Source organism: Rhea americana, unplaced genomic scaffold, assembly GCF_003343005.1.
Source record: "Rhea americana isolate MKP2758 unplaced genomic scaffold, rheAme1 scaffold_7, whole genome shotgun sequence".
NCBI classification, from domain to species: domain Eukaryota; kingdom Metazoa; phylum Chordata; class Aves; order Rheiformes; family Rheidae; genus Rhea; species Rhea americana.
In genome coordinates, this window is record NW_028186867.1 from 9,786,124 (window position 1) to 9,897,546 (window position 111,423).

Below are 111,423 nucleotides of genomic sequence, written 5' to 3' on the forward strand. Positions count from 1 at the left end.
AGGGCTGAGTAGAGGGGCAGGATCACCTCCCTCCACCTGCTGGCAACACTCTTCCCAATGCACCCCAGGAGACCATTGGCCTTCTTGGCCACAAGGGCCCATTGCTGGCTCATGGTCAATCTGTCATCCACCAGCACTCCCAGGTCTTTCTCTGCAGAGCTGCTCTCCAGAAGGTCAGYCCCCAGCTTGTACTGGTGCCTAGGGTCATATGTCCTTATCAGCACATAGTCCAGTTAGGTATCTAAAAACTTTTAATATCCATTCATCTTGATAAGCCAAAATATTAAGAATCAGTTTCATCTCCTTACAGACAGCCCTGAACAGTTCTGTCACTACATCCAGAAGTCATGCCTTGTATGAGATGTGAATTTTCAKCACAAAATACACTGCATCTACACTACACTATTGTGTCTCATTTCAAAGGTCATATCCTGGAGAGTGCATGCTCTATGTTACCTTTGTTAGAAAGAAATTTGGATTTTTTTTACTGGGTTCAGTCACTTGTCTATTATTTGGGAGCTGACTGTAGACACGCTCCTAAATGTGTCTAGATACAATTCTTGCTTTCATTTGCAATGCTGTAACACTGAAGTATTTCCACTCCCTTTAGAATAACACTAGCTTTATATCAAAAACACACACAGAAGAATGTAGTCCTTGATCTAAATCTGTGTTATCAAGAGGATAGCCCTCAAGGGCAAAGCACCTCATCCATGAGTACACATATTCATGGAACAGCCCCCATCAGCGTAAAAGCTTTAGGTCAGATATTCCTAAAAGACAGTGCCAGTGGGAAGCTGGAGAGGCTCCCAGCAGTTGGTCTTCCCAGATGCTTTACAGATTGAGACTGTGAAAAAGGCATTTAGAAAAAAAGGCAGTTTGTGAAAAAGACTCATGGTTAATGAATCAAATAGGTCTACTACAAACAAAGGATACCCAGACAAATACAGTTTTCCATTCTCCTAATATTGATACTTTTCTGCAGCACAACTCTGACACTTTTCCRTACCTCCAAAATTAGTCTGTAAAATCATAAATAATTTTGCATTAGTTAGTTTATTTTTGATTCAAGGAATAAAATCTCACAGTTGCAGGTGCTAGAAATATTCCCTATCTGCAGCCTCATCCATTCCTCAGAAGCTCCTTCATCATGCATCCTTAACGCTRTGTGCAGTAGTGCTGAGGCTGTCCTGCCGCTCCTTGCTGCTCCTCGTTGCCTGYGTTTGGACTGGTGGTGTTGCCCTGACCGGGCTCCAGCAAGGTTTCCATGGTGGGACTGTGAGAACAACATGGACACTGTAGTGAGCYAGGAGCCAAAGTGCTGGGCAAGAATGGTGTTTCACTTCTTGACGAGCAGCAGGATAATGAAACGAAGAAGGATGCTAGGGGAGAAGAGGCACTCTTCAGTGAGAGAAAATATGAGCCACTATGGGCTCCACTATAATAGTTCAACCACATACTCACACTCTGAAGTTTATCATGGAAAAGATGACTCTGTGACTACAGTAAGAGCAACAGCCCTGTGTAAAGAGTATTTTCACTACTTTGCTTTCTTCTTTTACCCTTACTAGCCTGTCAGCTTTTAAACTATCACCATCTCTAGGCTTTTATCTGTTGCTACTCACATGCCAACCTTTGTGAGCATCATTTTAATCATTATATTATATCAAATGAGTCCACTTCTGACTAGGAACCTGCCTGGCACAGAAAGGTGACAAGCATAATGAACTGATAGCAAAAGACCAAAAGCAGGAGAAAAGACAAAATAGGAGAGAGAAAATAGGACGAACCAGAGTAAACAAAAGTCAATATTCTATTTTGCTTTATATATTTCTTCAGGGGGTTTTGTTGTTTTAAATGGTTATATAAAATACACAGTGGTGTAGTAGAAAAAACTGAGCGAGGCATTTGAAGTTGATATATACAGGGTAGGGAAGCAACATCACACAGTGAGTGTAAAAGATGATCAGTGTTAGATGAGCTGATTATCCACAGCTCCCACTGAAAACTCTGAAGCTGAGGATTTGAAAATCAAGACCATGCCTTTGAAAATTGCTTTACGCATGCACAACATCAGCATTTAGACACATAAAAGGAACATTTTCATTCCTCTTGGGCAAATGCAACCTGACAGACAGGAATCTGAAGCTTCCCTGTGTGAGGTGGAGGAAATGTCTTGACTACATCCTGCAAGTTGAAGGTACCTGGCTGTACTCTGCGCTTCACCAAACCACTGCTCGACTAAAATACTGAAAGCTACTGCAGCCATCCTGTTCCCCTGAATAAAACGAAAGATCTACTGCTAAACGAGTGTTCCGCATCACCCGCAATTCACAAACTATTTATTTTCTTTACCTAGTGCACATGCTGTCTATGTACCTTCCTAAGATGTTGAAACAAGCTATTCTGGTCTTGCTATCCAAATCTGGAAAGAATTAGCCTCCTCTCCCACCCCCCACCCCCCCCAAAAATATCCCAACACATTATATAGCAATGAAACTGTGCTTTATTCCCTTGCACATCTGCAAGCTTCATTCTTCATGGAAAAATAGATGACCCCAGTTGAACACACTCCCCTCTTTAGATGAATGGACAATCCCACCAGGGGAGATGGTGGCTTTGGGCAAGTTGTAACCTGCTATCAACAGAAAAACAAAACCTAAATCTGGAGGCTGCTGGGGAGCCCTTAACAACACACAGCTGCAGTAAATGACAGATGCAAGTATAGATGAATCAACAGCAACTGCTCATTAAACAAGCTACAACCAACAGATGGGAATGCTGCTTTATTATGATAGCCTCCTCCAAATGCTGCTGAACTAACTATCTGGAAAATGAGATTGGAAAACAAGTGGATCCCCAAAATACAAAATCCTACTTTGGGAAATCTAGCCAATCCACCAGGCTGCCAGGTGCCACAGCTGTTAAACTCTTGAACTCAACTCAGAGGAACTGCATTTGCCAGAACACAAAAAAAGGAAAGAAAAGGATCATTTTCAAAGGTCTCCCACCTACATCACATTGGCAGCTACAGTAATTACCAGTGTAATTGCCTCAAGTCACATCTCGTTAAAAATTAAAAAGAAGGTTTCGGCTCTGCTAGCTATGATTTGCTAATGCATGAAACATTGCAGTTTATTACTGCATATCATACCTGTATCTTACTCTTTTTTTTTTTTTTTTTTTTTTTTTTTTGTAATTTAGTCTAATTGGCAAGGAAATCACAATAAATGAACACTGATTTTAGGCATTACTAAATGGAGGTTGGGTAGAACAGAGACAAGATAGTAGACAGAGAGAATTTTCCTATGGAAACAAATACATGTTTTTAAAGCATCTCTAAAACCAATCACTGGAATAACCGATGAGAGAATAAGCACTTGTGATCTTGTTTTTTTCAATYGGATAGTTTTATTAGAGTTACCTAGACAAGAATCATTGGCCTACTAAAAATCAGTGGGGGTTTGACAGGACTTCATTTACACTTGTATAAACATACATAGCTAACTAACAGAATAGGAGCAATAGACATACATAGTAAAATAATAATCTATTAAATGTAACAGTTCTGGAATAAATAAGACAAAATTATGCATCAAAACAATAATTAACCTAATATACAATAAATAATTAATAATTATTTAATCCTTATTAATTTAGGTTAATGGTGTTTTCCTGAGTGGAATCAATAGGAAGGGGTTGTTGATTCCTCCTAACATGAGCATGGACTTGTTTACAAACATTCCTCAAATGCTCCATTAAATCACACAGGACCCAAAACACTGTGGCACTATAAGGCTTCATTAACCTATAAGAGAATTGTACAGTGGAATTCACATTGCTAAGCACAAAACTCCATCTCTGTATTATACAAAACTCATTCATGTTCAAGAGAACTTATTTYCCCTTATAGGGTTAGGGAAAAGTATACATGAAGTCAATGGAACCATTTTTAGGAAGAAATGTTCACTAACCCATGGACTAGTTACAAAATGCAGCTCAATCTGATTAAAAACATACATACAGAGAGTTCCTAAGATGTGATAAGACAAACCTTTGGAAAAATAAATGCAAGAATTAAGTTTTGAACACATTACACACATACTAACAGAGGAAACTAGTTTATGAAGAAAAAGCTTTTACTTCAGRCAAGTGGATCAGGACTATTGAGTTTTTGTGCAAGTGAAAAGATATCCAAATTATTCAGGTATCAAATACTACAGGAGAGGAATGCAGGAAGATTATGCATTTTTCAAATAGGCCAATTCCCATTTCCAYTGACTGCTTTCAGATATCCGTAAAGAATGACTATAATCTAGTTAGTGTAAAAGACACTTAGCTACCAAAGATATTATTTTTAAGTATTAACAGCACTTACAGATGTTCAAAATATTTCTCTGAGATGCTAACTCTGTTTTTTAAAAATCTGCTTTTGATACAAACGATCAAGAAATAATGATTTTTTTAAAAAGCTTCAAGRAAAATCTGGGAAGGGGTCACTGACAATCTGAACGTTTAACCTAGACATTTGCATGTTCATTGCTCAAGGAGCAACAAAGCAGATTTCAAAGTTACGTAGATGTCTGAAAATGAAAACAAGGTGTTMGAGCTCTTAAGTACTTTTACACTCCTAACTTAAATAAGCCTTGTTTGAGCATTATGAAAACTCCTGAAGGGCCTGTGTGCATTGCTAGATACCTAATATATTTAGTATCTGGTCCGCAGAGATTAACCAAACACTTCACTAGCATAGTAGAACTTTCCAGCCCCTCAGTAATATTATTCTATGGCTTACTCATTTCAATATAATTAAGTATGACTACTTCTGAAAGTAAGTGTTCACCTGTATACATGAATCTCACAGAATTTGGCCCTCAGCACAYGCTGGACAGCCTGGTTGTGAGTGTGAACAATTCTCATACCAGAGCTGGACCTTGAGCAGAAGGAAAAAATGATGCCAGACAAATTTGTTTTCTTTTTTCTCTCCACTCTTTAAAATACAGTATTAACTCAGTTAAAATAGAGGAGTACTTCAGGATTTTAGCAACCTATTGGATATAACTTATAAATTTGTATACATAAAACACTGTGAAAAGCACYAGCATAGTTTGAAAACAAGACAAATACTTATATCCAAGGAGGATAAATACACAATCATACTGGGACTGGATAAGGAAGTATCTGATTTAACTCAGTGAGGATATCCATACAGTCTTATTTAACATCTCTACTAACTCTCTGACTTTCCTCTCTCTGATGAGACACAGAAGAATATGCAAATAGAAATAAATCTAATCAAAAGAGCCAACAATGCTCATGGTGCCATTAGAAGACGATGAGGACCCTCTTTAGCATATTCCATCTGCATACTATCTCAAAGAATAGTCTTAATAGATAATATGTGACCAGGTCTCAGCAAATTTGGCAAGGTGAAGCAGGATCAAAGTGGTACATAGCCAGTGTCCTCATTTCATCTTTCCTTCAACCTGCATGGAATCAGTAACAGGATCTGCTGATTTCACATTTACCAACATCTCAGGATGTCCAAGAGTGAGGAGTTTAAGGATAACTGAGCATCCCAGGGAAGCACCTCTGTCTGTGGAAGCTACGGTCTCATACAGCTACAGGACAAGCTCAGCACYTCTACTCTCATATAAATACTCCTAAAACACAGTGGCACCTAAATGCTAATATAAACAAAGTAAATGGAATTTGCAGACAATCACCAAAAGATGAGTGAGAACTTAGAAGATAAGTTCAGAAGAGTCAGTTCAAGTAGCCTGACAACATGATAAATGAGTGACTCTATAGTCCACTACTTTTGGAAGGGAATAAATAAGTAACAAGGATATTGAGCGTATGTTTAAAATAGTACGAGGAGATACAACCAGCAGGTATGGAAAAAATCCTTCTATCGTTCCACTGACAGTAGGCTCATTAAAATGGTAAGTTGACTGTGGCACATGAGAACATACCTATACTAGCCCAGGCACATACTACAGAGTAACATGGAATACAGATACTGCTGTCAACTTTAACAGAGTTAACTTGGACACAAAACACAATTTAACCTCTAAAGCACAGAGCTGCATATATGTTAATTTAACACCTTTAATCTAGCTAGCACTAGTGGAAAAWTTTGCTGTGGAAAAATATGCTGAGCATGATCAGTGTGAAGAATGGTTTCCAAAGGATCTGGCAGAACCTGATACCATAGGACATTCGAAAGCAGGTTGGTCTAATATCCAGAAATAATAATGCAGAACCCTGGTTCCTTGAGTGGGCATAAACTAAAAGMCTATAAGATCTGTTTAATCCTTAATATTTATAGTTCTCTATTTCCTTCTTTACCTTCAAATTCCTCTTTATCACTAGGCAGTGAATTTCCTCCCCTGTGTTTTACTTCCTTCCTGGAGATAAACAAAAGATCATCAGAGTCGGCTATTCTCTCCTTGGGATGTCTTTTGTCCTCTGCTCTCCTCTTCTTTTTCTTTTTTCCCCTATGTTCTCTCACAATATTTTTCTTTGCTTTTTCTCCTGCTTCATCTTCCAGAGATGAGTGAGGATGGGACTTTTTGGTCTCTTTGTCCAGGCTAGAAAATCAGAGAAGGAAGCTCCCTAAATTAAGAGTTCACATACCATATATCATTTCATATCTTTTAACACTATATAGATTWCAAGATTTCACCTTCTCTCGCATCTCACACTGCTGACAAGAGAAGGGCTTTTCATACTCTTGACCACTTTTCAGGCTATAAATGTCTTACAATGCCATTTCCCTCATAGTTACAAAATAAGTAAAGAATAGTCTAGAGCACAGTATATATTGTTTCTCTCTTATTTCTGTAGATAGGATATCTAGCTAACCTATTGCATATAACCTTTTCTCTCTTTTTCAAAAAAAGGACAATATTAATCTCAATTCTAACATGATTCAACAAGAATTTGCACCCTTCATATCTCTCATAGACAGCCTGTTCCCACCCCACTGCTGAGATTTCTAAGATTTGCAGAATCTTTATGTAGCAAAATACAGTTAGACATGACTCCTTTCACTGCACTCAACTCCAGATTATCAGAAGTGCTTATGTAACTAAAACTGAAACAAGTATTAGGCACTCCACTTTACTGACATCAAGTAAGAGAAAGGTTCCTAAAYACTTTTCTTGGTCTAGTCCCTGCTTCTATCTACTCCTCACGACCCCAGAGCGGATATGGGCAACTATGTGCCTTTAAAGGTGTGGGCCCAGAGCTCGCAGTGTTTCAACTTGCACAGGCAACTTGTTAGTTACGTTTGCAGAGTGCTTGTACGGTCATAACCCTTTCTTTCTACTATGATGACAGCAAAACACTCCAAACAGATGCTAGCATCAGCTATTAAAATGAGAAGAGCTATATTACTACCTCTAAAGACAAGTGGATTAAGCACAGCTTAGAGCATGCTCCACAAGCAAACATCAAAAAGACAATCCCAAAGAATCCACAGGTGAAGAATTAGACATGCTATTGTAAAATAAAATTATCATTATATATATATTATATATTATTGCAATATATATGTAAATATACACAATATATTATACTTATGTATGTAATACAATATTTATATGCACTGTGGACTATTGACAGCCAGCAGTCATTTTTTTTCCTTTCTGATGAACTTAAGCTGCTGCTGTATTTGTTTCTATTAGCAATGTCAGCATGTTCCCATTCAATGTGCCTGCACCAATGAGCAATATGCTGCACTGTTCCCCACTGGGAAGTATGACATGGGAGGTAAGTATCCATTTTAGAATGCTTCACACAATAAATTTCAGCTGGAAGTATACTGAGGTGCCACCTGAAAGGTAGGGGCTTTAATGGAAACTCCAACTTAATTGGAGTTAGAGCACTGCCAGAGCATTCCCTATGTTAGTAACTGATTTAGAGAGGTGTAACTAATGAAACACAATTGTTTGTTTAATGGCTTTGAATGCACACCTCATAAAAGGAAAGCAATCATTCAGCACTTCAGGATGAGTTACAAAAAGAAACAAACCTAAAGTAAAATCATGGTCAGTACTGGCTTTTTATGATGCATCCGCTGAGTTAATGCAGCCAATGCCCAGAGGAGGACATTAGGTATGTCTACATGACACTAAAGTCAGATGTTAAGCAGCAAGAGAGGAATGAGTTTTCACATTACAAATATGTGGCTTCACAGAGAACTCAAAAAAACTAGCTGAGAATGTTAGAGGGGAACTTACTGAATTAGTAAGTGCATTTTCAGAGCCTGACTATTCATATCTTACAAAATGATTTACTGTAGAGTTATATCTCCAGGAAGAAGGAAATTAAAAATGCTATTAACTATAAAAGTTCTAGCTTACTAGGCYTCAATTCTTAGAAGAGAGGCTAAAAAATCAGCAGAATCAGAGATGATATATAATATGGAAAAAAGATGAGAAGAAATATATCACAGTAGRTGATTAAGTTGGGAGCATGCAGAGGAAGATGCCGTGATTCTGGTGGCAGATTGGAGTATTGCTGTTCAGTACTGATCACTGAAGTCTTTTTTGGCACACCAACGCACTTGACCTTGGTACCTGGGGGTAAGGCATATGCTGCCTATATGCCAAAGATTATATCAGAAACTCTTTATGTATTTTATTCAATGCCAAAGGGGCCTGTGAATCCCAAATGCTCAAATATACCTACTTCAGGGCTGTAAGTGGGCATCTAAGTTAAAAGGGAGTCTCAATTTAAATGCTATTCTTCATTTATTTGCTGCCTTACACATTTCACTGCACTATGTGATATAAATCTCTGCATCCATGGAGCCAAGGCATTTAAATTCCACTTACACAGCTGCCAGATGCTCAGGTGTTACTGCCCTGAGTGTCACAATGTCCCTTTGTGTATCTGGGCCTTGGTTTCTTTAACACACCAGTAATCAGATGAAAGTACTATCATTTGAAGAAATATTACTTGGAGGTACTTTTCACGTGCCTTGAATAGGGGTAATTTGAGGATGATCTATCTGAACATTACTATTCTTAGAGACATTTTACAATGCAAATAWTGTCACAGATCACAGAATCAGTATCAAAATAGTATATAAATTGTCATTTCAAATGTTCTGCTTTGTTTCTAAAAGCTTCAATTAGAGAGAGGAAAAAAAAACAGAAATGACGTAGTGATAAGTTTAGACCTTAAAACAGCAAAGACATTGGTATGTTCAGTAATTCTTCTTGCAAAATTTATGCTCTGTTTCAGGGGCATGCTAAGAACTGTTCCACTTAGTTCAGTTTACAGAGGACAGAATGAATGCCTTAACTAAGATTCCATCATTTTGTGCTGCAGGAAAAATATTTTTGGAATATTTCATTTATATCTCATTAATTTAATTTCAGACATCCGCTATATGAACTGACCAGTGTTTCTATGACCAAGCCAACGTGTACTAGCTGGATGCACTACACAGAAAATCACAATTAGTAAGACTTGAATGTGTAGTTTCAYGTACTGTTTTACCCAGAGAGCGGTCAGATTTGATATCACTTCATCTAAAATTTAGATCTAATGAGTACAATTATTTTTAGTTTGCAGAAATTTAGTGCATTCACTTAAATCAGTTCTCCAAAGAATTTGGAGAATTCACCATTTGCCAGTGAATAACTCAATCTTCTCATCATTTGTACATAACAATGGCAAGTCAGCTTGCCAATAAAGTCTATGTTTGGGAAYGAATATCAAATTTGATATTAAAGTGCTGAATCATGAAACAAAGCATGTAGGAAGGRAGCCATTCTTATTGCTTATGCATTTAGTCATATCTTTTATTAATAAGGYACCTTATCTAGAATATAATCTAACTCTCAGTGAAAGACTTCTATTGATTTTCCTAATAGCTCAATTATATATCTGTCTATTTTCAACTARTTGTATGTATTGAGTAGGAGATCATGGTTTTAAGGTTTACTTTTGGGTGAAAATAGGCTTAGCTACCATCAGGTAGMTGGTCTGGCCTRGAAAAAGGCATTAATACATTTCCAGGTTAGAGATTCTGCTCAGTAAATTGGAGATATTAATTTGTTTATGCACAATGACTACAAGTTGAGAGAAGAGGGAATTTCAAAATGCACTGGAATCACTCTTAGAAACTGTGTGAGAACCACTGTCTYAGGGCTTGTATCAGTGTTGCTTTTTGGTCCTTTCTGTTATTTTGATGGAATCCATAGATCACTCACTGCTGGTATCCTACCTATGGATATCATTTTTAAAACTGATAATCATATTAGGACATTTCAATAAAAGTGAAGTTTTAAAAATGCCTTTAATGGTGGGATTTGTCCTGTTCATGTAGCCTCTTGGGAAGAAATCTCCCTTGACAGGATTTATCTAACTCTTTGTCAGCAGTGCCAAGACTGCATTGACACAGAGGGGATAAAGAGGGAGCTATTCAGTCTAGAATCCCTATGGCATGTCAAAGCAGACGGAGCAGTCAAAAAAAAGGATGTGTTTTCTCACACAAAATGTAGTGAAACTATGCAACTCCTCCCAGCAGGAGGCTGTGGATACTAAAAGTTGACATGGGTTCAAAAAGGTAACTATACAAATTTGTGGAAGAAAAAGCCATTAAGGTCTGTTTAATACAGAGGCTTCAATTCTGCTTCTGGAAATCCTTAACTCACAAATTGCTGTAGGCTGGGATTGTGTTCTGAGAAATAGCCCTACATGATCATTCTGATCTTATACTGCTTCCTCAAATCTGGTGTTGGTAATTAACAGAGACAGCTGGTGCTCTGGAAATTGCCACAACCCAATGTTATTTCAAATGTATAAAACTAGAACTTTATAAAAAATGAAAAATTAATCCACAATCACTTGGAACCACTGCACATTCACTGCACTGTTCACATCAGAAAATTTTAGCCCTGTTCTACAGAAGTTCTACAGAACTTGAGCAGGGGCTCATATTCAAAGAATGCTACATACTCTCTCCCTATCATCTCCCAGATTTAAGCCCAGTAAAAGACTCAATATCCTAGAAATAAAGTACAATTTAATACATAGCTAYATATCACAGCAAAAATCTTGACAGAAAAATGAGCTCTACAACAAACAAACTCCATCTCACCTTTCAGCAATTTTCTAACAACTTCCCAGGACTAAACTTCAAGCCAACACATCCTGCCAATGTTTCTCAAATGAAAATTGCACAACAAATTGCCAGGTAATAAAATGGTGGAACAGGCAAGTAATACTCTTCTCATCCATATGCTTTATGGGTCAAACCGCTTGGTTACGTGTTTAGAGCAAACCATATTCCATTTAACAAAGGCAATAGATTATTAGATATGGAAACCTGATGGTACAGTTGAACCCAAAGTGCAACATTTAGGATTCACATAAAATAAGTTTTATATTGTTAGGTTCAAGCATACTTACATCATATAATCTGACATCTGCACCATTCTTATGTACCGACAGGAAAAGGCATACTTTGTTTGGCTGATTTTAATAAGCCCACTTCTTACGCAGTGTTCCTGCAATGATACAATCAACATTCATCCAAATTAAATCTAAATCTTGGAAGAAAGTAAAGAAATACATACATAAAAAAATCCAATCACTTTAACACAGGTGTAATCAGCATCTAAGATGACAAAGATGCTGATGAAGACAAAAAGTTTCTAGTGCAAAGCACATTTTTTTAATAATGTACCATGAAAAAATGYAGCAAAATTATCATAATGACCTACAGACAAACAAACATAATGAAACGAATAAAGATTGTACTGCATGTGATAAAACCCCCCTAAGTTTCTCATTTTAGCAGTATGGAGCTTGTGAAAGCCCCCAAATGAATTACTATTATATTAGATGGCTTTTCATTGAACCTGGAGAGGTGACTTACTTTGGTTAGCTGGAATGGGACAGCAAGCTCTCTTGCCTGGCCTGTTAYATCTGCACCATCAGAACCAGAATCCTGGTACTATCACTGCCAAATTTGTTTCCTCTTATAGGTTTACTTACTTTCCTGTTGTTGAACATCAGAACCGTGTAGAATTTATTATCCACTTCCACTCTCTTTGGGGTTGATATAACAATGGCAGGTACATAATAATCACTTCCAGTCTGTGTCCACGTCCTGGCAAACACATAGTCTCCAACCTGCACACCAGGAAAGTATTGGTTTGCGACAACCTTGTAGCTTGTGAGGTTTACAAGATATAAAAGATATATATTGAGATTTTTACACAGATCATCGTTCTAACGTGTTGCAGTCCTTTAATATAGAGCTTTGAAGGCAAAGATAAAGGACTTGGTTCTCCCAGGTGCTGATCATTCTTAATTTCCACTGGATCAGGAAGAGAACACAAAGCAAAAAAATTCATGACAGAGCCCTACTGAATGTACCATGGCTCAGCTGGTGAGTTGGACAGAATGAGGAGGAAACTCTTCCAACTCTTATCCCATTGAACTTTGTACAAACACATACATTCATAACCAGCCTCTAAAGCAACCCTGAAAAATTTAAAGAACAGCATATGCATCTGATATATACAGAGCCATCTTCAAATCAACACAGAAGTTATAATTTCTATGAAATTCTGCAGATCTTTTCCAGAATGGGATTCCTCCCTTCCAGCAATCACTTGTTCAGGATTTGACTTCATTTCAAGAAGGGGGGCGGGGGGGAAAGCATTTCTCTAGTTTCAAGTGTAACAAAATAGTTAACAAAACTGCTTTCCATATCCATCATCTCTCTCTTGTGTAAAATAAGAATCACCTGAAAAGAAAAGTATTGTGATTGCAGATAGTCAGCTGATCAACATGAAAAAAAACAGAACTGGAATAAGACGAGTTTTTTCTATTACGGTTACTTAGGGCTAGTAAAAGGTTATTTGCTAGATTTAAATTATGCTGTGATAAATAAWTTGTTAGAACTTGCTGTACATAAAATGCTTTCTTTGATTCTTAAACTACCTGCTAGGAAACTGTTTTGCTGGGAAATAGCATACATCTGCTGTATAGGTGGCCAAATAGTCATGTTTTATAAAGAAAATAATATAGACTTCTGGTAAGAAAATAGGACTATAATGAAAAAAGGCTCTAAAGAAATGAAAAATAGCATGTTGAAAATATAATCAAAACAGAGCTACTGTAAGGAGGTAAAGACTTTGAAATAAATCAATTTTTGCAAAATATAAAAGAGATATTATTTACTCTATCTGTGACCAATGGCACAAAGTAAACAATGCGTATTTTGCTACCATAGAAAACAGAATTCTTCACCTGCAGATACGGACATGGCATAGCACCCCCTACAGATACAATGAACTTCACAGGTACAGTCCAGGTCTCCCCATGGATGAACTGAACAAGGGCATGGGTAGAACTGATGTTCTTTATCACAGTTCCTAGAAGAAGAACATAATAAAATATTSAAATGATTATGTTTTTACCCCTTACGGAAAACTTCAAAAATTTCCTATAAACTGCTACATGTCACTGAGGTCAGACACACAGTGTCAGTACTATACAGTCCTCATTTCCRTTTATAGCTAGCTTTCATTTAGCCAGTGTAATTTCTGCTAAGGAAATAGGGAAATTTGTGCCTGAATAAATGCAGTCCTAGTAACCATTCTTAATATCACAGCCATAACAAAACCAAAAAAATGGATAAATTTCTAGCCCAAAAGGAAACGAGAAGATGACAGAATCGGCCAAGATACTTTCTTTTTCCTGTAGCAAAGTCCTTGTATCAGTTTGATTTTTTTAATGAAACAACAATACACGATTTTACATGATAATTATTCTGGCTTAAAATGCAACAAAACGACAGAAATATTAGATAAATGATTGGAGCAAAGCCAAAAGCTCATCCTTTTCCAAAGACAGATCAGGAACAACCCAGCATGCCATCAAAGAAGTACAGACAGATATTCTCATCTAGTTTAAAGTGTGTGACAGGTACTGAAAAGCATTTCTTCCCATACTCTTCTTTTACAAACCTATCTGCCAGTAGATCTGCATAGGTTTTGGACATCAGACAATGTGCCTTTTTATAAATGAATGTATATGCATGCACAAAATACGTATATTCATTTTTCATTAATATGCCAGTGTAATATTAAATCAAATGAAAACTGAACTAGCTAAATATGACCAATAGTAATGTTTTATTGGTACTAGGAAACTCTAAAAATACTTAAAATGCAAGCAAAAATATTTACCTGGATAATAAAATCCGGTGATATCTGATCTTGCAATCACCTTTTGGCTTTTGAGAGTCAAAAATACTTTGCCTTTTTGTCTTTTTTTAGACTGGGACTTCACAGCTTCTTCTTCAAGTTTCTGTAATTTGATACAAATATGTTTTTTTCACAACAACTAGCCAGCCAGGCTGTACCTATCCTTTGGAATGAACTAAACATTTATGCAATATAATGTTATGAACTCTGTTAATAATTCACAGTAAAATGGATTATTTTAAACATTCAGAATAGTTATAAATAGACAAAGCTATGTTACAGTAAGCACTCACAGGTAAGTTCACCAAAACATTTTCAGCATAAAATCCTGTTTTGCATGCTCATTATAACACCTGTATTTTAAGTGTCCAGGTGGAAATTCACCTTAATAAATCATGTCTCTGGCTGCCATTTTCCTAGGTAAAATTTTACGAAGCTGGATTTCCAAGAATGAGGTAAGGGAAAATCTACTTATTTTGCAACATAAGTGAACATTGAACACACATCTACCTCTTTCAAACAGGTGGATTTTCATAACAATGCTTTTTTATTAAAAGTATATGTACTATGTGTACAGATTTAAATGGTCAAGTATAGAATCTAAAATAAAATCTTGAAACTTCTGTCTAGACGAAATGCATATTTACAATCTATAATTTACATTTATCAAATATTTAAAGTTCATTTGATTTTCAAAATTAAATTTTTYGGTAGTTTTAAAACATTTCATCTAAGCAAAATATTAAACCGTTTGCTCACAAATGAAGCTGGTGATTCAAACAACTCTTTAATTTAATTAAGTTTTTCCAGATGAAAAATCTTTCTCTTTGGCCAATCTTTTTGATGCACAAGTTGTTGAAAAACATGAAATTTTCTGTGGGATAATTTGTATTATTCCCTTTTAAAATGTTTTCCATGGGAAAAATGTTTTTCAATTGGCTTCAGTTTTTTTCAGTTCTGTAACTGTTTGGTTGAGCTATTCCTAAGAACACATTAGGTGTATGGAGTCAGACCAAATATCCATCCAGCTGCTTTCTTGGATGTGGTCCAGGCCAAGAGCAGGGAGGAGCATAAGAACAGGGCAAGCATGTTCTCACTTGAATACTCTCCCAGACGCCAGGAATTAACTGATCAGCATCTTCCTGAGGCAGAAGAGAGAGTGTTTACATTTAATGGCTCATGATACACTCTTCTCGCATGACTTTTTGGAATATATGTCAGCTTTCACAATMCACAACGTCCTGCTGCAAGCAGCTTAACAACTTAACAGTGTGGTGTGCGAAGAAGTACTTTTGTTCTGAATCTGGCACTAGCTAGATGCATTTCATGGTCCTGTTCTTCATAGTGGAAAAGTCAGTGAGTATTGATTCTCTATTTACATTTGCACATCTCCGTTTCATAGCTCTACTTTACTCTCCCTTCTCAGCCAGTTCTTTTCCACACTATTTAGTCTATTATAAAGTTTTAGCTTATACAAAGCTGTTCCAAACCTCACCTAATTTCTATTGCCAGTTGCTGTAACCTTCCTGCTCTACTTGATCTTTTTTGAAATGGGGAAACCACAATTACAGCCAGGATTCAAGATGCAGGCACACTRTGGATGTACACAGCAACGTAATGCTTTCTGATCTCTTCTTTTTGTCTTCCATTCCCAATGATTTTTCTTTTCACCACTATTGAAAACTGAGCTATTATTTTTATAAATTTATATTTATAATAACTCCTAAAGTTTATTTGGAAGGGTACCAGTCAGCTCAAAGCACAGCACTGTATCATCAAAAGAAGCAATTTCTTTCTCTCAAGCGCTATTATTTAGGACCATGTACCTCAACGATTTGTAACAAGGTACTTGAAATTTCACAGGCTCCCTCACGCTCAACAGAGACAGAAATTTCCAAATAGGAATCTAGTCTATCAAGAATGTTAATGCAGCTATATCCTAAACTGAGTTGGGTTGAATTTAGATCCTAATTTTCTGATGTGGCAGCGTTCAGTATCTGGAACCGCAACAGGAAACATTCGATTTGGAAGGGATGAACTGCTTTAAAATGATCTGCTCTTAGAAAAGTTAGTGATGTGCTACATTTCTCAACCTGGACATCCTGAATCCTTCATCATTCTGGTCTCAGGCAACATCTACCTTGCTTGCAACACTTTGCAAAATAAGGATAATAATACAATTTTACACTGTAAGGAGTTTTGTGGAAACGAGGTGACAAATCCTTTCAAAAGACTATGATATTATAATGATAAAATTTTTTAAAGTTCATAAATAAAATAACCACTCTGGACCAAATGAATGGTAAGCATGGTACACTATAAGAAAGAAAAGAAAGAAGGAGGGAAGCAGGGAAGGAAAGGGGCCATGTGCTGAATAGTGAGAACAGAAAGAAATATGAAGTGAGGTGGCCCTGTGCAGACAGATTCAACTCCTACTGCAGTCAGTGACTGCATTTAGCACTAACTGAATCAGGAATGCCAAGAGCACTAGGCAGCCCATGCAGTGACGGGAGGTAAAGGGTTGTGGAAGATACAGTACGTGAAAAATAGCTGAAGACTGTCATAAACGACAATTGGCTCTACATAAAAAATATACTGCTGACCTTTCTGAGCTTCTGAGTACTTTGCAAGTCATTATGTTCTTTTACATTAAAGCCTTTTATATCTCACTTTATTATTTTATGGAGGCTTAGGGTTATTTGCTTTTAAAAAAATCTCTCACAGCAGGTTTTCAGTGTGTCAAGGAATTATGTGTATTTGTCAGAACGTGAAAGAATACTTCACATTTTAGTTTGCTGAGAAAATTAAGAAAACTGATAATACAAAACCTTGTCTTTCTGATATTGAAATATTTTAATAATCTAAAATCACAATGTAACTTACATCTGCTACAAGAGAATGTAATTAATTATTGAATAACAGTATATTATTCTCTCCATACTGCTCAAGATGATGTTTTTAAATATAAACTATACGCAAATGCAAAATTAAATAAATCAGTCCCCCCATTAATTTTTAAAATATTCATTAGCCCACATTAGGTAAACAATTTGCAAGTACCCATCTCTAATGCTGCTCCTTTGAATTACAAAATCACATGGCTCAAAAAACAAACTTTTCCACAGATCTACACTCAGTTTATAAATTTTGTTTCTGAAAAAAGAAAAATAACCCATAGATCCATTAAAAAAAAAAAAATACTTGCTAGGGTGAGTATGACTTGCTTCCTTGCCTGATGACATTTTTCCTTAAAAGTACATTAGACTTTGGTACTAGATTTGCCCTAACAGAAAATAATGATGCAAAAGACAGGAATAACTTTGACTAAACTGTTTCTTCTCAGTTTCACTGTAACCACCAAAACCTCCTCTCTCCCCAGACTTTTTCAATATCCCACACAAAAATCATGAACAACACTAAAAAAAACCTAAAATAAACAAAAATCAAAAAAAAAAACTCAAAAAAATCCCACAAGGAGATATTTTGAACAGGAGATGTGTCTGTTTTCCAGTTTTATTCTTTACCTCTGTAGAACATAAATTATACCAGCACTCCTGCTTCTCAAACGCAGTCTGAAAGGAAGGCTCTTCGCCGTGCCTGGCTGTTTGAAGTATAACCTAACAAAGGCTGATTTGAGTGCAAAGACTTATAACTCCACGTACACAAAAAGGCATTTGGATAAACCATTTACTTAATTCCTCAGGCTCCAAAGGGACAGCTGCTGCTGAATATTTATTATTAACTAATTTGTAATGCTTGACTAATAGCTTGGGCAACGTCCAGCATTCCACATTGATCCCAGCACTACAGCCTGCGTAAGGACGCACAACGTACTGCAGAATTCAGGTGGTTCAGAACCACTGTCTAAATTCAAGCCCATCTTTCCTACCTAACGTAAGCTTTGGGTGCTCAGTGCGACTGTCCCAGTGCCCATTTCTGGAACGGAGCTGTCTATTTTCTTTGCTAGAGAAGAGCCCCATCTGATGGGCAAGGATTTCCACTGAGGCCAGGGTTTTCGGCTCTGCTTACATTGAAGCCAATGCACTAAATTATTGAAGCCAGTGCATTAAACCATAGCAAGTGGAGCGTATTTTGTTTCCTTCTGCCAGTATCTGCTGTATTTTAAAACTCACTTTCGAAAGAGATTTGTTGTTGCACCTTCCTACTGCAAGCGGGAACAGACAGGAAGGCTATCCACAGACTTCTGAGAATATTTGTCCTAACTTTAGCATTCCTACCAACATAATCCCGATTCCTCCAGATTAACAGTGCCAAACAACTATCGATTTTCCCTTAACCAGTGACAACGAGTGCATTCTGTATAGATCACAGTCCATTTTCTTTTGTAGCTACACACGTCGTCCAACAGGTTACTCCACTAATGACAACGGAAAATTTAACCAAACAATTTTAGATAATTATTAAAATTATTTATAATGCTTTTGTTGTTATACAATTTGTGATGCTTTTTTTTTTAAACCTTCTTCTCCCTAAGATGCACAAGAACAAAGACAGGAGAAGCCAAGCTATTTAGGAAACATCTAAAATGTAAAAGAGATCAGCAGATAGCCATTAGTGTTCATTAAATAGTGGGGAAAACTGAGGATTGTAAGAATTAGGACATCAAGAAATAGAAGAAACTGCCAAGGGAGGTAAAGGATCACCATTTTCAGATAGAGTTTAGACTCAGCTCTATATAATTCATTGGGAATAATTAAATCAACTGTATAAAAGAATGAGCTAGAGGGGCCACTAGAGGACCCCTTCCCATCCAAATAAACCTGCTTTACAAACCACTCATATTATGTTTATAAATCATTTTAGATTATTTTTAATCACAGTGGTCATTCAGCATGGCCACAAACAATGCTAAGCCCGGCACATTTAAGGTCATGCTGAGGGAAACACAGCACTTAAAACTGTAGTCTTAATGAGAGTGGTTCTTTCATAATGAATGTAGCTCTATTTCTTTGCAGAATCTGCTGGCCATTGATACACAGAAATAGAAATATTCAGTATGAAAGGAGATGTTCTTTGCCACTCTCAAAGGCCGGATTATGACACTTAGGGAAAGAAATGATTTACATGAAAATGCAAAGGCCATTAACAGACTGCAAAAGCTGTCCAGGAAACTACTATGTTTGGAGAATAGTAATGCCATGAACCTGGTACCTGCGGTGCTCTAAYGCAAGGTGAATGGGGGGAGTATGCAAGTCCTTCTATAAGGTAAAAACGTCATGCTGTAAACGGCTTTAGCATTCAGTAGGAAAAATCATAGTAAGAAATGATGGCTGACTGTTATGGCTGACAAGTCCAGAATAGAAACCAGATACAATATTTTAAGTCGAAACAGTTGCTTGTTAGAACACACAGACAAGGTAACTGATACATTCCTAATTTCTTATATCTTTAAATCAAAACCAAGTGCCAGCCTGAAGACAAAGGCTTTAGTCAACACATCTTACTCAGCACAGCCAAAAGAACGGAATAAATAGTGAGATACAGTCTACAATTATCCCTCATATTAGCTAATCATCAGCTTTCAGTGTTTTAGATTTTTCTCTGATAATAAGCAAATGTTTTTGCTCATTTTCCAAAACGTTTGCTCCTCGCATCATAGGGATCTTCTGCCAACTCAGGGCCCTGTGCAAGTGGATGTCCACTTCATCCTCTTTCAACAAGCTATCAACATAACTTACCGTTCACAGATATCAGCAAACATAGCAGCCTGAACTCACCTCCCACAGAAGGTCAAAGCAGAGGGAGGATAACCAGACCATTAATTCAGTTGCAGGCTTAAACAGAAAGCTCCTGTAGCAAGGACATCCAAAAAGGATTACTAATTCTTCTAAGAATTGTGAAGATAATTAGGAACCCTTAAAAGCTAAAAGTTAAGGGTTTTTTATTTTGAATTTTAGTTAAAAAACAAACAAATAAATAAAGCAGGCGATTTAAGTTTGCTTTGTTGAGTAGACCTCCAGAATAATTGCCTTTTTTCTACCATCTCACAAAGACAATTTTCATTCAGTGCCAAATCAGCTACTTCATTGCCGTAATATATTTCAGACAGCAGTTTACTTTTTTGTATCCACTTTGCAGATAGAAATCACAATCGGAAAAAACTTCTGGCAACCTTTTAAGGAGGCTCCACATTTTTTGCTGCTTTTTTTCATTGTTTTTTTCCACCCCATAAACAGAATTCTAATTACATCTGCCTTTCTGCCTCTCACTCTTAAAGCTTTTCAGTTGCAGATTAGCAATTACTGAAGATGCTGCTCTGATTAGGCTGCTAAAGCAGGTTGACTCAGGATAAGCGATTGCACAATGTTAATCACATCATGTCTGAGAGTACACATCGGTGTTTCAAGGCAACAGCAAAATTACACAGAATCAACAAATGAACCATAAACATGTTTCTGCTACTCTTGTACTGAGACATTAGGTGGCAGAGATGAATCAATAATCAAAATAGCTGTATCAGCAAGGTAATATTTTCAGATTAATGTAAAATGAATCAAAATCTTCAGCTGTTTTTGAAGACCTTAAAAATGTTTTCAAATGTAGATTCTTAAAAGAACAAGTACATTCGCCAAAGTTACAGAAACTGAACATGATCCTTGTCTCATAATACATTCTATTCAATTTAATACCAAGAAATTTTTACTACTTATGTCACAGCATGAAAGAGACAACAACTCAGTGTGAGAAGTGTTGTTGACTTCAGTGAAAACAAAAGTGGATGAATATTATAAAACTAAACACAATCTTTTTAAATAAACTGGCATTATATTTCTAGGCATGACGTGCCAGGTAGGGTATATTGCCACCTGTCATAATTTTCAAGTAGAGGACAGTCTCATTCATTGTACAGAACTCACAATACGGGTTCATATTGTGCTCATTTGGGTTTCACTTAGCTTACCTCTCCATATTAATACCTATATATATAAAAGTATGTATACATACATGTACAAAGACACATCAAGGTAAAAAAGAACCAGTATGATCATGTAATCAAGCTTCCTACACAATATAAAGCATACAACTTTCCTCAGCGTTCACTTCATTTAGGCCAACCATACATTAAAGTTCAGTCAGAGTAATTTCCCTCACTCAGCGATAAAAATGATGAAAAGGGAGTATATTAATACATGAGCTTTATGATGAATTCTCTATTTGTTTTTACTTATCCTCTGTTAGAATTTAGAAGTCTGAAAGAAGATTTTCTTTCTTCTTACTTTCCTAGAGAGCTTATTTTAGTATTAGAACCATACAACTCTACCTAAACTGCAGTACTACAGAAGCAGCAGCATTCCCAGCGAGGCACTGTTTGATGAAGCTTTTAGACAAAAAAATTTGAAACTGAATAAGAGAGATTATTTGTTTTTTTAGAGGTAAGTTCTTTGAATTTTAAAGTATCAATAGTGTATATAGAAAAAATTCCACTGGGAAAAACTAAATCAATTTTTAAAACTTAAAAGAATGTTTTTGATTTCCCTAAGAATTCACCCACACACATTGCTGCAAAAACAAAACTCAGTGCAGAAGATCTATGCATTATTCAAATAGAAGGTAAGGTTTTAAGCGCTCTATGGGATTTTATACATACACACATGCGTTCATGTTAATAAAAGTTATTATGCAACAGAAATTAAAGGTAAAAGTCATAAAGGTAGAGTCAATTCATTTTCAAGAATATCCTGAAAGAGTGAAAATAATGATCGAACATAATACTGTAACATAAAATATGTTTTCTGAATATACATATCACAGAAAAAGCTAATATGAAAGAGTAAATTATCTCATCCCATAGTGCAGCCTAAAATAACTTATTAACCTTATCTTTGTATTTTTTTCTTCATCTACTTCCATAGACATTTCATCAAATTCCTCAACAGCACTCCAAGTAAAATCCGTGCTTCATTTCAGGAAAATATATATGTAAGATCAACAAAAAATCTCAGATTTCAATTACAGTTTCAGAGTAGCTAGCTTATTTTGTGCTAAGCAGAAAATTGAATTAAGAGAATGGAGAGAGCACTCTGTTTGGGCAGAAGTAGATGTCCTCTTTAGGATGAGCTGAATAGCTCTTCAGAGACCACTGTCTGTGTTGACTGGGGCACCATCCACAATTGTGTGACTTAGATACCTGTTTATGTGTAGATGCCTACATGGTGCGGACACTGAAATTTCAGTGTCTGAATATGGAGATGAATCTCACCCCTTCTCTCCATCTTTCCTCTTCAAATAAAGATATCATGGAAAGTTATAATGAACCAGTTATGACATTATGAAATCTTTTAGTCTTGTTTATCTGATATTAACCCAATTTCTATTAAACCTGACAGGCTGGGTAGATCCCACTGAAGGGCTCTGTAACAAAGTATAAAGCTGGTATGTTCATTCTTCTCATCAAAATGTCTGTGAAACTTTAAGAGTAACAGATACTTTGAGCTGCTGCACCATCAACGTGATGACAGTGAGCTTGGTATCTTTCCCACAAGACTGAACAGTGTAGTTTCTTTTCTTCCTGTTCCTTCCTGGCACCTGAATGAAAGTTAGTTACATGGTGCAGAAGCTCAGCAGGTATTGACCTTATGTGGACAAGAAAAATACACAAAGATTTCTCCTGTCTCTTTAACCAAAGTATTTATCAACCATTCAGTAAACAAATCTACAGTTTAGAAAGCCTTTTCTAATTTTTCAGATAATTCTGAATCTTTAGCAAGGAAATAAAATCCAACATTGAGGTCAGTTCCCAAGAATGCCTTACTATAAGGCATTCCTCCTACAAGGGGAGCTAATGCCTATGGAAGTCCAGAGTGTTGCCTATTTTATTAGAGAATGTTTCATTGCGTTCTGCAGATTACTGTTTATTTTACATGAAGTTACTCTTAGGAAAAAAACATTAAAATCCAAGCAATGGAAACTACTAATCTATGAAGCCACACTTCCAAAGGCAACCCTTTTCTTCTCTCTATATTTTATGTAGATATAGGTTTATGAACATCAGTAGGATAAACTGCCACAAAGCTTATATCATAGCAGTCATTCACATCTTCTTTTTCAGCTGTCCTTGCAGAGGAAATAAAGGTATTTTGCTCAGATTTGGTTCCTAAGAAGCTCAATTTCTCTGGCTTTGTCAGCTCTGTAACTTCTGTTTACACAGTATATTCAAAGTCCACATTTCATAGAATCAGTAAGGTTGGAAGGGACCTCTGGAGATCATCTAGTCCAACCCCCCTSCTCAAGCAGGGTCACCAACAGCACGTTAGAAGGGGCTGCAGCAACAAGGGCCCCCCTTGCTGAAGCCCAGGCTTGAACCAGGGACCTTTAGATCTTCAGTCTAATGCTCTCCCAGCTGAGCTACTTTGGCCTCTATTTGCTGCACTACAGTATATAAAGCAAAGTCTACTTTTTCATTCAGGATAAATTTAGCTTTGCTAGAAATACATTTAGTGTCTTACTGTTTATTTATGCCTTATAGATGACCTATGTACACAATTAAAGTGCATATCCGAGGAGATTCATCTGCTTTTCCTGATTGCCTTGGGGTGCATTTTTTAAAAAAAGTTACTCAAATGCCATATGACATGGGGGTAAGCTGCATCCCAAATAACAGTATTTCAATAGTTTTCCAGAGCTAGTGAGTGTGAATAGTTACGTAGAAACACAGACAGACAGATAGACAGGAAAAAAAAGTTTACTGTAAAAGGATGAGTGATTATTATAGATCAATTTCTTTTTAATTACTTTCTTTCCACTATCTATTTGAATAGCATTATATTAAGTGCCTAATTTATAAGCTATTACCACAGTACAAAATTATGCCAGAAGCATATACTAAAGAGGAATATTTGAAAGAAAAATGTCCGCCTGCCTTTCCAATCTCTTACCTTTTTATTGTTAATGTGTGATTCTGAGTTGTTCTCAATTTCTTTTTTTACAGCTTCCTGAAGATCAGAGGCTTGTTGCTTATATGTTAATGCTGCCAGTATCTCATCTTCTAACAATATTACATCTTCATGGGAAATTGGCCATCCCAGGTTTTCTAAAGCCTCCAGCAAAGCTTCCTTATTCTGCATATATTGGACTGGCTCATCCTCTTTAAATCTTTAAAAAATAAATAAATATAAATCAGTAATTACATGTAGGAGAGATCTTAATTTTTACTGTACTTTACAAATAGAATCATGGTGTTTAAAGGCAGAATAAAACATCATATGCATCTAACCTGATCTTCTGTATGCTACAGGTTCTTGCATTTGAGTCAAGTAATTGCATCCAGCTTAACTGTATGTTGTAGAAAGACAGGTAAACAGAAATCAAATGGCTGAGTATAGGTGTCTGTTGTCATTTTAGATGCCCTAGAACATCTGACGCATTGACAAAGAGCGTGCAGATATGACCTAGAAATCATGAAAATCCCAGGCCCTTCTGGAGTAGCAGCTATGGCCAAGTAGCATCCTGAGCATCTAAAATGGTACCTATTGAGTCCTGATTTGCCTCATCAGTCTTGACTGAACACATAAAAAGACAGAATCTTCTACCACTTGTTCTTCTGCCAGTCCTGTTCAGCTCTGTTTTCACCCATCAGTCAGAAGTTTGCTTCCATTCAGGGGGTTATGGTTATGTCAATATGCACTAGACTGAAGACCCATTTTTAGTCTACAAAATAAAAGTACTTCTACACAAAAAGGTGAATCAGCTACAGCCTACTGTTGTTAAAAAAAACAAATAAACAAAACACAGAACAGATGATAGAATTCCTTAATCTCCTATTGACAGTAACGTATTTCTTTTTAGTACTCTCATTATTCCTGTGGCTCTTTTCTGTAACTTTGCCAACATTTTTAAAATGTGAAACCCAGAGCTACCCAGAGTGTTTAAGTGTTTGTCTTACCAACATGTACAGCCATGGTAAGCCTACTCCACTGCCCTACTCCTTCTCATTAGTTAGCTCTCTACTCCTCTAAGAACTATTTTGCACTGAAATCATATCAATAGACATGGTTATTTACCTAGATTTTGTTCTCTACTAACAGAATCTGTTATTCATCTAGAATCAAAGTCAAGCAAACAAATCTACTGAATCACTTCTCTCAACTACTTTGAACACAAGGCCTAATATTGCCACTTCTCCATTAAATCCGAATTTCCCTCATAATCTCACACATCTTTTAATAAACACTAATGAACCAGAGATCTCCACAGGCAATTCCTTAACAACTTTTGTAACCAAGCTAGTAGGCTTTTCAGATTCCTAAAGAATTTGAAAAAAATATTGTCATCCTTTTGTTATATATGGACATTATCTTTGCCATTGTAAACTTAGAAGAGAAAGACTGACAATTTCAACTTTTATGCATCAGTACTAAGAATCTTTACATAACCCTCTAGGAATAGATTGTACAATTGCTAGGATTTCTTGGTTTCTTATATACCTAAACTCATGACTTGCCCTACATTTCCCAGCAATAAAATTATCCTGATGTCACATTTTCTACAAAGTATAGCTCCTTATCTGTATTAATAGGTATCTATTTCCTTTTTTTTTTAATTACATGCTGGGTTTTTTTGTTTAACAACTTTCATTTCCTCTCTGAGCTAGAGTGGGTTTCTGCCAAAATTGTTCACCTCATTAATGATAGAACTATGTATTTGCTCACWAAGTTCATCTTCTTTAAAGCTTTCTAGTTTTATTCCCATTTTTCTGTCTAGAATATTTCCCACTCCTTCATTTTTCATTAATTGATTTTTGCCTTATCCCATGAAGTAAATAGATGCTAACTTAATTGATGTCATCCCTGTTGACACTCTCTGGTGTTCTAAATTGATATGCAGAAACAAGCTAGTTAAAGTAATATAAACTTCCAGTGCAGTATACAGTTCTAGCAGGATAAAGGTGCTTATTAAACATTTACATACAGCTGTGAAATGCTCTTTACTGGATGAGAGAAAATTTAACAAGATGCCAAAGATGATGATATGCTGCCCTCCCAAGGCCTGCCACTTGAAACGTGATTAAGAATAGATTAGCACCATTCAAATGGATTGCAAGTCCTTTCCTTTAAAAATAATCAACATTGGAAAAAAGGAGTACCAGAGTTTAATATTACTCCATATCACATAAACATTTTTAAAGTAAGGTATGGGCATGAAATATGCAGAAATAAAACAAGCTAGTTACAGAAATAGTGTCAAAGAAATATTTAGGACCAGCTTTTCAGAGATGAGGTAGAAACCCAAAAGGTGATAGCTTACCTGTCTCTTTCATCTTGAGGTAGTGCTCTCCAAATAATTAGATTTAGCCGCCTATTAAAGAAAGCAAAACAGCTTTTGAGAACACAATTCTTTGTGCAGCTGATAACCTCAAAATAGCAAATAAACAGTTTCTTAAGATATCTGCACTGATTTGTATTCCAAGAGCACTGTATTATCAAACCGTATCCTCATTACTCAGCTATGAAAGTATCAACTGCAAGAGAAGATAGGAAAACAGCATCTTCCATCAAGTAGCAACATGACTATTTCTGGGCCATGGAAAGATTAGTGGCAATCATTGATTCCTGCCAGGATTTTATATGGAGGGTTCAGTTCAGCACCAGCAGGCTAAACCATATAACAGAACTGATTAAATGCCAGCTAAGCTAAGCACAGTTCCTCCAATTAAACAGTTCCTTCAATTAAACAGTTTCAGAAAACTGTAGCCTGAAGACACACGAAGAGCAATGCTAATTATTTTTTTCTGCTAAGATAACCCCTCAGTTGTGCTATTCGGATTTCTACTTCATTAAACTCTGGCTACAAAGGAAAACTATGGATAGGAAAACCGAACTGGTTATCCCACAGCAATGCAGTTCTGTGACCTTTCAAAAGCACCACAAACCTTCCTGCTGTTGCTTTTTAGACATAAATCATAAGCTCTTACTAGGTCATCTACCTTACAGTTTTCTCTATTAACATCTAAACAATTAAGCCATTGCTCAAGTACTTCATTTCATTCAGTAGAAATAAATCTCTACTGATGATCCTAACCGCTGTAATTATAGAAAAACRAAATTTACTACATTCTCTTTGAAAACATAAGAACAGATTGGTTGTTAGGAAAAATTCAGATCCATTAGACTTCTAAGTATCTTGCTAGATTTATTGCTGCACATCCCCTCCCCCCCAAAAAAAAAGCCCATTAAGACCAGTTTTTGAATATGAATTTCTTGTTGACTCGTTTTATCTTCTAGAAACCAAAACCAAGCACTTTGGGAATGTAAATTACTTAATTCATTCACAATCTGCAGTCTCAGCATGCTCCACTGCCTATTTCACACTTCTAAATGTGCACGCTCATAACCAACTCATTTGTAAAAGCCTCTAGTTGCACAAGATCATACAGTTTGCAGCTTCCAGCCTTTTTCTCATTCAGGACTGGCGAGTTTCTTTGTCAGAGCATGAAATTACTGCCCTCACCACTTTCCTCCCTCTTTATTTGGTGCTAAGGTCAGCTACCTATGGGGAAGATATTGTCATGCTTTCTTCAGTTCTTCAAACCTGTGTGCACTGACACATTGTCTAACCTATGAGTGTTAGAATAAATATGTGTCCAACCACCACTCACACAGCTGAACTGCAGCCTTTGCAAATTTAATTATTGAAAAAGTAATGCAGCGTTTATAGCAAAATAATTCAGTTGGGTTGCTGTTTCACAAGTAAAGAAAAAGCAGTAAGACGACATCTTTTTATATCATTAATGATAAAGATCTTAAGGTAGGTCTACCTTTTCTACACAYACTTCACCAGAGCAGGGAACTCAGTTCTGCTGTTGTAAATACATCTGATTTATTAAGCCCTACAGGACTGTTTGCACAGGTAAACACTCCTACTCACCACAGTTTCAGAGACATGGGCCAATATTGTTAAAATGCTCAAAACTATAAATATAGTTAAATATAGAATGGTATAGCACAATAGTGAAAAACTTGAAGATCTACTAGAAATTAATATCAAAAATACCTCACCTACCCCTTCTCCTACTAAAATCAATGACAAAATGATTTCCAGTTGAAATCAGTGACAAATCTAGATTTCTGAGTCCATCAGAACACACAATAACAACAGATATTTTTTCACTGATTTCCATTAATATTGGACATAGCAAGCACCATTTACAAATCAGAATTCTTGACTTTTACCAGAAAAGACAGATATATTTAGCAATAGGAAATAGGAATGAAAATGAGAGCTATTAAATGTTTAAACAAGAACTAACATGATCACAGAGCTACAGAGAAAAGAAAAGCTTAAAGATCAGTGGAACTGATCAGAAAACAACACTTAACACTTGTCATCAGGGGTTTTTTGGTCATGTAAAATAATTACTTTTGTAAATGTTATTAGAATAAAGCCTGATAACACGTCTCATTTATTAAAACATTGTCATCAGGGKTTTTTTGGTCACGTAAAGTAATTACTTTTGTTAATGTTATTAGAATAAAGCCTGATAACATGTCTCATTTATTAAAACAATTCTACCCGAAGCCTTAATAAAACTACTAAATGACTATCAATAGTCAAGTAATTGCAATACTTCAAAAAACCCACAAAATTAGATCAAGGAACCAAACAGACTAGATACCTGATGTCCTTCTCCTATTCACTCTTATGTGCTGTTATGAACATTTAACTAATAAGCAAAACACATCTTTCTCAAACAAAAAACCACATTATAAACATTACAAATAGTCAGTATCTTATAGGTGCCTCAGTTATACTCCTGCACCCATAGGTAGATGCTAAACATAGGCAGAAAAAAGAAGGCCATTTATTTAAATATCAGTCCATGCTTTTAGAAGCTTAATTGTAGGTTGAAGTCTTGTTACTATTGTATGTTTTGGGGGTGCATCTCTGGAAGATTGCTTCCAGGTTTATTCTCAGAAAGTAAGCAAAATATTGTTTTGTCATTGGAAAAAAAATAATATTAGCAACAGGGTATTTATGATCTCCTGGGCTATTCATTGGCTTTTCATTCTGCATTTTTTCTAAAGAAACTGAACATTTCTCCTACAGGTTAATGGTTCACACAATGATTAATGTGTGTAAAAGTGTAGAATTACCAGTGTAGGCAGAGCATGCACAAGCAAGTACCCAATACGTCAGAAAAATCTATATCTAGACTGCAAACATAGTACATTTGTGATTGGCACACTTGCCTTTCATAGGATTTAATTGCTTGTTCCAGTTTCTCTTTATAGGCATCAAGATTCACTGCCTGAGGATTAATTAGTGTGATCCGCTTCTTGTTGTTGCTAATATGGGCCAATGGTAAAATCTACAACAAAAAAAGAAAGACTTAATTTATCATATGTTTTATCCGCTAGAGTAACAGAATGGCCATGACTCCATATACAAGGATCAGAACAGACAGTAAGAAAAGGCATGAGGAAAGAAAAGAAAGGCTCCAGTAAGAAATCTCTGAGCACCTCAAGGAAACGATCGTTAGTCAGCAATAAGGGTTGTCAGAATTAAGATATCATTTTCATACTGTTAATAAAGTCTTCTGAAATGATATGATCCCCTTACACAAATCAATGATTTTAAGGCAAGGTAAATCAAGACTATTAATTACTAGTTAATTCTAACTAAATCAGTACTCTCCAAAATCTCACTTTAATAATGAAAAGATAGGTCAGAAGGGACATAAGCATGTCTGTCTAGATCATGACTATATTCTAGATTATACTACTTTAAAACGACGCTCTCTTCTACTTATTAGCATTTAATTCCAGCATACAGATGGGGTAGTTACTTAAGTAAGCACTTATTCTGGAGGACCATATTTTCAAAGTAATTAGAGTCCTAAAGATGCAGAGAGACATTTTTGACCATCACTCCGATTACTGACAAGAACAAGGTGGCTATTACCTACTGAAACCAGTCTTAACTGATTGCAGTAAGGCTTAGGAAGCAGCCAGGCTGGCCAGAATCAGGAACCTCAAAATCATTCAAAGCCAACAACAGAGCATCTCCATCTCATCAAAAAAGCAGGAAGCCACACACTTATCATCAGATATTCAAGCGGCAGAGGAAAGGGGGGAAACAAGGCAAAGAAGAGGAAAGAGGCCTTCCCATACCCCAATCCAAAGTCCGACTATTCTTCGGCCTATTAAATTACTCAGCAGTTACTCTATGAAAAGCTAGTTATATAACAATGTCCTGATGAAGATCAAGGGAAAAAACAGTAGAGAAGAATGAGAATGTTCCTCTCCCCAAAACACTCCTCAACACATACAGTGGAATGTGAAGCTTCTCCAAGTGTCCATTTAAGATCAGGATACGGATTGCAAAAAGTTGGATAAACTCCAATTTAGATAAATCAAAACTCATGTTGGTGAGATAAAGCAAGCAATCAGAAAATGAAGCAATAAATAGATTTCTTTAATTGAGAGCACTTTTCAGTTATGTTTTATTTGTATTCAAATCATCACATAGAAGCCCTCTCCTACAGAATGCATTCCCTTACAAACTGCCACAGCAGCTCCAAGTACAAACAGCATCATGCGCTAAAGGAATATTTAATACAGGTTATAAAACATTCTAAATAGAATATTAAGGACAGACAAATGTAAACACATTATTACAGTACTGAAGAATAAAACCAGAATAGAATGTGTTCTTAGCCTATAGTAAACTGCTACGTGAAAACTGCTCATAAAGTCAAGTTAAATCTGAGGAACAGATTCAACTGGAAGAAAACACATGGAAATGTTTTGAATATCAAAATGTTCTGGCATTTTATAAATTAAACTTAATATTTAAGTTTATAAATATTTTAATTTTATAAATTAAACATAAGCTTAAACTTTCATATCAAATATATGCTTTTGTTTCAAAATAGCTTTTATTTCAGAAATAGAATTTCACACACTTTAAATACAAAACCAAAACCCAAACCCAGCAACCCTAGTAAAATATTTCTTATTTTAGACTGAAATAGATGTTTTGCTTGGGCTTAATCTGAATTTGATTCTTCTGAGCAAGTTACTGAAGGCAAAAACCCATGACTTGCAAGGCTGTACTAAAGACGCCACAATCTGTAAACTAGATACTCACAGGTTCTATACAGAAGGTTTTCACCAGAACTACCACAGCTATAACTTATATAAGTCCCTGAATCATTTTTTCCTCGATATGAAACTGATGGGTAGTTTAATGAATTAATCTCTTTGAAATAACTCGTATGAAACTGACAGGTCACACAGAATTGGAAAAAACAAGTCGGCCTCCTTGTTAATGAACAGTTGTCACGGAAATTTTTTGCTTGCCTCCTCTCTGAGGTGACAAAATTGCTCACAGTAAGTCCATCATCACTGCTGGCAAAGGCTGAAAATAAAAATTCTACTGTCCCCAGGAAGAACGAAGCAGTGGGTCTGTATTCCCCACCAAGAAAACTAAGACCTCAGCAGAAAGAATGCAAATATGTCTCTACATTTATTACCCTCAGCAAAGTCTTCTAAATTACTCGAATAATCAAGATTCTCAATCAATCTGTTAACGACTCTGTTCAAGCCTTCTGGTTAGTCTCAGATCCTGTTTTCTGCTTTTCCTTGCTAGCATAAAGCTTGAAGGAGAATGAGTACTGTGACTGACAAAGCAAAATCTATTGGTTCCACTTTGCTTGTAGCTCTGAATTTTGTTTTTCCTTTTTAATATCCTGTTTCAGACACAGAAAAAGCCATGCCTCTACAGGCAGAACAGTAATTCCTTGTTGCTCAAACAACTGAGAGCTTTCAATGCCATTAAGGAGGGTTATCTAGGTATGAAAAAGTGGTAAAATAGACACATTAGTTTGTAAGTGCTTGTATCTCTGAAATAAAGAAAGTCCATAGATAACTTTTCAGATAACAGCAATGAACTTAATTCAGCCCTGATTTACCCTCACGTACACTCCCACAAACTACCTATACAAATTCCTCTAACATAGCATTTGTTGAATGGTAGCTTTGCTTGCTTTCAAAGACTGTTATATTTTATAGACTACTGTTTTTGTAAACAGTAGTTCAAAAGCAGCCCAGGATTGTCCAGAAGGGATACAAAGGACTCTGTTCATTTAGAACAGTGGAAGCAAGCACATTACTTAGTATATGTGTCCAGAAAAAGATAGGGGAAAGAAAGGACTGCTCAGAAAATCATTAAGAGCTCTGTGAGAGTTTCAATGCTTTTTGTTTGACATTTTGCTGAATATAGATATTTTTTGTAGTTTTGCAGTCACTGAATTTTTTTTGTAAAAAATGGCTATTTTACATCTGAAATGTGAAAATGTACATTTTGAATGGTCTTGATACAAAAAGTCATCTTTAAAACTATTAACTTCCCACTTCAAAAGTAAACTTAAAGATCTTGGATTTGACTTGGCTTTACTAAACAGAAGGTTTTGCTTCAAAACCTGCATGCTATAGCAAAAATTCCCATTTCTAAATTCTAACAAATAAATATGAAAACATTAAAATGCGTATTTGTACATTTACTAGAACTATTTTACTTAACTCTATATCACAACCCATTCCAAAAACTCTTGCTTCCCCATTATTATTTAAACGGATCCTGTTTTTAACTTTAATTATCAAATTCCCATGTCTTTAGAAGGACACAGGTGAGCCCTGAGAATGTACCAATCCACAAAAGCCTGCACGATTTTCTGTGTGACTTCATGAGCCTAAAATATAGAACTCCAGTGAATTAATACACATCAGTAGTAGCTGTGGCACCCAAGAAATTTCTGAACACCTGATGGCTGCACACTGCCATCAACTGGTAACTGCAAAAGAAAAATGAACAGCTCTAAAACTTGTAATTTCTCCACTTGCTAAGAAATGCTATTAACTATCAGCTTTAACTTCTTCCTGATGCACAAATGAACTTTCAGATAAGTACTATATATTTAGAGCACATCACAGTGAACATCAGAGAACGCAGTCATGACATTTGTAGAAATGAATAACAAAATCCTTTTTAAAACAATGACAAGTTTTGTGTTTACTCCGGAACAGCATAAGGGCTTTACCTCATCAAATACCTTAGAACCCACATGCTTGTCCAGAACTGGGATGTATTTAGTACCATGAGGGACAGCTGTCGGAGCTAAGGCATCCATGATGGTGAGTCGCCTGGCAACCAAGCCATGAGTCTTTAACCAGTGAGCTGAAGAGATATCTAGAGAACTAGGAAAAAGAGAATTAAGATGCAGTATGAGGTAGAAATGTATTTGACCAGTTCAAAATGACTCAAGTAAAATATAAACTATCACTTTTGTGATATATCTATATATGTGCACACATACCTTCTACGTTTTCCTTTTACATCCTTCTGCATTTTCAGATCTGGGAAAAAAACATTTGCATTTCATTATGTCACGGCTTTTGTGCAGACAAAAGCACACACGCTTATGCTGACATAGTATCAACTTTTTATTTTAGCCTACCAGCCGTGTCACACGGGCTGTAGAGTAACACCCATTTCAGTAGCTAAATATATCAATGAGAATTATGTTTCCTGTGTTTCTTTCATGGTGCTTGATCAATATTAACAGAGTTACTATACCCCTCATGATATCTAACTAATAAATAAATAAATGTGTAAAGTGGATGGGGAATAATTAAATTTTTCAAAAAAACTTTTTGAAAACTTTTTATATATTTATTTCCTATAACTCAAAGGAAAGATTAACCAGTTTATCCCCAAATTCAAGATATAATACCAAGTAGTATCACTAATGAGATAGCTAGGAGTGGCTAATTTAAGGTATACTACCAAAAATCTGTATAAACTCAAAAGGTATCTAAAGAACTAAAATGAAGACACCAAAATGTTAAAACATCAAGTATCTTTAAATGCCAGTGAGATTTTAGAAGAACTTACAGGCCATGTGACAAAGTTTGGAGTTCCATTAACCACGGAGAGAAATAAAACCTATATGAATCACTGGCAGCACTGGCAGACCAGGTTGCCCAGAGAGGTTGTGAAGTCTCCTTCTCTGGAGATACTCAAAACCTGGCTGGATGCAACTCTGTCTAACATGGTCTAGCTGACTCTGCTTGAGCAGGGGGGTTGGACTAGATGGTCTCCAGAAGCCCCTTCCAACCTCAACCATTTTGTAATTCTGTGATTCTGTGTGAATCCAAGTCCTGTCAGAAGTACTTTTGTCTCAACACTCTCATTCTTCCCAATGAGCATGTTTTTAACAAGTGTAAGCACATTAATGAAGTACAACTTCATTTTATGTTGGTACAGCAGAACAAAACTAGCAATTACTATATTACAACAACGATATGCTACCATGTCACAACATGAGTCTGAAGTGTATACACCCTGTTGATAAGAAGCAACTATGCTTCGGTCCCCTCTCTGCAGTCTTAGGCATAGCTGTACCACAACTGCAGCACATGGCAGACAAATAACTGACTTGAACACTGCAGCAAGGAATCTGGTGGCAGCAGCAAGGATCCTGTTACAGTACCCTCCTGTATGTCCAGCCCTCTGCATCTCTACTGATTTCCAGTCCTCTTTACTACAGCTTTACATAGTTCTGTCTCAAATGAGGCACTACTGATTTCAAATCTGTTATGAGAAATATTAGCATCTGTCCCTCTCCCAGCTTCCTGTTGTGGTAACTTGCCTTTGAAAATGGTTGCAGATTTCACATACTTTCTGTCAGAAAAGCCCTTTTTTCCAGGAGATGCTCCTTCCTCTGGGCTTTCTTCCCTAGATTTCATGCTATGGCTCAGGATTCTCAACAGACTTGTCTTTGTTTGCTCTGTAGGTGTTGAAAGGGAAAGAAAGGAACAGTTAAGTTATTAGTCAAATACATGCCACTGATTTTTGAAAATTAAATGCTTTTTTGGTGTCCAGTCCCAATTTTTAAGGGACTGCCTGCACAAGATGTCAATGACAGTATCACTTCAGTGCTAATTTGTACTCTGTACTTTCCCAAGGGTGAAGGCCTTTCTTCATATCAGCCAGGTAAACTTGGTTTCAGATTGCATCTATAGGATGCTTCAAAGAGAAACTTAGTGTACAAAGGAAATATATGAGTGTAATTAATGCTATAACTAATGAAACATAGAATAGCACTTCATTCTCATCAATGATGTACTTATTTAGTTTAAAAATAAATGAGTCAAACAGCTACTGTAAACAAACTGCATACATGGGTTTTAGAGCATTTCTGTTAAAACAGTTCCATCTTTCATTACAGGGCATGTGACAAAGCAAAAATGAGCAGACATTTGTCAGTTTGGGTCAAATGAGTGAGACAGGTGAAGAGCAAAAATGATTAAAAGTAAGTCAGAATTACAGGAAAACAAGAGTTTTATATAATCAAAGGCTTCATTTGTTCCCACAACAAGGGATGCTTTATTCTAATATTAACTCAATTTAAGTTAGTAAACAAATTCTGCTAACAACTACGGTTCATTTTGAGGTTCTTACCTGCGTATAGTGCTTTCTTCCTTTGGGCTGAACTGTYGCAGGTTGTTTGCCAGGCACATACTGTGCGCCGACGCGGAGTGAGTGCTGGCTCTTCAGAACCACAGCATGGCCTATTGTTAAGAGTAGTACTCAGCTCTTGAACATGTGTAGTTACAGAAGACACAGCAAGAATCTGCTTGTGATTACTGCTTTTAAGAGAAAAAAACAACACAAAAATATAAATGACCTTCGAAACCATATCTTTGGTTAAAAAAATGCTTATAAATGCTAAGCTAAAATGTTTTGAAAATTTAAACACTCCATTTAAATGTTTCCAAGAGTGAAAAATACTTGCTATATTATCCTAGTCTGCATTTCAAAGGGGAGATCAAAGGACGTTGTTCATTAGCCCATTTAAAACATTGTTTGTTAGATTTAAGGCAACATCCTGATGCATATTTTTAAGGAGGCCAGAATGTTTTGTAATAGTTGCATTGAATTCTAGGGGAAGGAGTAAAACAACCATTGGTAATGAAAGCAAATGATACACACACACACACACACACACACACACACACACACACACACACACACACATGTCTGAGCATTAATAAAAAAATAAATAAGCGAACTTTGAAATAAGTACTTATATATGTTTTTATACTGGACAATCTACTTTCTCTTCCACACATATTAAGCCATTCAGCAAGACATTCTACTATAATTTTATTTTATTTATTTAATGCATTTGGGGTTTTATTGTTAGTATATTTATTTTAATTTACTGCTTTTATTCATTTTTTAAACATAGGAATCTAGGTTTTTTGATATACTTTTTTTAAATCCATGTACTGTCAGTGCACAGATAAATTAGGCATCATGGAAAGCTATTCTCTCCTTTTTGTTAATGCAATGCTCCTGTAGGCATTACAACTAACATCATGTCTGAGTCTAGGTCTGTCTCTGTTCCCCTGACAGAAATGCAGTATAAACAGCAGGAAACTTCTCTACAGTGGCCCAGGAGCCTGCCTCCACTATGCTATGGAATGACCTCTTTTTGAACAGCCACTCTTACACTGTGAGACTTTCAATGAGTTTGTCAATTGATGCTGAACACAGGCATACTCCTAATGACGACATTACTTATCTTTTGATAAAAAGCGGAGTTAAATATGGCACGAATATATAGACATGCACTGTAAGAGCACAAATGTGAAAAGTAGTAAGTTGAGTTTTATTCATAATATTTGTTAACTGAACTATCCTTTAAATGAGTATATTTGCATGTAGCTCCCATTTCAATCAGCATCTTCCAATGAGTCGCAATTTAGTCATGACATTCCAGGCCAGTTTTACCAATAGGATAATCACTTTTAACGAATTCCTTAGGTTAGAGGGAGCAACTGTACTATGTGATGGAGTACAAAGTATCTTCACCTCTTTGCTTTAATTATTCCTAATATTTGAGAGAACCTATCATGTTGTTCCAGTTTTGAGTATCACAGTATTAATATATTTTCCCAGTTTTGTTTTTTTCCATTAATATAATTGTATCTTTCAAAAAAAAAATTCAACATTTCTTCTTAAAAGAGGACAGTGTCAAAGGTTAAAAATGCAATACAATGCAGAAAGAGAAACTTAACAGATAGCTCCTACCACATATTAGCAGAATGGTAGTATGAGGACATACTTGTTCTCTGGATCTTTTTCTCCGTTACACCAATCTGTCATCAGACATTCATCATGGAAGTGCTTCACTTTCTCTAGGTCTCTTTCTCCCTTTTCGATCTCTCTTCTTAAAAGGTGCATATCTTCACTCTATCAAAGAGAAAATCAAATGTTTTATTAAAATTACTCTTAAAATGTTTAATTGCTGAACTGAAACTATGCAAGTTCTGAAAATAATTTTGAATAATGATTCAGTTAGGACAACTACTTAATTTTGTAAACTTCTTCAGGTGGTCTCTGCTTTTCTGCATGTACAAACAAGCTGACAGCAAAACAAGACAAAAGTGTGCTTGGCAACACAAGGCAATCATTTATTAAATCTTGCTTTTTAGCAAGAAGACTAGCATTCCCTAATAAGCCATTTATGCCTTGTGACATGAACAGTCATATTTCTAAATAATATGGTGAGGTCAGTACCTCATAAATAAATAAAATATAAAATATGTATGCATCAACTATTATTGTTCCTTCTGTCTACAGGTCACAGTTGCATCACAACGTGTCCTTGGAAAATGGGAAGTAAAAACCACAGTCTTTAAGTGTTGGAAGTGAACAAACTGGGAATCATCTGGACCACAGGCAGAAACAGGAAGGAAATTCCAAAGATGATCCCTTTACAATCCCCACAGGCCACAAATTCTGGCCACCGGCAGCAGAGACTCTGGTCCTCATCAACAATATGTGCCAGAGTCACATAGTCCACATCAATAGAATCACCTACGAGGTCATATTGCCAGAGCTGGAGTTTTTCATATCTTCCTTCTTTTAATTACTCTCTGCAGCATTCTAAATTTCCTGCTACCGTCTTGTTCCCAGTTGCTCTCATTGTTCCACTAAAACCCTTTCTAAAATTTGTGGAACTAATTAACTGAGCCTTCACTTTAATTAAAATCAAGAAAATGCCTTTGTGGGTGTTTCTTTTAGCCTATTCAGAAATTTCCTATTGGGGATTGTTAGATTGAGCTCCTTAGTTACACTGGACAGGTCTCTGCTGTTCTAGTAACTTCAGTCATTACAAATTTCTCCCCAGTGGCTATGTAAAGCAAACTTTTAGCAAAATTCAGGTCTGCATTCTCTCATTCATTAACAGGATACAAATCATAGTTTTGTTCTACACAATAACTTATTTCTCAGACAACAGACATCATGTGTGTTTCTTCCAGAGCTGAATTCGGCCTACATGCATGTCTTCTTTTTAGCAACAGTAGCACGACAAATGTACTTTTCATATTTGGGCTTACCTGTTGTGACCTAATAAAATTCCATAATCAAAAAATGGCACAGTCATCACATCACTTCAGATTTGACTAGAATTAACCTTGTTTTCTAAATAATATATTGCAATATGAAACTGCAGTAATGCAAATCCTGTGGTGTCTTCAATAGCACAAAGAAGCAAACCTACATATTTAGAAATACTCACAACAATACCCGCTGCAGCTTCAGGATCAGTCAAATAAATATTGTAATAATGAAATCGCCCCCCTGTTTCAGTAGCCAGTTCATGCAAAAATTTATTGGCTTCTGTATCATCACAGTTGAAAGACACAGTATGAACAGGAATCTTACGGTGAAGTTGGACTTCAGCCAAAATGGTTTGAGGGGGCTGAAAAACAAAAGTATGTATTAAACATGTGGCATGTAAAATATATTTATCAAAATGTGGAGAATTTGTACAGAATTTCAGCAGTCATCCTGCTGCTTAGAGCCAGATGAATATAGCTCAGTTAAAAGCATGGATTTTATATAGATTACATATTTCATAATTACATAAAATGAATTCATTTTGAAATACATCTGAAGTACTGACAATACGTTAGGCACAGGATATTCTTATAAAATAAAATTAAAATTATAAAATAAGTTGTACATTTGGTTTCTGAATTTTTAAAGGAAATTAAAGTATTAAATTATGGGAAATTAAACTACTACACTTATGTTTAGTATCACTGGAGGTAAATAGCTGGATAAAAATTGTTGACATTTTTATTCAAACAAGTTAGTTCAATGACATGTTGATTCATCACAGGAAAAAAAAAACAGAGATAAAGAATGTAGGAAAACCAGTGTTCTTTGAATATAGACATAAAAAGTAGGTGGGAAAGCATAAGTTCTTCTTTCTCTTTTGAGTGATCTGGTAGCATGTAATCTCTAACTTCTGATAACATTCTTGTTGTTCAGACATCTCAGTTAAATCTTGATAAATTTAGCTTTCTGTTAATATTTTTAATATATTTGTTATTCCTTAACAGCAAAAAACAATTTTAGTCACCTTCACATTCCATCTAAATAAAGTGTAATATAAATCACAGGAAAAAGTGTTACTAAATAGGTAAAAAGAAACGAACTATTCATTAATTTTTAACATAATAAAATATTAGAATGAAGAATCTTAACAAGTGTATTTTAAGCCAATTTATTGTTTAATTATATAGGAACATATGCTATGCTCATAGTCAGCAAAATTAAGTGCTAAACAATGCACAGATTATATTCAATTGTAAATTGAGAGGTTTTAATGACTGGTAGCCAATAACAGTCAACCTTTATTTAGAAAATAACTAAGATTAATACTAAAATTAAAACAAGATTTAAAATATAAATCAAACTTTTTCATCTGCTAATTTAAATCAGGATTATACTTTGATATTCAAACAACTTTGAAGCATGTAAATCTACCTTGACTCCTGGGCTACTTTCTTTGATCAAGAAAACCAGAGCAAAAAGAAAAGTAAGCCTTTAGAATTTTTTTAATTTATCAAGGTATAAAGAAGTTATTTCTGCAAGTTTATGATGCTTTCTCTATCACAGGTTTATTGCATATGCTTAACCAATTAGCTCTATGTGGCTTTCAACACAGCTATTTACCAAGTAAAGTCAGGTTTTTGGTGCCTACTTGTCATTACAACCAAGCTGAATTTTCATGGATAAAGTATTTTTTAATTGTCACCCACAGCACACTAGCTACTTGTTACAGATTGTAACAAGTACTTGTAACAGTACTTGTTACTGGCCAGGTGTTACAGATTAAAAGTTCAATTCCACTTATTTTCAATTCTAATTCTACTCGAGCAAGAATTCTTTTTTTCAGTTTTTAGTTGGTGTTATATAACATAATATAATATGATCTATGAACATTTTAAGTCATGGTGACAATACTTTCAGAAATAAAAGCATACTTTTGATTTCATTAGCCATTTATAACTAGAACTAAAACAACTCCAGAATGATGCTATTCCAGAATTGCACCTATGTGAGATCACATTTGGCTCAATAACATAACATGGACTTCTGTACTATATGGAGAGAGAATAACATGATGTCAATGGTAACACCTTTATATAAAAATAATGTAAATCAATTCAATAATTAGGCTTTTATTCCTCAGACATGACATAGCCCTTGTGCAGTCTCTGCTACAGAACAGAAGATAAGTAGTTATATATCTGATGTGTTATTTGGTAAAAAATCTTGAATCCAAATTTGTTTATTTTGTTATCAGTCATTTTCTTTTTAGGTTTTCAAGTCAGCACACAAGGTTTTAAGGTTTTAATATTTAAATCCAATCATATTATGGGATGTTCATTATTTCTCAATCTTTAATTCACGAGAATATTTTTGCTAACTTAGGAACATAGAACAGTTTAACATAAATCCTAAGCTTAGACATTAAGATACAACCTTAATCAATTATCAGACCCTTAAAATAACTAATTAGAAATTACATGAATTATCATACATCAAATGCTGGACTGTGGGAGAAGAGTTCTTTTCAAAACCCTTTCACAAAGAACACATTTTAGAGATACAATTTATCAATATTACAACCACCTCCAAGAGACTCAGCTCTGCAGGTGTGATATTCATCTCTTACACTTTGCTTCAGCCTTCTGACACCATCACTGCAGCACCACACTACTTCATTTTCTGTTATTTCAGAAATACCTGGTCAGGTCTCCCATCAGTCAAAAGATATATGGCTTGAGTGTCAGTATCAGCAAAAGCAATCTGGAGAGCTTTGAGTGTATTTGTGGAAGTTCCAACCTAAGCAACCAAAAAGAAGTAGACAATATTGAATGGCCAGAAAAATCAAAGCAAATGCCAAAGGAGCATATATTGGCACCAAAATGGTATTCCATGCTTATGCAACCACATACAAATGAAATGTTGAGCAATAGAAATAGGAAAGGAAAAGCGATCACTGAAAGACTATAAACAGATAGAATGATACATGATACAGGCTAAATAATATTGCATTTTCCCACTACTGCTCTTGATTGCCAACTCATCACACTAATTTGACACAGGTATTTTATTTAATCAAATAATTCAAACTCATAAATGAATTGCTCAAGATGTTTCTCAAAAATATGGGAGGGACTTACAGGTTTTCTGAACAGACTTCTTTCCAAACTATCTTCCATCTAATCCCTCAGTATATCAATCTAAATACAATTTAATTGTTTTCCAGCAAGAACATAAGCCGTAACAATAAAAACACAAATAACAGTACTGTGTCTTTCAGAAATTCATATTTGAGTAATGCTAATGCTTTTCATGTGTCATTTATATACTTAGTGTTCATGATCTGTCTTTCTTTCTTTCCAGACTTAGTCCAGCTCCTAAACTCACTGAAATGCAACTCACAGCTTATAGGAGCTGAAAAAACACAATTATTTATATATTCAAATTTGTACCTTTGAACATTCAATGTACAAAACTACCAAATTTAAGGGAAAAGTGACATTTTATCAGTGTGGGATAATGTTTTGTTAATTCTTAGTATTCGATTTGAATAGGGCCCAAGAAAACTCCTTAAAAAGATACAAGTCTCTTTTATGTTAGTATAATGCCTGAGTACCTCTCCAGAGGGCAGTGATGATTATAGTAGTGTAAGTGAAAAAAGGCTTAGAATCCACAGATATAATGCATTACAGAGGATAAATACATATTTATCATCCCTAACATTAACCCATACATTCAAAACTATGTTAAGAGAGCATTATTACTCAGACCTATTAAGTGTATTAGTCAAAAATTCTTCCAGTCCATTTCTCTTCCAAACAGTTCTATTGGGAAGCATAAAGAAAGTAAATCAGGTAAAACAGATGGTCCACTTTGTATAGCTGTGTAAGAGTTACATGGGCCAGGCAAGATGATAACTTAGCTGCTTAATACTCTTATCTCCTTATCCACAAAAAGCTCAGCACTCATTCATAATAAATAGCTAGCTTGAGCCATTTCTTTTGTTAAATACAACTAATATTCTTAATGTTTTAGTAAGCATCACAGTTTTAAGCACGTCACCCTTAATTACGTCTAAGTTAGCCATCCTGGGTCTTCCTAATAACGGTACATGGTTTTGAACTTCTTCCACTTTTCTTGGGAAAATACATTATAATGTGGATGCTGGTAATATGAGGGAAATGCATGACTATGTATGTTATGGTAAAGCTTCTTAATTTTAGATTTCTCAGTTGCTACTGTTAGAAGTACACCATTGCTTTTTTGGAAGTGTATAAGCAAATGTGACATGCCTCAATTATGTGGCATTATCACCCCACAAAATATAAATGTTATCAACCTCTAAAGAATTTTTAAGGAACAGTTACTGTTTATAGCTCAACTTCCTTATTCAACATCTCTGGGGACCAAAGCATGTAACATGAGATCAAAGGATCTATTCTGAATAATATTCAGAGTGATCTGCTGTTCATTTCAGCTTCACTGTCAAGCCAGCTTTCTGATCTCAGACTTATGCCTGTGCCATTTTAAACAGTCTAAAAGGTCAGCAGCAGATGACATCCTTGAAAAAACAGTAGATTGTTTTTGTAAAATTCCCTGTGCTTTTCAGGAATCTAGAGCTGAACACTTGAAAGGAAATTTATAGAGTCAATAATTCATAGCTTGAGTGAACAGTGATGAAAAAGGCCACTCCAAATGCACGCACAAAATGTTGTCAAATTAAACTAGTWCAAGGTATTATCTAACCTGCATGATGTTGTAGCATGAGTATGGCCTAACCAGAGAMAATTATCTGGGTCTAAATGAAGGCAGGAAAATTACGTTTACTAACCAAATTTATAAGTATTCACTAACTGCTCAGTCAGGCCACACAAATGTTTCTCCTTTCTCTAGGCATTTGTGTTACCATTTTCTGAGTATGATCGGTCATTTATTTTGCTTTTCAGCCTTAAAGGTATTATGTATCTTCTCCAATTCCATCATCCTCAGGAATTTCATTTCACCTGAGGAAGTACAGTCATAATGGTGAGGAGTTTTATTATATAAATATATGCTTTTCTATTAGCAAATATAATGATATATATGTAGTGTTATATGACTGATTTTCAGTCCCATGCTGGTGACACTGCTGTCCACATTGGACACATTAACTGGTCCTAAGCTGCTAGCAGTTACAGTCAGCCTAGAGTGTGACTGTGGCTGACTGCAAACACTTCTACTCTGTTACAAAGAAAAATGATCAGCTTTTGGCCACAGTTAGAGAGAAAATATTGAGTAGATAGGCGGGTGTCTGGCCTGACTCAGTACAGCTACTCTTATGTTTCCGTATAAGTTTAAAGTCAGCTGCCTACCTCTGCACTAAAAGGGATGGAAAGAGCTCCTGMAGCTCACTGGCACCAGCTGGGAACTGCCAAACAGACCATTTCCTAAACCACCCCATGGCAGGCTGTAAGCCTGCCTACGATACCCCAGGTCCACGCAGCATCCATGAAGCAACAATGACAAATTTAAACACAGGTCTGATCACTGCCATGTCTCCTAAAGAAATCAAATTAGTTGGTGCTTGCACTGTGGCTATTGAAAGTATCAAACTATCAGTGGAATTAATGCAAACTTACATACATGCCCACTGTCAAAAGATAATACCTGACCTGCTAAACTCTACACATCCTCTGTATTTTCAGCAAACTCAAGTCAAATATTTAGTCAATTCAAAAAAAACACCATAAAAAAGTCAGAAATAAAACTTTGTACAGATATGCTTCTTGATAATTAGTTTCCATGTTACCTCAAGCCCTTTTATCCAAAGCCAAGCATCCTGCAAATTCTTTTCATTAACTTCAGCTAGTTTCTCTTGCCACGCCACTGCTTGAGCACTAAATTTCACAAAGTTAAATCTCTTTTTGTATCTCAGTTGTTCCTGCAAGAGACAGTATCTCAATTTTACTCAGTGGTAAAGAAAAATATATACTTGTATTCTCAACTACTGACTAGTTAGAGTTGTCTTAATTCATATATACTTGATCATATGGTTACAATAAATTATGGTAATATTCAGTTATGGCATAGAGAGAGACACAGAGACAGAGATGGGGCTGCCTCTTGTTGTTAAGATTTGAACTTCCCAGTGTAAGTCTCCATTTACTCATACTGCTAAACCTAAACTAATTGAGCAGCAAATGTCTAGGAGGGTGAGAAACAGATGAGACTGGATATGAACATTAGGCTAAGGAAGAGATTATGACTGTTTTACAAAGCAAAGTGAAATGAGACTCCAAAGTCATCTTTAGAGCAGGAGAACAAGGGGAAGAAATAGGACAATAAAGGCAGAGCTAAGAATTTACTGAAGTTGTTTTGGACAGAAGTTGTAAGGGACTGAAAGTTTTGTGCAAGCTAGTATAAACTTCCAGAGCCTAGAATCTTTGATTCCTATTATCACCTTTTCTGTGCACTGCCTGAGAAACCTTGTAGCACAGTATCTAATCTTCTTCTAATGCTGATCTGCCTAGATAACCACATTTTACTGTTTCCTATCAGTTACACACTTAGTTCAAAAAACTTTGTTATAGCTTTAAATTTTTTAGCCCAACTAATGATTGCTGTCAATGTCAGACTGAAGGAATATTTATTTGTCAGTTGCTCATTTCAAGTCTAAAAGAGATAAGACTAATGATGTTCTAACAGTGCTTGTTTCTGTCAACTATTAAGGTAACCTTCGGTGACACCATTATAGACATCTAAAATTAGGAGAAATAAATCTTGTCTTAGATGCATTTCCCAGTGCTTGCTGCTTCTGAGTCAGTTCTGGACTCTGCAAGTCACTCTGCAAAGTTCTGAGTCACTTGGTAAGATGTAAGCAAGCACAAACTGCTCTACACTCTCTTCTGTTAAAGCATGCAACTGAATCTAGAACACTCATTTCAAACCACAACATGCCAGCGGAATTGGATGACATTGCTTAAAAATAAAAATTAAAATGCCAAAAGGTGTTTCATTGCATTGCATTGCATTGCCCCCTCCCCCCTTTTTTTTAAGGGAGGTAGCTGGAGGTACAGAGGAGATAGTTAAGCCATTTTAATTCTTAGCATTTGCTGCATATTTTTTTCGAATATTTGTATGGAGGGAGAGGAAAAGAAAATAAAACAAAATGTGAAGAATACAAAAATAGAAAATTTTAACTGGAAAATGAGCACTCCATAAAAAGGAAAATATTTTTATAAGGCTCATTTTTGATAAATTGTTCAAAAACATTTTTAAAATTACAGTAACAATCATCCAAAAAAAGGTTAGCTTATTCTTAAATGCTCCTCAGTCTTCACAATCACCACTTTATCAAACCTGTATGAGCTGAAATATTTTCTCCTTCACCAGTGACAACTTGTCCTTCATAGACTGAGATGTATCAATAAGAATATAGACATAATCTTCACACACATTTCCAAAGAGCCCTCTGCTTCCTTGCTGAAGCCACTTAATCCTAGTGGGGGGCGGGGGAAAACAAAAACACACATCAGAACTTGACATGTAAGACCCTTGGAGCACCATGTATCAGAATCTAACAGGAAGTCTCTTTATAACATTGCTGCACTTCCTATTCCCTTTCCCTAATAACCTACTCACTGTCATGAGCAGTATACTGACCTGAAACTTTTAGTCTGTCACTACATAACAATGTGAGATTCTCTTATTTGATTATTTCAATGGGAATTTGGAGACAGACAAAACATAAAGCTATACAGCAACTTCATAACGTCAGTTGTCAGGTACTGGCTGACTATTACCGTGAGGAAGCAACAATTTCTATTGCTACTGTAACCGTTCTCCAAGCTCAACTCAAGGAATCACATAAACATATGTTAATATTCCTCCCTCTTCAGGAAATCACTTGAGAACCTATTCTGCAAGGAACTTAAGCACTTTAAAAGAGTCTTAATGTAACACAGATGCTTAAATGCCTTGCTGACCTAAGCCTTAACCACAGACTTAGTTTTACATTTTAAACAGAATTTAACATGCTTGCCAGTTAAATACGTGCATGCACACAGCCGTGTACAAGAACATATCTTCAGTAATGGCTACAACTGGTTCAAATCTAATTTTCCCTGAGAGTCATAAACTCCGTGTCTACTCTGAAGCACAAGCATTTAACAGGCAGAATATAACGGCCTTGGGAAAAATTTTACTCATCTCCAGAGAGGTTAAAAAAATTATATCACAGAAACTGAAAGGATTATATTATGTTTGCTACTGACAGACATTTTACCACTAGTTATTTTCCTAAAGTGTTTGATAAAGTCTACCAAGACTTTGTAACAATGAGATGAGCCATTCGAAACATCAAAATAATAATCATAGCCTTGTATTTCAAAAATATAAATTCAAAGCCCTTTACCTCAAATTTTGCTTTCACAGTACGTAAACATTATCCTAAATATAGCAAAGATGAAGATACACCAAAAGGAATTATTTATAATATTCCGCTTAACCTTGCTTGATATATTCAGACAATTACAGTTTTGGTAGAGAAGCAGCAATAAAATTATAAAAGAAAGTTCACATCCTGCTTTTTTTGATGAGCCATCTCATTGTCCTAATATACAAAACAGAGAGCACTGTTTCCTCTTTCTTTTGGCTCTAGGATATCTATTTTGAAACTTTCCTTCTTTTCCTAATGTAGATATAAAAGCTAAGATTCATTGAATCTATACTGGAGACACTCACATTGGAGTTACTCAGAAAAAGACTCCTTTTGCATACAGTAAAAGAAATGGGCACTTCTAGGGTAAAATCTCTGAGCTACCTTGGGCCATCTGTAGGATAGATGAGTCATACTTTAGAATTGCCTATTTTTGGGTAGACTTCCTATAGAATCTGCAAATGTGTCTATGCTGCTAAAGAAACATGAACTACGGAGCCAGCTTGAGCACTGAATCCTTGGTGACACGATTCTTAATAGTTAGCTCATACCCTGCCTCTGATTTAGACCGTTCACACTTTTTTCCCTCCAAAACAAAAATGCAACAAAAGCAGAGAGCCATTATCAGCATAGGCACAAGCCAATCTGCGCTACTTAGTGTCAGAGCCAGGTATAAATCCCTGGTCCCCTTTCATTTAGCAGTGTTATCATAATTTAGATGACTAGCTCAGCAGTAGACATCTGCACTTGATCAGCAGAATAGCCAAACTGTTCACGGTCTCATGGTTTCAAATGATGTGTCACCTTCAATTGTTCTAGGAGTATTTCAGGAGAGAGATTATCTAATTTCACATAATGCTAGGCGTATTAACGATTAGGGGAAAAAAATTATCCTCGCGAACACTTATAATACAAAGTAACATATTCAAGCTCCTCTGGCAACCAAACAAGTGCTCCTTTTCGGCAATTTCCTCCTCCTGATTATGGGAGTTCTGCTCCCCACATGATGATAGCATATACTTAACCTTTGTTCCATCTTCTAAGGGAAGAATATCATTGAAAAGGAGCAATTTCAGAAGAGCACTTGGTTCACCATTGCAGCTGGCCCATCTACAAGGAAACCTATCTCAAGGCTAGTGTAATATGCTCTTAAAGAAAGTGGAAACTACAATCATCTGTTTTCTCTTTTAAAGGTATCACAAGAGACTCTTAGGTAAACAGAATGAATGTCTAACAAGTTTTATGGATGATTCTAGAAGTTCTCTGGCCCTTTTTTTACCAATGCTTTTTGTAACTTCACCAATATTCTAGAAGTGTGCAGAATGGCTTTCATTTTTCTGATCCAGTAGGAGAATAAAAGATAACAAAACTATTCATCAGATTACTTACATAGCTACTAAGAAGCCCTATACACACAATTCTGATCTAAAAATGGGTTTCTGCCTTAATACTGCTACTGGCAGTTTACCAGCCACTTCAGTTTATTATGGCAGTAAATGAAACTTTTTAACATCAATGTAAAATAACACAAACTGAATTTATGTGACAGAAAACTAACCTTCCTTCCACTTGTCTGAGAGCAATCCTCATTTTCTCTTCATACTGCTTGTATTTTTCTGTAGTAACATGTACATGAACTACAGAACCATCTTTCCAGAAGGTATGTACAAACTTGTCACAGTATTTTGCATGAATTATCTTCCTCCTTGTCTCCTACAGCAAAGAAATACAGATCGCGTGTTCCAAAACATACCCCTTTGCAGTAATGCTATAATATTTGGAAAACGAAGTTCAAAGGTATGTGCTTATTGCAAATGAGCAGCTGCAGAAATAGACACAGAAAAGAATTAGCCACAGAATTTGCTCCTAGCAGAAGTCTATAGAAACTGTTTTCACACTGGTAGTTAGTAAGAACAGAAGCATACAGAATAGCATAATGATAGAGCTAGAGGAAAAACAAACAGAAGACAAATGAATCCAAATTTTTTAAGGACCTATAAAAACTGGGGTAGTTGGGACATCCCCTTCTAAGGAAAAAAGATGATGACAAGCATTCTTCGCCCTATGCCATGCAAAAATGTAGAATAAAGCTTTGCTGAAGCCAGTCCTGATTCTTCCTTCCTGATCATATGCAGACCAGAAAGGCAGGTGTAGTCATTTTCAAATAGACAGCCTTTTCAAGAAATCTTATTTATGACCATCTTTGTCCCATTCCACTAATAAACTATTAATAAAAACTGTTTAATAAAACCCATATAACAAAAAAAAAACATACATTTTATCATAAATAGAGCTATCAAGGAACACTTCAAGTTTTAACCCCCAAAATAAATAACCCACAGGATGTGAGGGAAAATTAACAATACTGACAGCATCAGTTTGTGAAGATTCATCCTCTGGTTTACTTTTTATGTCAACAATCCCATCTGCATGGCGAAAACTACAATCAGCAAGTGCATCATAGACTGTCAGCTTCCGAGCTTTCAAGCCATACTTCTGCAACCACTCCTCTGAAGTCAAATATTCATCAGACTCACGCTCTTGTAACAGATGATCGGGTTTGGTTGCTGATAAGGAAAATAAAAACAAAAATACCTTCACGTTTAATATGGTTCATTTTGGATAAGTCATTTCCAAAAAAAAGGCTATGATACTGAGGTCCAAATTTTCAAATTTATGGTCAAAATTTGAATCCTAAACTCTTGCTTAGGCACTTAAACAAATAGTTTCATTTTTAAAAACTATGACCATCAACAGATACTGTTTAAATCAATAACAGGTGATTAGGTCATCAATTTAATTGCCTAAATATAGATTTAGGAGTCTAGACAACCATTTTTAATGGTGACAGCAGAACTGATCTGCAGAATTTTGAGAGAATCCTAGTAGATTTTGAACAGACTACAGAATTAAGTAATAATAATAAATGCCCAGATAAATAAATAATAATAATAAATACCCCAAAACTAAAACATTGAGCTGTATGTGGTGTAAGAAGATACGACTGTCATTAAGACTGCCTAGCATATTCCCTTATCAGGGCTAATTATCAAGTTTTTGTGGGAGTTTTTCCCAATAAGCAGTGTGTGACTACTAACTAATTTTCTGTGTTATGGGTTTGGCTAAGCATGGTTGTTATGATGAAGTAAGAGAGCTTAGGAGAAAGACAGAGAGATAGTGGTTAAGTAAAAGAGTTTGGATGTTTCTCAAAAAGTGGAGGAAAATACTTTGCGTCATCACATAGACAATTTTCTACAGATRGTTTGTTAAGGATCTTTCACACCTTTGGACTTTGTAGGAGAGATTCTAACTTTGACAGAGGGTCACCTGTAGCAAGCCTTGCCTCTTGTCAACCTTATCATCTAAATTTTGTCAAGTTTAAAACTCATGATCAGTAGAAACCTGTTAATTTGGCAGCTAAATTCTCAAAAGATTACTCATTGCTCTGAACTTGTTCTTCTTGCACTGACAGCTTTGGAGTGAGTGGATATTTCTGACTGATTTTTAATAGTCTTTACTTCAGTTGTGTTTTTTTATTATTATTATCAGGCAATTCTTTGCAACAGATTCCTTTATGACAGGCACAACTCATCAGAAAACCAAGAGTAAAGAAAGTAAATAGCTATAAGATCAACATATAAAAAGAGTATTTTTGGTAGTATGAAATTTGGCTTAACTGTTGAACTGTTGAATTACAAAATGCCTGAGGAGATTCCTTCATAAGATTTTCTCTAGTTCTATGCTCTCCTCCTACCATTTTTTTTACTGATATTCAGAGAAACAGGATTATTTTTTCTTCTTATGTGGTATGACTGTTCTCATGTTTACCTTTTCCATATCATACTGTTTTATAAATTCTTTAAGGACCATCTTAAGATTGGGACCTGCACATCTTTGGATACTGGTAACAGGATAAAGAGCTCTACAATCACTCATCACTAGCTCAATAAACCACATTTAAACTGAACGACCCAGCAGTGGTTCTCATAGCAAGGTGAATTTATTTTGTCATACTTTAATTTCAGTGGACTTTTGTGGTATAAGCCTACTCTGGTTAGATGCAGCTACGATGACGATAGTATTGATATTCTGAGCCTGTAAACAAATCTATCTGTTGCCTTAACAAACACATGGATCAGGCAGCATCAGTGCAGGTGCAGGTGCAGAGTCAGAGTCTGTTCACGTGGAAACATTTGCCTTCTGACTGCTTGTGGCCCTCAGGACAGCCAGTCTGACAACTGTCACAACCGTGCTTACACAGTTCTAAATAGAAATCTGTGGTTTTCCTTTTTTTCCACATACTTTACATAAAAAGTCATGTCTCAGGTTCAGGTAACTAATACATTATCTGGAAAGCCAGCAGAAAATCTGCCTCTTTCTTTCTCTTTCCACTGCTACAGAACATTGCAACCTTTATAACAGATTACATTTTACAACAAAGCATTTTAAAGATACAAAAAAAGCAAAAACAGGAAGAAAGGTAGACAAACAGAAAAACTGCAGTTATTTGGACCAATAGGCAAAATTCAAACAATGCCAAAGAACTGCCATAATTTAAATATAAATCATGCTGTAATTTAATTTCTTTGAATTAATCTATGATGTGATTATATTTGAAGGCATGCACTAAACATAACACTAAAGCTACATAGTCAAGCACTCATAAATTAACAAACACTGGAATTACAGCTGCCCTTGCAGCTTTTTTGTGGTCCCTTTGTTCACACGTTTTATGATAGAGTTGTTATTCATACGGGAAGTCCTGCTAATTCAGAGGATGTTGTCATCAGAACACTAAAGAACAGCATAATACGCCTTAACTGAATAATAAATGCAAGCTAAGTCCTGCAGAGTTACGTTATTGCCCGATGTCCGAATCCAGTGCAGGCAGAGAAGGTTCCCAGCTCCAAATCTTCGCCAGTACAACCCAGATCACACACCTCAACACACTGAGAGTTCAGCTGATGTACAAGTGACCGTTCTTCAGCAGGTGATCCAGAAAAAGGTATCTGTCCCCTGCCTCCACCTAGCCAAAGTGAAAGCAATTGCTCTGCTTTCTGATTTGTGCTAACTCAGCCTTAATTTTGTATCAACTTATGCAAACATTAGACTCTATGCAAGTATTTTGAAAACAGGAGCTAATGCAGAATATATGCACTGATAATCACAACTATGATCACGAAAATCTATCCTCTCAAGTGCAATCCAACCTTGAAGCTGCCTAGACTTTACAAATTACGAAATTAGTATTTAAAACTTGCCAGTGCAATTCAGAGCACCTCCACCTCAGCAAGGCTGAGCAGCTTCTCTCTGATCTCTGATTAACCCTTCCAGGAATTCAGAAACCTGAAATCCTTCTGTCTCCAGAAAGGCTCAGTCCAGTATGCACAGTACAACAAACAGATCATGCTCTGGATAAAATCTAGTTGTGGAAAGTATTGGTGTTATGAACAGATGTGGGTGTTCCTCCATGTGTCTTATCACAACAGTGGTCATGGCACTCACCCAGAATGAGGGTAATTTGGTTTTAATTCTCTACCTCTGCCTAAGAGAATTCAAACACACTTCTCTTTCAAGGGGAAAGCTACGAGATCAGAGGCTATCTCAAGAAGACCGTGATGGGAAAGAGACAGGGTACTTCCCTAGCACTCTGCAGAACACAACGAAAGATATACTGGCCCAGGCAGGGAGCGAGAGAGCACAAAAGAGAAACTAAAATTCTCAGCATCAGTGGTGAGTACATTAACCCGTAAGTGGGGTGATCCAAGTTACAATCCCTGTTTTTCAGACTCTTTCTGTATTTTGTCCAAGGGCTGTTTAATACAGAATATGGAAACAATCCAGGATGCTGTGAAATCAGTGCTCTGAGGCAAATACCTAAACTGGTAGGCTCCGGATTCCTAGGCCTGCTATTTATCTCTCTCTGGTACAAAAAAAAATCTTGAAATCTACAYAGTTTCCAGACTTAGCCACTGGTGTGAATTAATAATGGTGTGAGGTGTTAAAATTCAGCAAGTTTTAAGCAGTAGTAAACAGAGATTTGTAATAGAAAATTTTAAGCAACCCTACATTTAGACGCCAAGTGTAGATTCTGCCCATGCATAGACATTGTTGCTAAATCCATGTAAGTGGAACTAATGAGAAAATCTTCCCTAAATTGGCATATAATAATGACTGTTCACAAATAAAACAAGTTATCATGAACGCAGTGGTCACTCTCTTGAAAGAAACATAAATGATACCGTCTCGAGAAGCAGGCCAGTCAGATTCTGATAAAATTTTCTGGACTTGTGTCAGTGTACTCCTGGCTTCCTCCAGCTCCTTCCAGATCAGGAAGACATCTTCACGGACACCAGCAACTGCAAAAAGAATAACACATAGAACTTGGCATTTCGAGAAAAATTCTGCTTTCACCTTTATAACTTCTCAGTTACCAAGAAGTTATTGGGTTCATTCAGATATTTCTGCATGGCCTTGCTTATGAGGTCCCATTGCAACGATAAGCACTGTTCTTTGATGGAGATCAAAAAAGGGCTCAAAGCTGGCACCAAATTCTCTGTGCACAGAATGAGAGGTGCTTAGCCTGGCAGAAGTAATAGAGTCGGCCATAGTCTGTTCCCACAATGAGAACAAGTCTTCTTTAACACTATCAGACAATAATAAGGAAATTTCACTCACAAATTCACTTGTGGTCCCCTGGACTTCATTGCAAAGGAAGCCTCAAAATATTAGATCCAACTTTGAAACTTTAAAGACAGAACATTTTAAACTCCTTCCATCTCCTGATGTACATAAATATCTTTAAAATTTAATCTTTTTCTCTGAAGTGTATGTGATTTAAGATACATATATCTTCATCTTAAAAAATCTCAGCAGTCATAATTAAATATTTAAAAAGGAAAAATCTTTTCTATCAAGTTGTATTCTCAAATAAATGAAAAAATCCAAAGCTGGAATTGACATAAGGTTGTCTTTATCTTGACAGGATTAAAATGTGCATTTACTTAGTAGAGGACAATTATTAAAATTGAAGCACTATGTGTATTTAAGCAGTCTACAAACAACTAAGAAAAATATGTGCTAAATTAGGTTAATCCCAGAGCTTAAGACTGCAATATAAAACAGACTGCAATATAGAAAAACCGTGTGTAGTATCACACAGTAAAAGTTATATAAAAGGGACCAAATCATAAGCTCTCCTAACTGGCAATGTAGACTACAACCTATTACAGATTACAACTTATTACTGAATTGCAGATGAAGATGCTGAGTAAGTCAAAGCATATCTTAGCATCTAGTGGCTTAGTGAATATACAGTGATTCACCATTCAGAAGATAAGACACTCAAACCCATCTACTGAAGTTGGCTATCAGTTAGCAAACAAACTTGATCATTTTGTTCTTTGATAAACTTCCTTGAAAGAGTAATATGAACATGGTTTTCAAGGTAACAACTGAATTTTACATGTGAAATCCATTTTATTTCCAATAAATATTTTGAAATGTGTTATTGTACAGTGCCATCTCCTGGGACCTGCCCATACTTCAAAAAAAGTCTGCTTCAGCCAATAAAACAAAAATCAACATTTTCTCAGTTGCAAAAAGCCTAAGTAAAGCAAACCTTTCCACAGTACAAAACATAAAAGGCAGAAAAAAATTAAATTGTCCTTACAAGTTCAATAAATGTATTCTGTTCAAATACTTATGGACCGCTAGCCTAGCTAGCTAGTAAGACAATTTTCTTTTAAAAATAATCCTTCCCCAGAAATGCAAAACATACAAAATACGACCGTTAGCAAAATTTGAGCAAGTAGGGAGCCAGACAGTTCCTGGTGAGTAGCCAGCCATTAAATACATATCTGTAGTAACAGTACAGAACTAAAACCACAAAATATATGCACTCAAACACACACATCACACATTTCTAAATTTAAGATTGTTGAAAATGCAATCCAGCGAATCTATATATCCACTGCAGGATATACAGAATCCACTGATTCTATATATCCCGCACAAGCTGTCAAATAGCAGGATCTAGATTTAATTTTATGAAGATATTTAATGCTATGTTAAAAATATTGAAAGAATTAATAATTTTCAACTACCTTCAAAATAGTATTGATGATTTTATAGTATTTCTTCATTTCCCCTTTAATTAATGCCACAGACTCTTCAGTTTTACAGGAATATTGTTGTTGTCTCCAATAACACGTGTATTGAATTAACATTACACAAGAAAGTATTTTTTCCTATTTGCTTTTATGCTGCAACACAGCAAAGTAAAACCACACACATTTTTAAAGCAAACAGGTTTGATGACCCATATTTTATAGGASAAATACAGGCATCAACAACTCCGCACTTCTAGTGTCGAGTTGCCTAGAAAACCTTTCATCCAGGCATCAGTCTTTGCTGGGTTCGACTGGAAGAGCAGGTTGCAAGCGATGCTACCGAAGCAACTTTCTGTCTCTAGGCGGGACGCTCACCTCCACCTCCACTTCTTTTCCTTTACAGCTAAGGAGAACGGGGGAGGAAAAGCTATACCTCTGGCAACTGAGTCCCCAGACTCAATATACGCGCACACACGCACACACACACACCCTCTCATCAGCATCCTCTAGGCAGAGCCCGTGAGCTGTCCCTAGGGGCGACTACTTTAAAGTGCATCAGTGAAAAACGACTAAGAAAGACAAACCTCTCGTCAGTCGAAACTCTCCGCGTTCAAACCTCGGTCGTGCCATTTTTAGGGTCACGAACCGCAAAACAGTTTCAAACCACTGCCCTGGCAGCCGTACCGTCCCGGCCAAGGGCCCTGGCTCCGTCCCATTCCCCGGCCCCCACCTCTGCACCTTCCCTCTCTCCAGGAACCCCTTTGCTTTACCAAAAAAAAAAAAAAAAAAAAAAAAAAAAACGTTTTAAGGGCTTTTAAGACCTTTAAGGGGTTAAGGGTTGTTCCATCGCCCTCCCCGTGCCCCAGCCACGAAGCGGCCGCACCGGCTGACAGTTTAACTGTCCCCTGGGCTCCAGCCAGGAACCCTCTGGCCCCATTTCGAACGGCGTCACGGGCGACGGCCACAGCCCGGCCGGCAGCCGCAGGAAACGCGCGAGCAAAACAGCGCTAACGCTCTTGTTTACTCCTGGCCCGCGCTCAAGAGTGAAAGGTTATTTTTCACTCCTGCCCGTCCCCCTCTCTCCCCAACCCTCCGCTGCACCGCCAGGAGTTGGTTGAGACCCCGCCGAGCGCCGCCGGCACCAGCCCAGGTCCCGCTGCGGGGAAGCAGGCTGCTTTTYGGCCTTTGGCCGCCAAAACTTCAGGGAAAGGAGACCAAGTGCTCGCAAAGCACGCGGCCGGCCGTGCCGGAGGAGGCCCTGCCCGCAACGACACAGTGTTTCCAACCCTGGACTAGATGAAGAGGACAGCGAAGGGCACAAGCGAGAGCCTGGGGCAGYGGAGTTTTGCTGACACCTACTAACTGAGAAGCAAGGCAGTACGGCTAAGCAAAAACGCACGCTTGCGCACATACGTGGAAACTGATAACCATCCTCATTTCCATTTCCCAGTTATTTCACCCTGGCAGGCAATCTTAAAAGAAGAATTTTTTTCCCACGCCTACCTGCCAGCAGACAAACTCATCCAGTTTGACAAGTCATTGTAACCCAGTGCATTTCACATGCAAGATATAACTACTTAGAAGAAAAGCCATACAAAAAAGCCTAGAAAATCTAAAATATCTTTGAAAATCAAGCAAATACCAACACAAATGTAAAACATGCAAAACAGAAGTATTTCTTCCTTCTCTAACTATCTGACCTGGACCATGGAAGTGAACCCAAATGCAATGGAAGATTTATTTTAAACTTGATTTGCTTGCAAGTTAAAAGCATTTAGTTTTTTCACTGCTAGTCCCTTCCTCAGCCTCTGTGGGGCAGCAGAACATAGCAGTATTCCCAGAAGTGCTGATTTTTTTAAAATCCACACTTAGAAGGGGAGGAATCAGAGGTACAAAGGACCATAAGAGGGTCAGCTGCTCCCTGTACCTACTAGGTCAAGCAGCAGAGAAATTCATTCCAGCCAGACCCTGCCCCTTTTCCAGTGCGCAAATGGACAAAGTAAATGAACTTTGTACCCCATGTGGTACTGCACAGCAGCTATCTGCATCACTCTCTACACATTAGCAAAGAGATTTACCAGGCCAAGGTTAGGCTGCTAAGACTAGACAAAGCATATGTAAGGAAAAAGCAGAAACACTGATCTTTATTATAGTTTGTAAGCAAAGGAGCCACTCTGAAGGTATTATCCTGGTTCTCTGGAGAGMGATCTCTCTCGCCCGTGCCTGTGCAAAGGTTATTTACTTCAATATAATACATGAGGGTAGCATTTGTATGTGTACATATAACATGTATAAATATGTATACATAYAACATGTAGCATATACATCTACATATAACAACCTAAATTCTCCCTGTAACCATCAGGTAACTGTGGACAATCAGACCGAGTGAAGTGTACAGCCGATGCTGTTCATAAGCCAGTCAGACAAATAAGCCTATGCAGCCTGTAATACTTTGTTATTCCAGAGGACTGTCCATGCTCTCACATCAGGCAATTCCTGATTTCAGTCCACTGACGTTTTCTTTACACGTGCCAACTCATCTATTCCATCACACAGCAAAAAAAAAAAAACAAAAAAAAAACACTGCCCAGAAATTAACTCTTGTTTCTATTTTAACCAACAAGGAGCTACTATTCATTACAGGAYCTAGCTCAAAATGCCACTGCTCTTCAAACCCTGTTCAGCACTTATCTCACTGTTGCTCCAAGCAGATAACACAACTATGCACTTCCTGGAAGGACCTCCTTGGCAGCTTCCACCATCTCTCACCCCCTATGTCTTCAAGTTGCAACCTAAATTTCATCTTCCTTCCCTTAAATTTCATGCCCCTTTCCTCTTCTATTAAAATTTTTAACTATGTAACAGAATTGCTTAATTTGCGCCTTCTTGCAGACGGAGAAACTACGCAAAGGATGTAGGCAGAAGTGATAATAGGGAAATCAGTGCTGGAAGGTAAGGAGATACTACCACATCTGTCCAAATTAGGCTTTAAATAATTAGGCTATATATAAGGCTTTTCTTCTGCCTTAAGCAGATCTGAGTCTGCCTACATAAGGACCCTAATTGTTTAGTGGCTTACACCTGTTTTGATCTTGAGCATGCATTCAAACTGAGTGTTAAAACAAATTCAAATTTGGCAGTTTCTCACGCTTACTTTCTAAATGACTGCTCAAGATGCAATACAGGGGAGAATTAAGCTCTTCTTTGAAGTTTTAAATATCTTACTTCTGACCTATTTTGGTTAAATATATGAAGAAAAGTGAACATGAAGATACCCTGTATTTGCAAAATTATGTTATTCAGTGGATACCCAGAAGACTATCAAGTGGTCTTAAAATGGTTTCTTCAGTCCATAAAATATAATGATGAGTCTGAATTTCCAGCTGTTGCATTTGTGGTGCAAAAAGAAACAGAATCAAAATGTTCCTGTGCCTCCCCTTATTTTCCAAGAAACACCACATTTGGAAGATTAAATATCTGGTTCATTTTCTATTTGTTTCCTTCTACGGTTTATGCCATGCATCCAAGAACCAGTTTCAGAACACATTAGCAGGTAATCAACATTTTTATTATTATTGCCTTCTACATCCTTCAAGGAGACTCGGAAACAAGAGGCATCAGACACAGATCAGAATAATGTCTCCAATGTATTTTCTTTTCTGAAAGGATTTTAGATTCTGCGTACGACTGGAACGCTCTCATTGGCTGTCAGTGATGTCACAACCCTGGTTATAATACCCAGTAAGTGCAGAAAGCTAATTGTGTTCCTTTTTAATGTGTAAATTCTACTCCATAATAGCAGTAAGACACAGCAGACAATGCATTTCAAGGAGATTACTGCCCTTTTGAGTGATTAAAGCTACTCAGTATTCAGCTTTAGAAACAGTGGTGAGGAAGTAATTTCAGTCATACAGGAGCTCTAGGCCTGTCTGTTGAAACAGGCTGGCTGCCGGGGGGGGGGGGGGGGGAAGAGGAAAGTCCCTCCCCCCAAAATGAGGTCCAGCAAGGAAGCACTTGAAGTAGGCTGAAGGCGATAATTATAGAGCTCGGAATTAGTATGAAATGAGACACAGTTTTGAAGCATACTCTGCTGTTAGTTTTTAAACTCTGTGCAGGACAGGCTTGAGTGTCCTTCCATGAAGCAAACAGGTGACACTTTGCCCTCTTATTTCTGGCCCCCACTATGGTTCTCTTGTACTGTTATAATCACAGTCTTAGCGTACAGTGAAGGATAGCTTAGTACATAAGAAACTAGTCTACGACCTGGGAAATATAGGCTAGTTAGTCACAGATTGCCATGTGAATTTAGGCGAATCACAAAGTCCCCTTATGCCACAGGATCCCTAGCAGTAAGAAAAGGATAATACAGCTCTACCTTTGGGGCAACACTCATGTGAAGTACTCCTGCATAATTGAAATATGAACCATAACAGTAAAGAGGTCTCATGCCTTCTGATGTTCAAAATATACCATTTTTTTATTGAATGTTTTGCTTATAAAGATTTCAGACACATGCAGCCTCACTTCACAGCACAAACTGGTGTACTCACAGGCTGATTGAAACCTCGATCCACTAAGACTGATTTAGCACAGAAAAAGTAGCACTATGACTAATAAGAATCACATTGAGAGCTTTTGGCCCATCTCCCCATTAAGAAAGGGATTCTGCTTCTCTCTGCTACTTGTTTTCTCTTATATTTTTTCACTTTTTTAACCTCTTTGCTCCCTCTTTTCTGGATCTTTTTACTGTGCTTTTAAAATCCGTTGGCCTGTATTTATTATAAATTCAAATCTTGAAAGAAGCAATCAACTTCATGTGGTTTTAATSCCCTTATATTAAGTATGAACTTGGCCTGTATCAATGTGGCTGTTGTATCAGCTGATTTACCATACCCTTTCTATTTTTCTTTCCTCTTCATCTCTGCCATTTCTCTTTACATTCCCATAAGGTCACTGCCAAGAGCACACCAGTACTATTCCATATCCTATGAAATAAATGTTCTTGCTTCTTCTCCTTTTTTCAYTTCTCTTCCATTCTTTTTCACAAGCACATCCCCTACTCTCTTCACTTCTCTCTTTTCCTTTCCCTCTCCTTCTCACCCACAGAATTTCCATTTGACCAGCCCTGTCCCCACTACATCCAAGCTGACAGAAGGCTTCTTTTGAGCTTACATTTAGCAAGTTCCTATACAACATTGCTATTTTGAAATCTTATTGAGAAAATCAGTATAATTCAGGGGGTTTTGTATTGTCTACCTAGTGGCATCCGCCCTTTCACTTTTCTGGAATGCTGGRCAATTAGACTGTTTCCATCCTCTTCACATTTTAGTGCAGGTCCAGTAACATCCATATAGTCAATTCTCTCAACAAAAGCATGGAATCTGTAATACAAGATAGCGTTTCACCAGTATGTAAACTACGTAAATGCATTCCTAATTTTTACTAGATATGTGGCACACATGCAAGTTTATTGTGGTGTACAGCTTTGGAATTACATCCTTACCTATTCAAGATATCCAAGCCTTCAACTCCAACAACATTATGAATATTATGAAACTTTTATGTACATTTATATATATTCTGAAGTCTTTTTTATGAAGAACACCCTTTCATTTTGGTACTGTTTACTCTGAGGCATCTTCCTTTTCAATCTTTTGGAAATCTGCTTTAATTAATACTTTTAGCTTAYTGAGCAAGCACGTTATTTCACTAATGCCTTTGAATCAGCTCATCCTTCCAGTTCAAAGCCCAACAGGAACATTTATTTTACTATTGACATGCAAATCAGGAATTTAAGCAGACTATATTTACCCTCATTGTTAAAAAAAGAAAAGATTTCAGAGAGAAAAAAGATATATTTCTAAAAAAGAATGAACTACACAAGAATCAGACTCAAACCATGAGCTGTCCATGAACTTAGGCCATTCCTATGAGGAATTTGGCTTAAACTTATGTACAGTTATTGGGAAAATACTCATCAGCAAGATATGTTAGCTTACTAAGTCTCTGCAYCTAAGCTAGACTCATGCAAAATTATTGAAGACTCAATGGGAATCATATCCGATGAAATGGTTCTTCTCAGCTTCCTACCCTTTTGCCTCTTTATCTACTGTACAAGATACATTCACCTTTCTTTATAAAAGAGGAAAAAACTCGGCCAAAAAGGGAAAATGAAGAATGGCATCTGGCAGTGCACCTGTTATCACAGAGATACCACAGTTCTAAATGACAACAGTCATTTAGACACACATTAGACCACAGCAAATATAACTTTCCCACAGCATTGCTTTTGGCAGGAAGTCCATCTCTTAAAAGCTACTTCTAAACACAGATGGTTATAAAAGAGCTAAGCAGCTGCCATCTTACTAACTGCTCTGCTGCCATTTGGGAGACTTCTGCTGTTGGAGGTCTTCCCATTGCTGCATAACTAACAGCAAAACACAAAGAACWAACAGTCACTTAACAGTTCTATGATTTATAGTGACTTCTGCTAAGGAGACAAACACCTATGGACTTCTACTGCCCTCCTGCAGTTCAACATGAGCTTAGTATTGCAGTTATTTTTTTCCATACTGTTCTCTATCAGCATCAAGATTAAAGTTGTATTATCCCTGTCCACTGAAGATTGATTCTAGATCCACAGGGCTGCTTCCCAGGCTAAGGCAGCCAACAAGCCGTGTGAAATATTTCAATTTCCACCAACCACATCAAAGACCCTGGAGAGCGTGGTACAGAACTGCAGCTTCAAATCACTGGGTATAATGAATAACATTWCCTCAATATTTTGTTATTCCTGGGAATGCTTATTTAGGACAGGCGTTACCTTTTCAATACATGTCTATATATCACTTGATCCAACAAAACCATAATCCTTTGCTAGGGCCTGTGGATATTACCAAAATACAAAGCAAAATAATAAAAAGTTGTTTCAGTTCTTGTTGTGACTCTTTCCCTTGAACAATTTTTCAGTATTCAGAAGAGGAGCAGAAGAGAGACAATTTAGGATATAAATAAGGATGGCCTTTCTGCAAGTCTGGGAGCATCCATCTGAAGAGAAGCTTGGTCTGCTCAAGTAGGGCCTGTGTTTTATTCGTAGGTCTTTAATTGATTTCCTCTRTTTCCCTGGACTGCTTACTGAACAGCTTTGTCTCATTTTCTCCATGAGTAAAATTGGGATAATTCAGCTATCTTCAGATACTGTTCCTACCAGAAAAGCACTTTACAAATACTGAAATCATTATTGTGCTTCTTTTGTCATACCTGCCAGAGGCCAAGTGGCTAAGCTCCTTAAGGAAAGTAACAGTTCCATCTTCCCTGGCATTGAAAGATACAGTGTTGACTGGGCAGGGGCCATCACAAATCTTCTGGAGAAGTAGCTGCTTTGTGTCTCCAGGAACATCACCCACAGCAAAGAAATAAACAGCTTCAACCTGCCATTAAACATTAAAAAAAAAAAAAGAAAGAAAGAAAAAAGAAAAGAAAGAAAAGAAGAAGAAGAAGGAAGATCGACTGTTTTGCAGAGATATCTGGTACTTATTCAAACTCTGTCCTGTGCTGAGTACTGGGATGAAAATTTGGTTGAACATTACTTGGGCTATAAGACTTACACATTATTGGTTCTCCCTCTCATTTAACCTAGTTACTCAAATGAAGTATAACATGTTAACACTTCCTGAAGAACTGAACCTGGCTCACAATCCCTGGGCCTGATTCTGCCCAACATAAGAATACCRTACTTCTTCTTCTTACCATAGAAGAAGTTAACAGAAAAATCAAGACAAGTGTAAGAGATGACACCTTTATTATTAGTCAGGATCAGGCATTCTGCTGCATTCTGCTTTTAAGAAGAAAGATGATCAAGAAGAGAGAGTTGGTGCCTTGCCAAGACTAAAAATCAGTAAGAAATTTTGTTCCAAAACTAGATTTGTWGGCAGCACATATTTTGAGGGGTAGGAAAGATGTATCATTCTTTGAATTCTATTGCAGGTATTTACAGATACTTCATATTCTTTATTCTTCCCAAGGCAGGTTTGTTATGACCACATACACGTATCTATGAAAATGTTATTGCAAGAGTGAGAAACTGAAGAAATGTCTCCTAGTTACTGCCTGTGTATTACATTGTAATAGACGTGATGTTGCCTGCACATATCCATGTTAACAAGCCTCTTGGCAAGTATGCTTCTTGGATTTAGACTTTCATTAAAAGCAAATGCAGCAACAGCTATCTCCTCATGATGTTCAGGACAATAAGCAAAGCACATTAGGTCCTAAGGCATGGTACATATCAATTAATAAATATCAGCTGTTTAACTGAAAAAACTTCAGACAGGTATGGCAGGGAACCCTGGACATGCACCAAAAAGAGAAAGGGAGACAAAACTGAGTCTGGGAAGGCACTGAGGAARTTTTTCTGCACTCATACCATTTCATGCAACAGTAAAGCAAATTCAGTATCATCTAAAAGCGTGTTCAAGCATTTCCATTACTGTCTTTGGCACTAATCTGTATTTCAGGTCCCTAAACCAACAGATTAGCACATGGACATCTTTTATCCAGTTTGTGCTTCCAGGCTGCAGTACCCTTTATTGTTCTACATCATGAGCACATTGACAAAAAAAACGACACAGATTTCTGGATTTCAGGTTCTCTCCCCTCTGTTTTTTGCCACAAACACTCTGCCTAATGCTCATCACTGGAAGACTTCTCTCCCAAACAGACAGCCCAGTCCCATACTACACTGGGCAAATTGCTGAAGCAGCACTATGCTGTCTCAGGCTTACCACACTTACCGACCACGCTTACATGGGAGCAAGCAAGCCTGTGGTTGGCCAGGTTCCCTGACATCATTGTTAACACTAGACAAATACTAACGTTAAAGAGACAAATCAATGTATTTCACAGAAGTGTAAGATTAACAAAATACTAACTTCAGAGATGGATGCACAGAAACAAAAAGGAAACAACGCTTGCAGCTATTTGTGTCTCAGTTCAGTTCTAAAAGGTTCYCTCTCTGTTTCATCCAGCTAAAAAGCTGTCAGAGCATGTACACAGCCCTCCCAGCTGGGACTCAGTCCTGAGACAACACCCTTRTTCTGGAAATTCCTTTTACTGAAGAGCCGTCTGACCTGGGGGGACACACATGCATTACACAACCACTCCTCTGTGTTCCTCCTGATTCACATGTTCTTCTCCTTCCTGAGACTGCCAATAATTCATAAACTTGGTATTTAATCAGGATATCAATTTTCACACTTCTTACAAAGAAATTATTGCCTGCTCCTGCGACTTTTAAAATGCTGAATTCTTGGGCTTAGCTCACACAGAATCAACTCCTGACAGGAAAATAAACAAAATTGCTAACCACAGACAATGCACTCTTACCTAACTACAAACCCAGCAATAATATACCATGAAGAAAATTGTTCTTACAGATCAGTGGGGGAAAGGTTCAAACCTTTGTATGTAGTCCTTCATATTTTGAAAACGATAATTCACACAGGCATCTAAACTAGCAAGCAAATGGCTGAAAAGAATAGGAAGGAGACCAGCATAAGCAGTTCCTCATGGTCTTTATCTTAGTGGAGAGGTTCATTTTGGATGAGTGACCCCTTACTCCAAGCTTGCCAGAGTGGTGTGACACATCCATATGGAACCACAAGTTAAACTCTGCAGATGCAGCTATGGAAGGTACAGCTTGAAGGACTGCAATGTGATAGCAGAGTGATCTTTAGCTTGGGACAGAGCCGTGAGGAAAGGAAATCAAGGGAGTAGCCATACACAGGAAGAAAAGCTCCACTAAAGGAATGACAGGGAGAGCCAAGTCTAGGGAAAAAGAAGCTATTGTTTTGGAACAATTTCTGTTGACGAAGCTAGCTCCAAGGAGTGACTCATTTATGACTGTTCAGCGAGCATGCAGCTTTTGCCTGGGACTGAATGGAGACTCCACCAGCCTGCACTACAGCAAAGCTTGCACCCAAACTGAACTATCAGACATGAATGAGAATGATGGTACTTGGGCGTAATTAAAGTCTGCTTTATACTGATCGTCTGCCAAAACTGACTTCCTCAGATTACCCRCTAGCCCACCGATGACCAGAAGAAAATAATAGATGTTTCACTGTCAGCTGGATTTTAATTTCTATTTATTCATACTCAGACTCACCAAGTCCAACAAGCCTTTTTTTTACTCAGACAATATTGAAATCTAAAGATGATCTTTTTTTCCCCCCACCAAGAAATCAGTAATATATTGCAAATTGAAAATGTTAATAAAATTTATGAAAGATATATCTAAAAAAGCAGTTATAAAAAATGTCACTCTCGCATAACTTGCTCCTCAGCCGGGTCCTTTTCAATATCCATTTTCAAACAGCAAGGTTCATGCAGTTGAGAATTCACTTACTTACACAGGACACCAGAAAGAAACTAAATCCCAGTTTACTCTCTCCTTCAAACAGTGTTTCAGAATGAGATTTATAAGGAAGTTAGGATAAGCTACGTGCAGAGGGAYGGATCTTAATGGTAGTAAAAACTAATGATTCTAATATACAAACAATGGGCCCAATTTTCCATTAAATTCAGGTGCCAGAGAGCTGAATCAATTTACATCATAAGCAAATTTCATACAATGTCTCTTTCATGACACAAGTTTTAAGTGACTAGCTCAAATGATGGCATATATTTTTTACATCTTGTGGCTCTGCTACAATGAATAATGTAATATGGACTTTTAGAAATAGACAGAATTTAGTTGCAACAATACTTGGATATGCTTTGTGCTATTGTTCTGGAAGAAACTTTGTCTACGATCTGAATGATGCAAAAGAATTTGCAGGCCCCTACAATCACCTAATGCTTAAGTAAAATTATGTACATGCTATTTTGGATTTTAAGCAAAATTTTCCAAGAGCATTATAGATATATTACAAAATAAAAATGGTTTCACTCTCTTCAGTAATGTTGATACGAATAGTATTTTCATAAGCTTGAGACCCTGAAAAACATATATGGTAAAGACAGTGGAAGGCAAGATATTTTATCTTTCCCTTAACGAATGAATATGTTATTTATTCTGTATACTCTATGGAAAAGAAAACAAATAAGTTTCTGCTTTCAAAATACAACACATTTACATAAACAGGCTCTCAGTAAACATAGTGCGCAGCTATACTGGAAAAAAAATCTTCAAACCCTCCCATTAATATTTATCTTTTCAAAATTCATCAGGGCAAATCATGGTAGCCAGTTTGGCATTGAATACTCTTGGATTTACTTGAGGCTTCTGCAAAGACATATGAGCTTACCGTCTCATCACTCATGGCTTCCAGCAGAGCCTCAGCAGAGCTGGTATGGCTGGCAGCTGTCATACGATCCAGCTTCCAAAGCCACTTAACAGCAGACTTTACAGTATGTTCAGACACAGGAGTAGATTTCTGTTGCCACTTCACGAGATCCTGAGCAGCCCTGAAAATAACAATAACTATAAATCAGAAGTAGTTAGAATAATGCAGGCAAAGCACAAAAGCAGATCTCTACTACTGTTACTATTTTGTTAAGTAATTTTTAAGTAATAATAACAAAAATAATAACTCACACATACTAAATCTAGACCTGCATTAAGAGAAGTAGAGGYGAAATAAAACCTTCAGAAAAATCTGGAATTTTTACAACTTTTTTTTTAAAGATCACTGTTTCCAAAGCAGGGTCAAGATGGCTGAAGTACTTTACAAACAGTTCGTATTTCATATTTATCCTTAATATAAAAGATCTCTTTCAGCAGTAATTGGTTATAGAGGCTCACAACTGGGCAAGCTATACTCCAGCAGAAGGCTATAGCCTGTCTCCCACACTGTCGCCCAGACATTTATCAGCATGAATTTTTCCTTTAAAAGGTTGGGAGAAGGCACAATCATGTTTTTAAAATATGTGTATGAAAAAAAAATCTGGCTTCTACATGCCTCTCTTCACAATTTGTTGCATGGCCTTTGTGTCAGATCATTTTTTTCTTATCTGTGTTTTTTGTAAGAGAGTTGATCTTTATCAACCTATGAAAATAAGATTTCTGATGCTAAGCTTTTTGATATTTTAATTGATCAAAAGCCTTTTTCTCTTTTTCTTAATGGCATTACAGAAGTGCAAAAAAAAAAAAAAAAGAAAAGAAAAAAAGAACATGCACACCTGCACATGCAAATGAAGCAAAAAGCAAATGAAAAAATAACCAGTTCCAACATCTGTGAAATTCCATCAAGTATTATTCTGAAGTGTTTTCTGCAAACCTAAAAAAAAMCAGTATGCCTTCACAGATTCTGTAAGGTAATATTGTATGCTACAGTGTCCCTTACCTCTCTTCTGCAGCAATGATAAATTTGACAAATACTTCCTAGGTTACAGTGCCTAAATTTTGACTTAGCTTTGCAAACCATCATTAAAGAAAATGTTACATGTGCTTCTCAAAAGCTATATAAGCTGTCTTCTACCTTTCGAATATCAAGTCTATCACAAGGTAGAGAATTAAGATCGGGCACCAGAATTAAATTAGTAGGATGAACCTTGGGTAAAATGACCTTAGGAATTTCAGTTCTAAACAAAGATTCTAAATTCCTGTAAGTCATCTTTGATGACTTTCGAAATTGTACAGGCCAAACCCATACATATGCATTCAAACACTTATACATAAAAGAAAATTTGTGCAGATATGTATATTTGAATAGCTGCTTCTATTTTTCTATTTGTAATTAAACACAAATTCATTTATTCATGTTAGGGAGCAAGTACTTGTCTTTTGTTATGAAAATCTAGTATTGTTTCCTAGTTCTGCTACTGATTTCTGTGTGACCATGAATATCCACACAAATATGAACAACTATGCCTCTGCCTGTGTTACTCGGGGGAGTGTACACTTAGCTTTAAGGCAGAAACTTGTAACAGCTAAAGACATGAGAATGTCTTGGTAATCAGATGGAACCTGTCTAGATCACTCTGTAACGCTTTCATGCCTTACTTAGATCCATTACTGCTCTTGCAGCATCTCCCTTATCTTTCTGTTTTTCTGTAGTACAGTTGTAAAAGGCTTACATCAATATTTGTTTTCTGTTAGTGTTCATCTGTTCCTCAGGATGGTAAGAATAGTCTTCTGTTAAATGGAAGTACTAAGCTCAGCACTGCTGTGGGGGAAACTTGGCGGAAAATCTATAGGTATTACCACACAAATCATAACAATTTCTGCTACAGAAAGCATATTATCCAAACACATATAGATATGATACCAGACTTTTTTTTGTTCTCCAACAATGGGCAGACATAGATTTCTTCCTGCTTACCGAATGAGGTTAAATTTGGCAATTTGGGTCACCTGTTCCAAGAGGACCATTGAAAGTGCATCACAGCATAGATCAAATTCAGTTGGAGATGCAGTGCCAAAATCCAAAACAATGACAATGCACTGTTCTTGAATCACTCCAAATATCTGTCGGCTTTCACTGGTTAACCATTCCATTCGTTGCTTGTATAGCTGAATAGCTCTCATTAGACAATCCACCAAATGAAGAATCAGTTCTTTTTTGGCTGTCAGCTTCATTTAAATAAGGGAGAGAAAGACATTGAACATCAAAACAAATAACACAAATGGAGCCCCAAGCTTAGCACAGCTGCAATAGCTGGCTTTTAAGAGCCAAATATGTCAGCCAAGGTAGAAGTGAAAACAACCCATTTTAAACCCACTATTTCAAGAGCAAATACTTGACAAATGCATCTAAGCTACAACACAAAAGACACTATTTTGTCCTAATTGCTTTTCATAATCTTTTTAAACAAGCATGGGACAGTGCCAATGGGTTGTATTACTTGTCTGTCTCAAGACTGGCACAATTAGAGTGAGCTAAAGAGGGGCTAGGATGGAGAAAGGGCTGCAGAACAGATGGATGAACAAACTGACGAACAGAGAAACGTATTTTCTTAGACTGGAATTTTGACTGGCTCTTAAAATTGTGTGCAGCCACACAAAAGAGTGTACAGTTTGGTTCTGGGGGCATTTCTGGGGGCTGTCTTTAGCTTTTGAAAGGAAATTTAAAATGCTTCCTATTTGTGTTTTTATTTCACTAACGATGCCCAACATTAGAGCATTTCTAGTAGGTGCTTTGGCAAATTTAGTTTAGACAAATGCAATCAACAGCTAAAACTTCCCATGCATATAAGCAAATTAAGTATTATCTAGGCTCCATACTAAAACGAAAAACATAGGAGACTATGAAAATATAGACACATTTACCTTGCAAAATGTGCAGGTTCTCATTCACTGTAGGTTCTCACCTACTGATCTCACTGAGTGTCTTTGTATCTACTATATATACTTGCAGTGAATGTCTTATCTACTAAAGACATTTCCCTGATATCTCTGTTCCATTTAAGCTAATTTACCTGCTACCTTCTGCCTCCAACCAGTTTCCTACGTGTGAGTACAAAACCTTAGAGGTATAAAGGTTTTCAAATAAAAACATTTCTCAGTGAGAAGAAATTTTGAGCATTATCCCAGAGTGATAGTCCGAAAATTTCTTTCTCTCAAATGTATTATTCCCCGTCCCTTAACGTCAACTAGGGTCTTGTAAAGTGCCTCCCAAGCGCACAGTATCGGGCTGTCTGCCAAAGGAATGGAGGCCTGGGAAGGAGCACTCAGAAAGTCCCGTTCGCTCCTATCACAGCTAGCCTCATACAAGCAGCTCACTGCATTACACTGATCAAACTCCATCTTAAAATAAAGCAGTTTTCTTGCCCCTCCCTCCTTCTTGTAGACTGAGCCAGATTCCTATTTCTCAAAGGGCTGGAAAACCTCTAACTGTCCAAGCTAAATTTATTCATGGCAGCTTATACCCAATTATATTTGGACTAGTATGCTTTTTAGCATAGAAAACTATAGCTCTTCTCTGTCCCTGCAATTTGCCTTTCTGTAGGCATTCAAGGGCAATAATATCCCTTTTCAGTTTTCTTTGGGCTTAACTAAATGTATCAGTGTCAACTGAGCCCTCTGGTAAGATCAGCACTCCACTGTTGTTCACCCTACTAGCCTTTCCCAGTAGCTGCTCCAGTCTGAATTGCTTCTTCTTAACCTATGATAACCAGGGCTGTACACAATATTCTAAAAGAGGGCTGACCAGTCTTGTAGACATTGTGGGCATTTTATGGCTACAGTAAATTTTTTTTCYCCTTGGCCTCAACACTTCCTAAGACATTATGTAGCTACTTCATATAGAATTAATAGGAAGAAAAGAGGGAATAAGACTCCCTGAAATGGTTCTTTCTCCATTTTTGCACCTCGTGCCTCAGAACTAATGCTAGTTAAAAGAAAAATAAAAAGCTATTGTCTTTTTGTAAAATCCTTTATGAATTAACTCTCACCCCTACTAGCTCACATGCATCTCTCTTCAATCAGAATCCATCCTCTTAATAATGGGACAGCCAGCAGCTGTTACTAAGACATTCCTTAGAACATGAGTCTGGGCAGARATCCAACTAGCTGTCTCTGTAGACTATGCTGAGCCTTTTGTGACCCACTGGCACTTAGCAATGGGGAGCTTTGCATCGGGAATGACAGCACATTATGTCTCCTCATTTCAGCATCTCCATTTGTTTTATTGACTACAATTTTCTTAACTCAGCTGAGCATCTTCTTTTTAAGTGTTTCCTCTTCAAAGAAAGGGTAAATGTTGCTTAGAAACTGCAGCCTTCTCTGGAAAGCCTTAGTGCAATGCTGCACCAAGGCAACTGTATAAGGCCTCACCAGAAAAAAAAAGGGGGGGGGGATGATATCTTGCTTATATACCACTGATCGTTATCATTAACAGTCTGGCAAAAGAGAAAAATATGCCAGAAGATAAAGTTCTCACACAAAAGATACAAGTATTTCCTGTCATGGGGAGAAATTACAGGCACATCATTCTACTACAGTGATACTAAGTGCATGGGAAAATTATCACAAGTCAATCCACACTTACATTATACACGCTGCCATCTTTTGCTCTCATGTATTGAGGAAATAGACCATCTGCATACCGAGAAGCCACAGGTTTCCCCAAGGTGGCCACATAATCTACAGTAAGGGTTACAAAAGATTAAGTTGCTAATCATAAGGATTACTTTCACAATGGACTTTTCTAAAACATATGCAACATAAAAGGGGACAAATCCTCTTCTAGTTATCATGTACTTGCTTTAGATAAATTGAAATATCTTTTCACAGAAATCTAAAACCAAAATGCAATAAACCCTTTCCAGGGGAATGAGGATTCTTTGGATATACTGGGCTTTGAATGAGGAGGAGCTTTTTCTTTAGTAATGAGCATTGCAAGATACATCTGTCCTTCAAACAGATACTTTCCAGCTTGRCATGCATACTATCCATATGTGAGGCAGATGTATCTGTACTGTACTCCTGATGTTAGGAGGCTTGTAAGCAATTTTAATTATATTTTCATTTTACATTTTTTTCTGGTTTTGTTTATATCAGGGCACTCAGGGCACCAAAAGGCTTTGACTGCCCTGATCAGCCTCACCTGGGRCCTCCACCCATAGGATATGCAGGCCTGAGTACCCAGCCTTTGCTTGAGCTGTGTTTTAAGTATACCTGCCTGAAGTCCTTCCTCTAGCTCTCTCTCCTGGATGGACCTATCTCCAGTTCAGACTCCTGGATGGACTTCTTGGACCTATGTTGTAGCTTTGTTTCCAGTCTTGTCTCTGGCTCTATCTCCTGCTGCTCCTGACTGGACTCCTGGGGTGGACCCTGGACCTGATTCATCATCTCACCTCATCTGGGACTGTCAATAGACCCTGCTACCAGCTCCCTACTGTGCCTGCTGTGCTCAGATGCTGCAGGACTACACACTGGTCACTGTGGGCAGTGCCTGTGCTGTAGTCCCCTTGGGCTTCTGGCTCAGCACCCTGTTCTTGCTGCTCCCTGACAGTCTAGTCATAAGAGGGGGGAAGAGTACATTTAGTTGTTTATAWGCAAAAAGATAAACGAAAGATTCAGGTGATTAAACTTCCATATTATGCATTTACCTCTCCACAGGACTTGCAAATATTTGTCCATCAAACAAAATACAAGATCTGGAACAGATAATGCTGTTCTCTTACACAACTAAATGGGTGCTGAAGTGGGTGCAACTAAGGAAAATGTTGTGCTCTGCTCTTTTGGTAGCCAGAAAACTTCTGCAGTAACTCCACTGATAGGAAAATATTAGGGGTGGGAATATCTAACGTCACAAGGCAGCTATTCTATAAAGCATGCTGCCCTGTCAAGCTGGTACTTTTTGTTCTTAAACATACACTGCAACAGTAACAACATGAACCTTGCTTTACAGCTTCTTCTTCCTCTACAGCATACAGGATTTTAGGATCTGTATTGCTGGTCTTTGAATGCCTCATGGACACAAGCCAGCATTAATACAAGCTGGAATAATTGCAATATATTACAACTTTTACTTCTCAGGCTGTAAACTCCCCAAAGGAGACGCTATCTTACCGTGATCTGCAAAGCACTGTTATAGAAGTGATTAGTAACTATTAGCAAATTCTTCCTCTCCAGCTGCCAGAAAGCTGCAAAGAACACTTCTGTACAGCCTGACTTTGCAAGAAAATCAACCTGAATTCAAACCAAATTGAACTGCTTGCTTAAAAATTGGATGCCTGGTAATGATTACTATTCAGGAGATCTTTGGCTAGCTCAGATAATCAACCAGTAGATCACAGATTAGAGYATACTGTACTCCACATTTGCCTCCTGAAAAAAGGACAGACATCTCATGGAGTGTTACTCTCAGGCAAAAGATTAACAGCCCTAGCACCACAGGTTATTTTCCAGCTGTAGCTAAAATGTAGAGCACATGAAYGGGAGTAGGTAAAGAAGAAACAGTATAGTTCAATAAGGAAAGCATCTTTCTCAGATCAAGAAGAATTGGCATTCCTGAGTACTTTCAATGTGCCTCAGTTCTGGCAATGTCAGGAAGTGGGAGCATGGCTTGCTTTCTATCACCATTATAAAATAACAGCCAATCTGAAAATCTCCTCAGTGTAGACTGTAATGCAAGATGAGCACCACACTACAGCCTATTCTTTTTTATTATTATTATTCTGTTATTAGCTTGTCTTATACCTTTCTTATGCTGGAATCCAATTTGTGACAAAATCTGGGAGAGGGACAATTTATTTCTCTTGAGCCCATGAAGTTGAAGCCATTTAGAAGATGAAATGAGGGGTTGTACATCCAAGGCCCACTGACAGACTGCCAGTCTCCCTTCCTTTTCTTTCAATTTCTTCTTGTGGACCTCATGGGAATTTGAGCTTTCATGATCTTGTCTGTGCTTTGAATCAAAGGCATCTGTTTTAAAGAGAAAGGAGGGAAAAATACCATTTACACTTTAACAGAAAGATTCTCTTGAATTCTCTCCTTTCTCTACTTCTCTTCCATAGCACTCTATATACTTTACCTCTCATTTTTTTTTATTATACTGAATAATGTTCTCAGTTTGGAAAGCTGCTGTCAGTCCTCCGCATCTACTTACTATGATGCCTCTTTTTTTCATCCATGTACATGCACCTTCAATTTATTACCAAAAAATGTTTCTTTTATGCTGAAATCCAAGCACTGACAAGGCTAAGTCCAGTTTGCCAAAGGGCAATTCTTGCCTTCCCTAAGATATCTCTCTTAAATGTTGGGAATGACAACTCATAACAGGCACCTGAGGTTTGTCAGATTATCACTACATATGCAATAGAAATATTATGCAATAAATCAAGGATCTCTAACAATTGTATGTTCAATTTCTACCATTAACAATGGCAGAGACAGCTGTAGATCCTGACTTTTTTTGTAAGACAGGTGAAACTCCCTCACCCTGTGTCTACACACAAGTGTAAATGATAGTACTGGTAGTAGCCGTTTCAGGCCCTGTGATGGATCATGCACAGACACAGAGGATTTGGGACATGAATGTCCAGTTTCATTTTAAGTTCTACAGAACAATGAACACACCTCAGCCCTGATTTATAGTTGGTTGGGCTGGCTCCACCTGAAACAGGTAGCAGAGGAAGTCTAGGGCCTGGAGGGGTTGAGGAAGAAATGGAAGGGATGGCAAAAGAAACCCCTCTTTTCCTCAGCACACAGGGTTCTAGGAAGACTTGGTATTTCCTGCTCATTACCAACATTCTCTGCATGAGCCAAGCTGGGTCTACTTGATTAATTAGCCTTGCTGTACCTAACTTGATTTTCTGTGGACGTTTGACATTCCTGCCCATTTTCTCCAGCATCAACGTTATCTGCAGTATCCTCGTCCCCCATTGCCCCAAATACTGTAAGCTGTTGAAGCTGCAAATGTACTGTCTGGATCAAACTGGCCCAAAATTCAGAGAGGCACTTCTATCTTTAATGACTATAAAATAACCTTCAGTCTAGTGGGGAATATGATCAGAMCTCTCTGCCAAGATAAAATATGACAATTGACCTGGTTACAGAAGTTCATGAGATAAAATGTTCCTCGGTTAATAATATACAAAGGAAATGAGACTGTGCCTTCAAAAATCATCTTTCAGTGTGCTATATGGGGCAGATCAGCTCTTTTATAGCCATCAGTCCTATGAGCAGGGTGCTACTGTGGCAGGCCTGCAGAGGCAGGCTTGTTATCAGCCCTCCTCCTCTCAATATAGAAGCAGCAGTGACAGATGTTAACTCTAGAGAGACATAGACGAAGGTAGGCAGCTGTTCAGGCACTGAACATAGCCAGGCAGTGTTTATAGTCACTTGAACAGTCATTCCTAGTTTCCTCCTCAGAAATGGACAAAAGCCAGCACAGCACCCCATACACAGCACAGGCAAGACTGGCACTGCTTCAGAATGGTTTGTACACAGCTAGTAGACCACGGTTCAACAAACCAAAATGTAAATTATCCAGAAAACATAGAATCTCTGTAAAGACAGCCCTGGAATACTCACAGTCACTCCAGGCAAGCCTCTTACATGGATTGCCAGTCATGCTGGATGTCTTGATTTGAAACTCCTCTTTGTTTTCTTCTTAAAAACCTGAGGAATTATTTTTTAAAGAATTAAGAATTTAATATATTTCTGTGCACAGGACAGTATGAACAGCAGACCAACAGCTAAGGCCTTGGCAATAATAATGAGAAGGCTAAAGCCAAGATTTTCTCACGGATACTAATAGTACAGACTGAAAAGGATAGCAACTTTCCATGTCAATGAAGTGTGAAGTCAGATGTGACAGAGATCTCCCTCATATTCTGAAATGGCAATGCAAGAAACTAGCAATATACTTTCCCTTCATCTCCTCTAAATTATCATAAAATATAGCCAATGTGGTAGTTTACACACAGACACGCTACAAAAATGAGAGTGGTATTTCGGCCTACAGACATTTGTATTACATTCTATTATTGCTTAGCATTATACCTTACCTTTGCTATAATCCAATTTATGACTAAACCTGGGAGTATCTGAGATGCAATTTTGTGAACAGATTCATAACTTTGTCTATAAAACTACAAAATGATTCACAAAGGAAAGGAATTATGTATGTATATATGTATATGTATGTGGTATAAGGCACAACTGTGAATAAGACAAAACATATGAATGGAAAATAAAATGCCAGGGAAAGCAGGGTTGTATATATTGGCTGAAAGTATCATTTTGAGACATTGTGTTTTGCCATGTTATTTCTTCTTTTAATAAATAAGATGAATGAACAAGGGATATTTATGAATCACTAATAGGCCAGCTGCTAGCTATTGTCATCAAGCAGTTTCCTATGGGAAAAGCAAAAATGAGATAAAATAATAACAGGGCTGCACCCACAGAATTAACATCCTCCCTCTTTCTTTGCAGAGCCAAACATTATTTATTCCCTTAACATGAGTTTAAATGTCCTTACAAAAATATATGAACCATTCCGATCTTTGTCCTGCTCATGCAGAAAGACATTAACAGCATGAAAGGCAAAGAGAATATTAAAAAAACAGGAGGTGGTCTGCATATAACAGCACAAACATTCTGCAAAAGATGTTTTCTAGCAGAAGAACACCTCATTGGCAAGGATTTGTGTTAATGCAACAACAGAGGAGAACATTTACTATAGAGCAGTCAGGATTGACAATGCCCATAGTGAGCAGTGAGATTTGTGTAACTTCTAACTGAGGATGCAGAAATTATGTTGCAGAAAATGCAACATGTTCTCATGGTAATAACTGTTCTGCATTTCACACGCCAGCCCGCACCACAGAACTAATCCCAGATGCCCCCTCACTTTCCAGATGCCCAGAGGTGGCAGTGATCAATTTGCCTTTGCTTTAGACACATATTACCACTGAAACAGCATCTGTATGTGAAAAAACGGCACTGTATGAAAAGGAACATTTGAAAAGGAGATGTAGTGACTTCAGCGGAAATAGTGAATTTACTTCAAGTCTTGGAAAGGGAACAAGATCAAAAGAGATGACAACCAGGATAACCTTGAGCTCAAACTCTGAATCAAAACCGAGTTTTTTCGAAAGGTGAATGGGAGTTCATCTGAGCACCTCTACCTTTTCCCTCCATCCCACACAAAGTCTTCGAAAACCTTCATCCATCATGTGTTTCAAGTTTCTAACAGATGTGGTGGTCTGTGCTGAATCCATAAAACCAGCCCGCCCAATGCACAGAGAAACTCCCACAGAAAGGCCATGGGCTTCACAGGCCAAAAGCCCCACCAGAGCCCACCAAAGCACCAACGCCCCACGTGAACCCGTTTTCTGCCGTTGAGCTCAGGAAACCACAGCCAGGCGGGGAGCCTGGGGTGAGCCCTAGCCCATAACCCAGAGCCACCACCGCCACCGTGGCTGAGCCACGGTCCAAAGGGACCGAGGTGCCAGCACAGAGAAGGGGGAAACGCGGAGGGACACTGCAGCCCCTGGGGCTACGGCCCAGCTGCACCGCGCCCCTCCCCCTCCCCGCGGCCGTTGGGGCCGTTGAGGTCTCCCCGCAGCGGGGGACCAACGGCCGCCAGCGGGGCACTAACGGCCCCAACGGCGGGCACCACCCCCCCTGCCCCGCGGCGCCCCCTGCCGGCGGCGCTGCCCGCCCTCACCTGCCTCCGACCGCGGCGCCGCCGCGCTGCCCCCGCCCCCCGGCCCTGAGCGGGTTGGCGGCGCCGCGCCGCCGTTAGCCGTGGAGACGGTGGCCGTTGCCACGGCGCGGCCGGGGCCGGGCGCGGCGGGCGGAGCCCCGCGGCTCCCGCGGCGCAGCGGGCATGGCAGCGCCTCTGTGTGCGGGGCGAACCCTGTCGCCTCCTTCCCCTCCTCCTTCCCTGTCCCCGCTGCCTCCTGWGGGCCCCGCGGGCAAAGCGCGAGCCCGCGGTGGCGGGGAAGGCCGCCATGCTGGGGCGTGGGGCCGGGGGARAGGGAGCGCGTTGGGGCCTGGAAAGCTTTGCTGCCATCAGTGAGCCCTGCATGGTTCTTACAGCAGGAAAGGAAAATACTCCGTTTTGTATTTTTTCAGCTTAGTGGGAGTTAGTTCAGTGACCCATGTTTTCTTTGAGGTCCTTTTAAAATTTCTCTTGAAAGTGCAGGTACAATGGAATTGTAAGTAGAGGCCTAAAAATCTCCTGATTTGTTTTGCTGCTTCTAGCAATCTAAGTTTTTGATCAAACACCTAAAATAAAGACCTAAGCAGCTTCTCCTGAAGTGTACATACCTATCCTCAAGTCTAAGTATCTGTAATTGCAGTAATTCCAGGGTTAAAAAAAAGTTTCTGATTATATGTGCTGTAATTTTSTATGCAGTCTGCCAAAACCCCTCACTTTTGGCTTGGCTATGCTAAACAAAGTGTTGCAAGAAAACATGGCTTACGATGCTTTGAATTGCAGCGCTTGTACAAAAGTCTCGCAAGGCCCTGGGGGCAAGGGCTGGCAAATGCAAAGCTACTTCCAGCTCCTATAGGTATCATGATCCAGTGGGAGATTCTGGCTGTTGTTTCCTAGGTAAAATTCTTCCAGGCCAGAAAATCAGATGTTTGCTGCACATCAAATAAACCTAGTTTCTTGTTCACATGGAAGCCTTGCCTCAGTCACTGCCCACCGTTCAACTAATACTGAAAATGAGGAATGAGTTCTCCAGATGCTGCCTGCTAAATGAGGCAAGACTGAATAATAAAGAGGCAGGGATCCAAGTAACTGGGAAGTGGGAATTCACTCCTTGCACAGGGATGATAAAAGTAAGTTCTGAGCCATTTTGTTATCTGACCTTTAATCTGAATGACAAAGCGATATTGATGGGTGGAAAGCATATGATTATGTCATTTGTTACAGAATGTATTGCAAAGGTATGAAGAGCAGTGCTGAGATTGTATTAGCAAATACAACTTTGTCCTACCTATCAATAAATACATTTTACCATTTTTTCTCATGGCAAAAAATCAAAACTGAGTACCTTTCCTTTATATTAGTGCTTACAACACAGATCTGTTTGCTGATTGTTTTTTTCGGCAGTTCTTTTTCAACCATAATCRAAAGATAATGCGCTCCCATTCTGCCTTCCAATACTGAGGAAAAGAGAAAGCAAAACTTTTTAGCATTTTCCATTATTTTTTCAGATAATCAAAAGAACAGTTAACGCTGTAGCGAAAGCTCTCTATCCATGCAAAGCATTGTACATGGTACATTTGAAATAAGTGCTATTTTATAAATAAAGAGACAGACTCTTGTATCATAAAATTTCAGGCACTGAGACTTACGGCTATGATACTATGAAGAATGGAGCCTCAGCAGGAAGTTTAAAGCTGTCACACATCCTGCCCAGCKCTGTCATACTTCCTGTTGACTCCCTCTGAAAGAGAGGCAGGAATCAGTTGCAAGGAATAAGGAAGAAAACAAAGGCAGTTTGGATTGAAGCTGTATTAATGCTGTCCTTACTGTACATGTTGTTTATGGAGAGTGTATAGAAAACTCCATACTCTGAAGATACATTTTAACTAGCACAGTTAGAATATAAAGGCATAAAACAAAAGCTGAAGAAGTGCAATATTTAAAGTACTCCTTCTTTTGTACATTCTTCTCATCACAAGCCTCCTTAAAAAAAAACAAAAAAAAAACGCCTTCAAGGTATGCTTGCACAGAGGTAAATGAGCTAGCTCTAAATGAGCTGACCCTGATATCAGCAGTGGCATAGCAATGTGAATGTGGGATTTTGCCTGTTCCTGRCTCAAAGCCAGGTATATGAGCCAGGAGACAGCATTGGGCAAAAGAGCTAGCAGATTTAGTACTAGCTCAATCATGTTTGTATGGCATTGCACTATTAGCCACAGAATAATAAAAATAAAATGGGCATGTTTAGTGCTTATGTTTAGAAATGTATTCTCAGGCCTTGAGGAAAGAGCTTAATGCTTCCCATGGAAGCCAGCAATTGGTAAGGCAGAGTCTTCAACAGCCCACCCATCTTTTTCAGTTGCATGTCTTTCCATAATTATTCTATATTACTTCCTATATGGAATCTGCAAGAGGATGGTTGCTGAAGATGCACATACTATTTAATGGCTTCTACTTTTCTTTAGATATGTACTTACCTAGAAATGTTTCCAAACTCTCAGGAAATAGAATCTTCTCATTCCTTGCAAATTTCTGTCTCCCAGTTATCTCATACAGCATGGCCTGGGGCTCATGGGGCTGAGTTGTCACTGAAGAGGCAATGCTGCATGGGACAGTGAGTAACAGGTCAACGAGAAAAAAAAAAGATGATAGTATCCTATGACATCTGTGCCTAAAGGCACTGGCACACCTAGATTTGCTGTGCTGTGGTACCCACACAATATTTTGTGCCTTCTAAAACTGAGAATGAAAGATACACACACACACTGCTGATTCCTCATTGCCGTAGGGTGATGTTGCCTTAGTTGTACACCATGCATTTCCTTCCAGGTAGCCTGCTTGCACAAGCCCAAAAGCATGCTTGCAGGCACCATGCCCATACTGGAAAGACTATATCAAAAGGAGGTGTATGAGGCATGAGGTGCATGGAAGTGCTTCCTGCCTCTCTTGTGAAATACAGAAAGGCTTTCACAGTTCTTGTTCTTCCCCAAATCCCTCATCAATGTGCTCTTCCGCCTTCTGGAGTCACTCTTGTTTAGATCATGTTCTTGAAGGGAGCAGTCCTTTCTTAAGGGAAGCATAAAGAAATGGAATCGGTTTGCTATTCCACTGAGGAATCAGAAAAGCATGCTTCATCATACTTGCYGTGGAATATCTCCCATCTTTGTCTTTCTTTCACACGGTGATTCTAGTTAACATGGTGGAAAGTCCCTATTTCCTTCCACTRACATTTGTCTGCTAAGATTCTTTGGGCTGTGAAACTCCAGGACAAGGCATATCCACTCTGGGCAGCCTGGAGAGTGCTTGAAACATCACAGACATCAGTTACCTAGAAATAGTTAAGTGAGAGGAAGGAATGCTAGAGGAAGGGTAAAGAGGCTGGGAAGGAGAGAGGGAAAAAAGAGAGAAAGCAAAGTTTTTTTTCCAGTGCTGGTACAACAAGCAGACAAACGAGATTAAACTAGCTGTTAATAATACTGTTCTAGAAAATGGAAGAATGTTCTTAAATGTGAGAATAGTGAGGACCTGGGATAGATCTGCATCTGGACTATCAATGTTACACAAACTGCTTTTAAGATGGTGATTGAGATACAAGTGAATCATTTGGGACCAAAGTGATAAAGCAGGTTCTGCACAATCCTCCATTTTAGGATAGAGAGCAACAATGATGAATGCAAGATACAAAATTAAAAAGGATGTAAATAGAGAGAGGAGGAGTGGGAGAATGAATAAATGAGTAGATTAATTTGCATTGGAAGGGAAATTCTCAATGAAGGAGTTGGAATAAGAGCAGGATAGACATTTATTACAATTTAATTTGGGTTCAGACACTCCTTTTACATCAGCATAGAAACTCAGGATGTGGAGGGACATTTGGGGCATGGCTCACATATACGTACTGACAGGAGTTTATACTGAAGGGGCTTGGATTGTTTCAGTGCCCAATGAGGTTGAAAATTTAAGAAACGTTCTGTAGAAACATTCAAAAGCTAGCAAATAATGTAGCAAACTGAACACACTAGAATAAGCTAAAGCTAAAAGTACAGTATTCTGAGGTGAAAGGGAGAGTGAACTCTTCTCTCCAGTACAAAAAGGTTGATCTCATCAGAACCAGAGAGCAAAAGCCATAGCCGTGCAGTGATTTATGGGAAGCAACAGATTTAGGTTTGGGCACTAATAAACAACAATTGTGCAAATGAAGTGAGTGTGATCAGAAAACATAAAGCTTTACCAGCAGTGTCTGTTGTGAAAAGGTAGAGGGAGGTCATGTATGACAAAGTCATCAAGATAAATCAGAGTTCCTGGGATTCCAGCCAGGTTAGAGGCAATAATTTTCTGAAAGCATAGAGAGACTGAATCCAACCAAAGGACATTCATTTGTAATGGAAACAGCCTTTCTGAAAGTCAGGTTTTATTTATAAATACCTAGAGCCACTCTGCATCCATAGTAATCTAGCTGTGCCATGACTCTGCCATTCATATGCACAGCAAATCATCTATGCATGCACAAGGAATCCTAGCATCACATTTCATTTTCTTAARTACTTGCCAGCGTGTTACATATATTTCTGTCATTGTTGTTTGCCTTCTATAAAGAAATTYGCATCATTAAAAATCCTTCTTACAGTGCCTGCACCTGTGAGAGGAGAGGATGCTGGGAATACCAGAAAAGAGACCAATGATTGTTAAATATATTTTTTTTAAGTTGCCTGTCTTGCAGAGCAGATAACAGAGGAACTTCATTGCAACAACAAATCAAAGTAGATATGCAGGTATGCAAAGATTTCTAATCAAGTCTAGACAAGAGATATATCTTGCATGTTGTTGTATTCCTGCCAGAACTATAGYAAGGGTGGGACAAGTGAGGCATCACCTGAGGCAAATAAACCCAAACCCCTGAAGTGAGGGATTGGCAATACCTGGCAATAGGTGGAGGCAGAACAGGAGACAACTGCAGAGGAAAGTGAGCRTGGCATGAGATGGCAGGAATCCAGAGGGTGGTCCAAAATATCCTTCTATAGTATAATACAGAATATAGTATTGTATAACAATAAATTCAACACTTCACAATGTACAAATCAAAAGTCTACATCAGAAAGTTGCTCCAGTATAGACCAAGCTGGGAATTTAACCAAGTTCACCCTCTTTGTAGACAGTTGTGAAAGCAGCTTTTCCTATTTTAGGTAAAGTCAATCTGGCCTCATCTGCTCTTTGGCTAGTAAACATACAGCAAAGGGGAGTGCATCAGCCTGAAAAATTATTTAAGTTAAATAGCATTACTATTTTTCATGTACAGTATAGTATCCTGGAGTTACCAAAAAGGAAAACTGGAAATTAGAGCTCCAGGAGCCATTCTGCTGTTAGTTTAGGCCCACAGAATGGCAGAATTGCCTCATGTAACTTCATCTATAAAATAGGTGATTAATCAAAGCTAGTCACCCTGCCTCCTTGAAAAGTCAAAGGACAGAGATCAGTACCTATTTCCCCATGCCCATTTATTCTGTCTGCCCAGGCTGAGTATGCAAGCTTAGACCTCTGCTGGGTAGGAAATATTTGCAGTTTCTCCAGYTTTGGAAAGCTGGGTTGCTTATCAGTGACATGAATGATTGGCAGGTCTGGGCACACAAGCAGGCTCCAGCTTCCACTAAGCGATGGGACAGAGGCATCTCCGTGTGCCTGTGCAAGTTTTCTACATTAATTTGTTCTAAGGGTTATGTGGCCAAAATAAGTATATCATAGATGACAACACTTTACCCAGTAGGATCTATACTGAACATTTATTTCATACAGAAAATATATCTATGTATAAGCTGAAATGCAGAAGAATAATTAAAAATTGATTTTCTCTTCATTGGCATATATAGAGTCCTTTTGCATTAAACGAGTTACATCAGGTTCTATTGGAGACATTAAACCTATTATTGCTTTATTTTAAAACATTATATTGTCTTTTAACAATATAAAACAGGTTTGGTATAGATTAAATCCTGTACAACATTTTGATAATGTGGAAGAAAAAATGCTTTAAGCAATTAAAACATACAGTTTTTGCCTTTTAGTTTTTACATATTTCTATACTATGGCTTTGATGGATATGTTGCTTATAATATTTTTAGGCAGGACTTTTCTGGACCTAAAGTATGCCTGAATAAYGTCATCTCTCTCCTCACTTTAAAGAATTTTTAAACATTTTTACTTCTCCTGAGTTTGTTCAGGAGGGATCAGCAGTCTCAGAGCATTGTAATTATTTCTCCAGTTCAAGCACAATTAAGATAATAATAATCTCTTCACAAAATATTTCAATAAATACTCTTCTGAGTTATGAAATATTCATAGATAACTTTCATAAAGTAATTGCTGACATTTTAATGTCAAGTTGTCACTGTGGGCAGGACACGTCTCTTAGAGATAGCACAACTGGGACACTGCCCAAGTGATTTCTGACTTGGGTCTGGTTCCTTCTCCTCAACTTCCCATACAGGGTGTGACCTGTAGAAGGTGGAATTTGCATTTTGTGAAAAGGATGATGCCACACATCGTTCTGTAGTRGCAACCAAAGAAACTAGATTTAGTGCCATCTGCACCCAGCATCCTTCAGAGGAGGATGGTCAGAGCATGTGGTTTAGGATGAAGAAGGGGTATGAGAACTGATGGCAGAGGGAATGTTTCATATTATCACTGAAGTATATTTTGTAAGGGCTTTGAAGGGCCGTTAAAAGCATTAGGGCAAAAAAAAAAAAAAAAAAAAAAAAAGACTCTTTACATATTGATCACGGAACCTGCAGCCTGAGCTTTTTGTTTTAATGGGTCTCTTTTGTTTTCTTCCAGTCTAGCTGCCAGCTTCATCCCAGCAGAGCCACAGCCAGGATGTCTGTCTTCAGCCACCTCACTATGCAGCTGACAGGAGGTGCTGATACCGTGCTGTGCRGAAACCAGCTCGCACCCTGCTTTTGGAAAACAGATGTGTGGCTATAGTTATGCTAATCAATGGAGTTGTGCCCCTCCCATATTTCCCATTATACCAGCTGCAGCACTTCTATTGCAATTGAACTGGTATTGTGTCACATTAGTCTTAATTTTCCATAATACCCCCACAGTTGGTGTGTGTATGTGTTCATAACTCAGGCTTATTTTACAGATGACTCACCTAATAGTCAAAGATACTAATTTATTACAAGATTGCCTACAATCCCAATTTTTACAGTGTTCTTACATTGCTCACAGACTTAAAATCTGGAGCCATTCGTATTGCTCATTAGTCAAGAGAAATAATTTGAAGAGTTAGTGTAACTATTGTTTTTACAGGGCCTCAGGCCATAGCATTACACACTGGAGAGTCAGTGGAGCCTCTTGTCCTGTATGAGTGGCTTGAAGCATCCCAACTAGACTTGGATACCTTCGCCAGGTCAGGAAGCAACTTTATTCTTGAGTAGTCCTATAGCCTACAATGGGGCTTTTCTGAGRTACTCAGTTCCACATGAGTCAGGTCACTTGAATGTAGCTAGGTGCTGATTAAAGTCTACTTCACCCACAGGAATATACTTCCAATTAACGTAGTAGCACTGGAATGCATTGTGGGGACGCAGAGAAGAGCAGAAGCTATTACAGCAAAACAGTAATTGGTGCATTTAAATGACAAGGCCCTCGTGATTTGCCCGTGTCTTCATATGAACTATCCCACAGTAACCCAGCTCCAGGTTCCATAACCACTGCTCACATGAAGGTTTTTACAGGACGTCCAAGATTGAGGTTTCTCAGCAGTCCAAATATCTCAGGAAATTAGGTTTTTCAAGTTTTCTCGCTCTTGAGCTTCCCATGTCATAGCATGGTAAAGAGCCAGAGCTCCAGGCTCTTCAGAAAGAATTTGTAAAGAACAAACAAATATGTCATTCAGAAGGTTGTCTTGGAAAAAATSTGAAAATCTCCTTCCATGGGAAATTGCAAAGTTTATGTTTTTGTTCTGGAATGACTTTTTATGTTGGAATTTCACTTGGAATAGAGATGCTAATATTCTGCCAATTCAAGTCTCAGTTGTGATTCAGCTGTTACTCATCCATAAAATTAATGAGATAACTTTATGTCCCTGTGTCTTAATTTATAGAAGTTTATTATCTTTGTAAAGCATGGCACGATTTGGGAGAGACATAAGGAAAACAAGAGAGTCTGTTTGAAAGAGTGTACTTAAGCCCAAGATGTTTATTTTTCCACAGAGAGGTAATATATTTTGCTTTCTCTTCTGCTTTGCTTGAGGAAGTTCTGTAATGAGCCCTTCCTCCATCTTGTAACTAAAAACTGTGAATCTTACCCCAAGGATCCACTTCAACAAGAAAACCTGTGCCATCAAGTGATCCCCAGTGTGTGCTGTACAGTACATCTGCAAACATTAATCACATCAGACTCTGCTTCCTGTAGCTAGCTACATTGGCTTCAGATGCAATAAAACCCAGCCTGTCTAACCCACAGTGGTCTTGCAATGAATATTTATATAAAGCTGTTACTGCACACTGTGTTGTTGTGCAGTTAGGACTGTGCCAATAAAATCATAGGTCTTGACCCCAAGGAAGTTTTGGAGCTTACGGGCAAAACTGGTGCAATAGAAAAGAGCACCAAAAGAAGTTTAAGATGTAGCCAATGAGCAGACTAGTTTTGGCACTTGCACTTCATATTCTCTTTGCTGAATCATTTATTTTTACAAGTACTTGGAAAAGCACACAGTGACAACCCCACAACTTTTGAGCAGCTTTGTGTGTCTGATACTGTCGTCATATGACAACGGTAAACACACAAAATAGTATTGCCTCCAACAGCAAACAAGGAACAAGAGTGAGGTGCTACAGAAAGCCCTGCTCTCGCTCGTTCGGCTTCAGTTCAGAGTCTTCCTGGAGACATCGGCAGCCTGCCCCATTCAGGTCTTCCCAGAGCAGATTCAGAGAAAGAGAACGAATCTCACTGCCATAACAACGCCCATTCCAATTTGGGATATAAAGTACAAACAAGAGGCATCAGAATCTGGCCAAAAATATCTGGTTTTGAAAAATATTACCAGTATCCTGGAAACCAGAAACCAGCAAGACCCAGTTCTGAGCATTGGTTAAAGACATTGAAGCAAGAGATTGCTCCTGCTGGGCTGAATGAGATCAGCCCCCGAGTCTGGAGCAGGATACAAACACGTTTCACCCCCTTTGCAGTCAGCCTGCTTTGATGGATCTGCATGTGTAGCAAAATAAACAGGAAATCTTCTTCAGAGCTCCTAGAGAGTCTTCTTGTTGGCTTATTTTGTTACTACATTTGCTTTGTTCTACCCTGTCCTGCAATTTCCAGCACTCTGGTGAATTTCATACTTGACATATGAATTCCTGTATCATAGAAATTCTCTGGGAAGTAAAGAATTAGGTAGCTTGCAGAGGGGAGCTAATGCTTTTGACAGACAGAAAGATAAAACAGCACAGCTTGTCAGCATCTTCGGGTACTTCACTATTTTGATTCTGGGAAGGGCAGGCTTCGTTTCTTTCTCCCTGCTTTTGCTCGTTATTCAGTAAAATTTTCTTGCTATAAATAAAGAAAACCTAAACATATGCCTCACTCTAAGTGTATATATAATCCCTTAAGCATACATATAAAAGCTTTCCTAGTAGAGATGGACTTTTCTTAAATAGGTCTGTGGCAGGAAGAAAAAGTCACTTCTGTTCTATAGGTGAAATTTAGGTAGTTTGAAAATACAGCCTGCAGCACTGATACTGACTTCCCTGTCTGAGAAAGGAACTCAGGTGTTCTCCACTGTATTTTTCACCCTCTGTTCCTTTTAGAGTCAAATCATTCTGTCTTATCTACACCACAGAAGTGTTAATATATATTGTGATACTTGTTAATATGTTAGTGAAAAAATAATCAACTTTGTAATTTAGTTGGTAATAAATGAAAGTTGAACCTTCCACTTTTTGTAATTTACCTGTTGGGGGTCAACTAACCGTGAGCATTTGCTCTAGGCGTGCCAAAAGGATCCAAACTCTTACTGAAAGAACTGTGTTATTTTCCTAGTTGAAGATTAACTCAGTCATAAGCTGTTTCTTCCCTAAGAGAAATAGCTTTCAAATTTTTGAAAACATGCAATGTAGAATTCAGCAGCTATTCTTCTATATGAATGCCGATTACTTTTCCTGAAGCTAAGGATTATTTTGCTTCATAAGAAGAAGATAACTTTATTGGGAAGGCTATGTACGTTATAATGTTAATACCCCTACTAACGGTGATCTTTTTCATTCTTTCTCACAGATATGTTTGGTAAATATGTAAGCATGTTTCAGTTAATAATATAATAGAAAAACRGTATTACTTCATACTTCTGCTTATATAAAAATAACACTGTATGCATGGCCTGGCATATGCCATGGCTGGTGCTACTGTTCAGAAAAAAATAGTTCACAGACCCAACACGTGATGTACGTGCAGGTGCAATCCAGACATTATTTTTCAGCTCGTTGTTGTTGACATCGCATAGGAAGGAAAGGAATGAGAATCAGATCACCCAATCTCTTGATTTCTGTTTCCCTCTCACTAAGATAGAATGAAACATATACACTTATGCTTATCTCAGATTGCCATCAGATTTACTCTCCAATTATTTGCAAAGCACAGTGAGATGGAATGAGCTAGACTGGKGAACTACAGAATGTCATTTTTTGTATTTATTCATTGTCTCATCAGAGGCAGACATTTTGAAAACTATTTGTCAAATTCTACATTTATAATTAAATGTTTATTAAGTACTTTGGTATAGATCTTCATGTTCTCTTTTGTTTGCAATATTTCTGTAGAAGCATGAAAACAGTATTTCTCATTTGTTGTTATTTCCTGTTCCACCTGGAGGTTAATGGTTTTCTTATGTCATCTCTCTCATCCCCATATATTCAGTAAAACTAACATAAAACTGCACAGTTCTGGGAATTAATATTGATAACTAAGCCCCCATAAAAGCACTTCTTGGGCAAAACATTAAGCAGCATACCAATGGGTCCTCTTAGTAAAATTCTGAGGGACTTCCCAGATGTTGTTTTTAAGCTGATACTATAATTAGATTTTTAAGCTAGCTAAAGTCTGCTTGTGAACTCTTTGCTGTTGACCCTTTTGATATTTTCCTGACGCATGCTCAATCCATCCAACCTACAGAAGTGATAAAAGAAAGCATCAGAAGAGGTCTACATTAGAGAATGAAGAATCTAAATGAGTATTACAAATACATACCATGCATAGTGTCCGTTCCTGCAAACTCGCTTAGTTGATGAGGCTGATGAAAAAAAACATAACCCGGAGTAACTGTGAGTAGTCCCATGAYGTGGAATAACAGCTATAGACATGCAGGAGTCTGCTTTGAAGAAAGGCATTGTGTTTGGAGGATGTATTTTGGAGAGGGGAAGTGGGGTCTWCAGCCCATGGCAGTATACTCTTTAGAGCAGTTCACTCCTTTTTATTCTCTGCCCAAAGTTTGTGCTGTATCACAACTAACAGCAGGGATACAGCGCTGTATGAACTGTATTCCTTCCTGAGAGTAGCTCTAATGAGGGCTGACCAAAATGGCTGGAGAAAATGACCAGAATGTAGATATTTAATAGATTTTATTTTTAAAAAAATCTATTAAATAAATTAAGAATGACAAAGTGCTAAAGAGCTCTTGGCAATCACTGCATGAGGTGACAGCTCTGTTACAGCAGAGGCTTTCAGGTGTCCCAGGTTACACCTCAGCACCTTCATACACCTGCAGTACTGCCCAAATTACCAGCCTTTGCTAGGAAATCCCTTAATTTGCATTGACTTAGCTCATTGCCCAGCTCCCTTTCCCACAAGTACAGAAAAATGTATAGCTGCTTAAAAAAAGAAAAAGAAAAAAAGAGACATAGCTCCGTAAGAAGCAGAGGTGGCCAAATAAAAATATCTGAGAAGTAAATCATAAAGCAGCCCTGCTTTTCTGTCTCCACATGCTCTGTGCTGCTGCTCAGAAGCAGCTCCTGGCCGAGGCTCCTGCCCACAGCAGCCCCGCAGCTGCCCCGGGCTGAGCCATAGTGGTGAAGGCAGCGCAGGGCGCTAAGCAGCACCTTTTCCAAGCACTTTGCAAGCGTGAGGTTGATCTCTAGTGCTGCAGGGTGGTATGTGTTATCTCATTTTGCAGGCCAACTAGCAGAGCCACATAAGTCACTGGGGCAGGGCCAGAGGGAGCATGCAGAAACAGTTTGTTTGTTTTTTTTTTGTTTTTTTTTTTTTTTTTTTTTTTTTTGCCTTATCCTAGTTAGACCATCCCTATGTTCTTTCCTCATAAATTCAATGGCAAAATTTTCACCGACTGCAGTGAATGCCAGCTAGTGCCTCAAAGAGATCCCCTTTGACACAGCACTGACTAAGACACAGCCCTTCAGGATTATTTGCTTCGCAGCCAGGCTTGACTGCCCACCATAACTTCAGCCGGCCCTTCCACCTCCGATCATAAAATCGAAGTGTCGCTACCCAACATTTAATTCACACGGCCACCTGAAGCCAGCAGCTGCACCAGCTAATTTTACAAATCAGACAAAATGTATTTGCCAGTTATTTTTGCCAATCAGAGAAGAAAGTYAACCAGTATCAAAATGGCAAGATGCTAGCTGGTTGTGTAACCAACCTCAGTTGACTGGGGCTGGGTGTACATGTCATTATTTTTAAATATTTAATTAATGTTTATCTTCTGGTAGCTCCCACAGGTCCTTAATGCTATGGCTGTACTTGAATTGCCCTTCATTGATTAGAATCTGTGAAAACAAGCACCATACAGGTTTTGGAGACAGGAAGACTGTCAAACATCTGAAAAAGTGTATTACACTTTTTGTTGCACTTTTAATATAAAGTATGACTTTAAAATTGTTTTTATCAGTGCTTCCCCCAAATCATTAAATAGCAGCTTTTTTCTTACAGACATCATAGCAGAAAATGCATTACAGAAAGATGGGATTGTATGTAAGGGATGTCATGCAGAAAAAGTTGCATAGGGGAAAAAAGAGTGAGGAAGGTACTATCACAGTTACCATTGACAAAAGGGCTGGAAGAAATCTTATTCCTGCCTCAGAATGAAATCTTAACCTTCCTGACAGATGTTTGCCTAGTAAGRCACAATGATTTGTAGCTTTTCAGGCCAGAAAGAGTAAGCAAGGTCTTCCTAACACAAGCCACAGGACTTGCTTGAATTCATGCACTCTCCAGTCCAGAAGCTGTGGTTGAAGTAGAGCACACCTTCTGGGAAAACCATCCACCTGGATTTTAAAATTACTTATGAAAGAGAAGCAATCTTTGGCAAAGAGGGGACGATATTTACCTTCCCAGTTAAGGCAGCTTAAAAGATTTACTAGGAGGAGTCTGATGGTTGCATTGTCCTTAGACTTTATTTTTCAAACTGAGGCTTCCTTCTTGCTTATTACTCTAATGGCATTTTCATAAGCATTATATTTCTCTCAGCGTATTCTCAGCCTACAGGCTTGTGCTGTGCAAACTACTTAGCTGTCACAAATGACAAGGCTGCAGCTGATGAAGRCAGTGGCGATAACATCAGGTTCTGAATGCTCAGTCCTATTTTTAAATTTTTGCTTTGTTGAGAGGAGAAGGGGGTTTCCTGTAAGTATAATTAAGCGATGGCTGGCTGTGTGCTACAAATAATTTCTCATGCAAATTTTACACAAGCTCGTGTTTAAGGCTCTCTTACGACCCTCAATATTATATAGTGACAATATTTCATTTAAAACAAGTAAAGAAGAAAACAAGATGTGTGTTATGTAATCTTCACAACACAGAAGATAAAATGACTTCCTTCACAAAGAAGGCACATGAAAATAAGGTGCAGACTGCAACCCAGGCAACTCAGATCTAATTCAAAATYTCCGATCCGTGGGAATCTCCCTGTAGACCTCAGCGTGCACTGGGCCGGGCTCTACAGTTTCGGAGCAGCAGCCACCAAGAATCTAAATTCTAAYCCTGCTCCCATGCCATATGGTGGCAAAATTCCTATCGTTTACTATAGCACAGGAGTGAGATGTTCACATCTTTAAAGTGTTGCAATAACCTTCTAAAGACCTTCTTATGCCACCCAGGAAACGGTGGGAAGCGGTGCTGTAAAAGAATGCTTAGTTTCATCATTGAATCTTTCTGAAAAATGCAATGAGTATTCAGTCATCCATTATTTATTCCAGAAGTGAATTAAAATATGCCCACCCTTGAAATCAAAATAAACCTTTTAAATCAACCTCAGCAATAAACAGTCCAGTAATTTCTTTCAATTCTGAAAATATATGTGCTGCAGTCAAAAAAAAATTATAAAAGTTAATTAGCCCAGTACAGTTAATTGATGTGTTCTGTCACATCCTTAGAATTTAAATTTCATAATTTTAAGATATAAATTAAATAAAATTAAGAAACATATTTTATTTCTTAATCACATTAAACATGCATTGTATCTTAGGCATTAGGGAACCTGAAATTCACAGTAGACATTTAATAAATAATCAGATCTGGAAGATAGAATTTGTCATAGCCACAGAAAGAGCCTGGTAAAAAGCAAGCCTGACAGGTTAATTAAATAAGTCTGAATATACTGGATGGTAAAATACTTGCCAGCATTTATATGTATTTTTTCTATTTTTTCTTTAAAACTGTTTTTGACTTATAGAAAAAAGCAAGACAAATAAGAAACTCTACAGCATATGGAGTTACAAATATTGACAAAGATATGTTTAACCACTTAATACTTTTGGATGCAATTCTTCACGCTTTCTATATCAAAATTTCCTTCTCAGGAAACTCAGCCAATATTTAAAAGTGTATTTTCTCAAATGACTTGGCCTTACAACCCTTTAACCTGATGAGTAATTCTAGATCATACGAAAGCTTACTCATGAGGAAGATTGTAATTTTGAATCCCTAGCTTCTGACCTCACAAAACATGAGCCAACTTTACTACCACAAGTGAGAAAATGAAGAGCATCCAAAAGCCTTTGCCTTATCAGGGTGCTGGAATCCTTTGCTGGAAAAGCCCGAGCTTTTCTATTCTTTCACAAGTAGCTTACTTTTTCCTGTGAATACTCATACCAGTGGGACTACCCAGCTCCACATGAAAAGCTGCTCACGTAGAACAAGTGTTTGCAAGATCTAGCCATAAGTGGGCTGTCCCATAAGGGGCCTAGGCTGGCAGCATGCTGACTCTTTTCCAAACTGGCTACCTACCTCCAAACAGTCATTAAGGCTTTTTTAGAGGACTGACATTGCCAGGAACTGCCTTCCAAAAACTGAAATCCATGTCTTCACAAAGATTGGCTTAGAAATTGTATTTAAGTCTCTCTCTTCCTCTCCCTATATACATACATACATATATACATATATATGTATTCACATACACATGTACAGATACGTATTTACACATGGATGCACCCATATATACTATATATACATACAGGTGTACAGGTGTATGCATGTGTATTTATGTACACATGAAAGGTGGGTTTGTTTGCTTTCTTTTTTTTTTTTTTTTTTTTTTGAACATTAGGAAGGCTACCGTTTCTTCCACGCTGGCTGCCAACACTGTCTTTCAAAAGGGGGAGAACGAGAAGAGCGAAGGGTCTCATACGATCACCTGACTCAGAGCTGGGATTCAAGAAAAAAATAACTGCAAATACTTTGTATCTCAAAACGAAACTGTGAGCATTGGCAGCATCAGAACCAAGCCAGAACACAAGTTAGCAACATTTTGATTGTTCCCCATTTTGAAATTTTGTGTTTTGAAATACATTTTTGCTACTACAAAAAGGCAGCTTGTAAGAAACTTAGCATTACCATGATGTTAAGAAACTATCCTTATTTAAAGATTATTAATCTTTCACAGAGTAATAATCGACTATCAAATATTTCACCAAAAATAATATTCCGATGCAATTACAAGTTTGATCCTGTAAACATTGGCTGRTGGTCCCATAGCTGCCACCCCTTTCCAAGAAAAGGTATGTTTTGTAGGAGTCGTCCCCARTCCATCTTCTGACAACCTGGTGGTAGTAGAAGCACGCGGCCATAAAGCCTTCCAGGAGCTCTTGCCTCTGCAATAGACCCTGKCCAGATTCTCACTTCCAGCATGGAGAAGGTAACAGAAGATATATTGACACCTGCGACACTCTATGCTCTTGATAATATTTTGGCTGAGATCAAAGTTGACCATGAACTCCAGTTCCTTTCCGTGCTCTTTTCTTGTGATAGTTCCCTGACTGCAGGTGAGACCACCTCAAAGGTGAGACTATGATGCTGRGGAGCTGAGCAGTACTTTCTCAGTTCACATATATACTCACAAAACCTCGAAGAACCCATGAGAAAAACCTCAACYCTGGTGGTGACTTTGAAACATGGTAGATCTGAAGGAGGATCTTWATCCCAGCTCTGCCACCACATGACAATTAGGGACTGCATTAGTAAATAAAGGAGCACTAAGTCTGGAATGGAAGATTAATCATGCTGCCTAAAAGTCAGCAGTTTTAGTCATGGTCTAAAACTGCACATGACAGCATTCCTTTCTGAAATCTGATCCCAGAAAGAACAGCTTACACAGTTGAAGAGATTCCAGACAATGATCTACTGCTCTGGCCTCCTTGAAATGTATTCCTCCGCAACATCTGTAAGCTGTAAGTCATCTGTGTAGTGCTCATGTATGTGTAATACATCCCTGAGCCATGACTTTTCCACTGTGGATCAAAGCCATGTTTTAATACAACACCAAACAGTTTAGCTATGTCCAACATTGGTATAATAAATTAAAATAATATATTAAAAAGTTAAAATAATTTTATCTTAACTAAAATAATTTTATAAAATAATTAAAACAATTTTATATTAATTTCTCTATTTTAGAGCGTATCTTCTATTCTGTTTGGCTGAGTGAACTGAAATATTTCTGAGTCAGTCCCAACAAACTTCTTGTAAGTTGAATGTTGGAACACTACAGCTAAATCTGAGCAATCATATGATTACTGTTGAAATCCTAATCATCTACCTGAAAGATGCCTTGAACTTTTTCCAGGAAGTTTGGATCTGCCACAAGAMTTGCAAGATTTTTTTTAAAAAAACTACTTTTCCTGTTCAAGCCTGTAATTGCCTATAGTAAAATTGTTTCTAGACAGATAAATCTATAAGCCTTTAATGAGTTTGGGTTTCTCCTTCCACATTTTGGAATCAGGGCAGGAGACAGGTGAGAGAGAGAAAGACAGCTTCTCCTTGGAAACTTAGATATTTTGACTTTTACCAGAATTAATCTGATCCCCAAAGAAATTATAGCCTACATTGTAAATCAGCTGAAGTAGATGGTGTCATTTTAATAAGAGATTCCAGTGCTGAAATGTTCAACTTGGGTAGAGTCTGGGATGGATTCTCTACCATGTTCAGGACTCTGGAATTAATGCGTGCTTTTTCCATTTGAGCTGTTACACCACAAATTCAATCTCTCACTGCACCTTTTGCAACTTCCAGAGTTACACAGAGAGCAAAGTGGTGCTCAGAAACACAAGGCAGCTTTTCTGCAAGCAGTCTGTCTGGTTGCACATAGCAAAGGCATAGCTGTCTCCAGGTACCTTATTTGATTGGATAAAACTGGATGGAAATGTAATTACTTTGGGATTTTATAAACTGTTTCAAAAGGATCTCTTAGGGTAGTGCTGCTTATAGTAGCATCCTGAAATGCCAGCTGAAGGCACTGCTTATAGCAAGGAGTATCTATAGCTCATGATTCCTTATTTTACAATCTGGTTACCAAACCCAATACTGAACCTAGTGTGGTTTCCCATAGTTGTTGATCCCAGGATCTAGATGTAAGATATACCTTTAATTACTGATATAATTATTTCCACCAATGTATAGGTTATGTTATAAAATCCCTGGATTTTTTTGACTTCACATGGAACCAGTGACTGCTGTTTTTAAGTGAAAAGCCCAGACCTTACAAGCAGCAGATTAAGCAAAAATACTTCTTGCTCCACATTAATTTACTCTTCCCATGTGGAGTCAAGGGTGGTGTAGGATCATTCTGGTGTGCTGTGATAATTCAGAGAATTTTCAGCACTCGATGATATCCAAATTTTCCTTTTCTGCTAAAATAGACAGTCAGAGGTCACCTTACATTCARCGTTGCCCTACACTTTGGTAAATATGGCACTCTGCAAAGAAATCAGCTAGTTAAAGCTGCAGGCAGTTTTCTACTAAAGTGCATATTTTTGGTTTGATCAGTATGATGGCCTTCCAGGACAGTAACACATCCTACTTGGTATTTATATCAGAATTTTCCCATTTCTCATTCTGAGATTACTGAAAACTCTACATGTCGTGAACATTCTTTGTAGTCTTTGAAAATTATTTACTGATGGCAGAAATAGGTCTCGCGGTCTCTCATATTAGCCTTGAGTCTTTTTCAGATAGAGAAGCCAGGCAACGTGGAAACTCCAGCTGTATCTGCTTAGTTAAAAARAAGTCTGCACCCGAAAGCTGTTCAGCAGACAAACACAAAAAACAGTAGGACAACAGAGATATGGAAAAACATCAAAGGAAGATAAGCAGAAAGCACAGTTCTGTTTTCCAATTTACACCTAAGGAAARACTGATGTTGTGGTTGATGATGCATCTCAGAAATGCTAATTGTCTTAGGTATTAGCAGAGGCTGCTCAGCAGAAGAGCCAGAAGCTGATCTTCTTCTTGTGGCTAATATCATTCCCTCCATTTCAAACAGYCATGTTTAAGTGATTTCTTTTAGCAGTTCTAAAATAGAGGTGGTTTKGTTCATTCCTGACTCTTTAGGAATAGAAGGGAGTAAAGAACTGAAACACAAATAAATCAGTTCTTCAGCAACATGAATCAATTAGCTGGTTTGTTGCTTTATATAGTACACTTTGTAGAAACATCTAATAGTTGGAAGAAAGAATAAGAGGAACAGTCTATAACTGATTGTTTGATTACCTTAGAAGACATGCTTTTATGGTTGGGTTCTTTTTCCCACCTCGTATAACCTCCCAGGTTCCTCTTTCATCAGAGATTCTTAGTGATAAGAAAAAGCTTACAGTACACTAGGTAAGATGAAGGCACTTCAGTTGCTGAGTGTGACAGGATTAGGGCTGGAGGCTGCAAAAGGACAGCTGGAGAGCTGTCTCCRAGATTGGCCTCTCCTGCTTCCGTGAAAGGGAAACACTGGACTTAGTCGGGGAAAGGAAGGTGTAGCAATCACGGGGGGAACTCAGAGAAACAGTCCAGAGGAACGGCAGATGGCTCGGCAGATCTCAGATATCTTTCGTGAGAGAGCACCAATAGCTCTCATGCTCAGATTGGCAGAAAAGGAGTCACCCTTCATGAGAAAAAAGGAAGCAAGCTGGCCTTCCTTCAGCATGAGACGGGCACAGACAGAAGGGTCTCAGCCACGCATCTACAACTGCTATTCATGAGCCCAGAAGGCCTGGCTAATTAAGCAATTTCCTAATCAGGGAAGAAAAGACACCGAGCCTTGTGCATAGAGACTATTAAACCACATTCACTACCAAGAGCCGTCAGATACACTGGAAGAAGAAGAAAGAATTCAAGCAGCTGGAACTATCCAAGTGAGGACTGTACAAGTTCTGGATGGCAGAGAACAACTAAGTTATCAGGGGATGGCCCTTGCTATAATCATTAAAACAATATGAAAACAGTATGTCAGCAGCAATTATTTTACTGGTACTAYTAATTCTAGTTCCCCCACATATACAAAAGAATAAAAAAGCTCTCTGCTCCTGTACTAAAGTCTGTAGGAATTTATATTCAGGTTTTATTTCAGGACTCAGTCAGATACATTATTCCAGATGAAAGTTAAATATTCAGTCCCTTAATCGCATGCCATCTCCTTCCACTGGCAGAAGGTTTATATGGAAGAGGTTTTCTGGGCTAGTTCGAGCATCCCCCATAAATCTAGAAAAGGCCACAAGCGTTGCAATATTAAGAGTGACTCTAAATATGTTCACATATATTCCTTGACCTAGCAATAGCTACAGCTACATGCACATGTTTCCAACAAAAATAGTTTGATGGACAGTGAAGGACAGGACTCTATTGGTGCAGGGGAAATAACCATATGGGCTTGAAAACATTTGCTCCACCCCCAGTATGCTGTTGCCTTGTTACTTCAACTCAGTCTGTATTTTTTACAAAGGCAATAAGACAAAGACTGAGGCATTCATATTGCACACCAGCTCTGCTGCCTACAAATCTGAGATCACAAGCCATAGATCTAAGAAAGAACTTTTTCCCCCTAAATATATACCATACATGAAATGAACTGAAATACTGATTTGTTTGGTAACAAAAACACATTYCCCTACCCATCAGTATGCTCCTCAAACAATGACTAAATGTGGACTGATATCAAGTGAGTCACAGAAATGATAAAATAATGTTGTTTATCTTCAGAGGTCAGCTGTTATGCTATATGAAAGCCATTGCACATTACAGCCCTTATAAAGTTAAATGAGACTGTACCACCACAGCAAGAAACTATGTTGGGCCTTTCTTTTCCGTGAAGAAGTCAACAAATAAAAATCATTCAAGTACAGTTCTAACGTTAATCTTCCTAAGAATGTCTATGCTGCTTGAGATGAAGTCTAAACAAATGCTTTATTGCAAAAGGATTGGTAACTCACCTGGATCCGTACTTTAGATTACCCTACTAATCTTTGACCACACAGTAACCATAAACCAAGTATGAGTCAATATTCTTTTACTCTGACGATGAGGACAAGATGGTTTGGCAAACTGCCTTCCTTGCTGTTGTTTCCCCTCAGCTGCCTCCCAGTTGCAGCCCAGGGTCCCTGCTCTCTCCAAGTAGGTGAGGGAATTAACAGCTTTAAATGATTGGTCCAGACAGCACCTCCTCCAAAAGCCAGTGCTGTATTTTACTAATAACATGCTATGGCGTTTTATGTTGCATCGTTGCCTCTGAGCAAGGGGCAGCAAAGGAGTGAACATTCCTGCCTGTGCTGGACATGTCACTGACTTTCCACCTAGGTCTACTTGTACTATGACTTGTGGCAGTAGACTCAAAACAGCAGAAGCATTTTTAACTAAGAAGAACTTTGTTAGCCATGGCAAGTACATCTGATGTACTTTCCAGTCTCAGCTTTTGGATGGCAGCCTTTTGCCAGCATTTTTCACACACAAGCTGCGTGTCTTAAAAAGCAGATACTTACAAAACTTTCTTGAAGTGCAGGAAGGAAAAAAGCAGAAACACAGCTCCCTGGAAATACCAAATAAATGGCAAACCAAAAAGCAGTACAACTGTACTGATGGTTATTTGCATTGACAAAGTTTTTGCTGGGGGTTTCCCTATACCATCCGGGTCAGAAAATGGCTTAAGTGAGACAGAACTTAAGAACAAGTAATACACAGAGACCGCATGCCCAGGGGAAAACCATCTGAAACTCTTGTATTAACATGTAGTGTATAAAGAATTTAACAAAGGCAATTCATAGTTTGGTAGCCAAGGAAGATAATATAATTGATAAAGCAATAGACAGATTATGGAACAAGCTATAAGCACAAAGGTAATTTTTTTTTTTTTAAAGTATCAGCTGTGAATTCCCAGCCTCAGGGTGAGTCATTTATACCAGATGCAGCATTTCAAGGAATCATTTCTAGTGAAGTGACTAAAAAGTTGGAGGAAGCCCAAGTGCAATGTATTCAGTGGCATCCCATGGGTCAGATGAAAGAAGCTGTTTCTTAAGGGGGCCCCAGGCCAGATGGTATTTGCAGATGAAGTGGAGGCAAAGGCCAAAGGAGGTGGAGTTGCCCAAGCAGAGAGAAGCCTCAGCCGGGAAACCAGGAGCTGCAGAGACATCAGCACATACTCAGTAACAGTTAGAACAACGTGTGTGAAGGGCTGTCCAGGCACCTGCTGCTCTTTGCAGAAATTAACAGTTGAAAAGGCCCGATGCTGTGAGGGTGCGATTTGATAAAAAATATGATCCACAAGAAAYGCTTAGCACCAAAGAGGAAGAAAATGTACTGCCAGAATAGCCCCAGGAACTAGTAATGATTGGTTGGTGCAGAAAAAAGAGAAATTCATCTCCCATTAAATCYGGGGTCTGTGGAAACTCAATGGATTATGCTGTGCCATCCATGTTCCTACTGCTGTTGTAGTGGGAGTAGCTTTCATCTAAGGGCSCTGCAGGAGTTCTGGGCTGCTTAACAGAATAAATGTGCTCTGGGACAGCACTGAACCCCCGTGCTGCGAGCGGGCAGGGAGAGGGTTGGCACCCGGGAGTTCTCCGGGTGGAAGGGGTGTTTCTAGAAGGAGTGCCAAGTGACAAAGATTAATTGCTCCCTGTGATAGCTCTAAACTAGGTCACTGCACAACAGTACTTCTAAGTGAACCTGCTGGAGCCTTTGAAACTACAGCTGTGCAGTCAGAATTGTGCCTCGCATGGCATCAAAAGGCAAGTTCTAAGTAAGAGGGAAAAAGGTGATTGATAAACTAGACCACAAGGACAATGACCAAAGCATTTCACATGTGTCGCGTCAAAGAAGCACAAAACACCTCTCTTGGTATAGAAATTAGAAAAGTGTTCACGGAAGACAAAGAATGGAAGCTAATGTTCAAAAATAACCTGCTTTTATTAAATTTGCAAGGTCTTAAGCAATGCAGCTGGGTATAACATCAAGTGGTACACCACAGTGTGCCCTTTCCTCCTCCCCCCCACCCCCCCGCCCGCCTTTTTTTTCAGTCACAGTGGGTAACTGAAAGGGATAACTTTGGGTGGTGGAAAATGGCCTGTTTTCATCTACAGCATCTTGAACTTCCCACACTGGAAATACTAAAGAAAAAACACCCAACACCCTCCCCATCAACTGAGTCAAAACTTTGCAATAACTACTAGAAATGTAATTCAAAATAGTGGCCCACTTTCCTTCAGTCGAGAGCAAAATACTTTATTGGTTTTGATTTGGAGGCTGGGTCATCCAATTACAGTGACATTGACAAATTAAGACAAAGCGCAAACTACCGCAAGTTCTGCAAAGCACTTTTCATAGTCATGCATATGCCAAAGATACTTCAGAGGATGATAAATTATCTAGTTCAAGATATAAAAACTGATGACATCCAAGAAAACTCATATGACTTGGTTAGTTTCCCTAGCAAATCACAGGAGGAGGATCTGGCCCAAGCCAAAAGAATTCTTAAGTTTTTTTAGAAGATGAGTTAAGAAAGTTTAACTTACTGATCTAGTCTGCRGAATAAGCATTTTAGACTAATTGATAATCTAGAATCAAGAATGTATCAACCAGACTGACAACAGGGTTTGAGCAGGCAGTCCCACATGGGAGACTACAAAGACTGGTGGACTTCCAGGAACCTCAGAGATGATAGCGAAGATCAAACTGCTAATATTTTCAAATTCCTGCTACACAAAACAGGGAGATGTTGCACTAGGAAGTACACAGAGCACCTCCACTAAGAGAGGATGTGATACGATCATCCTAGTGGGAAAATGTTTGTATTATATTAAGCTTTTTATGTTTGATGGTTGAGGAAAGGCAAATGGAAGTTCAGGCAGAGTGGTTACTCAGAATGCTCCTACAAATCTTACATTTCTGTGTRAGTGAATGATACAACAACATGGTAAAAGACAGCTTTACATAGATAAAACTATGTCCCTCATGCAATCATCAGTACTAAAAATGTTTCCAAGAGATTCACTTTAGTCTACATCTTGTCCCAGCTAACTGAGAGCAGCAACAACAAGAGTTTCACAGCACTGCACCCAGACTCTCTGTTTGAGAATATCAGTCCTGAAAGCTATAGGATTTCACCACTGTATAATCAGAGATCGTACTTTACGGTCATAAACCTACACAGATTAAAAAAAAAAAAAAAAAAAAAAAAAGTTGAGGCCACTAATTGACACAACTGTTTGAATAAAAGTCAACCACCTGGGGGTGAGCCCTTCATCCTTCACGTGTTCGTATGGGTGAAAGCAGCATCTGGTCTCCAGTTCTGCAGCTGCCTGGCTGAATGGGGCTTGGGAGCACTGAGGAGCTACTGTTGCCTGGGAGGAAGGGAGTGCCTGGCATTAGTCACCAGAAACTAGGTCTGAATCAGTTCATGGAGTCCTGATTCAGCAAATTAAACATTGCTATGAAACCAGAGATGGATCCTCAGCACTCCGCATTGAAGCAGAAAGCCTGCCAGGAAATCTCAGGTGACCTCAGAGACAGAGCTCTGGAGCCCCTGCATGACACAGATCCAGCAGGACATGGCCTGGGTCTTGAAACTGGTCTACAAGGCAGGAAGATATCCTATCTTTGGGGAAGGCAGTGACCACAAGAGGTGTATGAGATGGCCCTGTGAGTGCACGGCCCGTCCAAAGTCTGCTTTCCTCATCTATTTTTGCTCACTCATAGCCAGATGATATAAAAGCTCACACTTAGGACTAGAGCACCCGGGAACGACTGCCTGCAATTACGCAAAGTAAATGTGCGCTTGGGGAATGCCACATCAGCAGTCCTCCTCGGGTGCATGGAGAATTAGTGCCAGCCCTGTATGATGTTTACATAAGAGGATTTGATCTGTGCTTCCTAGTCTGATTCACGGGGCTCTGCCCTGCTGGAATAGCTAAAACTTAATTCCTGTGCTTTTTATACCTGGTACTGCTATTCTGCTGTTTGTTGTAATGCATCAGTAACAGTAATATTGCAGTATGCATTATGATCCATTTTTAACAGATGTACTTGTGTTTTCATTTTTCCACATATTTTTTCTAACCACATTTTTCAAGTTTACAAACTTAGTTTTCAAATCCTACTTTCTTTATTTAGATGAAAACCAGAACACTAACATTTAGAAATGCAAAATTGCCAGCACTGTTTAAACATCCTCCTTAAAAACATGTAGTTTTGCAAAAAAAAAAGAAACTTGTGTCTATGTATTTTGAAGAGCTAAAAATGACACTGTTTCAAAGATGTGAAGTTTGAAAAGAAATGTTAGACTATATATAAATCAGTTTTCACTGCTGCTCCAAAGATTTATAGAGCTTTGTGTAGAGGTAGCCTATAGGTAGCCACTATGGTACCAACTTATTTATCAATTAATGAGCTAATCTAGAATTTCACAGAGACAAAAAGTGACAGTGGTATGACTTCTGTCTTAGGGACAGTAGATTCAAAAATACATGTTTTACCTCTTTTCTTGCAAATTTATAGATCTTCTATACAAATAACCGTGTTAAAAAGCCTTCRTTTTCCCTCTTCCTGACTTTGTCAGTGTAACTGTTTTGTATCTGTTTTCTGACACAAAAATGATCACAGAACTTACAAACTAAGAATCTAATGAGGCTTCACTTATCAATATTTGTAAGTGATTTGCATTCCTCGTATTTATGGAGAGGTATGCAGGTTAATCAGAAGGGCTGGCAAACCCCATGATTCGGTCAGAATCACGAGTTTAGTACCTGCAAGTTCTGGACATGAGGAGAAGCAGGGCTCAGATTCCTGATTACGATACTGACCGATCTTTGCTCTAAATCTTGTATGACTGGTGCTATGTAAATGTAACGGAACTTTTTCAGGCAGCTTTATTGTTAAAGTGTAGGTTATCGTGGCTAGGGTGTACRTCGGCAGCTAATTTGTTATCTTGGTTTGTTCTTTCCCTTCGTGTAGATTTATTTGTTTATTTCCTTTAAAGAGTGGCTTTCTGAATACTTCCAACACCAGCAGACGTTGCCTAAGGGAGAAGCTAGACTTCCCAGCCCTATCTGGCATTGTTGTTTGCTGGAATGGCTCTCTTGGGAGGTTTCTCTTACTAGTGTTTTTATGAAAGTGAGCTGAAAGCCTACTGCACGGTCCCCAAGTCCCATTGGCAGCTTTTCATTTAGTCCCTTTCTTTTGATGTGTCCAGCTTTGGTGGCCTACGAAGAGTCAACCCTCCTCCTGGAACAGCTATTGAGTTCACCTGAAGTACTCGTGCAATCTCRCTGTGCCAAAGTACAATAAAAAGAGGAGGAATGTTAGCAACAGAAATATCTGTATAAACTATGATCAAGGCACTTATGGGATCATTTATTACCCTATTTCTATCACAGCAACCAAGGTCAGCGGTTTTATCTTTTTTCCCCCTCTGAAAACCTTATCTGGATCAAGYTGAGTCATAGTCAGTTTACAGATTTGCTGCGGGACTCCCTCCTACATGGTGTTTTCAGAATTTGCAAATGTACTTCATTCAGCTCAGTCTTCTGTGACCATCTCCTCCCCATTCTTCCCTCCCCCAAATCATTTCTGCACAAGTAAGATTRGATTTTATTGCTCGCTGTTTGTACAGGAGCCACAAGAAACCAATTAATTTTTGAGAAGCTTAACTTTAAAGTGATTTTCAATACATAATATTTTAGAGCTGTTCTGTTTTTCATTTTTTTCCTTTGGCTTCAGTATATTGCCATTTTTACATTTTACTTGAACAATGCAAAAGGGTTGAAATTATATCCTAAGAGTGCTGTTGTCACAAGAGCAGTTTGAGTCAACTCTTACAATAACTGAATTTGCTCTTTATCTATGTATGGCTGCTGTAGAAGTCAATTTAATAGCAAATTATTGCAACTTACAGAAAATGCAAGTGAGGATAATGTGTCTGTGCAAGAAGTGCATGCAGTTGCTTGTGGTCTGAGCTGGCTGGATGCAAGCCAGACTGGTCTGGAAATTAGGTAGCTGCATTAAGCAAAAGATGAGAACTGTGTTGATAAGCCCTGCTGAGAGACAGCAGTTATAGAAAAAACAAGCACAGTGTCACACCACTGTGGTTTCACAGTTTTCAGATTAGAGCTAGCCCACATCCTGGCAGCTCAAAGCTAAGAGTGGACAAGCATTTCTCCACACCCATCCAGGTGGACATAGTCCCAGAAGTACATATATGGTTCTTTAATATTCTGGAGGGGGCATTACTGCCAAAATACTCTGTCTTCTGAAGGCTCTCAATTCCTTCTTCCTGTTCATTCTGGTAAATGAAATCSTACCTCCATCCTCTTCTGTGCCCAGATACCTTTACTTCAGTTTGGAGAAGCAAGGCTGACAGCTCTCCTGCTGCTGTTCGGAGAGCAGCACTTGGATAAAGAACAGCTGGCTCATATTCAAAACAAACTTCTTCATGAAAATTGACCACTTATTCAAGAGCCTCAATAYGGGCTTCCTGGGTCCTTTAACCTACCACAGCCAAGTGAGTGCTTCACCTTTTCGTTCCTTCTGTACTCTGGTGTGCAACAAAAGACTGGGATGTCTCATACCCAAACACATMTCAGATTATGCAGATTTGGGATTTGATAGACACTAGATACAACTTCACAAGRCAGTAATAGGTGCTAACCTGCTTAGGATGAGCCAGCTGTGGGAACTACTGCTAATTCCTGAAGCACCTGTTACATCCCGTTTGCAGACTACTCAGCCCCACACTGTTACTGACCTCTCTTGCAGAGGTGTGTTACTCCCCCCCAGCTCAGCTGGGGGACTTTTTTTTCTGGCCTGGCAGGCCTGGCATCTCTGCTGAAGGATGAAGGCGAGCAGACAACACTCCTCATCTCCCTACCTCTAGCCTCAGCTCCACAGACCCCACTCTTTCCCCCAGAGCTTACAGCAAAGACAGCACAGCATATTTTAAAAGAACGTAGGGAGGTCACAAATTTATGTGGAAGATGAGAAAATAAACTATAGTACCAGTCAGSTCTATATATTAGCCTTGGGGCTAACTGTCACCAGTAAATATCTCTGTACTGCTTCTTGGGAGCCTTTATTCCCCAGTGTGACAGACGAGATAATAAGCACTTGGAGACATGTTAAAGTGATGTCAATCAATCTGCTGCAATAAAATATCAGGGAAGGTCTTTCCAAAGCTACAGAGCTGCACCCTGAGAGTCTGCCCTAGCTTTAGATCTCATCTTTTTTTTTTTTTTTTTTTTTTTTTTTTTCTTATTTTAACATGCAGAACTGAAAGAGATGCCTACCCACAGCAGCAAAGGGGAAGTCAGCCAACAGTAAAGAACCATCATTTAAACAATCCAACCCCCAAACAGAAATGAAAGTGACAGCAGAAGACCAAAAAAGAAGTGCACACCCAAGGTCTATACCCAGAATGCCAGTTTTAATGATAAGATAGGCTACCTGAAAGGACAGGAAAATCCAGACATCCACCTACTCAGTCTTCGTATCATGCAATATGTGACTCACTTAAGAGGGAGAAAATATCTAGAGGCTTCTCAATGGTAGAAGAGAAAAAGCTGGCCATCAAACCCTTCAAGCTTCTCCAGAAGAAAGATTTTTAAAAGCTGCAAAAGAAGAGACACCACAAACAGAAAACACAGGAACTGATTCAACTACTTTCAAATTTTAAGCCATTAAATGAAATTCTACCATTAGAGTTTCATCTCGTCTCATCCTGCAAGCTGATCTTCATGAATGGATGTCAATGACTTTATAGAGCCTCCTTCTCTGAGGWTCAGGGGCCCAACTATTAGCAAACAGAATCCACTGGTGACACTACTCCTGGTGTGCACCCTTTTTGCATGCTTAATCTATAGCTCTGTTGAGCTCATGAGTTGAAATTCACAGCACCTCAAAATGCTTTCCTAATACTTAAGGATATCTGAGTCTTATGTGCATTGGAAGGTTATCTGGTACCAAATAAACTCTGGCCAAGAATTTCAAATGGAGGTATCTGCAATTGGGCTTCTGAATCCGTGTGGAATACAAGTGGATAAATGAAGGGGGAATGTGTGGGGAGAATAAAAATCACAAACCTTGCCAGTACTGCTATGACATCAAAACATCCATGGCAGATACAACTACACCAGCAGAAGATTAATTTTGTCAGGTTGCCAAACATTAAGAACGCAATACCACTCTGCTGGCATCAAAAGGGAACTGAGTCTGGAAAGTCTGCAGCATTTTAACAAATGCCTAGCAAACACATGGTCAAACAGCAGTAGCTCCCTTTTCTGGCACTAGAGCTAAAATAATAAATATATTGAATTATATAATTAGATAAAAAATTGTAAAAATAGATACATACAAACTACAATACATGGAGCTAAACTGATGTTGTAGTCCTTCACTACAYTGGAATTTGTGGCAGGATTGAGCCATTTATGCTGCTTCTCCCAACTTAGCTATGTCTCAGTGCACAGCACAGCATGCACTAGGTCTTGCACAAGGACAGAAATAATGCTTCAGGTCAAATAAGAGTGATCTGTCCAGTCAGTCAACAGAGAGGGCTCATGCCACTGTGCTGCAGCTGGGCAATAACCACTTCCAGCCAGGCTGCTCTGTGTGCCTTCACGTTCTGCATGTCAAACTTATATGCCACATGCAACTCATTAGGTCATCCTAAATCAGACTAACCAAGCCTATTTGGTGCTAGAATCTCAGTATGAAAGGGAGGCTGTGGTATTGCAACTGCATTGTACAGAGGGAACAGTAGGAAACATGAAGTGGGAGTCAAATGAATGAAGCTAATGCTTATTGCAAACTGCTTTCCAGATATGTATCTATAGCAACAATCCACACCATAGTTCACAATAGTGCTACTACAGCTAAGGCTATTGCCATTAAAATACTGTGTATTTTCTTTGATTAGAGAAAATTGGCAAGCCAAAATCACAAAGAGTGGCATAGTTTTTATCACGACAAAACTGAAAGGAGGCTCTCACGTGGCAAGCATGTCCAGTCAATGGCCAGACCGATTAGGAGTTGATCATCCCTTTCTCTGAGAAAATAATTTATCGATCATTGCATTTAGTTCATAAAACGTAAAATTCTTAAAGAAATGAATCATATTTTTCCTCATTGGGTTAACAAAAAGAAAAAAATTATGTATAACGTATCTTGGATTTTAATGTATGATCATATGACAGATTAGCTGAACAGAAAATAAAAAATAGTAAAAAGAAGCAAATTTACTACTTTTTATCTAGAGAATAATGGAATGAAGCATGAAGTAATGAGGGGGCACTGAAAATAAACCTTGTAGACAATCTTGAATATGAAAACCCCAATATATCATATTTGCTCTATGTTCTTCATGCACCAGTTTCACAACAGCATAAATAAAATGGTGGAAACAAAGCATTTCAATGACTTGAAGCTGGCATGGATGGTGAAGCAGGCTGGAACCCCCAGCCACGCACCCTTGGCTGCAGGACTGCCTTAAGCACACAGGTCGAGCTAGGCACCTGGAGCTGCAGCGTATCAACAAGTAAAAGACAAGCTATGGCTCCACAGAGCRGTAAACCCAGTTTTAGGGTGCCTAGTACTAGCTCAGAAACGTAGCCAAGTGATATAAAGCACTGAAGTGATGCAAACTCATTTTGGCAGCTTAAGCTTATTGAAACATTTCTGAAAGGCCAACTTTTCCCTTGCAGACTCAATGCTGGTATGTGCTGCATTTCTGTGCAATCCATCATAACGTCAAGGCAAATGAGGCAATTTAAGGAACAGCAGTAAGAATTATCTGGAAGAGCTGCTTTATAGAAAAGGTTAAAAGAGCTAAATGCATCTAGTTTTGTTAAAGGAAAGATAGATGGGGGCATATCTCCAGGCAGCAAATACTTAAGTAATGCAAACCTTAAGACTGAGGAGAAAATATTTAGGCTTATACATATGGGAATAAGTAGGGGTAATGGAAAGAGGGTGGGGAAAGACTGAATATCAGAAAATAAAAGTGCAGAGCTTTCAAAGGAAGTGATGGGAATTCTTTCAGTTAAGTCATTTAAAACAGAACTTGAAAAAATACTAATAGATAAACTACCGAGATTAAGTCTGTACTGGCAGGAAAGTTGATTGGATGATCTAACAAGCTCCTGGTTCCCCACTTCTTTTTTTCCTTGGTTTATTTTCCTGGAAGTAAGATTTAAAGAACCAACTGACCATTTACAACATTCACTAAAAGCAAAGAGAGAGTCACCTGGGCACATTCTCTACAGAAGTCTCAATGCTAATTTAAGAGGTGCATTTCCCACCATAAGCTGCTGTCCCCCCATGGGCCCCATGGACATTTCTCACTGATTTCCGTACAGTCATCTGGGTTTGGTCAGTCTCTTACAGAAGAGGTGACTCTGTAAGAGATAGAGGCACTTTGAACATCTGATAATGGCTTTAGGAATCTGACATGTAACCTCTAATGCATACCAGCAGTTTAAGAGGTTACAGCTTCTAACTAACCACTCTGCCATCCCTCTAGAAGTTTCTGTCTCTGCAGCAAGATGGCAAGACAGAAAACATACCCCTGCATGTTAGCTGTTCTGGTTCCTTGCCCAGCAAAACAGTTTAAACTTTCACTGAAGATCACTTCCACAACAGCTGGAAGCTGACGCTAGGAATGCATTCCTATTCCTGTTGGAGGAATATTTTAACTTGCCATAGCTCAGCAAATATTGCAGTCTTTATTTCACTGAAGGTGGACAGCCAACACAAGATCATCTCTCTTCTGCTGTTGTTCAATTCACTATTTTTTAATAATCATGCTAACAAAGCTGACAATGCCTGCAGAATTAGGAATATACCTGCCCATTTTGAAGTCTTTATTCCAAGTCTTTGCTTGAGTCTTTGTCKATCTTCCAGTATAATTGGGCATTTCTTCATCTCTCTGGCTAATCAGTTACTGAATTTACTGGCTAAGTATTCCCATGATTTCTTTCCATCCACAGAAGTACATTTCCATAAGAACTATATTCTATATTCCACTATAATTTATTATAGGAAACTATTCTTTGCAGTATAAGAATTGTGCTTTAAGAAAAAAGTTCAACAGGATAATAATATTGCAATAGGAACATAATACTGCAAGATCCATATGTTGATATTTATATACATTGCCAAGCAATAATAATAAACCAAGCAACTTGCAGAGCCTCAAACATTTATGAAATAATATAATCCAGATTAATTCAGAAATAAATTAACAGAATGCTTTTTGCTTTATCATTTACAGACATTGAACCATATTGTATTGTTTTTCTTGCACAGAACTCTTGACTGAAAACAGTGGGAGTTCTGGACAAAGATGAAAGGAAGAATATGTACTGCAWGCTATTTGTTTTCTACACATTTAATAATATCTTTTGAGGAAGACAGTCTGTATATAGAACATTTAAAAACTGCCCTTATTTTTATGCTGTAAGGTTTAAGATACATACATTCCATAATGGTAGGACTCACGGTTGTTCTCTTATTTATTTTATAGCCTTTTTTTTAATAATACACATTTGGCATTTCCATTTCTACTCTTGAGGTGGATTTTGCCATCCTTACATCCTAGTTTCATCAGCATTCCCATTCATTTTAATGGGTCGGATGCACTCTAGCATGAATTAGAGTGAGAAAGTCAGGCTGCTCAGTTGTGCAACACTGGATTTAAAATATGAGAAGTAGAGAAGTGCTGACTTCTYTTCCAGAAAATAGTGTGTACAGTAAAAGCCTAGTTAAGAAGGTAAGTTAAAGACCAGTGTCTGCTATGGCAAACAAGCAGCACTAACTGCTGTTTGTCTTTCCAACTTCCTAGATTTGGTTGTACTCCTTGATGTGCATACCTATCCCCCACAGAAGCCAACATGTGGGCTTCAGCTCACAGGCTTTACCTATACTGCAGTTTGGGTGGTTCTGAGAACTGTTAACGCAGACTCATGCTCCTAAGTCACCAATTCAGCTACCTCCTTTCTCAATGCAGTGGTCAAAARATTTTGCAGTTTGAGAGATTAGGATCTGTACACAAGCTTTTAATTTGATTCTTCACACAACCTATTTTCTGGAAATGATCACTGTTGCTGGGGGACGGCTTTGACCCAAGTTTTCTAGTTTTCCATTTTTCCCTTAAAAACAAACCTACTCGACACAGTGGCTATAATGCAAGAGAACAATAACCTAGGGAATTTCAAGGTGTCTTTGGGGTGTTCTGACAATAAAGAACAGGGTATATTATGATTGTGTAAGAGCCATAATAAATGTTACTCATGGTTGTTTTTTAGGTTGTGCCATGGCCAGTCCCTTTGAGACTCTGCATCTATTTTGCTATATAAATCTATTATGCTATTGTGCCTGCTAAAATACAACCAAAAGTCCAAGAAGTTAAGACTCTAAATAAGGTATCGATCTTGCAGTTAAGTGAATGATTAAAGGACATTGCATGATACTTTTTATGCTTAAAAAAAAAATAGTATCCCAGTTTCTCATGAACAGAGACCATCTGTACTACAGATTGTTCACTCTGCCGCTTTATCTGAGGCGACTGTGGCGGTATCGGGAAGCAGAGGCCCAGAGCAYGTTAGGATGGCAGTTTGCATCTCCGCATAGGGGCATGGCGCAGATGGGGAACCAAAACGCTTTTCAGCGTCGATGGAAAGCACAAATTTGTTAGTGCAACGTTGCATCCGTTTGACAGATTATCGAGTTCAGAGCTACAACATTCAAAACTTAATTCCTACTTCTGACCAAGACCCCACAGTCATAAGCACCGCTGAAACGGATGAGGGCACAAAAGCTGAAGGGAAACCTCCCCCCGGGAGGCCGTGCCCCGGCCCGGCCCCGCACCGCCCTCCCGCGGCCCCGGGCGGCGAGCAGGGCCGCCCCTCCCGCCGCCGCCGCCGCCGCGCAGCGCCTCGCCCTGCGCCACCATCTTGAGGGAGGGCAAGAAGAGGCGGCGCGACGCTCCGCGGGGAAACAAAGAGAGCGACGCCAACCCGGGAAAGGAGGGGGAACAGAAGAGTAATAAATGAGGCGGGATTACCCTGCAGCCAACAGCTAGCACCTGCAAAAGATATAAAGTCAAATTTAAAGGGAGAAGAAAAAAAACAAAGCTCCGCTGCGAACCCCCTCCCTCGCGCGGAAAAGAGGGAGGGGCTGCTTGCCCACACTTAAGATGGCGCCGCCTGCCGCCCTCGCGGTTAACACCCCACCCCCCCTTCCCCGCCTCCGCTGGCCGGGGGCGGGGCGGGGTACGGGCAGGCATGCGCCGCTGCGTGCGCGTGCCCCTGCCGGCGGCACGTCCCGGCGCGCAGGGCGCGGGCGCGCGCGGCACCACCACC

The 111,423-nt window shown here is 38.2% G+C and overlaps 1 protein-coding gene and 1 non-coding gene across 2 annotated transcripts; both read right to left on the reverse strand.

The window, feature by feature from the left end:
- Positions 1-6,305: 6,305 nt before the first annotated feature.
- VWA3B (von Willebrand factor A domain containing 3B) lies at positions 6,306-75,247 on the reverse strand. Its single transcript, XM_085321440.1, is given in 29 exon segments — positions 6,306-6,343; positions 6,345-6,593; positions 11,431-11,528; positions 12,019-12,156; positions 13,282-13,406; positions 14,223-14,343; positions 24,137-24,353; positions 26,505-26,555; positions 29,447-29,565; positions 33,298-33,454; positions 33,574-33,613; positions 34,909-35,046; positions 35,721-35,908; positions 36,376-36,378; positions 37,390-37,517; positions 38,851-39,033; positions 41,373-41,471; positions 44,461-44,592; positions 46,011-46,149; positions 48,647-48,801; positions 49,459-49,655; positions 53,331-53,447; positions 60,459-60,583; positions 62,463-62,632; positions 66,509-66,668; positions 68,525-68,775; positions 71,192-71,286; positions 73,348-73,572; positions 75,184-75,247. Coding segments are annotated over 29 exon segments (3,885 nt in total). The 5' UTR covers positions 75,224-75,247; the 3' UTR covers positions 6,306-6,318.
- TRNAF-GAA (transfer RNA phenylalanine (anticodon GAA)) lies at positions 23,544-23,616 on the reverse strand. The gene has a single exon. It is a non-coding gene; the product is annotated as a tRNA-Phe (tRNA).
- Positions 75,248-111,423: the final 36,176 nt, after the last annotated feature.